Source organism: Eulemur rufifrons, chromosome 30 (genome assembly GCF_041146395.1).
Source record: "Eulemur rufifrons isolate Redbay chromosome 30, OSU_ERuf_1, whole genome shotgun sequence".
Classification (NCBI taxonomy): Eukaryota; Metazoa; Chordata; class Mammalia; order Primates; family Lemuridae; genus Eulemur; species Eulemur rufifrons.
This window is the reverse complement of record NC_091012.1, coordinates 86,336,378-86,480,556: the sequence shown is the minus strand read 5'-3', so window position 1 is coordinate 86,480,556 and position 144,179 is coordinate 86,336,378. Positions and strand designations below refer to the sequence as shown.

Below are 144,179 nucleotides of genomic sequence, written 5' to 3'. Positions count from 1 at the left end.
CAGCAAAAGATTATAAGAGTACTACAAGAATTACTACTCCCAAGATAACTATTTAATCTTCCAAACTTTCCTCTGCAGGTATACACACCTATGTTTGTCTGTGTCTGCTTTTAAAAACAAAAAAGTACTCATTTTATTATTCAATATATTATTGACTATCTTTGTATGTCAGAAAATTTAAATTTAATAGCCATATAGTATTCCATATTTGATTATATGGAGCATCATTTATTTTACCAATCCCTGTTTTATTAGTCTTTTAACTTGTATCCACTTTTTTTGCTCTTATGAATATTCTTATATCTTTTAGTATCTCTCCATTTAGTTCCTTAGGATATATTCCTGAAAGCAGTATGGCCAAGTCAGAAAGCACTTTTCTAAAATTTATTTTTTATTATAAAAGTAATACATATGCTCATAGTAATAAAAAGATACAAAGTACAAAAAGGTATATAGTACAAAGTAAAATGCTCTGACTTCCCAGCTCCCTTCTCAGGGAAACTGTAAAATATGCAGATTTAAATTCATATTATTCTGGATGAATGCCTGTAAAAAACAAATAAATAAATTCATATTAATTTCATATTTTATAGAAAGTTCATGTGTGTTGAATGATATGTTTGTCTTCCTGAAACATCCACTCCAATTACAGATTTTATTAAGGTTAATATAGAGAGGTATTAGAGAGTTTAATAATGTTGGCAATTAAATATATCAAAATCAGCTAAGTGCCAGTGGCTCATGCCTATAAGCCCAGCTACTCAGGAGGCTAAGGCAGGAGGATCACTTCAGAGGCCAGGAGTTTGAGACCAGCCTGGGCAACAAAGCAAGACCCCATCTCAAGAAAAAAATTACTTTCCTATACATTGACAATAGTCATCTAGAAAATATAATGATAAAAAATCTCAATCATATTTATATAATACCTCCACATCCCCCCTCGAGAAAAACTAAAACAATACTCAGGAATAAACTTAATAAGAAATGTGTAGGAAGATTAATATTGTAAAAGGAGGTTAACTCTATCTAAATTAGTCTATAAATGTAAGAGAACTTGATGTAGGGAGAATCTGACATAATGCTAAGGCTCATATGAAAGAATAAACATTTGAAAACACACAAGTTTTGAAAAAGAAAAGTGATAAGGGGGATGTGTCTTATGAGAAAAATGCATTAAAAAGTATGGCAATTAAAAATGCAATATTGTACATATAGTCAACAGTAATGTCAACTTAAAAATGTATTAAGAAGGTAGATCTCATGTTAAGTGTTCTTACCACAATAAGTAAAATTTTAAAAAATTTCTTCGAAACCAAACAACAATAAAAAAGTGCTGGTACAAAATAGAATAACAAATCAATGGAAGAAAACATCCAGAGACCCCAGTTTAAACAATAATTTAGTATACTGTATATCTACTCGTGGCAACCTTTCAAGTAGATGAGGAAAGAGTAGCTCACTTAACAAATGGCCTTGGGACAATCAATTAATGATTTTGAAGGAAAAAATGAAGTTAGTTTTCTATTTTATATAATTAAGCCAAAATAAATTCTAGGTGAGTTAAGGATTTAAATGTAAAGTACAAAAGGTACCAAAAGAAAGTATAAGCAAATATTAGTATAATCTTGGGGGTAGGAAAGGCCTTTAAAAGCATGATACCAAAGGTATGATACATAAAATTTAAAAGCTTCTGCATAGGGAAAAAAACCACAAACAGAAAAAAGATAAACAACAAACTGAAAAAAAGATTAGCAATATATATGACAGGCAAATGATGAATATCTTTAATATGCAAAGATCTCTTACATAACAAAAAGTGTGAACACCCAAAAGAAAAATGCATAATAGAAATAAACAGGCAATTCACAAATGAAGAAATACAAATGGTCAAAAAGTCTCACAAGTTATCAGAGATAAACAGGTGGTCATTTTTCACATAATAGATTGACAAAGCTTAAAAAGGATTTTCATAATACCTGATTAAGTGTGGGTAAATAAACATGCTCCTATACTGCTAGTGGAAGCATAAGATGGTATCTTTCTGGAGGACAATTTGGCAGCATGTATCATAAGCCTTAAAAAGTACTGACTACTTTTATATGCTGTTAGTGGGAGTATAAATTGATACAATTTTTCTGGAGGACAATTTGGTACTATTTATCAAAATTTAGGATGTATATACCCGTTGACCTAGCAATTCCACTTCCAGGGATTTTATCTAAAAGATATGGTCATAAAGATACATGTACGAGGATATTCATCCAAGAAGTGTTTTTAATAAATAGCACAGAACTAAAAACAACCTAAATGTTAATTAGAAAGGAATGAATTAGATAAAATATAGGATATCCACAGATTGGAATATCATACAACTATTTTATAAAATAGTAGATCTATGTATATTCTTTTGGGGGTAGTTCAGTTTTGTTTTCTTTTTTCCTGATTGTGGAGGTCTATATATCTTGATACAAGATGTACAAAATAAGTTAAACAGAAAATGCAAGGTGCAAAATAGTACATGTAATATGATCCCATGTGTGTAAAGAATAAAATAGGGAAAATAGGCATTGCAGAGGCTTGTAAAAACACTGGGAATAATATAAGTCTTCATTTATATCTCTAGAATATAATTCAAGAACAATTTATTTTCACTTTTTTCCCCACTTGCCTTAAAAACTGTTGATTTTGGATCTGAGAACTAACATCACATGCTAATATAATCTAAATATAAAATATCTTTATATTAGATACTTTAACAGTTATGAAAATACAAAAATAAAGTTACTATGTTCCTTTGCTTATTTATTAAGTATATTGCCCTAACAGAATTTGTCTCTGTGAAGAATGTCAATTCAGAGGCCTCAGATGGAAATGATGTGACAGGGTAGAGATCCAGGTTGTTCAGCCTTTTTTTTTTTTTTTTTTTTCTTTCTTTCTTTTTTTTTTTTTTTTTTTTTTTTTGAGACAAAGTCTCAATCTGTTGCTCGAGCTAGAGTGCTGTGGCATCAGCCTAGCTCACAGCAACCTCAAACTCCTGGGCTCAAGCAATCCTACTGCCTCAGCCTTCCGAGTAGCTGGGACTACAGGCATGCTCCACCATGCTCGGCTAATTTTTTCTATGTGTCTTTAGTTGTCCAGCTAATTTCTTTCTATTTTTAGTAGAGACGGGGTATCACTCTTGTTCAGGCTGGTCTTGAACTCCTGAGCTCAAACCATCCACCCGCCTCGGCCTCCCAGAGTGCTAGGAGTTCAGCCTTTTTAGTAGAAAGAATACTCAGAAAAGTAGTCTATGTCCATACCACCCTGAATGTGCCTGATCTCAGAAGCTAAACAGGGCCGGGCCTGGTTAGTACTTGGATGAGAGAAAGGTAATCTCTTAGTTTTACCATTCTTAGGCGGGTTGAAATGACTGTAGTAGCGCAGGGGTGGAGAACCTTTTCATGTTGGAAGGTCACATTAATTTAGCTGTAATCAAATAAGGCCACATTCCAGAAACTTCAATTAGATATACTTAAAAATATACATTATTTTGTAAAAATCTGACTACTATGTATTAATACTTAATTTCAAAAAATGAAAACTTTGTTAATTTTAAAGTTAACTAACCTTTTAATGACTTTATTGTGTCTGATTTTTGTTGGAAAGCATTTGTGTTTTTTCTTTTTTTTTGTCCCTCAACAAGACAAAGTTTAACAAAAGAAGTCTCACATTTAGGTCCAAAAAGCAGCTCTGTATCCACAAATAAACTACTACCTAAACAACAACTCATGAGAAAGACTGGGGGCAGAGGAGGAATACTTCTATTAATATTAAAATTTGTAATTAAATCATACAGACTTTTTGGCATGGTAAAATTTTAGAGACTATACCCTTAAGAATATAACCCAAAGGAAGGTAAATGAGATTTGGATAAAGATACTCTTAGTCGTGCTATTTTATAATAGTGAAATACTAGAAAGAACTGAAATTTCTCATAATAAAGAAGTGGGTAAACTCTGGTTATGAAACACTGTAATTTAATAAAAATGTCAAGCATATGGATTATGTACATAACTAAAAGTGAATCATTATTCAATCACATAACACACATTTAAGCAATATACAAGCCACCTGAGAACAACAGAATCAAAGCGTTTACAAACTTTTCTACTTAAGCGTCATTTGGGCCCAAGCGTTATCTCTAAAATGAGATTCTACCGAGGACGAGAGAAGTTAGCTAACTTACACAAATTCACAAAACCTGTAAGAGGACAGAATCAGACCCACACAGAATGGTCTGGTTTTGAGGCCCACATCTTCACTTCAAGGTTCTCAAACTAAGGCACTCCACATTGTCCTGGGATGGCATTTAATATGGACAATAATGAAACGGGTCAGGTGATGGCGTAAAAGGCAAAGTCCACACGGATCATACTAGAGGCTCCAGACTCGATTGAAATTGGGAGCCCAGGGCTCCGCCCCCAAATCATGTCTCCGCCCTCCGGGGCGCTCGGGCGGAAAAGTTTGAAGGCACTGCCGACTTTGGGGCCTTTCTACTCTCCAGTCCTGTCGCTCCACTTCCTTTGCCTCTACCTTCATCTCCGTCATCCTCTCCCAACTTCCTGGCCATCCCGTGGACCCGAGCAGAGGCAAAGCAAACGCCAGCCATTCTGACCCCAACCTTAGGCCCAGCGCTTGCCTCAAGCCCCGCTGGCCCCTTCCCCATCTCCGCCCTCAGCCTTGGCTGGAAATCATTTGAATATATGGTTGCAGCATGGAGGTCCACAGTTTCAGTTGCTCCTCTAGATGGGTATCAGTCATTTGTGACCTTAAGGGCATCTTGATTTGGGTTAGGTAAGGGAATGTAGATTCACAGCAATAAAGTGGTTGAAAAGCAAGAAAGCATTTTTTGGGCATGTTGCTAAAGACGTGGGTATTCTGCATTTTTCCATATTCAGTTGGATCTTTCTTAGCATCAAACAATGACTTTAAAATGTCATCTACTGAGGCTCAATCAATTCCATCTGTAGTTCTTAAGGTGCCTTGCTGATATCAACTAGGTGAGGTTGAAACGCTAATTTGAGTGTGATGTCGTGATTCTCAAAGTCAGTGAACCTTTCGTTGTATTCTCCAATTAATAGGTCTATAATAGCTGAACATTCTTTAAATGATTTGCATATATCATCATGCTTATCAATGATCTTTGCTAACTGGGGAAAATGTTCATCTGAAATTTCCTTTTGAAGAAGAAGTGTTTTGAAAAAAAGATAGCTTTTTTTTTGAAATGCTTGGATTTTTTTTTTTTTTGCCATATATCATATATAGACTTAGTTTTACCTTGCAAAGAAGTATTCAAGTCGTTTTGATTTGACATATCACACAGAAATGCTGCATTCCTATAGAAATCTTCTTTCAATAATTCACACCGCTGATTCTGTTCTTTATAAAATTTAACTATCTGTTCCTGAAGAGATGAAATTTTGGCTAACACCTGTTCCTGTAATAGCCACACACTTTAGAATGATATGGCAAATCCACACTGAATACTTCATCTCAATTTTAGCATGTTAGGAAACAGGATGGATGCTGTGTTGCATTTGCATGAATATATTTAACAATACTTATAACTTGTTGCCAAGTGTCACTTAGTAGCTTTAGCACAGATTTTGCTGATGCAAGATACAATGAAAAGAAATGAGAGCATCTGGATCTGTTAATACTTTTTTTTTATCTGTGCAATAAAACCTTCATGTTTTCCTGTCATGGAAGGTACACTGTACATACACTAACTAAATTTACCAAATTCAGTCCAACTTTATAACCTTTATCTTGAAAGTTGTCAAAGATATCTATTCCCTTTGCTTTGTTTGCAAGAGTGCCCAAAGTGAGTAACTTTTTGTAGCAAAGAAAATCTGTTATGACCAGAATGAAGTATAAAACCTGTGCTGGGTCAGTAGTATCAGTTGATTCATCCAAAGCCATTGAATAGTATATATTTTCCTTTTGAAGCATTATATGAATTTCTGTTAAATTGAAGGGTACTTTATATTGTCAATCAGTTATGGTTCTCTTTCAAAGAGGCAGTTGTTTGTACTTTGAAACTTTATCAGAGTCTAAGCATCCTACAACTTTGACAATACATTCTTTCACAATTTCTATGTCACTGAATGGCTTCCCTTTTTCCCAAGTATATAAGCTACTTTATAAGTTGCTTCAGTGGTATTATTTCCAGGTCTTATTGCTGCTTGAAAGAATTGTCTTTGCTTTTGCTTTTCATCTTTTAATTTCTGCAGTATAATCTTTTGCTCCTTTTCCTTTAAGTTAAAATATTTATGGTCCTTATGAGACTTATAATGCTGATGAGCATTGAATTTCTTTAATGTTGATATTGCCATGTCACAAAGCAAGCAAATCATCTTATCTTTAGTAGAAACAAGATAATATCGCAATTCCCAATGCTCATTAACAAATCTGTTTTCTTCCTTTAGCATTCTCTTGGTCTTCTTTGACATCATGGGCTGTTAAGGAGACAGAATTAAAAAATACTGTTGGCTGGGCATAGTGGCTAATGCCTGTAATCCTAGCACTCTGGGAGGCCGAGGTGGGAGTATCGCTTGAGGTCAGGAGTTCAAGACTAAAAAATACTGTCAAGCTGTGCAACTATTCACAAATTCCACTTCAAACAGAAACACAGTGCACCGTTGTCAAAAGCTGAAAACAGACTGGCGTACTCAACCCACATAAACTCTTGCCAACCAGCCTTGTGCGGTAGTGGCACCTGCCAGTCAGGAGGGGGACGTTAGAACTAAATCATAAGCGTGACAGCCATCAATTTAGCCCTTATGGTTTACTAATGTTCTAATTGTGCCAGTCAGTCTTGCAGGATTATTTTGTTGAAACTTATTTTGTATTTTATTTTATTTCATTTTATTTTTTTTGAGACAGAGTCTCACTCTGTTACACGGGCTAGAGTGAGTGCCATGGCATCAGCCTAGCTCACAGCAACCTCAGACTCCTGGGCTCAAGTGATCCTCCTGCCTCAGCCTCCCGAGTAGCTGGGACTACAGGCATGCGCCACCATGCCCGGCTAACTTTTTTTTATGTATATTTTTAGCTGTCCATATAATTTCTTTCTATTTTTTGTAGAGATGGGGTCTCGCTCTTGCTCAGGCTGGTCTTGAACTCCTGAGCTCAAACAATCCGCTCGCCTCGGCCTCCCAGAGTGCTAGGATTACAGGTGTGAGCCACCACGCCTGGCCTATTTTGTATTTTAAATATGTTCATTTTAAAAATAAAAATATAAAAGATGAACAAAATTGTATTAATAAAAATAAAAAGATTTGTTCTGTAAAATTTGGATTCAGTGCAAAGGCTGCACTTAAGGACCTACAAGGTCACGTGTAGCCTTAAGGCTGCAGGTTCCCCACTCCCGCCATAGTGTCTCAGTTATCAAGGCAGTATGACCTCTAATGTTATTTAGCCCAAGGCATATTTATTGGTACTTTTTGTTGAATTGAGTCTAAAAAAGAATACTCTTTCAACTCCAAACTCCATTATCTTCTAATGTTAAAATCTACATATTTTTTTTTTTTTTGAGACAGAGTCTCCCTCTGTTACCTGGGCTAGAGTACAGTGGCATCATCATAGCTCACTGCAACCTCAAACTCCTGGGCTCAATTGATTCTCCTGCCTCAGCCTCCCAAGTAATTGGGACTACTACAGGCGTGTGCCACCACTCCCAGCTAAGTTTTCTGTTTTTTGTATAGGTGGGTTCTCGCTGTGTTGTTGAGGCTGGTCTCAAACTCCTGGGTTCAAGTGATCTTCCTGCCTCAGCCTCCCAGAGTGCTAGGATTACAGACAGACATGAGCCACCACACCCATCCAAAATCTCCATTTAACATACAAACCTCTGTAATTGCTCATTCATAGGGTTTTAATGTAATTTATCTGTGTCTCCTCCCTAATTTGAAAGACTTTACATATTACTGGTTTTGGAGAAGAAAACTTAATTCAATTTGGTTATAGAAATGTTACACATTCCTTTGTCCCAAATCCATCCCCAAAGTCAGATTAGAATTTGCTGTATGTTTCCTTATTATCCTGAAGATTCTCAATCAATTCAGGAACTGATTTGTTCCTTTTTCTCTGAGAATATTATTTTCTGATCACAGTTGGATTTTCCTAGGCTTTTAAGACTAATTGTGGTGAGATTTGTTGTTGTTGCTACTTACTTTAAATTCTCCTTCTGTGATTGAAGAAAACTATGTTTCAGTTTTTCTTTTTACTTCGTTATAAATTTAAGATTAAAGAATTTTACAAATGTACACATTAAAGAATCACATTCTGCTCATTATTTTAGTGCCCAGCACTAAAAGAATTCCTTTTCTGGTACATTTTCTATCAGGCCTCTCTTACTCTTCTTTTCTTAACTTCTTTTATTTTCTGTAGTCTCTTCATTCTTTGTCACTCTTAAGCTTTGCGTGTTCTTGTTTTTAAACAGGAATTGCATGTGACCTGCTTCCTCTTGTGTTTCGAAAAAAGCTATCTGCAAATGTCTAAAGCTCTAGAAGAAAATAAATGCATCTGATTCAGGCAAAGAAAATATTTGACCAATTTCAGCTTTTTCTTCATTATGTTTTCTGAATAATAAAGTAATACATGCAGAAAAATAGAAATAAAGCAATACATGCTTATTTCAATGAAATTATAGTAATACAGAGGTATATGAAGTCAAAACAGAAAATCACCCCTCAAAGGGTAATCACTGTTAGTAGTTTGTATTCTTGTAGACCCTTTTCTATTCGTGGATATGCTTCCACGTCAGTATATTCACAGTTAGCTCATTGTCCTTAGCTGCTGTGTACTTACTATTCTATACTATGAATGCATCACAATTTATCTGTTTGCTTACTGATAGACATTTAGAGAGTCTCCAAGTTTTAACTATTTTAAATATGCTTTAGTTTTTTTTTTTTTTTTTTTTTAAGAGACAGGTCTCACTCTGTCACCCAGGCTGGAGTACAGTAGTGTGATCATAGCTCACTGTAGCCTCAAACTCCTGGGCTTAAGCAATCCTCCTGCCTCAGCCTCCCAAGTAGCTAGGACTACAGACCCACACCACCATGCCTGGCTAATTAAAAAAATTTTTTTTTTTTGTAGAGATCAGGTCTTGTTATGTTGCCTAGGCTAGACTCGAACTTCTGGCCTCAAGAAATCTTCCCACCTTGGCCTCCCAAAGTGCTGGGATTACAGGCATGAGCCATCATGCTTGGCCAGTTTTTGTAGGTTAGGTTCTTTTAAGTAAAGTTACTGGGTGAAATTATATACATGTCATATGTTAATAAGTATTGCAAAAATTGCCCTTCAATAAAGGCCATACTGATTTACACTTCATTAACCGTATGATAAAATATTTTTTCTCTACCCTTGACCATCCTTCATAGATAAATACATCAGTCTTTTAAGTATTTGCCAACATGGTAAGCAAAAAAAGGTCATAGTTTTAGTTTGTATTTAATTTATATTTCCAAAATTTGAATTTTTTAACTAGTTTAGTTGAACGTCTGTTCTTTCTTTAATTTTTATTTATTCATTGTATTTCAGAATATTATGGGGGTACAAACATTTTGGTTACATGAATTGCTTTTGTATAGTTTGAGTCAAAGTTATAAGTGTGTCTATCACCTATATAGTGTGCATTGTACCCGTTAGATGTGAAAACATCTTTTCATTTACAACTAAAATATATGTTAAATAAAAAGGTTTATAAATTAAAGCAAACACTATAAGCCTTCAGCAAGAAAAAAATGTATGCATTAGAAGAAAGAAATTTCAACTGGTAGCGTTTGGTGTATGTTGGGATGATAGGCCAAGTGGCTCTTTTCTAGGCCGCTTTCTCACTTGTTATCTGACTTCACAGGCTCACGTTTGCCAGTGAGAGTGACTTAGATTTGTGGACAATTATGTCATTCCTGATAGTATGCTAATTATTTTTGACTTTATAAACTTTCTTAACCTGTATTTTAGATTACTGATTTAACTCACTACTATTTAACATCAGTCTGCCAGGACAACTCTTTATTTTATGTTTATAGGCCAGAGTTAATTCTAAGCATATGTACTAATTTTTTTTTTTTAATTTTAAAGAGATTTATTCTGAGCCAAATTTGAGGACCATGACTTGGAGCCACACCCAAGAAGCTTTGAGCAAGTGGACTCCAATATGTACTAAACTGACCAGAATCACACAATAAAATTGCAGAACTAAATATTATAGTAATAGAAGTATAACTTGCCAAATTATCTTAGTAGGTCAGCACTGAAATGATAAATTGTGAGTTACTAAGATATGTTATCTTCAATGAAAACTTCAAAAAACAGGGCAGATTCTTTTCAGTGGTTTTAGTACAATTCTGCCTTCAAATAAGGGATTTTATTTGCTGAGTTTTATTAAAACCTATATTAAGATTCTGTATTGTTATATACAAGGTACAGGTATTTTCAAAAGTACAAATATAGGTTTTTTTTTCTTTTTTCTGAGACAGAATCTTGCTCTGTTACCCTGGCTCCAGTGTAGTAGTTGTCATCATAGTTCACTGCAACCTCAAACTCCTGGGCTCAAGTTATCCTCTTGCCCCAGCCTCTCAAGTAGCTGGGACTACAGGCATGTGCCATGACGCCAGGCTAATTTTTTTATTTTTAGTAGTGACAGGGTCTTGCTCTTGCTCAGGCTGGTCTCAAACTCCTGAGCTCGAGTGATCCTCCCACCTTGGCCTCCCAGAGTACTAGGATTACAGGCATGAGCCACCATGCTCAGCCACAAATATAGGTTTAATTCTGACTGTAAATACTGTCCTTCAAAACTTGTGACTTGAAATAGGTTTATAGATATGGTAAGATGGTGGAATTATAGGCTTTTGACCTCAAGATCTGTGATGAGTAGTCCCAACCCCTAAGATCATCCTGTATGTCCATATGTGGTAAAGCTTTTTTCCATTAGATTTTGTATTTCAACTATAGATATGTTTGTCAGAAAAGATGAGTTAATCAAACCTATACTTGCATGTTGTGGAAAAAAAATACTTTTGATTTATAAATCCCTTGAAGACATTGGCTGTTTCTTCCCACATCCTCTTGTTCAATATTTCTTTACAGTTAGAATTCAATAAATGCTGAGTGAATCAGCTTTATTATGAAAGCATAAATATTAGCTATTGAAAATTTTCAGCATGTGTCAGGAATTTTAAATGCTTATTTTTCAGTTAGATTATCAGCCCTCCCCACACACAGAGAAAAATGATTCAATGATTGGAGAAGGCAATTCACAATAAAACTAAGTTTGTTAAGAGTCATAAGAAAAGATTTTCAATCTCATTAATAATTTAAGAAATACATAAAGAATGAGATATTTTTACTTCCCATATTGTTAAAGATTAAAAAGAATACTTGGGTATCAGTGTCAGCAAACTAAGTTTAGTAAAAAAAAAAAAAAAAAGAATACTTGGGTATACGGGTGTCTGTGTCCCTGCTTTCAGTTCTTTTAGGTATGTACCTAGAAGTGGACTTGCTGGATCATATAGTAATTCTATGTTTGACATTACCACCAACAGTGCACAAAGCTTCCAGATTCTCTACTTCCTTGCCAACACCTGTTAATTTTTATTTAAAAAATTATATTCTCAAAGATGTCTCCTTGTGGTTTTGATTTGTATGTCCCAAATGGCTAGTTATGTTGAGCATCTTTTTATGTACTTTGCTAGCCATTTATATATCTTCTTTGGAGAAATATCTATTCAAGTCTTTTGCTTATGTTTGAATTGTTTTTTTTTTTTTTTTTTTTTTTTGCTTTTTGGTTGAGTTGTTTATATATTCTGGATATTAACCACTTATCAGATAAATGTTTTACAAGTATTTTCACCCATTTTGTGGGTTGTCTCTTTACTCTTTTGATAGTGTGCTTTGATGCACAAAAATTGTTAATTTTTATGTAGTCCAATTTATCTGTTTCTCTCTTATTACCTGTGCTTTTGGTATCATCTAAGAAATCATTGCTAAATCTAATGTTATGAAGCTTTTGCCCTATTGCTTTCTTTTAAGAGTTTTATAGTTTTTCTCTTAAATTTAGGTCTCTGATTCATTTTGAGTTAATGTTTGTATTTAGTGTAAGGTAAAGGGCCAACTTCATTCTTTTGCATGTGGGTATCCAGTTTTTCTAGCACCATACGTTGAAAAGACTGTCCTTTCCCTGTTGAGTGGTCTTGGCATCCTTGTCGAAAATAATTTGACCATATATATGAGGGTTTATTGTTGGGCTCTCTATTCTATTCTATTTAGGGTTTTGATTACTGTAGCTTTGTACTATGCTTTGAAACCAGGACGTGTGAAGCCTCTGACTTTGTTCTTTTTCAAGATTGTTTTGGCTACTTTGGGTCCCTTGATATTGGATATGAATTTTGGGATGGGTTTTCTATTTCTGCTAAAGATGCTGTTTAGGTTTTGATGAGGATTGCATTGAATCTGTAGATCACATTGAGAAATACTGACATCTAAACAATTTTAAATCTTCCAATTCATGAACATGAGATATCTTTCCACTTATTTGTGTCTTTAATTTCTTTGTAGTTTTTAGTGAGTGTACAAGTCTTTCACTTCCTTGGTTTATTCCTGAGCATTTTATTTTATTTTTTTGATGCTGTTATCAATGGAATTTTTTTTAAGAGATGGGGTCTTGCTTTATCACCCAGGCCGGAGTGCCATGGCATTATCATAGCTCACTGCAGCCTCAAACTCCTGGGCTCAAGTGATCCTCCCGCCTCAGCCTCTGGAGTCACTGGGATTACAGGCTTGAGCCACATGCATGGTGGAATTCTTTTCTTAATATACTTTCTGGATTGTTCATTGTTAATGTATAGAACTACAACACATTTTTGTGTAGATTTTGTATCCTGAAACTTTGCTGAATTCATTTATCAGTTCTAACAGTGTGTGTGTGTGTGTGTGTGTGTGCACGTGTGTGCGTGCATGCGCGTGCAATCTTTAGGGTTTTTTACATATAAGATCATGTCATCTGTGAACAGAGATAATGGTTCTTTCTTTGCAATCTGGATGCCTTTTATTTCTCTTTTTGTTGTTGTTGTTGTTTTTGCCTAATTACTCTGGCTATGACTTCCACTACCAGTACCATGTTGAATAGAAGTGGTGAGAGTGGGCATCCTTGTTTTTTTCCTGATCTTAGAGGAAAAGCTTTCAGTCTTTCCCCATTAAGTATGATATTAGTTGTGTCCTTTATCAAGTTGAAGAAGTTCTTTTCCTAGTTTTCTGCGTGTTTTTATCATGAAAGTATGTTGAACTTTTCAAATGCTTTTTCTGCATTTGTTGAGATACTCATGTGTTTATTCCTTTATTCTATTAATATGGCATTTACCTTTATTGATTTTTATATGTGGAACCAACTTTGCATTCCTATGATAAATTCTACTTGGTCGTGGTATATAATTCTTTTAATACGCTGTTGAATTCAGATTGCAAGTATTTTGTTGAGGATTTTTCTCTGTATATTCATAAGGGGTATTGGTATATAGTTTTTTTTTTTCCTTGTGGTATCATTGTCTGATTTTGGTATCAGGGTAACATTGGCTCATAGAATGAGTTAGGGAGTGTTCCTTCCTCCTCTACTTTTTGGAAAAGTATATTGAAGGATGGGTATTACTTGTTTCTTAAATGTTTTGTAGAATTTACCAGTGAAGCCATTTGGACCTGTCTTCTTTTTTTTTTTTTAATGGAATCTTACATATTATTTATTTATTTATTTCAGTAGATTTAGGGGATACAAGTGTTTTTTGTTACATAGATGAATTGTATAATGCTGAAGTCAGGGCTTTCAGTGTACCCATCAGCAGAATAGCGTACATTGTACTTCCCTCCCATCCTCCTCCCTTCTAAATTTTCAATGTCCATTATACAAGTTTATGACCATATACATCGCTTGTTTAGCTCCCACTTATGAGTGAGAACGTGGTATTTGTTTTTCCATTCTTCCCTCCCCCTTTTTTTTGAGATAGTGTCTTATTCTGTTGCCCTAGGTGGAGTGCGATGGTGGTGTTGTCGTAGCTCACTGCAGCCTCAAACTCCTGGGCTCAAGTGATCCTCATGCTTCAGCCTCCCAAGTAGCTGGGACTATAGGCGTACACTATGAGGCCTGGATAAGTTTTCTATTTTTTCAGTAGAGACAGGGTCTCACTCTTGCTTAGGCTGGTCTTAGAGTCCTGAGCCCAAGTGATGTTTTTCTATTCCTGAGATACTTCACTTAGGATAATGGCCTTCAATTCCATACAAGTTGCTGCAAAAGACATCATTTTATTCTTTTCTTTGGCTTAGTAGTACTCCATGGTATGTATGTACCACATTTTCTTTATCCACTTGTCAGTTGATGGGGACTTAAGATGATTCCATATCTTTGCAATTGTGAATTGTGCTGCAATAAACATTCAGGTGCAGGTGTCTGTTTTATAAAACAACTTCTTTTCCTTTTGGTAGATAACCAAGAAGTGGGATTGCTGGATCAAATGGTAGGTCTACTTTTAGTTCTTTGAGGAATCTCCATACTGTTTTCCATAGAGGTTGTACTAGTTTACATTCCCACTGACAGTGTATAAGCATTCAATTTTCACTGTATCCCTGCCAACATCTATTGTTTTTTGAGTTTTTAATAATGGCCATTCTGACAGAGGTAAGATGGTATCTCATTATGTTTTTAATTTGCATTTACTGATGGTTAGTGATGGTGAGCATTTTTTCATATGTTTGTTGTGGGCTTAGAGTTTTCTTTTTGGGAAATTTTTTTCCTACAATTTTAATTTCTTTAATAGATTAGGTCTTTTAGATTATCTATTTCTTTTTTTTTTTTTTTTTTTTTTTTGAGACAGAGTCTCACTCTGTTGCCCAGGCTAGAGTGAGTGCCGTGGCGTCAGCCTAGCTCACAGCAACCTCAAACTCCTGAGCTCAAGGGATCCTCCTGTCTCAGCCTCCCGAGTATCTGGGACTACAGGCATGCACCACCATGCCCGGCTAATTTTTTCTATATATATTTTTAGCTGTCCATATAATTTCTTTCTATTTTTAGTAGAGATGGGGTCTCGCTCTTGCTCAGGCTGGTCTCGAACTCCTGAGCTCAAACGATCCGCCCACCTTGGCCTCCCAGAGTGCTAGGATTACAGGCATGAGCCACCACGCCCGGCCTATCTATTTCTTCTTGAATGAGCTTGTGTCTTTCATTGAATTGGTCCATTTCATCTAAATGTTGAGTTTATTGACACATAATTGCTTACATTACTCCCTTATTATCCTTCTAATACCTGTAGAATCTGTATTGATGTCACCTCTTATTTCTCCCCCCCAGAGGACTATGCTTAATACTTATCTTATTTCTGATAATGGTAATTTTTACTCTCTCTCTTTTTTCCCTTATAGGTTTAGATAGAAGTTTATCAATTTTATAGATCTTCTCTAGCCAGCTTTTGCATCTATATATTTTCTCTCTTGTTTTTCTGCTTTAAATTATATTTTACTGACTTTTGTTTTGATCTTTATTGTTTCCTTCTGCTTGCTCGTGTTTAATTGCTCTTATTTTTTCTAGTTTTTATTTTTTTTCAGTTTTCTTATTTCAGCATATTATGGGTGTATAAATGTTTAGGTTATGTATATTGCCCTTGCCTCTCCCACTGCCCCCCCGCCCCCCCCCAGTCAGAGCTTCAACTGTGTCCATCCCCCAGACGGTGCGCATGGCACTCATTACGTGTGTATGTACCCATCCTCTCCTCCCCCCTCCCATCTGCCTGAAACCCGATGAATGTTATTACTATATGTGCACTTAAGTGTTGATCAGTTAAAACCAATTGGATGGTGAGTACATGTGGTGCTTGTTTTTCCATTCATGGGATACTTCACTTAATAGAGTGGATTCCAGCTCTATCCAGGATAATACAAGAGGTGCTAGATCACCATTGATTTTTGTGGCTGAGTAGAACTCCATGGTATACATATACCACATTTTATTAATCTACTCATGTGTTGATGGACACTTGGGTTGTTTCCACATCTTTGCAATTGTGAATGGTGCTGCTATAAACATTCGCGTGCAGACATCTTTTTTATAGAATGTCTTTTGTCCTTTTGGGTAGATGCCCTGTAATGGGATTGCTGGATCAAATGGTAGGTCTACTTGTATCTCTTTGAGGTATATCCATATTGCTTTTCACAGAGGTTGCACTTAATTTTTCTAGTTTTTAAGGGTGGAACCTGAGGTTATTGATTTGAGACCTTTCTTCTTGTCTCATATAAGCATTTAGTACTATAAATTTTCCCCTAACTACTGCTTTAGTGGCATACTAGAAATTCTGACATGTTAAGTTTTCATTTTAATTTCATTCAAAATACTTTGAAATTTCCTTTTTTATTTCCTCTTTCACCCATGGGTCATATAGAAGTGTGTAGTTTCCAAAGATTTAGATATTTTTCTAGAGATCTTTCTGGTTTTTTTTTTTAATTTTTAAAAAAAAATTAAAAAAATTTTTTAATTAAATTTAATTTAATTCCATTGTGGTCAGCGAACATACTTGGTTTGACTTGAATCCTTTTGAATTTAGTGAGATTAATTTTATGGCCCAGAATGTGATCTGTCTTGGTTAATGTTCCATCTGCATTTGAGAAGAAAGTGTATTTTGCTGTTAGGTAGAGTAGTCTGTGAAAGTCAATCAAGTGAAATTAGTTGATAGTTTTGATCAAGTCTACTATTTCCTTACTGGAGATACTACTGCTACTTGTTACATCAATTGTTGAGAGAGATATTGAAATGTCCTCCCATTCTTATTTCTCCTTGCAGTTCTTTTACATTTTGATTCATGAATTTTGAAACTCTGTTATTAGCGGCATATGCGTTTAGGTTTGTTATGTCCTTTTTATTAATTGTCCTCTTTATCATTATGAAATGCTGGTCTTTATTCCCTGTATATTCTTTGCTTTGAAATCTACTTAGGTATTAGTATAGCCTTTGAGCTTTCTTTTGAATAGGGTTAGCAGGGTATGTCAATTTGTCTCATTGATTATGATGATAATTTGTATCATTGGCTTAAAAGTTTTTTTACTACAAAGTTAATTGAGTATTTTGTATTTATTTTTTGGTAATTAGTAAGTATTTTGTGGGGTGGTCCTTTGAGATTATGTAAATATCCTCTTTCTCATCAAACTTTTTTCTACTAGTTTTAACATGGATGAACAATAATTTTCCCTCTATCAGTTATTCCTGTGATGCTTGCCAAATGGTGATTTTCCAATTTAATTATTGTTTCTTCATTCACTAATTGACATTCTTCTGTGAGGTAGAGTTTTCCTTTCTGAAGTGTTTGTAAATATGTTGAATTAAAATATGTGATAGCATTAACACAAAATGTATGAGGAGTATGATGCACAGAATAATGGCCCCCCAAAGATGTCCATGTTTTAATCTCTGGAACCTGTGAATACCTTACATAGCAAAAGAACATTGAAGATGTGATTGATTTAAGCATCTTGAGATGGAGGCATTATCCTGTATTGTTTGGGTGAGCCTAATATAATCACAAAGGACCTTATAAGTAAAAGACAGCTGCAGGAGAGTCAGGGAAGGAGATGCGAGATCAGAAGCATAGGTCAGAGTGATGTGATTGGGGGCTGGAAGCCACAATCCAAGGAATACCAGCAGCCTCTAGAAGCTGGAATAATCAAGGAGATGAATTCTTCCCTAGAGCCTCCAGAGAGTAACACAACCCTGCCAACACCTTGGTCTTTTACTTTTCCCTTGACTGCAAGATGAAATCCTTTAGTCTCTGTTATTCCCTGTAAATTGAAGGGTAGATCTAAAGGCTTGATTAAATAGAGGTTAAAGATTTTTGGTGAGAATACTTCATAGGTGATACATAGGAGGCACGTGTTGCCTTGTTGTTCCATTATTAGTGATACTAATATTGATCATTGAGTTAAGGTAGATTTTTGTCCCCTTTACCTCAGTTCATCTACTGATACCCATTTTGGACTACTAACCTCCAGAATTATAATGCATTTGTGGTAATTTGTTACAGCAGCAATACAAGGAGGTATTAAATAGAGCTAACATATTTTAAAGTTTTTACATTGTCCAGGCAGGGGTAAAAGTTCTAATTTAAGGTAAACTGTAAAAAGTCAAGGAGGCATGTTGTAATCTCTAGGGTACTAAAAGAATAAAATTTCAGAAAGTATAACTAGTAAGCTATTACGTGACTAAAATGGAATAAAGAAAAATGTTTATATTTGATTAATCCAAAAGAAGGCAAGAAAGGAGAAAAAAGGATCAAATAACCCTTGGGACACATACAAAAAAGGTAGCAAGATGATAGATATAAACCCTAATATATCTGCAGATGCATCAAATAATACAGTTCAGAGCAGAGCTTGTAAGGTTTAAAAAAACCCCAGACTGGAACCAGTGCTTTAGCTTGCAAATAGGATTCCTCAGAGAGAGACTAAACACAGGGAGAAGAGAAGACAGCCATCTGCAAGCCTAGGAGAGAGGTTCAGAAGAAACCAACCTCACTGACACCTTGATCTTGGACTTCTGGCCCCCACAATTAGGAGCAGAACAGGAAGGAAGAGGATATTGGCAGAGATCAACCGCCAAGAGGCTTGGAGTCCAGCGAGAAAGGTCGGTGCAGTGGCTTATTTCTCCCTCCCTCACATCTCTGGCAGTTAGTGGGCTCCGGAGCTGCTGGAGAGCTCTTCTACCCTCACAAACCTAAAAGCTGCTGTTGCCAGTGAACTGGGAGCTTCTTGAGGACGAAGAACCAGGCAGCTGGTACCCTTGGGGTCACTTCCTGTCATCATAGACCTGAGCCCAGATGGCAGGCACCAATGTTGCTTCTCCACCCAGCATGCACCTTTGTCCTCCCCAGGGGGGTCTCAGCCCCTCAGTTTTTGTCTTGCTCATTCCCACACAAACATTTCCCAACTTCGACCCAGACTATGAGAGCCACAGGGGATCAGTGGATCTTGGGGGATCTACGTGACTCCAGAGTCTAGACATTCTGGGTGGCTGCCTTCTGAAGAGAGGGACAGAGATGACCAGAGTGCTAGCTTTCTTCCACTCAGACTCTTTTCCTCTTCTTTCCCTGCCCCGCCTGTGGCTGCTGAGAGATGATTGAGCCATGGCTCACAGGAACTGCTTCTCCTCTCTGTTGGTGGTACATCCACCACACCAGGCCTTCCACAGAGAGTGGGGTGAAACCTTTCCAGACTCTTTTTCTCCCTTTCTCCTCCCCTAACCTGCGGGCCACTGAGAAAGAAAATAGAGCCACCAGGCCGAGGCTTCCACAGAGAATGGGACTCAGACCTTTCCTGTAGGGGTCCTGCAGGGACTGAGGTGTGCTCAGACTGTGAGCTCCCTGCCCATCAGCCCTCCCTGGTGCCGCTTGCCTGGCAACTCCATCAGTGCAGGGGAATGCCTTGAGGTGGAGGGACATCGAGCCTGCTTTTGGGCACCCTGTGGGCAACTTGGGACTGGTGCACTTCTCCCTGGCATGGTCAGGGATTGATCTTCTGGACATGGGACAGGCCCACAGGTGTCAGTAGCGTTGCTGGGGGGCAAGGAGGGGAGATTTGTGATTGGATGAGGCCACCATAGCTCCTCCCTGGTGGCTTTGCCTAGAAGCTGGGAGCAGACCTTTGACCCCTGCTGAAATAGCTACCTTGCCAGCTTTGGTGGAGTCTGAGGGCAAGTTCACCCTACCCAGCCCTACCCAGCCTCACTCCACCACCTGTCTCTGCTGTGGTGGAGAATGACTCACCTGAAAGTTCCAGGACCCCACCCACCACCTGGGGCAATTGAGTGTTTCTCTGGAGGAACTAGAGACAGTCTCAGGACCCAAAAACAACATTGCAGCTTCTTCCTTCTGGCAATTGCTACCTACTGACAGGGAGGTCAATCTGCACACCCTTTACAGTATTTACTGACTCAATCATACAGGGTATAGTTGAGCCTCACCCACAAGCACCACTCACCGTCTCTGAGATTAAACTGGGCATGCCATTATCTAGTCAAAAGAAAATAAAAAAAAATCAAACAACTAAATGCTGTTTATAAGAAACACACTTTCAATGTAAAGGTCACAGAAAGGTTGAAAGGAAAAGGATAAAAAATATGGAAATAGGCTGGGCATGGTGGCTCATGCCTGTAATCCTAGCACTCTGGGAAGCCGAGGTGAGTTCAGGAGTTCGAGACCAGCCTAAGCAAGAGTGAGACTCCGTCTCTACTAAAAAAAAAAAAAAAAAAAAAAAAATAGAAAAAATTAGCTGGGCGTGGTGGCACGTGCCTGTAGTCCCAGCTACTCGGGAGGCTGAGGCAGGAGGATTGCTTGAGCCCAGGAGTTTGAGGTTGCTGTGAGCTGGGCTGACACCATGGCACTCTAGCCTGGGCAACAGAGCAAGACTCTGTTTCAAAAAAATATATATACATATATATATAAATAAATATATTATAGAAATACTGTGCAAAAGATAACTGATGTGTCCATACTATTGTCAGACAAAGTAGACTTTAAGTCAAGAAGTATTGCTAGGGAGGAGAATAGTTCATAATGATAAAAAGGCTAATTTAACAGATGGATATAGATTATTCCTAAATTTCTGTATACCTAATTGCATAGCCTAAAAATATATGAAACAAAAATTGGCAGAACAGAAAGAAGAAATAGATCCACAATTATAGTTGCAGATTTTAATACACCTTTCTGAGTAACTCACAGAACAATCTTCCCACAAAGAAAACTGGAGGTCCAAATAGCTTCCCTGATGAATTCTTCCATTTAGTAAAGAAATAACACCAATATAACACCAAACTTTTCTAGAGAACTGAAAAATAGTGAACATTTCGTAGTTCTTTTTATGGAATCAGTGTAACCTTTATACCAAAACCTGACAAGGAAAATCTCTTTCAATAAATGATAACATCAGTGCAGTGTCCACATGGGAAAAGAAAATGAGCATTGCCTACTACCTCATACTGTCCACAAAAAGCAGTTGCAGATGGATCATAGACCTAAATTGTAAAGGGTAAAATAATAATTATTCTAGAACAGCATTCTGTATTCTATATTCAATAGAAATATAATGTGAACCACATATATAATTTAAATTTTTCTCTTAGCCACAGTAAAAAAGTAAAAAGAAATGTGAAATTTATTTTAATAATGTTTTATTTAACCCAGTGTATTAAAGTTGTCATTTTAGTATCAAATCAGTGTAAAATTATTAATGAGATAGTTTACATTCCCTTTTCCTACTAAGTCTTTGAAATCCAGTATGTGTTTTTCACTTATGGCACATCTCATTTTGAACAAGGCACATTTCAAGTGCTTAATTCCCACATGTGGCTAGTGGCTACTGTATTGGGCGGCATAGATATAGAACATTTCCATTGCAGAAAGTTCTATTGAACAGTACTGCTTTTGTCCCACCTTCTGGATTTTTCTGATTGTTTCCTTATATTGTCATTTAACTTCGTCCTTTATTCCCTGTTATTTCCTGTAAATTGAAAGTTGACTCTAAAGGCTTAATTAGATACAGGTTAAAGATTTTTGGTGAGAATACTTCATAGGTGGTACATAATGCCTTCTAAGGAAATGGACCAAATAATACAGTGGTTGTCCCACTATTAGTGCTACTAATATTGATCACTGAGTTAAGGTGGATTTTGCTCCCTTGCTTTTCATCTTGCAGTCAAGAGAAAAGTAAATAATATCAGGCAAAGATCTCAGGATGTTAGTAGTTTCCCACCATATCTGGTCTTCTAGGAAGAAATTACTTTCCGCCTTTCAGCTTTCTCATCTCACAGGAGAATTCAGAGGTTGTCTATTCATCCATTTAATTGACCATCTACCCAACAGAAAAACATTTATTGAAAAACTACTTTGGCATTTGCACATGTGTGCACGCTCTCTCTCTCTCTCTCTCTTCCCCCTTTTCCTCCCTCCCCCCTCCTTCCCTCTTCCCTCCCTCCCCCCCCATTCTCCCTCTCCCTCTCCCCCTCCATCTCTCCCTCCCTTCTCTTTGTTGTTGGCTATTAATTTACAGTACTGAAAGGACAATATTATATCTACCCCTTTAGTATATTCTTATTACTTTTAGGAGAAAAATATATATATATATATATCTCTGAATGCTAAGTTTCTAAAGAACTGGTGTAAAGGAAATTCACAATTCCTTTTTTATACCCACTCTAAAAATAAACACATCATGAGCCAAGAGTACCTACTGATGACCAGTTGTTACATCTTTTTATCCTGATCCCTTTGAACTTGTGCCGTTATTGTACTAACCTATTAAGCTAATTATTCATGAAATAGAATTCAAAACAATAGTATTTTACATTTAAAGTATATATTATAACCAGATCTTGCCAGAAAATTAGAATACAGGGGAAATTATCAAGAAAAATTATAAGAATACATTATAAATGAAATAAAATGACAAGGAAGTGACTGATAATGAAGGGTTGTATCTTTCCATTTATTTGATATTTTAGTTTTGAATCTCCAATTCTTCATTGAAATTTTGAGATGTATGTAAAAATAACCCAGTAGGATGGCTATTACTAAAAGACCCAGAAAATATCAAGTGTTGATGAGGATGTGGAGAAACTGGAACCCTTGTGCATTGCTGGTGAAATGTAAAATGGTCGAGTCATGGTGGAAAACAGTGTGGTGGTTCCTAAAAGTTCCAGCAATTCCATTTCTGGGTATATGCCCAAAAGAATTCAAAGAAGGGACTTGAACAGATGTTTGTAATATCGATGTTCATTGCAGCATTATTCACAATAGCCCAAAGGTGAAAGCAGCCCAGATATCTGTCAGCAGATGAATGGATAAACAAAATGTATATACATACAATGGAATATTATTCAGCCTTAAAAGGAATGAAATTCTGACATATGAACTACATGGATGAACCTTGAAGACATTATGCTAAATGAAATAAGCCAGCCACAAAAGGAGGAATATTTTTTTTTATTTTTATTTTTTAATATGGGAAATATTCATGATAAATTATTAAGTGAACAGTGCAAGTTAAAAACAATAGTTTCATATTTTTTTCCCCACCCCCCCTTTCCCAAGTCAGCACCTTCAAGTGTTACCACTCCCCAAACGGTGCGCAATGCACTCATTGTGTAGGCATACCCCCATCCCCTCCCCCACCCCCCACCTCAGTCTGATGTCCAATTGGTGTCGTTCCCAGATTTGTATTTAGGTGATGATCAGGGAAACCAATTTTCTGGTGAGTACATGTGATGCTTGTTTTTCCATTCTTGGGATACTTCACTTAATATAATGGGTTCCAACTCTCTCCAGGAGAACCATAGAGATGTTGTATCTTCATCATTCCTTATAGCTGAGTAATATTCCATAGTATACATATACCACAGCTTACTAATCCAATCATGTATTGATGGGCATTTGGGTTGTTTCCACATCTTTGCTATCGTGAATTGTGCTGCTATAAACATTTGGGTACATGTGCCTTTGTTACAGAATGACCTTTTTTCCTTTGGGTATATGCCCAGTAATGGGATTGCTGGGTCAAATGGCAGGTCTACTTGAATCTGTTTAAGATACCTCCATAATGCTTTCCACAGGGGTTGCACTAGTTTGCAGTCCCACCAGCAGTGTATGAGTGTTCCTGTCTCTCCACACCCACGCCAACATGTGTTGTTTTGGGTTTTTTTGATAAAGGCCATTCTCACTGGGGTTAAGTGATACCTCATTGTGGTTTTGATTTGCATTTCCCTGATGATTAGAGATGTTGAACACTTTTTCATATGTTTGTTAGCCATTTTTATATCTTCTTTTGAAAAATTTCTATTCATGTCCTTTGCCCACTTTTTGATAGGGTTGCTTGATTTTTTCTTGCTGATTTTCCTGAGTTCTAAATAGATTCTTGTTATCAGTCCTTTATCTGATGTGTAGTATGCAAAAATTTTTTCCCATTCTGTAGGTGGTCTGTTTATTCTCTGGACTGTTTCTTTGGCTGTGCAGAAGCTTTTTAATTTAATCATGTCCCATTCATTTATTTTTGTTGCTGCTGTGATTGCCTTGGGGGTCTTCTTCATAAATTCTTTGCCTAGGCCAATGTCTGTAAGAGTCTTTCCTACATTTTCTTCTAGAATTCTGATTGTATCACGCCTAAGGTTTAAGTCTGTTATCCACCGTGATTTGATTTTTGTGAGAGGTGAAAGCTGTGGGTCCTGTTTCAGTCTTCTACAAGTGGCTAACCAATTCTCCCAGCACCATTTGTTGAATAGGGATTCTTGTCCCCAGAGTATATTCTTTCCCGCTTTGTCAAAAATTAGGTGACTATATGAGGATGGTTCTATATTTGGATTTTCTGTTGTGTTCCACTGGTCTGTGTCCCTGCACTTGTGCCAATACCAGGCTGTTTTAAGAACCATGGCCTTGTAGTATAGTTTGAGGTCTGGCAAATTAATACCTCCCATTTTGTTTTTGTTGCTTAAAATTGTTTTTGCTATACGGGGTCTTCTTTGATTCCATACAAAGTGTATAATTATTTTCTCTATGTCTGTAAAGAATGATGTTGGTAATTTAATAGGGATTGCGTTGAATCTGTAGATCACTTTGGGTAGTATAGACATTTTAACAATGTTGATTCTTCCGATCCACGAGCATGGTATATTTTTCCATCTATTTGCAAGTTCTGCTATTTCTTTTCTCAGTGTTTCATAGTTTTCCTTATAGAGGTCCTTTACCTCTTTAGTTAGATATATACCTAGATATTTTATTTTCTTTGTTGCTATTTTGAAGGGTATTGAGTCTTTAATTTGGTTTTCCGATTGACTGTTATTGGCATATATAAATGCCTCTGATTTGTGTATATTAATTTTGTAGCCTGAGACTTTGCTGTATTCGTTAATCAATTCCAGGAGTCTCTTGGTTGAATCCTGGGGGTTTTCCAGATATAACATCATATCATCAGCAAAAAGTGAGAGTTTGATCTCTTCCTTCCCTATTTGGACTCCCTTGATTCTGCTCTCTTGCCTGATAGCTCTCGCAAGGACTTCCAATACTATGTTGAAAAGTAATGGAGACAATGGGCAGCCCTGTCTGGTTCCAGTTCTAAGTGGGAGTGCTTTCAGTTTTTCCCCATTCAGAATGATGTTGGCTGTGGGTTTGTCATATATGGCTTGTATCATTTTTAGGTAGGTTCCATCAATGCCTATTTTGTTAAGCGTTTTTATCATAAAAGGGTGTTGAAGTTTGTCAAATGCTTTTTCTGCATCTAATGAGAGTATCATATGGTTTTTGTTTTTTCTTCTATTATGTGGTGAATTACATTTATAGATTTACGTATGTTGAACCACCCCTGCATCTCGGGGATGAAGCCCACTTGGTCGTGGTGGATTATTTTTTTGATAAGTACTTGGATTCGATTTGCTAGTATTTTATTGAAAATTTTTGCATCTATATTCATGAGGGAAATTGGTCTGTAGTTCTCTATTTTTGTTGTGTCCTTTCCAGGTTTTGGTATTAATGTTATATTGGCTTGGTAGAACGTGTTGGGGAGAACAAGGAGGAATATTATAAGAATCTACTTATATGAGGTATCTTGAATAGTCAAAATCATAGGGATAGAAAGTAGAACAGTGGTTACCAGGAGCTGGGGGAATGGGAACTTTTTGTTTAAAATGGGTACAGAGTTTGGGATGATGAAAAAATTCTGGAGATGGGTGGTGGTGATGTTTGTACAACAATGTAAATGTACTTAATGCCACTAAACTGTATACTTAAAAATGGTTACAGTGGGCCGGGCATGGTCATTCACACCTGTAATCCTAGCACTCTGGGACCTGAGGCAGAAGGATTGCTTGAACTTAGAAGTTCGAGGCCAGCCTGAGCAAGAGCTAGACCCTGTTTTTACTAAACATAGGAAAATTAGCCAGGCGTGTTGACACGCACCTGTAGTCCCAGCTACTTGGGAGGCTGAGGCAGGAGGATCACTTGAGCCCAGGAGTTTGAGGTTGCAGTGAGTTATGATAATGCCACGGCACTCTACCAGGGGTGAAAGAGCGAGACTCTGTCTCAAAAAAAAAAAAAAAAAAGGTTAAAATGGTGCATTTTATATTATGTATATTTTACCACAACTTAAAAAAACTTTTAAAAAGTATTTGCCTGTCTTAGGAAATGATCATTTTGCTATACCCCATAAATGTTTTTAGAGAAAGAACAAATGTCATATAAAATGGTGTGTGAGGAAAATCATCTCTGACTTCCACTGAGTGTTCTGAATGGCAACAACTTAAATAGCAGCAAAACATGTTGGACATATCCATTTTAAATAGAATATTGCAGTTCATGACTTTATAGGACAAATATTGGGGGGAAATGCAGTGTTGGAGAAAAAGAACAAAATGGAAGTCAGATATTTTTCCCTCTTTGTTCTGTGGTACAGTGCAGAGTCTTCCCTCACAGCTGATGGAAATATGGTAAAAACTCTCTTAACCGTCCAGTGGTTGGCCAGTTGAAGAAGGGAGTCATAAAATTATGTATATATAGCCTAGTCATTTTGTTAAAAACCTAAAACAAATGTTCATTCTTTCTCCAATATCTGTAGGGCCAAGGCCTTTTCTCTGCCTATTGGTCTTTTGGAATTCCTCCTTTTCTTCCTTGTATTAACCATACCTATGTTGCTTCATTCCAGATTTCCGTTTTCTAGTTTGGTTTCATTAAAATAGAGAACAAACTTAAAAGAGCAGAATTCTTTTAGATTTTTATAATTACCCTCTAACCTCTTAAGGTTGCTTCATGTGCAGATATTTTAGCAGTAATTTTACTACTCACCTTTACTGAGCATTCCTAAAGCATTCACCTTTGTTTTCATAGAAAGCACAACTCTCTTTTATGCTCTTATTTCATCAGTTTACATAATATTTAATTAAATCACACGATTATGAGAAGTTCAGTGGTCATAAACAGCTTGGTAGCAAACACAGCTGAATTTCAGTATGCCAATAATTCTACTGGTGGGAAAAAGGAGTGTGCATCTAAGTACTAGGCAGAAGTAGTAAGCATTCTGTGGGCATCTGAATATTTTAGTGATAGAAAGGAGACCATCAGTTAACCCACTGGAGGTTGGTAAGAAAACTTTTTGCATAGGGAAAAATTTGCTTTTTTCTCAATGTGTCCTGAAAATTTTTATTGTCTGAAAATGGAGATCTACATCATCGTTTTTGATGACTACATGGTATTGTATTTATTATACATGTATTAGGCTGGGCTCTTGCTTGCAAACAACATAAAGCAGTTCTGACTCACTTAACCAGAAAAGGAATTTATTGGTAGCCTATTAGATCACTTGTAGAGACAACAGGAAGGATGGTCAACCAGGCTTGGAAAATGGGTAGGAACCCAATGAGGCTAAAACAGGCCAAGGTCATACCCCAGGAACAGTCTAGTGAGGACCTCTTCATGGGCATTGGCTTTCTCAGGACTTTTGCCACTGACACTATTGGCATCTTGACTGTGCTACTGCCTGTGCCATGAGTTCTCTTGATCTGTTCTTGTCTATTTGTGTCACTTTCTCATGATTCAAAATCTTGGGCAGCAGCATCTGACTAGCTCAGTCTAGAATCACTTAGTAGCATCTCAGCTTCGAGGGTACAGGGAAAGGGAATATCTATCTCCTCCCTCTTCCCCCTACAATACACAACACTTTGGCTTTAATGAGAGCCAGGGTCCTACTGCCTATTTCTAAGATGCTCACAGTGGGGACATTTCCTTAGCATGGGATACGTGTTTGGATGCTGGGTAGCCAAAAATATAACAACTATCTATTACAGTGTGGAGGCACTAGAGTTTATTTAACTAATGCCCTATTGTAGAAAATTTAAGTGGTTTCCAGTTTTGCTCTGTTTTAGGCTACACAGTGGACACATTTTACCAATCTAGTGAGGGGGAAATAATGTATCTTAGTTGTTTTAATTTACATTTTCAACATTATTAGTGAAGTTGAATAAATTTTCATGTGTCTATTGGCATTTTGGATTTCTTATTTTGTCCATTGTCTGACATAGTTTTGGGGTATAATTTACATACCATAAAATTCACCCTTTTAAAGTATCAAACTCAGTAATTTTTAGCATATTTACAGACTTGTGCAACCATCACCACTATATAATTCCAGAACATTTTTTTTTTTTGAGACAGAGTCTCACTCTGTTGCCCAGGCTAGAGTGCCATGGCGTCAGCCCAGCTCACAGCAACCTCAAACTCCTGGGCTCAAGCAATCCTTCTGCCTCAGCCTCCCAAGTCGCTGGGACTACAGGCATGTGCTACCATGCCCAGCTAATTTTTTCTGTATATTTTTATCTGTCCAGATAATTTCTTTCTATTTTTTAGTAGAGACGGGGTCTCGCTCTTGCTCAGGCTGGTCTTGAACTCCTGACCTCAAGTGATCCTCCCACCTCGGCCTCCCAGAGTGCTAGGATTAGAGGCGTAAGCCACCGCACCCAGCCCCAAAACATTTTTATTACTACAAAAAGGAGACCCGTGCATTAATATATGTTTTTGTAGTTTATTTACATGGTGTTTTTTACTACATAAACCTTTTTAATTTCATATATTTAAATTTTAAGATCTTTTCCTTTATGGTTTCTGCTTTTGGCTTATGCTTAGAAAGGCCTCTCCCACCAAGTTTTGTTGTCATTAATTAATATTCACGTTTATATATTTCCAGCATTTTCTGTTTTTTATTTTACATTTTGGTCTTTAACTCAGTTGGAATCAATTTTGGTATAAGATATAAGATGGGGTCTAAAAATGTTCACCTTAAATGGTTAGCACATTATCCTAACACCACTTACTGATTTCCCCGGTGATTTGAAATGTTGCCCTTATTATATACTAAATTCTTGTATATACATATATGTCTATTGCTGGAACTTTCTTTCCTTTTTTTCTTTTTTCTTTTTTTTTTTTTTTTTTTTTTGAGACAGGGTCCCACCCCGTCACCCTGGGTAGAGTGCGACGGTGTCATCATAGCTCACTGCAACCTCAAACTCCTGGGCTCAAGGGTTCCTGCTGCCTCAGCCTCCCAAGTAGCTGGGACTACAGGCGTGTGCCACGATGCCTGGCTAATGTTTCTATTTTCTTTTTTTTTTTTAGTAGAGATGGGGTCTTGAACTCCTGAGCTCAAGCAATCCTCCTGCCTTGGCCTCCCAGAGTGCTAGAATTACAGGCTTGAGCCACCATGCCTGGGCTGGAACTTTTCTGTTGCAAGGATCTTTCTGTTTATTCTGACATCAGCACAAGACTTTTTAAAAAATAGACTTTATTTTTTAGAGCAATTTTAGGTTACTGCAAAATTGAACAGAAGGTATGAAAATTTCTCATATACTCCCTATCCCCCTGCCAACATACATAGCCTCCCTCATTATCAGCATCCCTCACCAGGGTGGTACATTTGTACCAGTTGATGAACCTACACTGACACATCATTATTACGCAAAGTTCATAGTTTACATTAAGGCTTGCTCTTGGTGTTGTACATTCTATGGGTTTGGACAAGTTTACAATAACATGTATCTACCACTGTAGATAGTATCATAGCAGAGTATTTTCACTGCCTTAAAAATCCTCTGTGCTCTGTCTCTTCATCCTCCCTGCCAACCCCTGGCAACTACTAATTTTTTTACTATCTCTATAGTTTTGCCTTTTCTAAAATGTTGTATAGATGGAATTATACAGTATGTAGCCTCTTCAGATTGGCTTCTGTCACTTAGTAATATGCATTAAGTTCCCTCCATGTCTTTTCATGGCTTGATAGCTCATTTTTTTTTGTGCTGGATAATATATTCCATTTCTTGCTGTACCACAGTTTATTTATCTATTCACCTACTGAAGGCCATCTTGGTTGCTTCCAAGTTTTAGCAATTATGAATGAAGCTATTATAAACATCTGTGTGCAGCTTTCCATGTAGAAATAAGTTTTCTAGTGCTTTGAGTAAATACCAAGGAGTACAATTGCTGGATGATACAGTAAAAGTTTATTTAGTTATGCCAGAAACGGCACAACTGTCTTCCAAAGTGGCTGTACCATTTTGCATCCCTACCAGCAAGAAATGAGAGTTTCTATTGCTCTACATACTCTCCAGCATTTGGTATTGTCAGTGGTCTGGATTGTGGTGATTCAAGGTTATTAAGTATGAAATGTCTGATTTCCTTAAGTATTAAGTTTGACAGTTGATATCTCTGACATTTCACTTTGACAGTTCTTATTTTATTTTTATTGTGAAGATACATCCTCAGTCTTTCAAATGCACATTGGGGCTTGTGATTATCTTTCAAAATTTTTATAGAGCATTTTTTGTGAAAACATAGATAAGTCAAAAATTTGTGTTATTTCCAAATATGAGTTCTGTCTTAGAACCAGTGTAGCACAGACAGCTCGAAATATCAATGAAGTGTTTGGGAAGGATGTGGCTAATGAATGTACAGTAAGTCGATGGTTTGAGAAGTTCCATTCTGGTGATTTTAATCTTGAAAATGAGCCACATGAGCGACCTGAGACCAAGATGGATAATGATGAGCTGAAAGCTGTAGTGGAAGCGAATCCATCTCAACCTATGTGTGAATTAGAAGCAAGGTTTGATGTTATTATTCCAACAATATTGGGCCATTTGAAACAAATTGGCAAGGTAAAGAAGCTGGATAGATGGGTTCCACATGAATTAAACGAGCGTCAGAAGAGAAGTCGTCTCAAAGCTTGCCTTTCTTTGCTGTCACAACATAACGGTGAACCATTTCTATACTGTATTGTTATGTGTGATGAAAAATTGATTCTTTTTGACATTTACAAGCATTTGGCACAATGGTTGGATAAAGATGAAGTGCCAAAACACAGTCCAAAACCGAATATTCATCAAAAAAAACTAATGGTGTCTGTTTGGTGGTCCAGCATTGGTATTATCCACCACAGCTTCATGAAACCTGGTCAGTCGATTATAGCAGATGTGTACTGAAACTAATTAGATGAAAATATGAGGATGCTTGTGATTAAGCAGCTGAGATTGGGCAATAGAGACAGGCCAGCACTCTTGCAAGACAACACTTGACTACTTGTGGCACAAACAGCACTGCTCAAACTACAGAAGCTAGACTTGGAAACTCCCTGTTATCCACCATATTCTGTAGACCTTCCACCAACTGATTACCACTTCTTCCAGGCTTTAGACCACTTCTTGCTAGGAAAAATATTCAATACTCAACAAGCTGTGGAAAATGCTTTTTGTGATTTCATCGCCACTTCTTTGCTGCTGGCATAAACAAGCTACTGTTAAGATGGCAAAACTGTGTCCATAGTTTAGGTGCACACTTTGCTTAATCATACTGCTTCTTGTTTAAGATATAATAAACTACACTTTGACTTGAAATTGGACATTTCATATTTAATGACTTAATAAATATGTAGTGGTATCTCATCATTGTTTTAATTTGCATTTCCCTGATGACATATGATGTTGGGCATCTTTTCATGTTCTTATTTTCATGTATCTTCTTTGGTGAGGTGTCTGTTAAGGTCGTTGGCCCATTTTTAAATCAGGTTGTTTGTTTTCTTAGTATAAGACTTTTTAATAATTAAAACCTTTAAAGACATCTTAACGTCTGGTAGGGTAATTAGCATCATTATCCTTTTAGCAATGGCTTTTATAAAATTAATGACAGACTTCAAATGTTTGGTCAAACTAAGTTGTCATTTCCAGCCTCACCAAACTTTTATCATTTTTTGTAGTGTACTTATTCTTAACAAGTTATGGCAAATATAAAATAAATGTTTTTTCAGCTTATTCTATATAGATGGTTAAATACTGACAGTTATTTTTTGTTTTCATAGGCATTTAATGTTTTATGCATTAGTGGTTTTCAGCACTATTTTGTCTTTTTTTTTTTTTTTTTTTTTTTTTTGAGACAGAGTCTTACTCTGTTGCCCGGGCTAGAGTGCTGTGGTGTCAGCCTAGCTCACAGCAACCTCAAACTCCTGGGCTCAAGCAATCCTACTGCCTCAGCCTCCCGAGTAGCTGGGACTACAGGCATGTGCCACCATGCCTGGCTAATTTTTTCTATATATATTTTTAGTTTTCTGGTTAATTTCTTTCTATTTTCAGTAGAGACGGAGTCTCACTCTTGCTCAGGCTGGGCTCGAACTCCTGAGCTCAAACGATCCACCCGCCTCCGCCTCCCAGAGTGCTAGGATTACAGGCCTGAGCCACCGCGCCTGGCCTATTTTGTCTTAAAACTAAAATTGTAGAATGGATTTTTTCCCTATGAATAAAGCCATAATGTTACAGGCAGTCCTTGATTTACCTACAGATTATATCTGACAAGGTTGAATCATGTGATTGTTTTGATGGGGGGGAAAAAGGTATTCCAACCTACAAATAGTCTTCTTAGATTCTAAGATAGACTACTGGCCCGGCGCGGTGGCTCACGCCTGTAATCCTAGCACTCTGGGAGGCCGAGGCGGGTGGATTGCTCAAGGTCAGGAGTTCGAGAACAGCCTGAGCAAGAGTGAGACCCCGTCTCTACTAAAAATAGAAAGAAATTATATGGACAACTAAAACTATATATAGAAAAATTAGCCGGGCATAGTGGCGCATGCCTGTAGTCCCAGCTACTCAGGAGGCTGAAGCAGGAGGATCGCTTAAGCCCAGGAGTTTGAGGTTGCTGTGAGCTAGGCTGACGCCACGGCACTCACTCTAGCCTGGGCAACAAAGTGAGACTCTGTCTCAAAAAAAAAAAAAAAATAAGATAGACTACTGCACCAAGACCCCATATTTAACCCATAACATGGTTGAAAAGTAGCTGACTTATTTGTAATGTCAAATAGTTGAATTCTACTTCCTTTTATCTTCCTGGGATAATGATAGCTGCCTGTCTGAGGCAAGAAAAATTTCATATACATTAAAAACATGTTTTTTTCCTTTAGTCTACTATTGACATGGCAGTCGTTCCTCAGCCCCTGGTGGAAAGGCATATGTTTATATAATAGATACTTGGGGAATATTTTTCACTTTCTGGAAACCTGTCCCCACCTGTGTTCTTTACAAGGTATCAGTATTTTTCAAGCATTCTCTCCACACCACCCCCATCTTTGGCTGGTTTTACTTCATGTCTTTTGCAGATATTGTCCTATTAGGTTAATCCTTTTGAGGCTATTGTTAGCTATGGACTCCAGCCTGAATTGGCTGTATGAGTGTGAGTGAGTCTGAGCCTTAGCTTCCTTAATTTTTAGAGGCAGCTACCACCCTATTTATCTAGCAGGATTATTGTGAGATTCATGTATATGAAAGTTTTTTCAACTATTCAGTGCCATCAGAATCTGAAGCACCTATATTGTTGTCATAGGACAACTTATTTCTAGAGATGCTGTGACTTGCTCAGGATTCACCAAAATGGCCAGTAAAACACAATGCCTTGTTAAAATTTGAATGTTCTGTTCTCTTTTGACCTTACTGATACTTAAGTATTGCCATCTAATATTTTAGGAATGATCAAATGAAAAGAATTATTACTTTTCATTACTTTTGTTTTTTTTTTTTTGAGCTGTGACTCCAGACAGGATCCAAAGAGGAGTTTTAAAAATCTCTTCTCTGGGTTTTATGGAGAGTTACTTTACCCTTCTGTGTTAGCCTCTTAAAGCACTGCGTCAACTTTAAAAGGGCACAGGAAAGGGCGCTACTCCAGCTGTTTCATCTGGAATCTTAGTCCTCTGTTTATATAATGGCAGTTGTCTGATGAAAGAAATTAGTATTTTGAAAGCAGGTTAAGTAGTAAGATTAATTTTCATTTTAAAGGCTTATGCAATTTAAAATAAAGAGATGTATTATATAAAATAATAGAGAAGCTAATGCTTTCCCCTTTTGTTTTCATCTTAGAGGTGGTAGTGATTTTAAATAAAAGCAAATGGATAAGAAAAAATTAAATTGATCTAGAAATATTATATAGATACTCTGAAGGCAACTAGCTCAATGTTGTTGGCACAGCTAGATCATCAATATATTTAATAAAACAGACATTTTTATAGCCCTGGTATAATAGAAATGGGTGATTTGGGCTGTTTATATGTTTGAGTTTATCATTGGTCTCACTTATTGAACTATTCAATTTCAGTAACTTTTCTCTTAATTTTTCCATACTTTCTATATTTTTTCTTCCTAATTTCCCCTTAAAATGAGCTGGCTTTTAAAAGAATCATTATAGTGAAGTTATTTAGACAAAAAGTATAGGGAACCTTATAACATACCTTGTATGTACTATCCAGCCTAAGAAGTTAAACATTACATATATAGTTACAATTACCCTTTGTGCTCCTCTCTAATCGCACCCATTTCTCCCCCCTCAAACTCCTGAATTTGGAGTTTACCATTACTGTGCTCGTATTTATATTTTGACTAACACAGCTACATATGTGTACATGCAAAAACAATATATGACATTGTTTTTTGCTTTTAAACTTTTGTATCCTTTTTTGAGGTTTGAATCTCTGTTGTTTTATTTATCTACAATAAGAACTAGGAACAGTTACTTAACATCTCTCAGTCATGAGATTCTCAATTTACTGGGTTGTTGTAAGGATTTATTAATTCAAAAATATTTATTAAGAATCTCGGCCGGGCGCGGTGGCTCACGCCTGTAATCCTAGCACTCTGGGAGGCCGAGGTGGGCGGATCGTTTGAGCTCAGAGTTCGAGACCAGCCTGAGCAAGAGCGAGACCCCATCTCTACTAAAAATAGAAAGAAATGATATGGACAGCTAAAAATATGTATAAAAAAAAATTAGCCGGGCATGGTGGTGCATGCCTGTAGTCCCAGCTACTCGGGAGGCTGAGACAGGAGGATCGCTTGAGCTCAGGAGTTTGAGGTTGCTGTGAGCTAGGCTGATGCCACGGCACTCACTCTAGCCTGGGCAACAGAGTGAGACGCTGTCTCAAAAAAAAAAAAAAAAAGAATCTTATATACCTAGGATAGTTCTAGTTAATGAACTACAAAAACAAATAAATGTATCCCTTAGTGAGCTTATAGTCTAGTGCATCAGGACAGATAAATGTAAAATCTACACACTAAGTTGTAATAGCAACTATGATACACACACAGGGTTCAGTAGATACATAAAAGAGGATTGAATACTTTTAAATGGCTTTATGGAAAAGACATATCTTCTACCAGACAGTGATTAAAAAGGCTGCAAGAATTTAACCTGCTGCATTATAACTTTACTTATAAATGGCATTTAGTGTTATTACTGTACAATTTCACTTCAAAGTTTGGTAAAATGATGAAGTTGGCATCATGTCCAGAATTGTAATATCAGGAGTCAGGCTAGAGCATGGGATTTGGTAGAATATGGAGCAAAGAGAACTTGATGCCAAGATTTATGTAAAGACTGTCCCAGAAGAAAGAGGACTATAGAAGCTTGTGTCATATTGCAGAGCAAAAGTAGTGGGTAATAAGGACCAAAGTCAAGCAATGGCAACTAAGAACAAAGAACAAATTTCAGAGTATGGAATGCTTTCCCCCACCACCCCGCAACATACACACCTGGAAATGTTATTGAGTGGAAATGTCAGGTTTTAGTCTAAAATGTGGGTTCTTGACATGCTTATGGCTGAAGAATGACCAGACGCACCAAAGTAAGGCAAGCACAAAAATGAGGTTTATTGAGGAGAGAAAGATAGGATTATAGCACAAGAGCAAGATAGAGGTTTACAGAGCATGATACATACGCTACAGATGACGACTGGACCCATTGTCACAGCAAGGGAAGAGCAAAAGGAAGGGTGCAAAAGGTGTATCCTTTTTTTAAAAAAAAATATATCAGCATTTTATTTTTTTATCCACGATCATTGTTTTATTTTATTTTGTATATCTTTAAAATGTATATGGATGGTATCGAACTCTATCACTTTGCAGTTTGCTTTTTTTCTTAGAACATTGCTTTTAATATTTTTTATGCTGATACTTGCAGCTCTAGTTCATTCATTTAAAAAATTTTATTGACACATTGTAATTGTACACATTTATGGGGTACAATTTGATGTTTCAGTACATACATATGTTGTATAATGATCAAATCAGGGTATTTAGCATATCCATCACCTCATACATTTATCATTTCTTTGTGATGAGAACATTCAAAAACCTTTCTTCTAGTTATTTTCTTTTTACGAGACAGAGTCTCACCCTGTCTCCCAGGCTGGAGTGCAGTGGAGTGATCATAGCTCACTGCAGCATCAGATTCCTGGGCTCAGGTGATCCTTCCATCTCGGCCTACTGAGTAGCTGGGACTACAGGCATGTGCCACCACTCCCACCTAATCTTCTAGCTATTTTGTAATATACAATACTTTACTGTTAACAAAACACCAGAATTTATTTCTCCTATCCAATTATCACTTTATACCTCATTCACCAACCTCTTTTCATCCTCTCTTCCCCCATCCTTTTCCCAGTCTCTGGTAACTACTGTCCTACTCTCTGCTTCTATGATATCAACTTTTTTTTTTAGATTTCATGTATGACTGAGATCATGCAGTATTTGTTTTTCTGTGTCTAGCTTATTTCACTTAACATCTTCTAGGTCCATCCTTGTTGTCACAAATGACAAGATTTCACTCTTTTATGGCTGAATAGTATTCCATTGTGTGTGTGTGTGTGTGTGTGTGTGTATCGTATTTTCTTTTTCTTTTTATTTCATCTTATTATTATGGGGGATACAGAATTGCAGGTTACATACATTGCCCATATACCGCCTTTCCCCCCAAGTCAAAGCTCCAGGCGTGTCCGTTCCCCAGACAGTGCGCGTTGCACCCATCATGTCATATTTTCTTTATTCATTCATCTGTTGTTGGATTCTTGAGTTGACTCCATATCGCAGCTATTGTAAATAGTGCTGCAATAAACATGGGAGTGCAGATTATCTCTTCAACATACCAATTTCATTTCCTTTGGCTATATACCCAGTAGTGAGATTTCTGGATCATATAGTAGTTCTATTTTTAGTTTTTTGAGAAATCTCTATACTGTTTTTCATAGTGGCTGTACTAATTTACAATTCCACCAACAGCGTATAATTGTTCCCTATTCTTTACATCCTTGCCAACACTTGTTTTCTTTTGTCTTTTTGGTAATAGCCATTCTAACTGGAATGAGGTGGTATCTCATTGTGATTTTGATTTGTATTTCTCTGGTAATTAGTGATGTTGAGTATTTTTTCATGTTGGCCATTTGTATGTCTTCTTTCGAGAAATGTCTATTAAGGTCTTTTGCCTATTTAAAAATCTGGTTGTTTGTGTTTTGTTATTATTGAGTTGTTTAAGTTCTTTATATATTCTGGACATTAACCCCTTGTCAGATGTATAGTTTGAAAATATTTTCTCCCATTCTGTATGTTGTCTCTCCACTTTGTTAATTGTTTCCTTTTCTGTGCAAAAGGTTTTCAGTTTGATGTAATCCCATTTGTCTTGTCTGTGCTTTATAGGACTTAAAAAAAAAAAATCTTTGCCCAGCCCAATGTCATAAAGTATTTACCCTATGTTTTCTTCTAGTAGTTTGATAGTTTTGAGTTTTATATTTAATGCATTTTGAGTTGATTTTTGTATATCAAAATACAAAAATTGTGAGAGGTAGGGGTCTAGTTTCATTCTTCTGCATGTGGCTATCCAATTTTCCTCGCACTATTTGTTAAAGAGACTGTCTTTTTCCCAGTGTGTGCTTTTGCTACCTTTGTTGAAAATCAGTTAGCATAGGTACATGAATTTATTCTGTTCTATTGCTCTATGTGCCTGTTTTTATGCCAGTACCATAAGGTTTTGGCTACTATAGCCTGGTAGTATATTTTGAAATCAGAGAGTGTGATGCTTCCAGCTTTGTTCTTTTTGCTTAGGATTACCCTGGCTATTTGGAATCTTTGTGGTTTGATATGAATTTTAGGATCGTTCTCTCTCTTTCTGTGAAGATTGTCATTGGTATTTTGATAGGGATTGCATTGAATCTGTAGATTGCTTTGGGTAGTATGGACATTATAACAATGTTAATTCTTCTTATCCATGAGCATGGGATGTCTTTCCATTGGTTTGTATCCTCTTCAGTTTCTTTCATGAGTGTTTTGTAGTTTTCATTGTGGAGGTATTTCACCTCTTTAGTTAAATTTATTCCTAAGTATTTTATTTCATTTTTTGTAGCTATTGTAAATGGGATTAGTTTTTTGATTTCTTTTTCAGCTAGTTCATTATTGGTATATAGAAAAACTACTACTGATTTTTGCATGTTGATTTTGTATCCTGTGATTTTACTGAATTCGTTTATTAGTTCTAATGTTTTTGTGCACATATAGTAGTAACATTCATCAGGTGTTGGGCAGGTGGGGACCGGGGAGGAAGGGATGGGTATATTCACCTGTGGTGCTCCCCGTCTGGGGAGTGGACATGCTTGAAGCTCTGACTCGGGTGGGGCAAAGGTAATATATGTAACCTAAACATTTGTACCCCTGTAAGATGCCGAAATAAAAAATAAAAAGAATCAGGTCATCTGCAAACAGGGGCAATTTGACTTCCTTCTGAAACTTTTTTTCTCAACTGTGTTTATGGGTTTCATCCATGTTGCTATTTGTTTCAGGGTTTTTCAACCTCAGTGTTATTGACATTTGGGGCTGCATAATTCTTTGTTGTAAGGGGCTTTCTTGTCCATTATAGGATGTTTAGCAGTGTCCTTGACCTCTACCCACTAGATGCCAGTAGCAGTCCCTCAGCCTTGCCTGAGTTGTGACAACCAAAAATGTCTCCAGACATTGGGAAATGTCTCATTGGTGGTGAAATCACTCCTTCTCCCTTTGATAACCATTATTCCAGTTCGTTCATGTTAACTTCTGTATCATACTTCACTATAAATACACCACAACCTATTTTTTCTTTTTTTTTTTTTTTTTTTGTTGATGGACGTCTAGATTATTTCCAAAGTTTTAACTACTAGGAACACTGTTGCAATGAGTATTTTTATTCATGTTTGCACATGTGTGACTCTGTCTAGGGTAATATGCTTAGGAGTGAAAATGTTGAGTTTTAGTATGTGTATATCTTCAACTATACACAAGCAATTTCCATAATTTTTATAGTAATTTACACTCTAACCACCTGAACAAGAGAGATCCTGTTGTTCCACATTCTTACCAACACTTGGTGGTATCAGATTTTGAAATTTTTATCTAACCTGATGGGGGTAAATGATATTCATTGTGGTTTTAATTTGTATTTCCTTGATTACCACAAGGACAAAAAATTATCCAGATAGACTTGTATCCAAAAAAAGAATTGACTCATACTGTATGATAGTTTATTAAGGATACAGAAATGTTTCCCAAATTATAAGTATTATTTTAGGTTAATTTTAAAATGATGTTTGACGTTCTGTGAGCACCATTAAGAAGTGGTTTCAAGCAATCAGACTTCCTTCGTGCCATGTTTTGTACTCAACTTCTGTAGTTTCTGTTTCCAAACCAGAGATGATGATCTAGTTATAATACTGTTCTTCCTCTTAGAAAATGATATCACTGATGATGATTACCATCTGTGTTTAGGGAGTGGCTTGAAAAACTTTAATAACTAGAAGTTATTTCCCTCAGTGTTGTTGGATGCTCTTGTTCTCAGAGTCACTCATTACTAAGAGCTGGATGCCAGATCTGTCTCTTTGATATTGTGATTTCCCAGAAGCCTACATTTTTTCCCATACCATATTAAGTTGTTTATACTTTTACTCTGTTTTCTGAGTCATTTTGCTAAATGCAATAGGAGGTTACAAAAGATATTCCTTGTTTTATGCCTATCTTTAAGACATTTAAAATTAAAAAAGATGGACATAACATATAACAAAATCAATTAGAGTTGTGTATATATGTAATAGAGAAGTAAGAGTGAGATGGAATTCCTCTGAGGTTTGTGTGTAAAGTCCAATTTAAGTAGAATTTAAAAAAACCAATAGAGGTGAATTATGAAAGCAGAAATATATATATATATATATATATATATATGTATATATATTCAGAGTTGGTTTGACATGCTTAAATTAAAATGTAGTGAGAAAATTGGCTGTATTAATAATGTATTAATAATTTTTGTTTGTGCTCACACATTCTGGCCTCTCCAATATGTACTTCCTGGGTGAATTATCTAGTGCTTCTCTGCTTAACTGGTCTCTCTCAGTTCCTCAGGAAGCCTGAGAGATACTCTAGTACTTTGGTCTGGGGCATACCCCATAATAAAACTGTATTTAAGTCTTATATTCCTAACTAACCAGGTAAATTAGCCTTCATCTGCTGAATATATTTCATTCCAAAAGTTTGTTACCAGTTCTACTTGTTGAACTTGACGTTTTCCCATTTTCCCATAAATCAGTTTAGTTAGTTTTGGTAATGTTCCTAGATCAGCCCTCAAAAGCCCCATTTGACTCATAAGATTTGGGAGCTATATAGCACTAAGTCTGAGTGCTGTGTCCTGGAGGCAGACAGCTATGTGCTATAAGAGGAATAAGGAAGAATTTCCTTTTTTCTTAAAGTACAGGACCATCCTTAGGCAAAATTTTGATAGGATCCATTTGTTTTAGATATTCTTCTACTTCCATTTTTATATCCTTGTACTGCTTCCCACTGACCCTCTCCCAAGGCCCTAATGCCTTCATGTTTGCCTTAAGTACCCCATCTTGCACTCTCTACCTGGGCCCATCCTGTTCCCTTCATCCCAAGTGTCCTTTGCTCCCAATTACCTGCCTTTCAAGTCCTATCTGGGCTTTTGTTCTCTAGTAGTAACTGACTTTATGTAGGTATTAGGAGGTGTAATCCCAACTATCAGCTCTCTACTTATGAAACAATAGTTTGTATTTTAAAAAGAACATACAATGGATGTCAAGACAACTGACCTGGATTCTTTAAAAAGTCACTTCATGGAGGAAAAGATATTTGGAGGGGGCTGTTCTAGATTAAATGAAACAAAAGAGACATTACTAGCCAAATGCAATCTGTGAACCTTGTCTGGATCCTGAATTGGGAAAAATAAAAGCTATAAAGATTGTTCTTGAGACCTTTGGGAAAATTTAAATAGAGAACAGATATTATATGCACAATCATTGGTTTTCTTAGCTGTGATAATGATATTGTAGTTATGTATGAGTTCTTATTCTTTGGAAATTCATGCTGAAGTATTATGATTTGTAAAAGTTATATTCACATGGTTTAAGAAAATTAGAAAAAATACAGCAAAATGTTAACAATTGAGTTAATGGGAATATACAGATGTTCATTGTACTATTTCAGCTTTTATATATGGCTGATATGAGTCAATTTCAAATCAAGTCAAATTATAAATTATCATTGTTCCAGAATTAGTGCTATTTGAATATTAAGACCAAGAGAGGTGGAGCTAGGGATGAATTTTTCTTTTAGCTTTTCTAAGATTTTTACATTTTAAAAATGAATAGCAATAACAAAAGAAAAAGTAGATAAATTGGACTTCTTCAGAATTAAAACTTTTTTACATCAATGGACACTATCAAGAGAGTGGAAAGATAACCAACTGAATAGGAGAAAATATTTGGAAATCATATGTCTGATAAGGGATTAATATCCAGATATATAACGAGCTCCTGCAATTCAACAACAAAATGATCCTATTAAAAAATGAATAAAGTACTTGAATAGACATTTCTTCAAAGATACAAAAATAGCCAATAAGCACATGAAAAGATGCTTGACATCACTAGTAATCAGGGAAATGTCAATCAAAGCTGTAATGAGATACCACTTCATACTCACTGGGATGGCTGGAATAAAAAAATCAGATAATACCAAGTATTGGTGAGGAGGTAGAGAAATTGGAACCCTAATACACTGCTGGTAGGGATGTAAAAATGGTACAGCTGCTTTGGAAAACAGTCTGGCAGTTCCTCAATCAATTAAACATAGAGTTTTTATACAACCCAGCAAGTCAACTCTTAGATATTACCCAAGACAGAAGTCCCCAACCTTTTTGGCACCAGGGACTGGTTTCATGGAGGTAATTTTTCCATGGACCAGGGAGGGGGGATGGTTTCGGGATGATTCAAGTGCATTACATTTATTGTGTAGTCAAACCTCTTTGCTAATGATAATCTGTATTTGCAGCTGCTCCCCAGTGCTAGCATCACTGCCTCAGCCCTACCTCAGATCATTAGGCATTAGATTCTTGTGAGGAACATGCAACCTAGATCCCTTGCATGCTCAGTTTACAATAGGGTTCGTGCTTCTCTGAGAATCTAATGCCGTTGCTGATCTGACAGGAGGCAGAGCTTATGTGGTAATGCCAGCGATGGGGAAGGGCTGTAAATACAGCTGAAGTTTCGCTCACTGGCCCGCCACTCACCTCCTGCTGTGTGGCCTAGTTCCTAACAGGCCATGGACGAGTACCGGTCCACAGCCCAGGGGTTGGGGACTGCAGACCTAAGAGAAATGAAAACACAAAAATTTGTACATTAATATTTATAGCAGCATTATTCATAATAGTCAAAATGTTGAAACAGCCCAAACGTTCTTCAGCTGACAAATGGGTAAGCAAAATATGGTATATCCATAAGATGGCATATTATTCAATCATAAAAAGGAATGATGTACTGATATGTGCTATAACATGGAAGAACATTGAAAACATACTACATGAAAGAAGCAAATCACAAAAGAACACATATTACGTGATTCCATTCAAGAAGTGTCCAGAAAAAGAAAATCTATATAGACAGGTAGTAGATTAGTGGTTGCCTAGGACTGAAGGTGGTGGGCTAAGGAGGTGGTGAGTGATAGCTAAAGTATTTGTTTTTTGAGGGTGATGAAAATGTTCTAAAATAGACTGTGGTGATGGTTGCACAAGTCTGAAAATACACTAACACTATTGAATTCTATACTTTAAATGTGTGAATTATAAGGTATGTGAACTATATCTCAATAATGCTGTTTAACAAACGGTGCTGGGAGAACTGGACATACACACATAAAAGACTGTACATTGAATCCTTGCCATATACCATATGTAACAATTAAAATGGATTTAAAACCTAAATATAAGAGCCAAAACTATAAAAACTATTAGAAGAAAACATAAATCTTCTTAACCTTGGGTATGACAATGGTTTTTTAGATATGACACCAAAAACACAAGCAACAGAAGAAAAAAATAGATAAGTTGGATTTATAAAAATTAAAAGCTTTTGTGATTCAGCAGAGGCCATTAAGAAAGTGAAAAGAATGAAATGCTGATACATTCTACACATCGATATACCTTGAAAATATTATGCTAAGTGAAAGAATTCATACACAAAAAGCCGCTTATTGAATGAATCCATTTATGTAAAATGACCAGTACAGGCAAATCCATAGAGGTAGGAAGTGTTTACTAGGGGCTGTGAGTGGAGAGGAATAGAGAGTGATTGATAATGGGTATAGGGTTTCTTTTTGAAATAACGAAAATATTCTGCAACTACATACTCATTATGGTTGGACATCCTTGTGGATGTACTAAAAACCTACGAACTGTATACCTTATAGCATGTGAATTATATCTCAATTTTATAAAAGAATATATATGTCTTAGATCAAGCTGCTCTAACATAATACTATAGACTAGGTGGTCCAGTTGTTCAAAGCGTCACAGAAACGCATTGGAGAAGTTATTAATAGAAGAGTCTGTTAATCATCTTGCTTTGTTAGTAGCAGAGGGCATGGTTCAGCAGCATTTTCTGTTAAAGGTTTCTCTGACCTTAGCAAAACTAAAGTGATACAGTAATCATTTTTATACCATTTGGAGTAAAAGGTACAAAAGGTTATATACTGAAAATTCTTTTTCTCACCCTTATCTCCTAACCCTCATTTCCCCTCACCAGAGGAAACCACTGTTTCCGTAGGATATGTTAGGTTGATCTGTATGAAATTACCACTGTATGTCTATTTTTACATGACTCAATGGTGATTTCATGTGGTTCAACCTAATATCAGTGAAAAAACAGAGTCCCGCCTTCATGGAATTTTCATTCTAGTGGGAAGTGCATTAGTTAATTATTGCAGTATAACAAATCACCCCAAAATTTAGTGGCTTAAAGCAATAAACATTTATTATCTCACAGTTTCTGTGGGTCAGGTATTTCAGAGTGGCTTAGCTGGGTTTTTCTGGCTCAAGTTCTCTCATGAAGTTGTACTCAATATGTTGGCTTGGGCTACAGTCATTTAAAGGCTTAACTTGGGTCTGAAGGAGCAGTTTACAAGACTGTTCACTCACCTGGCTATTGGTAAGAGGCCTCCATTTCTTGCCACATGAACCTCTCCATAAGGATGGCCTCATATATGGCAGGTGGCATTCCCCCGATTAGGTGATTCAGGAGAGGACTAAGAGGAAGTCACAACACCTTTTTTTTCCTCTTGCAATACCTTTTATGACTTAGTCTTGGAAATCACACCTTGTCACTTCTACCATAGTCTATTTGGTGTTTTTATATTGTTGTTGTTGTTGGGTTTTTTTGTTGTTTTTTTTTTTTTTTTTTTTTTTTTTTTTTTTGAGACAGAGTCTTATTCTGTTGCCCAGGTGAGTGCCATGGCATCAGCCTAGCTCACAGCAACCTCAAACTCTTGGGCTCAAGAGATCCTTCTGCCTCGGCCTCCTGGGTAGCTGGGACTACGATGCCAAGCTAATTTTTCTGTTTTTAGTAGAGATAGGGTCTCGCTCTTGCTCAGGCTGGTCTCGAACTCCTGACCTCAAGCAATCCTCCTGCCTCGGCCTCCCAGACTGCTAGGATTACAGGCATGAGCCACTACGCCCAGCCACCATAGTCTATTTGTTAGAAGCAAGTGATGACATTCAGGCCACACTCAAGGGGAAAGGAGTTAAATTCTGCCTCTTAAAGGCAGGAGTAACAAAGAATTTGGTTTTTTTGTTTTTTTTTTTTTTTTGATACAGAGTCTCACTCTGTTGCCCAGGCTAGAGTGAGTGCTGTGGCGTCAGCCTAGCTCACAGCAACCTCAAACTCCTGAGCTCAAGCGATCCTCCTGTCTCAGCCTCCCGAGTAGCTGGGACTACAGGCATGCGCCACCATGCCCGGCTAATTTTTTCTATATATATTTTTAGCTGTCCATATAATTTCTTTCTATTTTTAGTAGAGATGGGGTCTCACTCTTGCTCAGGCTGGTCTCGAACTCCTGACCTTGAGCGATCCACCCGCCTCGGCCTCCCAGAGTGCTAGGATTACAGGCGTGAGCCACCGCGCCCGGCCAACAAAGAATTTGTGACCGTATTTTACAATTACCACAGTAAAACAAACAATAAGCAATAAAAGAATAAATAAGCAAATTATGGAGTATGTTAGAAAGTGCTAAGTTCTATGAAGAAAATTAAAAATAAAGCAAAGGTAAGGGGAATCAGAGTATGTGTGTCTACGTGGAAGGGATGCAGGTTGCAATTTTAAATAGGGTGGTTAACACAGTCCTCATTAAGAAGGTTAGATTTGAGCAAAGACTTGAAGGAGGCAAGGAAGTTAGCCTAGCAGATATCTGGAGGAAGAAAGTCCCAAACCAAGGAAATAGCTAAAGCCAAGGCCCTGAGGTAGGAGTCATCCTAGCAAGAAGAACAGCCAGGATGCCAGTACACTTAGCATAGAGAGGGGGGTTGGTGAGTGGTAAAAGGGGAGGTCAGAGAGGTAAACTTGGGGGTTAGGGCTGGAGGACATTGTTGGCTGTTGTAAGGATTTTTGGTATTCTCGCTTAGTTCTTAATTATATCTACTTCCAAATATTCAATGAAATTGTGTGTGAGAGAATGTTTAGTATCAGGAATGTATTTTATGAAGGCTAGTTGCTTTTATTATCCAAGTATTGCAAATTTTTGTTTTTAGTTAGCATAGTTATAGAAACAACTTTCCTTTACCTCATCAAAGGTGACAAAAACTTTTTCTGAGGCAAGTAGAAAAGAATACTGATCATGTTTTATTACTAGCACATTTTTAATTGGAGAGGTGGGAGAAAAGTCAAGGAAAGATTATTTCCATAGATGAAATTAAATGAGTTTATTGTTTCTACAGGAATGTAAAGAAGAAATCAAAATGGACCCAAGTATGGGTGTGAATTCTATTACCATCTCTGTTGAGGGTATGACTTGCAATTCCTGTGTTTGGACCATTGAGCAGCAAATTGGAAAAGTGAATGGTGTACATCACATTAAAGTAAGTTACTTTTTTGGAAATTGAGCTCAAATGCCATTGACTAGAATTCTGCTAGGAAATTATTTCACAACTGAGATAGAAGCAAACACGTTAACACATCTGGCAATAAAGACTATCATACTTCTAACCCTGAAGCTTGATAAGTTTTCTTTGACCCATTAATTCCTCTTTTTAAAAAAAGAAAATATGTATGTATATTTCAATTTAAAAAATCTGAATATGGAACCTTGAAATTATTGTGGTGTATTTATAGATTTATGGTTTATAAGTATATAAATATTGATATTTATATACTTTCACTTTTTATTACTCTGAATCTGATACTTAAATATATGTTCTCAGAGAATGGGTTAGTGGGTTTTCTTTCTCTTTTATAGCATGACAATTATTTTGCAATTAAAAATTGAAGTGAAAATATCTAGGAAATTACTGGCATACCTTGTTTGGTATGCTCAATGAAGACATTATTGTGAGCATCAACAACATTCTAAATATACTATGGTTGAAGATGCAATTCAGTTTATAAAAAAGCCTTCTGAAGACTGCATGAGGTGCCTGTAGTTATCTTAAGATTTTCATGTGTACTGGCAGGGCTTAGAAACTGATGGCCTGCCTGTAGGCCAAATCCAGCTTTGCCACCTGCTTTCATATGGCCTGTAAGCTAAGAATGGTTTTTATATTTTTACATGGTTGAAAAAATCAAAGAAGAATAATATTTAGGAACACGTGAAAATCATGAAATTCAAATTTCTGTGTCTATAAGTAAAGTTTTATTAGAACACGGCCACATTTATTCACTTATATATTGTTTATGGCTGCTTTTTCACTACAACAATAGAGTTGAATAGTTGTGACAGAGCCCAAATGTGTTGCCCTTGTTGCTTCACACTGCTCCTTGCCACACTACAAAGCACAGTGATACTGTTATAACTTGACAGTGCCTTGAATGCCACTTGTATTGCTATACCATAGCATTTCATTTATTTTCTGTTACCAGCACATGCACATCATGTCAAAAAAAAAAAAAGAAACAAAAGAGAAAAATGGACTTTGGGTGTAGTACTTTTAAGGCACAGTGGCGTTTAGATTATTTTGTTATTGAATTAGATGTCAAGCATTGTTTATTATATAATGACATGAGCAGTACAGAAGAATACCCTATATGTCAACATTACCAGACTAAGTATTCATCACAGTCTTCCCAGCACTAAGAAAAGCACCAGTCAGAAAAATTTGAAAATTTAAAATAAAGTATCTCATCACAGCAGAATTTCTTCACAAAAATAAAAAATGAAAATGATGCTACAACTAAAGTAAGTTTCGCAACTTTTCCTGTCAGGCCTGTTCCTTATCTGCAAAATTGATAGTTGCAGTGTTGGTAGTTCTACATCTTTCACAGAAATATTGTAATGTAATACTCACTATCAAGTTTTTAACACATACCTCAACATACCATGTAAGTAACTATTATTGTAAAACTTGAGCTTCTTCCCAGGCTTCTCCAAGTAATTCATATGGCAACATCTCTTCTTTATTTATTCACACTTGATTTTTGTTATAGCATCTTAACATATCTCCTGCTATAATTCTGTCAGAATCTTAGTGAAAAAGTGATTTATCTCCATATTCCAATTTTTATACAATGAAAATTAATTATTAATATGATTATAATAAATAAGTAAGAAAAGCTAAACAGCTCGGTGGCACCTCCTAAACACCAGAACCCAAAGTACCAAAGTCAACACAAAACTACTCAAAAGGGAACATAATGATACCATCCTCTCGTGTATCCTGTAAAAATAAATTTTAATGTTCCTTTGTGCTCATTTTTAGACATAGGCATAGTATGTTAAAGCTGCAAGGGGTCTTAGGTATGACTTAGAGAATCTAATCCCCTCATTTTATAGAGCAGGAGACTGAAGCCCAGATAACGAAGTGACTTGTGTTTGGTACACAGCTACCTAGTATCAAAGCAAAACTAGAACTGAAGTTCTGTGATTTCTGGGCCAGTGTGTTTTCTGGTCATATAGTATCTGTGGATGCATTTTAATTTGCATATGGTTCTCAAACCTGTCATCTCCAATTTGTTCTCATATCACTTCTAAAAAAAGCAACCTGCTATTTCATCATAAAGGTGCCTCCTACCAGCAAATTGCCACTTTAGCTTTGTATCATTGGTCTCTATAAATTCTCCCTGGAATACTTCTAGTATTTTTAGTATAAGAAACCTTGAATTATGTTTTGTTTGTCATTACCTTTTTAATATTTTTATTTACATGTTTATAAAAATGTCTTTGATTTAAAGGCTTTGCGGTCAGAAAGTATGTTTTGTTCTATTTTTTTAAATTAATAATAATTTGCACTGTATACTTGATGAGGTGTTTTTGTATATGTGGTTTGTTTTTGTTTTTGTTTTTTTGAGACAGAGTCTTGCTTTGTTGCCCCGGATACAGTACAGTGGTATCATCATAGGTCACTACAACCTCAAACTCCTAGGCTCAAGTGATGCTCCTGCCTCAGCCTCCCAGTAGTTGGGACTACAGGCACAAGCCACCATGCCTGGCTCATTTTTCTATTTTTAGTAGAGATGAGGTCTAGCTCTTGCTCAGGCTGGTCTCGAACTCCTGAACTCAAGCAGTCCTCCTGCCTTGGCCTCCCAGAGTGCTAGGATCACAGGCATAATCCAGGTTTCTCAATGTCAGCACTATTGACATTTTGAGCCGGCTAATCCTTTGTTGTGGTGGGTCATCCTGTGCTTTGTATGATGTTTAGCATCATCTCCAACCTCTATCCACTAGATGCCGGTAGCACCTCTCCCCAGTTGTGACAACCAAAAATATCTCTAGACATATCTAGATGTCCCTTGGTGCAAAATTGCCCCCAGTTGAGAATTACTGCTATAGTCCCTTCTGAGAGAACTTACTATATGCCCTTTGGCTGTTCAGTTAATATTTGATGATGGTGAATTGTTTTATTGAACAGGCTCGTGTGTCCCTGTTTCTTTTTCTTTCTTTCTTTCTTTTTTAATCTCCTAAATGTTTGCCAGGACCTTTTTTCTTCATATTAGCTTCTTATGGTTCTTTTTTGCTGGTGACGGGTATAGTGAGCAGTGGTTCTTAAACCACAGCATGAGAATCAACTGAAGGACTTGTTAAAACACAGATTGTTGGGCTCCTCCCCTATAGTTTCAGATTCATTATGTCTGAAAAGGGCCGATGACTTTGCATTTCTAACAAGTACCCAGTTGATTCTAATGGTGCTGGTTCTGGGGCTATAGTTTGAGAATTGTTGTATTGCATGGCATTTACTTACACTAAAATTTAGCATAATTTATCTGAAATTTGAATTTAACTGAATGTCCTGTACTCTTACTTGCTAAATCTGGTAACCCTATTTTAAAGTCATCCTCCCACCCCACACACTTTTAGCCCCTCATAACCACTAATTGGTTTTCTGTCTCTAGAAGTTGTACCTTTTTTAAACTGTAACATAAATGGAATCATGCAGTATATAGCCTTTTGAGTCTAGCTTCCTTCACTTACCTTAACGCACTTGAGATGCAGCCACGTTGTTGCGGATATCACTAGTTCTTTTGTATTGCTGAGGAATATTCTATTGCGTGGATGTACTACAGATTTTTTAACCTTTCACTCATTTTTTTTTATTTCAACTTATTATGGGGGTACAAAAGTTCAGGTTATATATATTGCCCATGCCTCCCCATCCCCCCGAATCTGAGCTTCAAGCGTGTCCATTCCCCAGATAGTGCACATTGCACTCATCACGTAGGTATGCACCCATCCCCTCCCCCCAACCTCACCTCTGTCCGATACAGAGCTCGGGGAGTTCAAGATGCTTCCCGCTAATGTCTCCTCTCCACAGAGCCCCACGTTTCCCGTGGTGATTTTGCACCGACTTCAGGCAGATCCCTGTCTGAGTGGGTGTGGAGGCCAGTGGGGAAGCAAGACGTTCTCCTGTGGGACTGATCCCACCTCACTCGCTGGTGAGGCGGTTGCATCCGTCCCATGCTCTACTCTCTATTGATTGTCTCTAACTCTCCAGATGTTCGAGATCTTATCTCCCATGCACCTTTTCTTTTTCCTGCTTTTTGTGTCCCCCGCTGATTCTCCATCGAGTCGCAATGCTGTTCTTGCGGGGGAGCGATCCACTCACGTGTAGCAGACCGAGATGTACACCTCCCTCTCTGGAAGCAGGAATCCAGGAGGTTACATCCACTCTACCATCTTTTTCTCTTGATACATTTCTTTAATTCAAGAGTCCTATGAAGTGTGGTGCTAATATGCAGGCAATTCTTTTTCAAATCTGAAACTGTAGGTGAGAATTTTATGTCTGTGTTTCATATTCATCTTGGCCAGAGAGGACAAAGTAAGCTTTGGATCCATTTTATTGTTTGGGGGAAAAGCAGTGTTTCTCATTTGTTGACTATATACTCTGGTTATCTAAGACTATGTTGATAGCTGTGGCTAGAAAAGCTTTATTTACATAGTGTAAGATTGCTTCTCTTAAGTTTTCTATCCTGTAGGCATCCATGTGAATACTTAGGTATGAATTTTCCATTTTCACTTCCTCCAAAAGTAGGGTTTTCTTTTGTATTTACCATCTATCTTGGCATAACTCCAGTCTTAGAGGCTTCTGCACTGCTTCTTTCCTACCACGTCCCCCAACAGGGGTACTTTGCCTTTAATTTGCTCTGGGGAGAGAGCCATGTTGGCAAAGCTGAGAGATGACAAGTAGTTATTTTATTTATTTACTACACTGCAGGTTTTCTCAAATGAGTTTATCTTCAACATACTCAAATTTATAAAAAACATATGGTAATTTTTTCACTAATCATAAGTGCAAAAGTTAGAAGCATATTTTGCAATTTCTTGATTAGGAAACAGAATAGCAAAACTAGCTCTGCAACCTTCGGTCTTAAAGCTTTAAAAATGAGTTGTTTAATTTCAGTGAGTGATAAATATGACACTTGCACTTGATTTATCCTCAAATGAAACTAATTAAACCTCCTCCACTTGATCTAAGGTGGGGCTGGTGCTGAAGGCCAGAATAGAAGCTGAATCTTACTAGTTATATAGTAGTGTCTGTGCTAATTGCAATAGTGCTGTTTTAACCATCTGGAGACTAGTTCACATAATTTTTTGTCAAATGACTTAGGTACTTACTGTCCACTGACTACTAATGTATTTTCCAAAACCCTCAACTCTCTGTCTAGCAAACTATTGTAGGTGAATATTTGTTTCTGCCAACATATCCACATATAACTATAGGACTAGATTCTGATTTGATATTTGCAACTACATTCCTACTTCCCCAAACAGCCTATTTTCACCCACTCATATATAAGACTGCTATTTCTACTTCATCTTCCCAGAATTCACCACTGCTTAATAAGGTTTGTTTAGGGTCAGACAAATGCAATTGAATTTTGATTACATTGTAAATGAAGAATAGCAGCAATATAATGGGAAAGCACTTTGTGTTATCAACAGTGATTTATATGAATGCCAGTGACAGATACTCAAGGCTATACTTTCCAGGGCAGATTCATAATTTGATTGCTAAAAATAAAAGAAAACACACTTTTCCTGTCGTTTCCAGCTCTGCTTCTCCTCTTTCAATCAAAAGCCCTTATGATATAGGATATATTAGTGAACTTTCTTCTTTTTTCTTTCCTTTAAAAAATATTTTACTAAGTGTTAACTCTTCTAGGCCCAGAGATAGATTTCCTGTGAAGTTAATGAAGCTTAAGCTTCAGAGCCACTCATTTGCATTAACCTCCTTTTAAGACTCTGGAAGAAGTCTTAGCAATGTGTTTACATGGTCATGTGTTTTTGTGCAATTTGCAAAAGTAAAATATTTTAACCACAATCCTTTAAGACCACTGTCCATTTCCACTTTGACTCCCCTTCTGTTAGACCTCCTTCTTTGTGTTGGGTGGTATTTAAGTGGTTGTGAACATTTTGGGGATCTTACTAAAAGTTGAGTTGGAGGTATGTTTATTTTGGAATTGGTAGACTATCTGGCTATGTGTGGTTCTTAGTCACGTCTGTGTATAGAGGAGTTTTTGCTAGGAATTCTGGTATAAGATTGGCTTCCAATAATATCCCTACCACCAGTGGTGTCAACTCAGTGTCATGACATGAAGGTATAGAGCCCAGTTTAAAACTGGTAAATGTGTGTTATCATTCAAAGAGTATGTGAGATTATTCACCGTACATGTAAGCTTGAAATACCCTGAAATCTTACAGTTTATATATGAAAGAAACTCTGTAGTTTTCCCAAATTTGACAATAGTTCTAAAAATTTACCAATGTCCAGCTGTGATGTTGAAAGGAAATTTTCTAAATTATCATTAATAAAAATTTTTTTTTATATATATATTTTTTTTTTGAGACAGAGTGTCACTTTGTTGCCCTGGCTAGAGTGAGTGCCGTGGCATCAGCCTAGCTCACAGCAACCTCAAACTCCTAGGCTTAAGCGATCCTACTGCCTCAGCCTCCCGAGTAGCTGGGACTACAGGCATGCGCCACCATGCCCGGCTAATTTTTTCTATATATATTTTAGTTGTCCATATAATGTCTTTCTATTTTTAGTAGAGACGGGGTCTCACTCTTGCTCAGGCTGGTCTCGAACTCCTGACCTTGAGCGATCCACCCGCCTCGGCCTCCCAGAGTGCTAGGATTACAGGTGTGAGCCACCGCGCCCGGCCAAAAATTTTAATTTAGAGGAAAGACTGAATTATTTTTCTTTTCTTTCTATAGAAATGATTTTATAAAGTCATTGTCAAATGAAGCACCCAATCAAAGAATATACAGCCAATAACATAGGAAAAGAAAGTATTAGAGAGGTGTATCAGACATTATTAATAAAAATATCATTGGTATTAGTGGTATTTGTTAGCTTAAAAATTTATAATTTGTGATTTTGTTATCCATTCAGAATATTTTTTGTACAGAATTTTGTTATGTATAGTTTTATATTTTTCTTAAAGCAGATCCCTCAAATTATTTAAGTTTCAGAGGCCATAAAATGTAGATTTGCCTCTTTCTAGGCACCATATAGAAAAAGGTCCTTGTCCAAACATAATTTATAGTCAGAATGTAGCTCAACATGATAATAATACATAAATATTGATCACTCTTATTTGAGACAGAATCTCACTGTGTTGCCCTGGCTAGAGTGCAGTGGTGTCATTATAGCTCATTGACACCTCAAACTCCTGGGCTGAAGTGATCCTCCTGCCTCAGCCTTCTAAGTAGCTGAGACTATAAGTACATGCCACCTGACTAATTTTTGTATTTTTTGTAGAGACAGGCTCTTGCTATGTTGCCCAGGCTGGCCTCAAACTCCTGGGCTCAAGTGATCCTCCAGCCTTGGCCTCCCAAAGTGCTAGGATTACAGAAATGAGCCATTGCACCTAGCTGTTGATCACTTTTTAAAGAATGGTAAGGTTTAAAATTTCTGGATCAAGAGGCTGGCTCCTAGGTCCTTGAGGGAGATATTCTTGGATTGTAAAACAAGATGGTTTTAAGAAACTGGGGATTTACTCCAGTTATTATTATTATCCATTTATAATCCCCATTAGAAGTGTTCAAGAGTTCCCATTTCTTGATATGATTATCAATATAGCATGAGATTGATCTTTTTAATTTTTGCCAATTTTATATGTGTAAAATGCTATCTCATTTGAGTATCACTGATCAACAATAAATTTAATTATGTTTTCAAAAAATAAATAAATAAAATTTCTGGATCATAATTCCTGAGATTATAATTAAGACTAATGTGCAGTTATTTTAGAAACCAGATTTTGGGAGAAGAGTATTTCAACTAAATCAAAGTAGTGTTTGGAATGAAGTAATATAATTGTGATATTAAATTGAGTGAAGTTGCTTTACTGAAAAATGCAACAGTGGAGGCTGGGCGAGGTGGCTCACACCTGTAATCCTAGCACTCTGGGAAGCTGAGGCTTGAGTATCGTTAGAGGTCAGGAGTTCGAGACCAGCCTGAACAAAAGTGAGACCCCGTCTCTACTGAAAATAGAAAAAAATAGCCAGGTGTGGTGATGCGGGCCTGTAGTCCCAGCTACTCAGGAGGCTGAGGCAGGAGGATCGCTTGAGCCCAGGAGTTTGAGGTTACTGTGAGCTAGGCGGATGCCATGGCACTCTAGCGAGACCCTGTCTCAAAAAAAAAGGGGGGGGGGTGAGGTCTATTTCCCCACTTAAAAAAAAAAAAAGAAAAAGTACAACAGTGGAACAGATTAGAACTTTAATTAACAGAATTCGAGGAGAGTAAATAGTCAAGGAGTCTCTAATTTTGGAATAAATAGAAGGAATATAATTATTTCCCTTTGCAGCTTTAGCATTTAAATACATTTTGGGAATTGTGTCTTACATTGTATAGTAAATGAGTGTAATATTCTTATTTTTCCTGCCAATGTTAAGATTGTAGACTTTAAAAGGATTAACCTGAAGTTTAATCTAATAACCCAGGGGTCTGTTCAAAGGAAAAATAAAATGAGATGATGTTAAGGTCTTTCTCCAGGATTGTTTGGCCTTGTGGAAAGTAAAAATGTAAAAACAAATTTAGTTAGATATAAGTACTGAATGACTCCAAAGGTTAATGCCTTATTAACAAATTACGTTGTCCCTGAAACTTAGAATGCTAACTTTTTGAGTGTTTTTCCCTTTTACTCAGATAAAGGCTGCGGTCTGTTATGTTTATATAGACTATCCTTTTAAAAATGACCACCTAGCTGGGCATGGTGGCTCATACCTGTAATCCCAGTACTTTGTGTGGCTGAGGTAGGAGGATTGCTTGAGGCCAGGAGTTCGAGACCAGCCTGGACAATGTAGCAAGACCTTGTCTCTGAAAGAAAAATAAAAAAAATTAGCTGGACATGGTGGCTTGTGGCTATAGTCTTAACTACTTGGGAGTCTGAACTGGAAGGATCACTTGAGCCCAGGAGTTCGAGGCTACTGTAACTATGATCATGACACTACACTCCAGCCTGGGTAACAGAGTGAGACCTTGTCTCTTAAAAAAAACACAAATGACCACCTAGTTGCTAGCAGTTACTAAATTCCTCCTGTGGATCAATAAATACATTCCTTACTCTCCTTAAAGTTAACTAGGTTTTTTTATTATTATTGAAAAAGTAACACATGTACAGAATAAAATTCCTCTCCCAAAGGAAACCAATTATCCTATGTATATGTATCCTTCCAGAATGACTATGAATAAAACTATTTACGTGTACATGTGTATCTACTTGATGCGTGTATCCCCTTTTGCATCTTGCTTTTTTCACTTAGCAAATTTATCGTAGATGTTGTTCCATATCAGTATATAAGAGACCTATCTAATATTTTCATTTCTATTTGGGACTTTTTTTGAGTTTCCTGACTTTTGCTATGGCAAATAACAGTGCATTGAACATTTTGTTTTTCAAACTGATGCTCTCTCAACAACACTGTATTAGAGTAATATATGCATTTTGATTATTAGAAATTAGTAGGTAATAATCATCCATCCATGAAGATGCAGAATCAGCTATTCAAAGAGGCTTAGGTTTCTGATTTAGTTGAACTCTATTCCAAGGATCAAAGAAAGATCAAATCCAAGATGCAAATTTAGCAGTAGAGTAATGGTGTGAAGAGTGACTTTCACTACTTCCTTTGTATACTTTTGTATTTAAATTTTTATAATGAATAATCATGCATTTGTTGTATAATTTTTGAAACAAAATGAAAATATATTGGAAATTTCTGACAAAGCACTCAGTTTATGGATAGTTCAGTTCATGAAAAACAATGCTACAGCTTAACAAAAACTAATAAAATCTCTGTACCATTTTCACCTTAAAATATTTAATGTTTGAATTTTTAGATTGATTTGCGACTATTATCTTAGTTTCTAAGAATTGTCTTTTTCTAGTTTATAAACTGATTTAATAGTTTTGAGTGGCAATGTTTATTTAGGTTGGTCAATAGGATTAATGTTAATAGAGCTTGATGGTTTCCTTTTATGATATTTTAATTTTTAGTATCCTAAACTGAAGCATCAAAGTAGTGTTACTCTATTAATATACACACATTTTTTCAACAAACAATAATTGAATTTTTATTGAGACTATATGTATTATAAATGGGGCTCCTATTATAAATAGTTTTTGGTTGATTCAAAACATGAGTGGTGGATCAAATATATTAGAAATTCAGGATTATTGATGAATTATTTCACTTTTCTGACTTCAGTCTCCACATGTGTAAAATGATAGAATCCTTTCAAGCTCTGAAAAATCTCTACCTTTATGTTGAGTTGTTATATGAAAATGTAAGAAAGTGAGCTTTTTTAAAAATTTTTAATTCTGTAGCCATTATATACAAGAGACTTGAGAAAGTGAGCTTTAAACCATCTGAAGCTCTCACACTGACTGAACAGCATGCTAACCTGAATTTATTGTGATGACATATAAATTGATGCCTGAGTGATAAAAAAAAATTTCAGTGTGCTAAAACTTTAGCCAAGGAACTTTCCCCATAGTGACTGTTAAAAATGGGGAAATATTAAAATGTCTTGATTGTCAATTCTGCTGAAAACCCAAAGAAATATGTTTTTATTTTATTTTTTTAATTACAAAAGAAAATGTTTATTATAAATGAAAAAAGAAATCACAAAATATTATAAAATCTATCAGATGCCATGAACGTCACAAAATTCAAAATTCTGAAAGTAAATTAATACAGTCATGCATCACTTAATGACAGGGCTATGTTTTGAGAAATGCATCATTAGGCAATTTCATCATTGCATGAACATCATAGCATGTACTTACACAAACCTAGGGTATAGCTGACTACACACCTAGGCTGTATGGTATAGCCTATTGCTCCTCGGCTAGAAACCTGGATATCATGTTACTGCACTGAATACTGTAGGTAATTGCAATGCAATGGTACATATTTGTGTATCTAAACATATCTAAACACAGAAAAGGTACAGTAAAAATACAGTATTACAATCTTATGGGACCATTGTCGTATATGTGGTCTGTCGTTGACAAAACATTGTCATGTGGTGCATGACTATATTTTTATTAATGAACTGCTCTTAAGATGCTTTTTCTTCCTGCACTTTGGGCTATTTTGCCTCTAACTGCCCCTCCATATGACAATGGTTTTGTATTATAGAAATATGTTTTTAAATCATTTTAAATTTAAATGAGCATGGGAGAAAATGTGAGTATGGAGAAAACAAATAATATAATTAAAATTTGGTTTAAACACTAAAAATATTTTATGCTTTTCGGGTGTTTTTACTTATAAGCTACACATTGCTCAAATCACAGGCACAGAATTTTAGTTTTTCCAGGAAATTGGAGCTCATCTAGCCTAATCATTTATAGATGGAAAGAGTGTGGACTTTGGAGTTACATACACTTGCATTTGAAACCTAGCTCTTTCATTTTCTTGCTGGGTTTCTTGGGCAATTTATTCCATTTCCTAACCTTTATATGGGAAACTGGATTACCTTTGTCTTAGTCTGTTCAGGCTGCTATAACAAAATACCATAAACTGGGTGGCATATAAACAACAGAAACTTATTTTTCCAGTTCTAGAGGCTGGGAAGTCCAAAATCAAGGTACAGGCAAATTTGGTGTCTGCTGAAGGTTGACTTCCTGGTTCATAGATGGCACCTTCTGGTTCATAGGTGGTACCTTCTCATTGTATCCTCACATAGTAGAACAGGCAAGGCAGCTCTCTGTGGCCTTTTATTTTTATTTATTTATTTACTCTTTTTTTTTTTAAGAGGCAGGATTTCACTCTGTGGGCCAGGCTGGAGTACAGTGGCCTGATCATAGCTCATTGTAACCTGGAACTCCTGGGCTCAACTGATCCTTCCACCACCTCAGCCTTCTGAGTAGCTGGGACTTACAGGCATGTTCCACCACTGTCTGGCTAATTTTTAAAAATTTTTTGTAGAGATGAGGGCTTGCTATGTTGCCCGGGCTAGTCTCGAACTCCTGGCCTCAAGGGATCCTCCCACCTCGACCTCCCTAAATGCTGGTATTAAAGGCATGAACCACCACACCTCATCTGGGCCCTCTTTTATAAGGGCACTAATCCCAGTCTTTAGGGCTCTACCCTCATTACCTAATCACCTCCCAAAAGCCCTACCTCCCACAGGCCCTACCTCCTGTCTCATCTTGGGGGTTAGGATTTCAACATATGAATTTTGTTGGGACATATTCAGACTGTAGCACCTTTCATTATCAAATAAGAAAGAATACAAAAGAGAAAAAATGTACTAGTGACAGCCCAAGAAGTGATAGTAACAAAGATTTTAGCTTTCATAGAAAGAGCCAAAAAGATTATTTTGTTTAGGCTCTGAGGAAACTGAAGCCCTTGGAAGTAGGGTGATTTGTCCAAGGTCCTAGCTTTGATATTACCTGAGAGTATATACAAGATGCAGCCTTTGTATGTGTATGCAAATTATACAGAAATCATATCCAGATCAAGTATACTGTGCCTGAATTTCATTTTTGACATTTAAGAGACGCAGAACACAATAAACATTAAAATAATGGATCTTTATAATTCCTGTGACAGTACCCTCACTATTAATGCAATTGAGGCCACAGAGTACATTTGGTTTATTTTCCTTTTCTTCTCTCCCACCACTGCCTTCATCTAAATGCAGTGAACAGTCCTCCACCTTGAGTCTTCTCTAGGAGCTATATTAATAGTTTGTAGGCTATTATGTTTATTTTCAGAGGAACTATTTATATAATGGAAAAATAGTTCCTCTGAAAATAAAAATAACAGCATTAATTCCTAATAAAAGATTCTGAGAAAAAAAATAAGCTGTTGAAACTTGGTAACGATGTGGGTAATGAGGGGGAGGTTACTTTGGGAGTAGGAACATGTAAAAGAAGAGCAGTACAGACTTAGAATCAGACTGCCATATTTCCCTGGCAGGGGAGATACCATGATCATGCAGGTGGTTTTCCCAGGGCGAGGCTTATCCATTGCACTCTGGATTTGCTGACCCCTCGATTTCCCCAAATGTGGGAAACTTGACTGCATAATTTGTGGTAGTGGGGGACTGTGTTCATGCTTTCCCCTAAAAAAAAAAATCAGACTGCCACCAGCAATTTCCAGCTTTATGCAGTCGTGCCTGGTTTTGCTCACCATTGTATCCCCAGCAGCTAGCACAGTGCCAGGCACTCAGTAAATATTTGTTGAATAAATAAATGACATCTTGGCTTCCTGTCCAAAGATCTAATACCCAGGATTACATTGTGATAATTACTGTGTGAATTTCCTCTTAAAGAAAAAAAGATCCTGTTTAATTTTGAGGTCCTTTGAGACCTTAGGTTTGAAAAATCTCTTTGATATCTAACATTTAGAGGAAAAGTTGAGTGCTGTACCCCCAAGGAGGAACATTTTTCTTTGTACTGAGTGTGGTTGGTCAACTTTAAAACTCACAAATAGAATTTACTAAATAAGGAAGTGTTTTCCTGTCTACAGCATGCAAATTGCATAGGGTAATATGACTTCTTTTTTGTATAGTATTTTATACATAGTTTCCTTATATTTTTCATAAATAAAAGATAGGCTAAAGCAGTAGAAAGTATAGCAAACCATTCAGTGACAAAGTAGTTTTTGCTTTTAACAACAGAACAATTTCTCACTAGGCATGATGGTAAATTGACATTTGTTATTTGAGGAAAAATATTTCAAAATTAGGTCTTGTTTAAGCAATACCAGATAAAATATATTTAAACCCAAAGGGAAAAGGATCCTTTCAAGTTGGTACTTTATCAGAAAAAGTACAATAGTACCTAGAGCAGTACTGTCCAAGAACATTCTGTGATGGTAGAAGTTTTATCTACCCTGTCTGGTATGGCAGCCATTAGCCACATTGGTCACTGAACACTTGAAATGTGGCTAGTGTAGCTGAGGAACTGAATTTTTTTTTTGAGACAGAGTCTTGCTTTGTTGCCCCAGGTAGAGTGCAGTGGCATCATCATAGGTCACTGCAACCTCAAACTACTGGACTCAAGCAATCCTCCCACCTCAGCCTCCCGAGTAGCTGGGACTACATCTGTGTGCCACCATGCTTGGCTAGTTTTTAAAAATTTTTTGTAGAGATGAGGGTCTCACTATTTTGCTTAGGCTGATCTTGAACTCTTGGCCTCAGGTGATCCTCCCACCTTGGCCCACCAAAGTGCTAGGATTACAGATGTGAGCCACTGCGTCCAGCCAGGAACTGAATTTTTAACCTAATATTAATATATTTTTGTTTTGAAAAATTATCATCTAGTAAAATTTACTTCTTTTGGTGTACGGTCCTATGAAGAAATTCTTTTAGTTTTATGAATGTTAATGCATGTATAGATTCACTTAACTACCACCTCAACCAGTACATAGCACAGTCCTGTTGCACCCCAAAACTCTCTCATGCTATGCTGTCTCCCGCCTCTAGCTCCTAGAAACCACTGTTTTGTTCTCCATCTTCCCCTTTAGTTTGGATGTTTAAATTACTTAAAGTCATTTTTTAAATCAGAAAATTATGAGCCTCGGGTGGGGGGCGGCGGTGAGATTAAAGTTTAAAAGATCTCTTTAAAAACAAAAAGACACAAAAGCCTTCATTTGATAGTGGCTACAGTTATATGACATCTTTTTCAAAAGTTTATGTCTCAACTATATGTGGTTTGGCTAGTCCGTGATTTATTCTTGGAAAATGTTAAATAGTGTAATCCAATATCAAATATAAATTATTTTCCTAATTCTTTTGTTTTGGATCATTATAGTAGTGATCTCTTTCATCACTAAGAACAAGCTAACCAACTAGAATTATCAGAGTCTTAGAAACTTTCTATGTCATGGACAAATTTCAAATTTTCCCCAAATACATAGTCATCAATTATCAAGCTAAAGGAAGAGTTAAAATTGGAAGTTCATTAAAATAGGTGAAAGATTTAACTATATAACTATTGTAGACAATTGAAAGTGAGATTTTCTACTCTGAATTACTTTTAAATATATTTTTGAGTTTTTGTTTTATGGAACAAAACTTTTTACTAGGAATTAATAATTATAATAATATCCATATTTTAAACTGCCTTTTGAATATTGATATCCTACTGGCATCTCAAAACCAACAGTTCCAGAACTAAATTCTTCATCTCTCCTTTCCCTCCACTCTACCCTCTTAAATTCCTCCTGTTTTCCTCCTCTCTTTCTGATATCAGTTAACGGCATCATCATCTAGCCACTGGTCCAAGCCAGAAACTTTTAAGTTTTCCTAGTCAGCTCCCTTACCCTTTATATCTCATTAGTAGGCCCTGCCCTCCTAAATGTACCTTGGAACTGCCCCTTTTCTCTTTACACCCAGTGTTCATGCCTTAATTCAGACGCTCTGTTGCATCACTGTTGGAATTGCAATAGCCTCCTAGCTGATTTCTCTTCCTCCTGTATCATTATACCCCACCTTAATATCATCTTCCACACTGCCTCTAAAATGTTTCTTCTCTAAAATGAAAATATGGTCATGTCATTTCTCTGCTTAACTTTTCCATGACTCCTCATTACCTATAGGATATATTACAAACCATGATTGGTATATAAGACCTCACAATAAAGCAGTTGCCTAATTCTCCAGCCTCTCATCTTTCCCTACTTTTGTGTTTTCATTTGTCTGAAATTCCCTGCCTCATATATCCTGGAAGATTCCTGTTTGTCCTTTAATGCTCAGTTGTTATCTCCCCTGAGAAGCCTTTTTTGACCCATATTCCCAGGGATGAATGAGTATCCCTTTTTTGTATTCTCTGTCCTAATAGTGCTTCCTGTGACTGTGACATGTTTAGCTTTATATTCTGAGAATCCCAGTTGCTGACACACATAATAAGTGCTCAATAAATATCAGTTGTTCAGTTACTTTTACATAACTCATTGCAGTTACAATTGACTTTCCTATTTATTTACTCATATGATCCTTATAATAGCCCTGAGACATAATAGGGCATATTTTCTCATTTTTCAGATGCTAGAACTAATGAGTGTGGTTGACTACTAAGTGGAGAATTGACACTGGAACTCAGATCTTCTGACTCCCAACCCAGTATTTGTATGGATGTGTCTGTCTGTCTTCATTATTAATCTTTGTAAGATGTTAGCCAAATAAGTGTAGTCATGACAGTAAATTATATGCAGTAACTGAGCTTTAACAGTGTAGTCATTGTTCTATAATCTAATCAGGCAAAAACAACAAAGATGTTCTTATTTTGAACAAGATTAATACTATGCCCTAGTGACTTAGGGGGATATAGGAGTATATGCTACAAAATTCTGTGAATACTGCCTTCAGTCAAAAATTGGTATGTTTATATCTTTTCTTGCCAACAAAGTTACCTTAATTGAAAATCTTTTTAATTTTTGTTTATTTATTTATTAGAACACACTTAGGATAGACATCTGTTTTTTAATTGATATGTAATAGTTGTACATATTTTAGGGAATTGAACATTTTTAAGATTAAACTTCGTATTACCTTTTTATTTTTTTGTAGTTGATCTTGTTTCCTGTATAACTTTTTGAATTGGTAGAGTATGAAGTGTTAGAGTAATTTGTGAAGGGAGGTGGTAGGAAAGAGTAGTTTGTATTTTGTTGTGAAATTCTAGGGTGTGTTTGTCCATGCACACATTTCAAATGCCTGATCAGTACCACAGTCATGTACGCCTACCTATAACTTTATCATTCTTATAGGTACACAAGACGTTTTATGTTTCTTTCCAATGAAAATAGTAAAGATGAAAACTACTAGGGAAACTTCATTAGGTTGAGTTATGTGTTTCATTCTTCTTCTTCTTTTTTTTTTTTTTTTTTTTTTTTTTTTTTTTTTTTTGAGATAGAGTCTCACTCTGTTGCCCGGGCTAGAGTGCCTTGGCGTCAGCCTAGCTCACAGCAACCTCAAACTCCTGGGCTCAAGCGATCCTACTGCCTCAGCCTCCTGAGTAGCTGGGACTACAGACATGTGCCACGATGCCCGGCTAATTTTTTATATATATATTTTTAGTTGGCCAGATAATTTCTTTCTATTTTTAGTAGAGAGAGGGTCTCGCTCTTGCTCAGGCTGGTCTCAAACTCCTGAGCTCAAACGATCCGCCTGCCTCGGCCTCCCAAGTGCTAGGGTTACAGGCGTGAGCCGCTGTGCCCGGCCTTCCTTTTTCTTGAATGTGGTGCAATGATTAATATTTTTTAAGTCCTGTATCATAATTTAATTAAATTGATTTCTGAAATTTCTTTCCAAAAGGTTTCACTGGAAGAAAAAAATGCAACTATTATTTATGACCCTAAACTACAGACCCCAAAGACCCTACAGGAAGCTATCGATGACATGGGCTTTGATGCTATTCTCCATAATCCTAACCCTCTCCCTGTTTTAACTGACACCGTGTTTCTGACTCTTACTGCTTCACTGGCTCCACCGTGGGACTATATCCAAAGCACATTGCTCAAGACCAAGGGCGTGACAGATATTAAAATTTCCCCTCAGCAAAGAACTGCAGTGGTGACAATAATCCCTTCTATAGTGAATGCCAATCAGATAATAGAGCTAGTTCCAGATCTCAGTTTAGATATTGGAACACTGGAGAAAAAGTCAGGAAATTGCGAAGATCATAGTATGGCTCAAGCAGGTGAAGTCATGCTGAAGATGAAAGTGGAAGGGATGACCTGCCATTCGTGTACTAGCACCATTGAAGGAAAAATTGGGAAACTTCAAGGTGTTCAGCGAATTAAAGGTAATATATCTGGTATTGTTTGATTATTTTGTAAGGCTTAGTTTTCTGTTTTGATCTTTAACTTTTGACTTTCTTCTTAAGCATGGGTTTTGAATCCATGGGACTAGAGTGCTTATTGCTTCATTGACGTTTGAGGTACAGATAGTCCCAGGATTAATGTCAGTAAAGTTAATGATTATAATTAAAGGTTAATTGAAGTTTAGCAGAAAAGGCAGCTGGGGTGACGATTCATGGAGTTCAGGGTTCTTAATACAACATGCCTGGGGCACTCTTTACTTCTAATATATTTCTACTAAGGCATGCTGAAACTTGGAGGCCATAGATAGCTACAATAGTCATATCTTTTACTTGTTTCCAGTCTATGTCAATAATATTTTCTGAAAAGAAAATTATCTTAAGAAAAGATGATGACAAGAGTGAGAAAAAAACGATTATTTGTGGTTATTGATTCAGATGTTTTTTGAAGTGGCCCAGGAATAACTGTATTAAATAATTGTTTCTTTTTATTAACTAGTCTCCCTGGACAACCAAGAAGCTACTATTGTTTATCAACCTCATCTCATTACAGTAGAGGAAATAAAAAAACAGATTGAAGCTGTGGGCTTTCCAGCATTCATCAAAAAACAGCCCAAGTGCCTCAAATTGGGAGCTATTGATGTGGAGCGTCTAAAGAACACAACAGTCAAATCCTCAGAAGGATCACAGCAAAGGAGTCTATCATATAGCAATGATTCAACAGCCACTTTCATCATAGATGGCATGCATTGTAAATCATGTGTGTCAAATATTGAAAGTGCTTTATCTACACTCCAATATGTAAGCAGCATAGTAGTTTCTTTAGAGAATAGGTCTGCCATTGTAAAGTACAATGCAAGCTCAGTCACTCCAGAAGCCTTGAGAAAAGCAATAGAGGCTGTATCACCAGGGCAATATAGAGTTAGCATTGCAAGTGAAGTTAAGAGTATCTTGAACTCTCCCTCTAGCTCATGCCTTCAAAAGATTCCTTTGGACATAGTTAGCCAGCCTCTGACACAAGAAACTGTGATAAACATTGATGGCATGACTTGTAGTTCTTGTGTGCAGTCTATTGAGGGTGTCATATCAAAAAAGGCAGGTGTAAAATCCATACGAGTCTCCCTTGCAAATAGCAGTGGAACTGTTGAGTATGATCCTCTACTAACCTCTCCAGAAACCTTGAGAGAAGCAATAGAAGACATGGGATTTAATTCTACCTTGTCAGGTAATTGTAATTTTTTCTTGATTCCACTAATATTCTTCTATTTACATTTTGCTATTTCTTTTGGCTTTTATCAATGAGAAATGCTTCATAGGCACTACCATTTCACTTCTTGCAAATAAGTCCTACAGAGGTAGTCAATGATGTACACAAAGATGCATAAGGCTCTTTGTATAATTATTTATAATATTTAAAACCTAGAAACAATAAATAACTCATGCTATAAGCATATGATGAAATGCTATGTAACCATAAAAATTATGGTATTAAAGATGTCAGGAAAAATGTATGAGATATTTTGTTAAACAAAAACCAAACCAAGCTGAAAAATTATACATACTGTGATCAAAATGCTATAAACAAATGTATATGAATTTATACCATGTATACATTATTTATATATATAAGTGAATAAGATTCCTAGTAGGACATGAATCAAGATTTTAATAATGATTATCTTTGGATGGTAGGTTAGTGATTTTTATTTCCATTGTGCTTTCCTGTGTATTATAAGTTTTTTTTACAACAAAGATGTATATATGTATGTGTTTATATATTTATATAATGGGAGAAGTAAATGCTGTTTTAAACAGAAAAGAGGCTGGGCGTGGTGGCTTATGCCTGTAATCCTAGCACTTTGGGAGGCTGAGGCGGGAGGATTGCTTGAGGCCAGGAGTTCGAGACCAGCCTGGGCAATAGCGAGACCCCATCTCTACCAACAAAGAAAAGAAAAGAGATAGAAATAAAAATAAGATTTTAACTGGGGTTCTATATTTAAGCATTCAAATTAAACTGACTCCAGAGCTATCCCAAAGTCTTCATATTTCCTGACAGCTTTTAACTTTGAACTAAACCCAAAAATGTATATCCAATGGAATTTACCTATGTGAACTTGTTGTTTTGAACCAGAATTGAACCTGGCCTTGAATTAAACTGAAAAATGCCCTAATGAAATTTCTTGCTTTAAATAACAATTGAAAAGTTATACAACTAATTTCCAATGTCATTAATCTTTGCTATTCAGATTAGAATGAAGGATATCAAATAGTAATATTTCCTTTTTAAGCTCACTAAAACTGAATCAAAAATTTTAGTAAATACATGCCCAAATTATTATGGTAGATAAGTGTTAAAGAGAGAGGACCCAGAGACGTACCAAGCATTCTTAATTTTCATATTGATGACAAATGGCAGAGATTATAGAATTTTCACTTTTTAAAATTGACATGTAGTTTACATACCATAAAATTTGCCCTTTTAAAGTGTACAATCCAGTGGTTATTAGTATATTCACAGATTTTTGCCACCATCACCACTATATAATTTTAGAACATTTTCATCACCCCCAGAAGAAACCTCATACCTATTAGCAGTCACTGCCCATTTCTCCTTCCCCTCCCCCAGCTCCTGGTAATCTTTGTTCTATTTTCTATCTTTATGAATTTGGCTATTCTGGATACCTCATATAAGTGGAATCATATAATATTTGTCCTTTTGTGTCTAGATTCTTTTATTTAGTATAATGTTTTCAAGGTTCATCCATGTTGTAGTATGTATCAGAACTTCATCCCTTTTTAATACTGAATAATATTCCCTTAAATGGATATACTCCATTTTTGTTTCTTCATTCATTATTTGATAGAAATTTGGGTTGTCTCTACTCTTTGGCTATTATGAAAAATGATGCTATGAACGTTTGTGTTCAAGTTTTTACATGATCATATGTTTTTATTTCTTCTGGGTATAAACCTAGGAATGGAATTTCTGGATCATGTGGTAACTCTGTGTTTACCTTTCTGAGGAATAGCCACACTGTTTTCCAAAGTAGCTGCACCATTTTATATTCCCACCTCGATTTCTCATTTTAATATAGAAAATCTCAAAAGAGATTATGTGCCCTAAAAAAAGAAATACATTGCTCTCTATTAAAAATTCATACAGAATACCAACATGTTAGAGTCTCCAGTACCAAAATTCTTAAATTATAGGAAAATCCATAACTGCAAAAGGAAATAATTTAAAGAAAATTTAAATAGGAAACATTAGAAGTGTAACTATATCAGGTAGCCATAAAAAATGACTAAAGGCCGGGTGCGGTGGCTCACGCCTGTAATCCTAGCACTCTGGGAGGCCGAGGTGGGCGGATCGTTTGAGCTCAGGAGTTCGAGACCAGCCTGAGCAAGAGCGAGACCCCATCTCTACTAAAAATAGAAAGAAATTATATGGACAACTAAAAAAATATATATAGAAAAAAGTTAGCCGGGCATGGTGGCGCATGCCTGTAGTCCCAGCTACTCGGGAGGCTGAGACAGGAGGATCCTTTGAGCTCAGGAGTTTGAGGTTGCTGTGAGCTAGGCTGACGCCACGGCACTCACTCTAGCCTGGGCAACAGAGTGAGACTCTGTCTCAAAAAAAAAAAAAAAATGACTAAAATTAGTTTCAGCAAAACTTATTAATAGTTTTATCTATCACCACTTATAGTTTTTAAAAATCTTCAAAATTGATGGTGTTTGAAATTATATTGATTCTACATTTCACTACTTCATAATGTTGGATTATCCTTCAGAGTTTCTGTTAAGTTAAAATACTTTGGCATACATAATACATTATGTTGTCGATGATGGACACCACATAAATAAGTTTAGTTTACATAAATATCACTAAAGCAAGTTATATTATAATATTCCTATGCCTCTTACATATAGGAACTCAAATATCAATTTATATCACATATGATAGAAAACAAATATTTTTCATGTTCAGATCTGGTACTTGTCATTATACTAAGCAAGGGCCTCATAAATTTTCAGATTGGACTAAAAAATGGAATTTTTTCTATTCATTTAGGTCTGTAGTTTTGCATCTTTTTTTTTTTTTTTTTTTTTTGAGACAGAGTCTCGCTTTGTTGCCCGGGCTAGAGTGAGTGCCGTGGCGTCAGTGTAGCTCACAGCAACCTCAAACTCCTGGGCTTAAGCAATCCTACTGCCTCAGCCTCCCGAGTAGCTGGGACTACAGGCATGCGCCACCATGCCTAGCTAATTTTTTGTATATATATATTTTAGTTGTCCATATAATTTCTTTCTATTTTTAGTAGAGACGGGGTCTCGCTCAGGCTGGTCTCGAACTCCTGACCTCGAGCGATCCACCCGCCTCGGCCTCCCAGAGTGCTAGGATTACAGGCGTGAGCCACCGCGCCTGGCCTGTAGTTTTGCATCTTAAAGTATGGTTCTCAGACCAGCAGCACCCAGGAGCTTGTTAGAAATACAGATTATCTGGCCCACTACAGACCCATTAAATCAAAATCTGCATTTTAATTTTAATGAATTCTCCAGGTAATTCATATGCCCATTGAAGTTTTAGAACACTATTCTACATAATTTTCTGCATTGACTTCTATGGATAAAATCTATGAATTAAATCTATGTTAAATTTGTTTACACAAATAAGTCCAGAAGCTTGATTTAATGTGATGATAATACCAGTCATGTGCCACATAGTGATGTTTTGGTCAATGATGGGCCACATATACAATGATGGTGATCCCATAAGATTATAATGGAGCATATATATATATATATATATATATATGCCTGATATATGGCACTTATTATTGGCAATGCAGACCAAGAAGGGGAAATGATTGATATTCAGGGCTCGGTGCAGTGGCTCATGTCTATAATCCTAGCACTCTGAGAGGCCAAGGTGGGAGAATTGTTTCAGCTCAGGAGTTTGAGACCAGCTTGAGCAAGAGCGAGACCCCATATCTAGTAAAAAATAGAAAAAAAATTAGCTGGGCAACTAAAAATAGAAAAAATTAGCCGGGCCTGCGCCTGGTGGTGCGTGCCTGTAGTCCCAGCTACTCGGGAGGCTGAGACAGGAGGATCACTTGAGCCCTGGAGTTTGAGGTTGCTGTGAGCTAGGCTGACGCCACGGCACTCACTCTAGCCTGGGCAACAGAGCAAGACTCTGTCTCCAAAAAGAAAAAAAAAGATTGATATTCAATAATCATGCTGGGACATTTGGTTTTCCATATAAAAAAATTCATACAAAATACATGTACCATCTAGGTTTGTATGAGTACAATTTATGATGTTCACACTGAAATTGCCTAACAATGCATTTCTCAGAACGTGTTCCCATTGTTTATGTGTCACATGACTGTATCATATTAAATAATATAATTTAAAATAACTAGTATTTTATGAGGTTTTATATAACAAATGTGAGCAGAACAAAAGCAACTTTCAAATTATCTTAAGTGGCTTCAAAGATTGACTTGAACAATAGGAGAAATTTTGATCAGACTAGTAAGTGGAATTTAAGAGTACCTAATCTATCACTGGCACTGATTAGATAGCATCTACCTAGTCCTCAGGTACCATGAATGCAGCATTTTCAGTAACTTAACAGTGTCTTTTACTGCAACCTACTATTGTTAAGGACCCTGGGAATCAATTATTCAGCAAATTACCAGGAGCCTGTTATGTCCCCTGTGTCTATTATGGCTCATAACAAACACATTAATGGCCATGATGGATAGGTAAAAAACCTTGGCACAATGAATGTCACCATAAAAGAACTGATGGAGCTGTGACTAGTGACCCATATTATTGGGATAAAAGCTTGGTATCAAATGACTGACTGCATTCTGTGATTCTGCAAGAGTTTAAGATGCCACCAGAATTGTGACTACCCATTTTGTGAGTGTCAGTGCTGATCCAGGCCTCACCATTTACCACTGTGACCCATTGTTAGACATAGGGATTGGCACATTTTGCCTTTATGTCATAATAGTCCTGGGTGGGCCAGGTAATGAGGAAAATGGGACATACCTTTTATTATGAGCATCAATGTCATCATTCTCTAAAGTTAAAATACATATATGAAGTTAAATAATTACTAACCAATTAAAGCAAACAAAGTACTTGATTAAATTCCTTCCCTTTTTCATAACATTTTATTTTTAACTAATTTCAAACTTACAAAACTGTAAAAATAGTACAAAGAATTCCTGTTTATCAATTTCATGCAGATTCCCCAATTGTTAATATTCTACCACATCTATTTTATCATTCTAGATAGATGGATAGACATACATTTATATATACACACACAGATATATGTAATTTTTTCTGAACTATTTGAGAGTTAGTTGCAGACATGATGTTTATAATTGTTTTTAAGCCAGTTTAGGATTATGTATTTGTTCTTCACATTACACCAGACACAGAACCTCCTACCAGTTTTGAATATCAGATTGGAAATCCTTCCTTGAAATTTTTGGAATCATTTCTAATTGTTGCCTCAAGTACAGGAAAGTCAACTTTCCTTTGGATTCATTTAAGCATAAGTACTGTTGTTATAGACTATAGACAAACTAATTAAAAGAAACCAGCCATTTTATTCATTGTGACTTTTTAACACCTTCACTGCCTCTGTGGAAGATGGAAGCCTTTGCTGTTTTGCTTGCCACACTCACAGGGTAAAGGTCAGAATTTTACGGGTCTTTGTTTAGTGATCATGCTAAGGTAGCTAAAAGGGACTACCTCTATGATTTATTTTAGAGTGTGAAAATTATAGATGGTATTCCAGGTTACCTCTGGTACCTGAAATAACTAAATTACTCTGGAGCAAAATGTAAAGCAGTTGGAAGTACAAAGTGTTTTTTCCTTGTCCAAGTTCATAAATATGTTTCAACAGTAATTATGAGAGAATAAAACAAGCTTCTATCTAGATTAAAATAATGGTTTTTATTCAAAGCCTAAGCTATTTCCTTTTGGCAAATGAACCTCTTTTTTAAGTTCTTTAACATAACAGTGGTACTATTTTGTAAATTTCAACATCTGTGTTCCAAATAATGCTCTCACTATCTGAATGAATAGCTTTGTAAAATGGTTCACTTAAGATTAGAGACTAATTTAGGAACACTTTACTATTCAAAGCGTCCTTTGCTATACCCAGAGTGGCTGCACTGCCATCACCTGGGAACTTGGTGGAAATGCAGAATCTCAGGCCCCACCCTAGATGTACTGAATCAGAATCTGCATTTTAACAGGGTCCCCCTGGTGATCGTATGTGCATTAAAATTTAAGAGGCATTATTATACCAATTTGAGAAGTGTACATCATTATTCTTTAGGGAAATGGTCAGGCTTTTGTTAAAGTTTCTTCTAAAGATGCTCTTTAACATCCTGAAAACCAACTGCCATGCAGGGGTTTGTGTGCTAGCCAAATAGACCTGTACTGATGTTTTGTCCCAGGGGAGAAAGAATAAGTTACATAGATTAGTGGAAATTTATCCATCTCTTTTCCTCCTTATCTCTGCAGGAGAGGAGAAAATCTTTGGCTTTTTTGCAGGTCCAGGGATGTGTTAGAAACAATAATTTCTCCCATCTTGGGAGGTGATTAATACTGCAATGGATAAACTAAAACAGAATAGCAGATTTTTTGAAACTGCAAGGGAGCTTCTGAATTGATGTGAGCTTCCACAGTCCATAGACATTCTACGTAAAGATTCTCTGAATACTCCTTTGCACAAAATGAAGATTACTGCTGACTTACTCCTTGCCTCTTCCACTGTCCACAAAGACATTTAAAATTTTAAAAATACTATATATTTGTGTTAAAAATTCAAACAATACATAAGCTTAGATGGAGAAATCTATTCATCTGTCTGTCATTCTATTCCTGCTTTAACCCCATTCCCGAGAAGTAGCCACTATTAGTAGTTTGATATGTAGCCTCCCAGGCTTTCTTATGCATGTTCTCATATATGCATATACTCAAAAAATTTAAATAACATCATATTGCAATGCTGTTTTACAAATTGCTTTTTGTTTCACTTAATATACTGTGAATTGCATTAATGCCAGTGGGCAAGTCATCAACATGATAATAAACATTCATTATAACAATAAGAATTATCCATTAACAAACTACTTTCTACCTGGGGTTGAGGGTGGATATAATGGCCGGAAGAACTAAAATTTTATTTATTCAGTTAGCTCAGATTCTCCTGGGAACTGAGATGAGCAGGATTGAAATTGGAAGTTACTGCCTGAAAAAGCATAGATAACTTATAGCTGAGGGCTAGAGTAGAACCCTGCTGGTTTTAAAGGAATGGATTAGCAGTACCTAGAGGTAAGGATTACATTGCCTGACGAGATTGTGGCTGGAGAATGATCAATACCACAAATGAAAAGAATCTTTCCCTTTCTACCAGACACATCTCCAAATGAGCCATTGGTGGTAATAGCTCAGCCCTCATCGGAAATGCCACTTTTGACTTCAATTAATGAATGGTATCCTAAAATGATGGCACCAGTTCATGATCATCAGGAGACAAAGACTTCATCTAAGTGTTACATACAGGTCACTGGCATGACTTGTGCTTCCTGTGTAGCAAACATTGAACGGAATTTAAGACGAGAAGAAGGTGAGATGCTCTTAAAGATTGTTGCTTGTTATTTGATGTGCTAGTTTGGGAATTTTTGTCCTTTTGGTTCCTTTGTATGTTTTGTAACCATGTTTATGATTCTTGCCAAGGCCTCATAAAGACTATCAGTGATGTGTGGGACAACCCTGATTTCCTGACATGCAGTTTTTGTTAGTGTTTTGTTCCCTTAAGTAAAATTTTTTCTTGTGGCATTTACCTCGTGACCGCATTTTTTTTTTTTTTTGCTGGTTTACAAAGATTTATTGGAATATACAAAGGGTGTTCCCTAATGATACATGTCTTTCACATTCATGTCTGATGCAGTTGTATTCCAGTTTTTTTTATTCTTATTTCAGCATATTGTGGGGGTACAAAAGCCTAGGTTATGTATACTGCCCTTGACCTCCACCCTGAGTCAGAGCCTCAAATGCGTCCATCCCCCAGACAGTGCGCATCGCACTCATTATGTATGTATACACCCATCCCCTCCCCCACCCATATCTGTCCGACACCTGCATTTTTATGTCCATGAAATTAGTAGAAAAATAGCAGAAGGAAATATACAAAATTACTATTCTTTATGGACCTTGGCTACTTTGGACTTTAAGAAACATAAAATTTCTTTTAAAACTGTGCTTAAAACTGACAACTAGAATCCATAAGAGTTCCAGTATTACCATATCCAGACCAAAAACAAGTTTGTTCAGAATTATATTATTCTCTTTGCTTGTAGTGAAAATGTTCAAAAGTTACTTAATATTTTGTACAAGTTTAAATTTTAGGTTACAAAGTCTTAGAAAATCTACAACAAAATATTTTTATTCAGTCACACTCAGATATTTTAGTTTATAGGGTGGGTGTAGTGGCTCACACCTGTAATCTCAGCACTTTGGGAGGTGGGAGCAGGAGGATTGCTTGAGGCCAGGAGTTTGATACCAGCCTGGGCAACATAGCGAGACCCCATCTCTAAAAAAAAAAAAAGTTTTTTTTTTTTTTTTTTTTTTTTTTTTTTTTTTTGAGACAGAGTCTCACTCTGTTGCCCGGGCTAGAGTGAGCGCCGTGGCGTCAGTCTAGCTCACAGCAACCTCAAACTCCTGGGCTTAAGCGATCCTACTGCCTCAGCCTCCCGAGTAGCTGGGACTACAGGCATGCGCCACCATGCCCGGCTAATTTTTTTGTATATATATATATTTTAGTTGTCCATATAATTTCTTTCTAATTTTAGTAGAGACGGGGTCTCACTCTTGCTCAGGCTGGTCTCGAACTCCTGACCTCGAGCGATCCACCCACCTCGGCCTCCCAGAGTGCTAGGATTACAGGCGTGAGCCACCGCGCCCGGCCTAAAAAAAAAAAAGTTTTATCTTATAAATTTGCACTCTTATTTATAGACTTGCCAGTATAGCATAGATTTGTTAACCATACAGATACGTGCTTATGTTTAATGACACCAAAGTCATAGGTTTGGTACTTAGTCTGCCCTAGCCCTACGTGTCTTAATGATACATGGTGTTAGCTGTAAACTTATTCCCACTATTGAGGCAATAACTCAAAGTGTGTGTAGTAATCATATCACCTTATATATTAAGGGAAGCCCATTATTATAACAAAATGTATGGCACATTGAGCCATCTTCAGTTTAATATTATCTGCATTCTGTCATTTTTGCATCCTTCATTTCAGCTTCCATTATTTCTAAATGGAATATAGTCAAGGATAAAGCTTATATTACCCTTTGTTTGATTAATTAAAAAAGAAAAGGTAAGCGGTTTCTAAGCAAATGAAAGCAAAAAGAAGCTTGCAAGGTCTGGTTAATTTAAGAACCGACTATTTTGGGGCAATTAAGAAATAGCCTTTTTCATGAGACAAGCAGTACGTATGCCAATTATAAATCTTTCTTTTATTCCATTAAACTGATTCTTCAGTTACTCGATACTGTCCCCTTTAGCACATCCCCTTTATGCTTTAACCCAATTAGGAATATTGTTAGCCTAGCTGGAGTCTTCACATTCACTTTTCTTTATTACAACTAAGTAGCACTGGTCTTCCCTCAATTTAGTCTGCATTATATTTTTAAAAATGAATCTCAAAAGAGTTCTAATTATAATTTGAAGAATTGAAAAATTATCTATAATTTGAATAGTATTAAACTTGTATTTTTGAAATTTGAAAAATCAGATTTTCTCTTCTATTTTTGTTTGGCTATAGATTATAGTCAACTGAAGCAAAGATTTCTCCTACTTTCTCTATACTATACCTTTCTCTTATTACTGATACCTTCCCATGAACTGATCATCTGGATTGTTTGATATCCACAAAGCCCAAAATGTAAGCACATTATGTAGAAAATTAGAGTATATTAGGTATTTTTTCTTATTAAAAACTATTGTTAAATTAATATTTGGTCTTTTTTTCTTTTTTATCAAACCTCAGAGTTGACCTATGGACTGTTGATTCCCATTCCCTGTCAGGTAACCACCTGATGCCACAGATTCCTAGAAAAGGCTGCTATTTCTGCTATGTAGAACTAATTTTCGTCCTGGCAATGACAGCAATAGCTGGCTTAGAGAAGTGAATGGTTGTTAACAAAAGGTTTGCACCAGTGAATAGTGTGCCTGCCATAAAATGAACTCCTTTGTTAAGAAGTCTCATGGCACTTTTTTTTTTTTCCCCAGGAGCTTTTAGATTAGTGAGTGCCAGACAGTAAAACTTGAGAATTTTTAGGAATGACTATTATTTGATAATATCATAATGTGTATGTTGGTACATTCTCAGATTCTTTGCTAAAACCGTGATGATTTTCTATGGGCATGAGTTCCTTTTGCTAGAACTCTATGTTATTAGCTTCTAAAAATGTGTTATATTTATAAGATACATACTCAACCAATTGCAATTCAGGAACCCAATTCAAACACAAACCTGTTAAACTAATAAACAGTTATAAGACAGTTGTAGAAATGTGAATACTGGATATTTGATGATATAGTGAAAAATTATTTTAGGTATTAAAATGATATGGTTATTTTTGGAGTCTTTTTCTTTTAGAGATACATATTTAAATCCATTTTTTAGAGACAGGGTCTCTGTCACCCAGGCTGGAGTGCAGTAGCATGATCACAGCTTACTACAACCTTGAACTCCTGGGCTCAGGGGATCCTCCTGCCTCAGCCTTCCAAGTAGCTAGGACTACAGGCCCACAGCACCAGGCCTGGCTAATTTAAAAAAAAAAAATTTTGTAGAGATCGGGTCTTGCTATGTTGCCTAGGCTAGTCTCGAACTTCTGGCCTCAAGAAATCTTCCCACCTTGGCTTCCCAAAGTGCTGGGATTACAAGTGTGAGCCACCTCGCCTGGCCTCATATTTAAATATGCACATGTGAAAGGATATGATATCTGAGACTTGCTTCAACATAATCTGTGTAGAAAGCAGTGAGTGGAGTGTATAGGAATATAGATGAAATAAGATTAGCCAAGTATTATTGAAGCTGGATGATAGGTACATCAAGTTTATTATGCTGTTTATATATATATATATGTGTGTGTGTGTGTGTGTGTGTGTGCGCGCGTGTGTGTGTGTGTGTGTGTTTGAAAATTTCCATAATAAAAAGTTTAACAAAATAAGGCTACCTTTTGAAATACTTTTATTTGGCTTATGTTCAAGACTTGTATAAAAGCTAAGTAATAAATTTCTCCAGATTCACTTTAATCCTTTGACAGTTAAATGAAAAATACTCACTCTGGGAGGCCGAAGCAGGAGGATCGCTCGAGCTCAGGAGTTTGAGACCAGCCTGAGCAAGAGCGAGACCCTCTCTCTACTAAAAATAGAAAGAAATTAGCTGGACAACTAAAAATATATATAGAAAAAATTAGCTGGGCATGGTGGCGCATGCCTGTAGTCCCAGCTACTCGGGAGGCTGAGGCAGAAGGATTGCTTGAGCCTGGGAGTTTGAGGTTGCTGTGAGCTAGGCTGATGCCACGGCACTCTAGCCCAGGCAACAAAGTGAGACTCTTGTCTCAAAAAAAAAAAAAAAAAAAGAAAAATACTAAAAAGTAATTATAATATTATTCTTTTTTATAAGAAATGTTATCTGTATTGTTTTTCTTATCAATGTTCTTAGGAATACATTCCGTACTTGTGGCACTGATGGCTGGCAAGGCAGAAGTAAGGTATAATCCTACTGTTTTACAACCCCCAATAATAGCGGAGTTCATCCGAGAGCTTGGATTTGGAGCCTCTGTGATAGAAAATGCTGATGAAGGGGATGGTGTGTTGGAACTTGTTGTAAGTAAGAATTTTTATGTGATTAATAAAGTTTTCAGGACAAAAGTGGTGAAGGTTCAGAGAAAAGTTCTAAAGGTAATTAAAGGTTGGAAAAATGAGACATATAATGAAAATTATGGAAACTGGAAAATGGAAGGATAAGATACAATTTAATGCTGGTCTTCTGGCATGGAACATAAAAGATAATTGTCATATCTTTATTAAGAATCAAAAAAGAACTAGTTTTGAATTATTAAATGAAAATCAACTTTTAAAATATAGTTTGATTCCTATCTAGCAGCATGTAAAAGAATAAATTCTAGATGTATTAAAGACTTAAATTTTATAAATGAAGTCATAAAACCAGGTGTAAGTCATATTGGTTTAAAATAGTCATTTTTTCCAATCCAGCAAATCAACTGCTTTTCCTTTCCTATGGAAATGTGAGCATACATAAGGTTACATTTATTATAATTTTTTGTGGGGAGAGGAGGAGGGGGCTATTATAAAATTTTAAGAGCAAAAATTTAGAACCAGCCCAGGCGCGGTGGCTCATGCCTGTAATCCCAGCACTTTGGGAGGCCGAGGCAGGAGGATCTCTTAAGGCCAGGAGTTCCAGACCAGCCCGGACAACATAGTGAGACCACATGTACTCACCATCAAACTGGTACTAACTGATCAAAACTAAGTTGTTCACATGGTAGTAATACTCATTGGGTGCCAGTTGGGAATGAGTGGGTGTAGGGGGGTAACTGACAACTAATGGAAGCAGAACACACTGTATGGGGGAGGGACACACTTGTAGCCCTGGCTTGGGCAGTGCAAAGGTATTACATGTGACCAAAATGTTTGTATCCCCATAATATCCTGAACAAATAAAAAGAGAGAGAGAAAGAGAGAGAGAGAAAAGGAGAGAGAGAGGGAAGGAAGGGAAGGAGGGAGGAAAGGAAAAAGCTACCCAGGAGTGGTGACTCATGCCTGTAATCCTAGCACTCTTGGAGCCTGAGGGGGAGGATTGCTTGAGGGCAGGAGTTCAAGACCAGCCTGAACAAAAGTGAGACCCCCATCTCTATAAAAAATAGAAAAATGAGCCAGGTATGGCAGTGTGCTCCTGTAGTCCCAGCTACTCAGGAGGCTGAGGCAGGAGGATTGCTTGAGCCCAGGAGTTTGAGGTTGCAGTGAGCTGTGATGATGCTACTGCACTCTAGTTGGGGTGATAGAGCAAGACTCTATCCCAAAATAATTTAGAACCAACCTATGTTAAATGTCCTTTAAAAAATAAATAAATAAATAAAATAAAATAAAATAAAATAAAATAAAAAAATGTCTTTTAATAGGAAAAGCTACTCGGGAGGCTGAGGCAGGAGGATCACTTGAGCCCAGGAGTTTGAGGTTGCAGTGAGCTATGATGATGCCACTGTACTCTCACTTGGGCAACAGAGTGAGACCCTGTCTCAAAAAAAAAAAAAAAAAAAAAAAAGATGCAAGTTTCCCTTTGCTCTTATCCCTCAATCCCACCGTCTTCCTAAGATAAACACTGTTAATCATGTATAAACCAGTCCTTTCTCTGTGTTTACATACATCTATATATGGTCCTTTAGAGCAGTAAAGTTTGTAATTTTGATGATGTCCAATTTGCCTATTTTTTCATTTTTTCTTTTTTGGCTTGTGCTTTTATTGTCACACCTAAGAAATTATTACCTAAACCAATGTTTTCTTCTAAGAGTTTTTATAATTTTAGTCCTTACATTTTGATTTTGGATCCATTTCAAATTAATTGTTATATGAGCTTTAAAGTATTGGTTCAACTTCATTCTTTGGCACATGGCTATTCAGTTATCCCAACACCCTTTGTTGAAAAGACTGTTCTTTCCCCTGTTGAAGTGTTTTGGCACCCTTGTCAAAACTCAATTGGCTGAAAACGTAAGGATTTATTTCCAGACTCTCAATTCTGTTCCATTGATCTGTTTGTCCTTTTTTTTTTTTTAATAGCGCCTACTTTTATGAATAAAAACCAAACCCAGCCTGTGCCTGAACTTAGCTTAATGACACATTGCACCCATGCTTGCTGCTGGCAAAGACACAGATCCTTCTCTGAAATCTAAACCGTGCTTGTATCAGTGGTACACATCCATCACAACACTGGCACTGCACCAACCCGTCCACCTTGGGAAGGGAGGGGAGGGAAGTACGTGGCTCCTCAGCTCCATCTGTGCCACTTGGAGCCGCACTCTGCTTTATTTGGGTTGGCAGTGTAAGCACCAACATTGGGGTGACACTGTGGCTGAGATGCTGAACTAGGGCAGCCTCAGCCTGCCTCTGGGAGCTCCCGGTGCACTCTGGGCCTGGGCTCCCTGTCTCCCCCACCTCAGTTCAGGTGGAACTGGGGATTGGGTAGGGGCAGCCCTAGAAGGTAGAGGCCCCAGGCAGTCAGCATCCCTTTTCTGGCCTCGAAGAGCTTCTCTGCATCTTTTTCTTTAATATACAAGAAATATAGTCGGGCACGGTGGCTCACGCCTGTAATCCTAGCACTCTGGGAGGCTGAGGCAGGTGGATCACTCGAGGTCAGGAGTTCGAGACCAGCCTGAGCAAGAGCGAGACCCCGTCTCTACTAAAAATAGAAAGAAATTATCTGGCCAACTAAGAATATATATAGAAAAAATTAGCCGGGCATGGTGGCGCATGCCTGTAGTCCCAGCTACTCGGGAGGCTGAGGCAGTAGGATTGCTTAAGCCCAGGAGTTTGAGGTTGCAGTGAGCTAGGCTGACGCCACGGCACTCACTCTAGCCCGGGCAACAGAGCAAGACTCTGTCTCAAAAAAAAAAAAAAATATAAAGTCCTCTGGGCTTTCAACAGACTCCTCTTATTTAAGAATTAAAAAGATACTAAGTTACAGGGTAAGATGAGGGTATCCTACACCAGGAGCCCTGCTCAGTTGGCCACAGACAGAGAGAGGCAAGCACCCAGGCATATGGGGCCAAGGCCTGGAGCCCAGAGTGGAGGGCCCAGGATCAGAAGTCAGGAGCTGGAGTTGGGGTGTAGAGACCAGGGTTCAGGGGCCCAGGGCTCAAGGCCCAGGTTTAGGGGCTAAGGTTTGGAATTTAGGGGTAGGAGTTTGGGAGTGGGGTGCTGGGGGAGTTAGGGGATAGGGTAGAGGTTCAGGGGCCCAGGACAGTGGTTCAGGGCTAGGAGTTGGGGTTAGAGTTGAGATTCAGGGTTTAGGGTCAGGCTAGATTGGGTTTGGGAGGCAAGGGACCAAGTTTGAAGGCTGGGATTCTGGAGTTAGAATTCAGGGTTTACGGACCAGGGACAGGAGTTTGGGGGCCAGGGTTCAGAGTCAGTTCTGGGGTTAGGATCTGTGGTTATGTTCCAGGGTTCAGGAACTCAAGACAGAGGTTTGAGGCCAAGGTTCCAGGACAAGGGTTCCAGGGTTCAGGGCCAGGGTTGAAGACAGGGCCAGAGCCAGGAGTCTGGGGATCAGGGTTCAGGAATCAGAGGTAGGGCTGGGTTTGGGGTCTGATGCCCACAGACTGTGTTTCTGGGGTCTGGGTTCCAGGGACCATGAACAGGGGTCAGAACTGGGATTCAAGGACTGGAGTTTTCCTGTTGGGATTTGAAGACGGGGTTCAGAGGCAAGGTTCTGGGGTTAGGGTTCAGCAGCCTGGAGGCTGGGGTTCAGGGATTCAGAGTCCCAGTCTTCAGGTTCCAGGCTTGAGATCAGGGCAGGGGACTGGGGTCTGTGGCTTGGGGGTCAGGGCAGGGGTCTGGGGTTCCAGGTTCAGGGGTCGGGGTCTGGGGATTTAGGGCCTCAGGGTCCATGGTCTAGGATCCAGGGCTCAGAGTTTGGGGTTTCAGGCTCAGGGGTAAGGATCAGGGTCTCGGGGTCCAGGGCCCAGGGGTTCAAGGCCCAGGCTCAGACAGAGTTCAGGGCTTGGGTCCACGGGTTGGGGGTCTGAGGTTTGCGGGTCTGGGATGCCGGGCAGGGTCAGGGTTGAGGTGGGGGTCTGGGTCCCGGTCGCAGTTGGGGCCAGGTGAGGGCCCAGCCTGCCGGCGGCAGCACTTAGCTTGTCAAAGAGCGAAGAGTGAGCCAACGTTGGCCGTGACCAGCAGGACCACAGTGCCCGGGCGGCCGCCTTCCCTGGCATCTTGCCGGGCAGCGCGGCGCTCCCTCAGTGGCCAGCGGGGTCTCGCGGGGCCGCGGCATCAGCTGCGCTGTTTGTCTGTCCTTATGCCAGTACCACACAGTCTTGATCACAGTATCAGGTAGAGGAAGTTTCCTTCTATTCCTAATCAGTTGGGTGTTTTATGATAAAAATTAATATTTTGTCAAATGCTTTTTGTGTATTGATTGAGATATTCATGTGGTTTTTGTCCTTTATTAAATATGGTATATTACATGATTGAATTTTATATGCTGAATGAACCTTGCGTTCCTGTCATAAGTCTCATGTGGTCATGGTTATGCTGCTGGATTAGGATTTTTTAATTATTTTGTTGAAGACTTTATATCTGTAGTCATAAGAGGTATCGCTCTGTAGGGTTTTTTTTTTCTTTTTTTCTTTTTTTTTGAGACAGAGTCTCACTCTGTTGCTCATGCCAGAGTGCCATGGCGTCAGCCTAGCTCACAGCAACCTCAAACGCCTGGGCTCAAGCAATCCTCCTGCCTCAGCCTCCCGGGTAGCTGGGACTACAGGCATGCACCACCATGCCCGGCTAATTTTTTCTATTTTTAGCAGAGAAGGGTCTGGCCCTTGCTTAGGCTGGTCTTGAACTCCTGACCTCAAGTGATCCTCTTGCCTTGGCCTCCCAGAGTGTAGGATTACAAGCATGAGCCACTATGCCCAGCCTGTAGTTTTCTTTTCTTGTGATGTCTTTGTCTGGTTTTGGTATCAGGGTAATAACCTCATAGAAAGAGTTAAAAAGTGTTCCCTCCTCTTCTGTTTTTTTGGACAAGTTTGTGAAGGATTGATGCAAATTCTTCTTAAGAATTCTTCTTTAAAATTTACCAGGAAAGCCATCTGGTTCTGGGCTTTTGTTTGTGGAAAGTTTTTTGATTACTAATTAATTCAATCTCTTTACTTGGTATAGGTCTTTTCAGATATTCTATTTCTTCTTGAGTTAGTTTCAGTAGTTTGTGTCTTTTTAAGAGTTTGTCCATTTCATCTTGATTATCTAGTTTGTTGTCACACAATTGTTCGTGATATGGTCACTTTATAATCCTTCTTTCCTTCTGAAAGTCAGTGGTAATGTCTGCTCTTTCATTCCTGATATTAATAATTTGATTTTTTCTTTCTTTTTTTATCAGTCAGTCTAGCCAAAAGTTTGTCAATTTTATTGACCTTTTCAAAGAAGCAAGCTTTGTTTCCATTGATTTTTCTTTATTTTTTTCTATTCTTTGTTAATGTTCATTCACTCTGATCTTTATGTTTCCTTTCTTCTGCTTGCTTTATGCTTAGTTTGCTCCTCTTTTTCTAGTGTCTCAAGGTGGAAGGTTAGGCTATTTATTTGAGATTGTTTTTATTTTTTAATATTAGAATTTATAGGTATGAATTTCCCTCTAGACACTGCTTTCATTTCAGTTACTGTACTTTTCAACTCCAGACATTCCATTTGGATCTTTTTAATAATCTATATCTCTTTTATTGATATTCTCTATTTAGTGAGACATCCTTCTCATACTTTCCTTTAATTCTTTAGACATGGTTTCCTTTAGTTCACTGAATATATTTGAAATAGGTGATTTAAAGTCTTTGGTAAGTCCAATGTCAGGGACAGTTTCTATTATTTGCTTTTTTCCTATGTGTGGACCATACTTTCTAGTTTCATTGTATGTGTCACAATTTTTTGTTGCAAATATAATGTGACAACTCTGGAAGTCAGATTGTTCCCTCTACTCAGGGTGGTGGTGTTGTTGCTGTTTTTCATTGTTGTTTCTTTAGTGACTTTTCTGAACTAACTCTGTAAAGTCTGTATTCTTTGTCATGTGTGGCCACTGAAGTCTTGGTTGGCTCAATGGTTAGCTAATGATGGATATGGATTTCCTTAAATGCCCAGAACAAATAAGTCTTCTAGTCTTTGCCAAGGGACTCAGTACATGTTAGAGCATGCCTTCGACATTCAGCCGTTCAGTTGCCAATTCTGCCTTAGCCTTTCCTTCCTGCATGCACAGAGCCTAAAGGCCAGCAAGAGGTGAGAAGTTAGGGCCTTTTCAGGTCTTTGCTGAGCACGTGCACAGCCCCAGACAGGTGCACAGCCCTATGCATGTGCATGGCTTTCTAGATTCCTAGGAATATATTACAGCTCTTATGGACATCTTGCTTCCAGAGTTTTCCTTTTATGCTTTGGCTAGTCTATTTGTTTACCTCAGCTGTTGTTATCCATCATCTCAGGCAGTAACAACGTTAAATAATTGCCTCTAATTGTTTTTGATGAATCTCCTGAGGAAAAGGCTTTTCCCACTCAATTGAGCTGCAGTCAGGCATTTATGCAAGTGGGAGATTTCAGGGAACTATCAAGTCAAATAATAATAGTTCTCTGGGAATGAGGCTTTAAAGGATTTCCAACCCTTTTCTGCCCTCTTTAGTGGCTGCCCTATTGCTGCTTTGCACTGTGATTGTGGGCTATTAGTTTTCATGGCTACCACAGAACTGTAGGGGAGGGGGTGGGAATAGGGCAAATTATAATGCCACATAGCTTGCTGTTTTTATTGGGATTCATGTGATTTTCTTGAATAAATGCTTCCTAGATTGCTGCAAGCTTTTATTTGATTTCCAGATTTCTGACAAAATGGATCCTACAATTTTTGCCAGTTTTCTCATTGCTTTTATGGAGGAGAGAATTTTCAGAGGTCCTTACTGTACCATTTTCACTAATATCCCTTTAGCAGATATCCTTAAATAAATCTTTCTTAAATTGTTGTATGCCCTTTGGTCAATTTCAAAAGTATTTTATTGGTTGCTTTTTGATACTTTTGTCAGTTTTATCATTGGGTTTCGTTTGTTTGTTTGAGACAGGATCTCGCTCTGTTGCTGGGGCTACAGTGCAGTGGCATCATCATAGCTCATTGCAACCTCAAACTCCTGGGTTTAAGCAGTCCTCCTGCCTCAGCTTCCCACATAACTAGGACTAGAGGTGTGCATCACCAAGCTCAGCTAGTTTTTTAATTTTTTTGTAGACATGAGATCTTACTACCTTGCTCAGGCTGGTCTTGAACTCCTGGCCTCTTAAGTGATCCTCCCACCTCAGCCCCCTAAAGTGCTGGGATTACAAGTGTGAGCCACCGCACCCAGCCATATTGTTTTTTGAGGAAAGGATTTGGCCAAGCCCCTCACACAATCATTCCAGAAGTCCTGCCCATCAATTTTAGAATTTAACACCCAACTAACTATAACCCCACTCAAGATAAAGGGAAAAATGCATTTTTGGAAGAAGTTGGAACACTTTTGTCATCTATTAACCTTCACTAGAAATAATAACAAAGGCTATATACTTCAGCAGGATGAAAAAATGTGGAGGGAAGCAAGGCATTAAATACAAGAGACAATGATAGATGTTAAATCCTCTATCACTGAGTAATAGTGACAGGAAGAGGGAGACTTAATGAGATCCTCTTACATCTAACCCAGTTGCAGCTGGCACCATATCTCTGTTCAATGTGTTATAAAAGTGGGATTTTAATGATTATATCTAAAGCATGTTAATAATGCAAATAAGATCTTGCATGGCAATCCCACATTAAAAGAGTTCTTTTAGTTATGAGTAATAACTCATGTTTAATGGAAGAAAAAGTATATTTCTGAATAACAAAGGTTTTGTCTTTAACAGGTGAGAGGAATGACGTGTGCCTCTTGTGTACATAAAATAGAATCTACCCTCACAAAACTCAGAGGCATCTCCTATTGCTCTGTGGCCCTGGCAACCAACAAAGCACATATTAAATATGATCCAGAAATTATTGGTCCCAGAGATATTATCCATACAATTGAAGTAAGTGCCAAGAATTTGCAGTTGTATTTTCTTACCTATTCAATCAGCACTCCCTTGAATCACTCTAGTTTGCATCAGATAAAGACAATGAAAAAAAGCTGACCCCTTTGAATACTCCAGGCAAGATCTATCTCAAAATTTAATGTAAATGTGTCTGCCTTTTTTTTCTTGGTCTTTGTTAGGAGAAGTTAGGCAAAGGTACATTTGCAGAGGCAGACTTAAGTTAGAACCAAAAATCACTTGAAAATATTTAGAAAATGGAAATAAAGTATAATTTTTTATGACTAAGATTTGTGTTAATCACTAAGAAAGTGAAACATCCTGCTAGATGCCTTATCATTTCTTAGGTCAAAGCAAAAGATCTATTTTTAAGTTAAAGTAAGAAACTTAAAAGACCATACCCTTTCTTTGTGACAGATTCATCCTTTGTTCTTCACTAAATCTTAAGTGTTAACACATGAATGTGCTTTAAAAGTTTCAATGTGCTATAAAATTGGTGTTCTAATTATCTAAAAGGTATTAATAGTTCAGATAAGATCCTATTAGTATAGAGGACAATACCATTAACATTTTTGTGAAACTAGCATTATTGAGTGCCTATGACATGCCAGTTACCAAGATTGCAAAGTTTCAACCCTTAATTTCTATAGCAGTGTCATCATCTCTTCATTTTGGAGGTGAAGAAACTCAGGTTAAGAGAAGTTACGTTACTTTTCCATAGTCACATAGCTAGTAACTTTTTTGTAACTGGGATTTGAGCCTAATCACTCTGACTCCAAAGCTCATGCTTGCTGTTTTTACTGTGCTACACTGCCAACAAATGTAAGATGGCAGCATTTTCCCTAGCAGTTGAAAATGTAAAAAATGTTACTGTCTATGCTCAGATGAGTCTTAACTAGGTGTAGTTTCCTTTTTATACTTTGTTTTATTGGGGGAAATGATTTTTGTTGATGTTCATTTTCTGATAGAAGAGTAAAGACTGCATAAGCAAGGTCTTGAATAATATATTTAGTATGGTGTTAGTTTTTGTGGCCTATTAATGAGAACCTCTACTGAGGATAATTGCACCTTAGTTAACTGTTAGATTGAGAATAATAGGATAGACATTAAGTAGAATGAAGTAAATATTGATTTCTTTGATGAAAGATTAGAAACAAAGGTAATCAAGAACAGGAAGCATGTCTTCATCTTTGCATTCTCCAGAGTGACTTGCACTTACTTAATAATTGAACTGAGTTGTTCTTAATGACAATACCATGGCCTAGGATATCTCTACATAATATTTATACACTCAGTAAAATAATTTTTTCTCATGAATTTCCTTAGAGCCTAGGTTTTGAAGCTTCTTTGGTCAAGAAGGATCGATCAGCAAGTCACCTAGACCATAAACGAGAAATAATTCAGTAAGTACTTTTGGAGTGTCAGTAAAAAAAAGATTCTGACTCCTCATAACAGATTTAACATCCTTTTAGCCTGTTAGTTTTTACAATATTGTCCTTATACTGGATGGAGTGGTCACAACTTGTATTTCTCTATAGTACATGGAATCTTTAGCCATTAGCTACTTACGAAAATGATTTTTCTTTTCTTATTTTTTCTATATAAGATGGAGACGGTCCTTTCTTGTAAGCCTGTTTTTCTGTATTCCTGTAATGGGGCTGATGATATATATGATGATTATGGACCACCACCTTGCAACTTTTCACCATAATCGGACCATGAGTGAAGAAGAAATGATCAACATTCATTCTTCTATGTTTCTGGAGCGGCAGATCTTGCCAGGATTGTCCATTATGAATTTTCTGTCCTTTTTATTGTGTGTACCTGTACAGGCAAGTGCAATGTTAGCAAGTGTATTTTTTAATAATGCAAAACAACCAAAATGTGGCAGGCAAGGTTATTTTCAATTGCAAAACAGAAATTAACCAGAAGTCCACTCATTTTATGGGGCATGCTTTATAAAAATAATCTTAAACTGAGTAAAGTAGATAATAGATTTCATTTAACCCCTAAGAATATTATTTAATGACAAAGAGAATCAATTCAAGTTTTTTGCATTTGGTATTCATATCTGCTACCGTATATGACTTTATATTTGTTTTTTCTTCCTGGCACTTTAGTTCATCACTTTCTGTATGTTATCAACTCTTCTTTTGAGATAAACTTTTACTGTGGAATTAAACACTTCCATCAAATAGATCTATTCCTTCATCTGATCCTTATAAAAGGAAACAGTGATTTAAAAACATCTTAGTCTATTTCTGTATACTAATAAAATAAGCTTTCCTGTTATATTTACCAACAAAAATAGCAAACAGATCTGATAGTTGTGATATACAAGTTAGGTTGAGTTTTGGAAAGGGGAATGAGTTTTATATAGAAAATTCTTGACAAAACAATGTAATTATTTTCCTAGTTCTTGTTTTTGCTAGCCTGAAAAAGAAAAATCCAAGAACTGTCTGACTTTCTTTATATTATGGAATATCCCCCAAGAACTTGCACAGCAATTTGAATCATTTCCTCTGCACACACATCTGCTAAAATACAAACACTATTGTTTCAGCTTAAAATCTCCCCTTAGTGTTTGTGGATTAGCTAAAAGCCAAACGAAGTGAATGTTGATACTTTAAGTTATTGAGATATATATGTGAATGTCAGCATTTTAAAAAGTTTAGTGATTATTGTTCCTATGTTGCAGTTTTTTGGAGGCTGGTACTTCTACATTCAGGCTTACAAAGCACTGAAGCATAAAACAGCGAATATGGATGTACTGATTGTGCTGGCAACCACCATTGCATTTGCCTACTCCTTGGTTATTCTTCTGGTTGCAATGTATGAGAGAGCCAAAGTGAACCCTATTACTTTCTTTGATACACCTCCTATGCTGTTTGTATTTATTGCACTAGGACGATGGCTGGAACATATAGCAAAGGTAAAGTAAGAAAGGGTGACATTTGTTAAAATGTTGGGTAGATAAATGACCATAATATTTTTTAGAGCAATTTTTGGAAATATATGTTGATTTATGTAGTTAACCACTTACTCAAAGAAGTATATTTGTCTTAGCAATATTTTAAGTTAAAAAAAATATTTTAAGTTAAATATCCATTTAGAAGATTTACCAAATTTATGGAATTAATACTGTAGGTAGTACAGTATATCCCTGTTTATTTTAAGAGAGACATTTGAGGAGTATTTAATACTTATCATTTATTTATTTATTTATATCACATTATTAATTGAAAAGTTGATGTGACCACACAGTTTAAAATAATGATGGAAAAAAATTAACCCATAAGTCATGCCATGCTATAATGTAAATCACTTTCTAATCCTGTTCCATATGCCTTTATATTTATATTTAACAGAGTTTCAAACATACTATACATACTACTTTGTACCCCTAAAACTATAAAGTTTTTTTCCTTGTTTTTGCAGTCTAAATAATTACTTGATATTTATGAATAATAATAGTCAAATCAATGTGCTCAAATTTACTAAACCATAATGGTTTTCTTCTCAATTGGATTGTTTGCAATTTTTTATTTTAGATAATCCTGCATTGAACATGTTTATGTCTAATAGTCAATTCCATTGAACTAGTATCTTAGAAGACATTACAAAGGATGTAATCACTGGGTTAAAGAGCATAAATTTTTCCATGGCTCATGCTACAAGTTGTAACAGTTTTTGCCAGCAAGGTTATGTCAGTGAAGTAGTTTTACTTTAACTTCATCCTCATTGAATCTTATCTAAATTCTTGATAAGTTAATAGGCACTAAGTAGTGTTACAGGGTTGCTTTAGTTTGCATTTCTCCCATTAATGGCAAGGATAAACATTTTTCCATGTATCAGGTTTTTATATTTACTCTTAAATGATTTGCCTGTTCATGTCCTTCGCCTGTGTATCTGTTGGGTTCCGGATGTTTTTCTTAATTAATTTACATTATTTCTTCACAAATTATACCTAATACTTTTTTATATTTTATGTACTTCATATTTTTGAAGTGAAAAATTTTCTATTTTGAATAAATTAATATTCCTAAAGCTGTCTTTTGGATAAATGTTAAAGATTATATCTTTATTTTAGTTAAGACCTGAATGTTTTTATTCTTAGCATTGTCAATTTGTTTGTTTTAATTTATAGGGCAAAACATCAGAGGCTCTTGCAAAGCTAATTTCACTACAAGCTACAGAAGCAACTATTGTAAATCTTGACTCTGATAATATCCTCCTGAGGTATGTGTCTTCATTCTTCCCCCTTCTCTTTTTTTTAACTTCTTATGAAAAATTTCAAATATACACAGAAATAAAAGAATATCATGAACCCGCATAATCTATCTCTCAGACGTAATAATTATATACATTTTGCCACACTTTACTTCACCTATCCATTTCTCTTTATTTCTGTTCAGTAGTATTTTAAAGCAAATATCAATCATATCATTTTACTACTAAATATTTCTGTAGTATCTCTTAAAAATGACATATTCTTATATAACTATAATACCATATTGTTCCTAAAAATTTAACAATAATTCCTTAATGTCACCTAATACTCACCCAATCCATTTTTCACATTTCTTTTTTTTTCTTTTTTTTTTTTTTTGAGACAGTCTCACTCTGTTGCCCAGTCTAGAGTGCCATGGTGTCAGCCTAGCTCACAGCAACCTCAAACTCCTAGGCTCAAGCAATCCTCTTGCCTTAGCCTCCCGAGTTGCTGGAACTCCAGGCATGTGCCACCATGCCCGGCTAATTTTTTCTGTATATGTTTTTAGTTGCCCCGCTAATTTCTTTCTATTTTTAGTAGAGACGGGGTCTCACTCTTGCCCAGGCTGGTCTCGAACTCCTAAGCTCAAACAATCCACCCACCTCGGCCTCCCAGAGTGCTAGGATTACAGGCGTGAGCCACCGCGCCCGGCCCATTTTTCACATTTCTCCTGTTTTTTTCCAAAATATTTTTAAGTCTCTTTGTTTGAAATAGAATTCAAACAAGGTCCATGCATCACTGCATTTGACTATTATGTGTCTTAACATTTCTTCTAATCTAAAACAGCTCCTCCCTTCCTTCTCTTTTTCCCATCTTCACTCCTCCCCCCTCCAATACAATTGACTTGTTGAAGAAACATCCTCCTCCCCTGCAATACAGTTGACTTATTGAAGAAACATTCATCAGTTGTTTTGTAGAATATCCCACAATTTGAATTTGTCTCTTTGCTTCCTTATGACGTCATTTAACTTGTTCTATAACTTCTGTGTTACTTGTAAATTGGAAGTTAGAGCTAAAGATATGACTAGTTTCATTCTTTTGTATTTGTCATTTTTATACTCATAAAAATGTTTAGGCAAATTTACACAATAAATAAATTGTTTAGCTAAATGAAATTCATTACATTATTTTTTAGAGCATTCAATTCTAATATTTAGAGTGCCTACTTGGTGCCAGGTACTGTGCTGTTCACCAACAGTGAGCAAGAACAGCATAGTAGTTCCTATCTTAAATGTTGGTTCTAACTTCCACTGGTAGTAATTATGGAGCCACAAGCTTGACATGAACTAAAAATCTTGCACAGGGAGGTCAGGGTAAGAAGCATATTATCATGATGCTTTTTATGTTAATTCATATCCAGTGAAGAACAAGTGGATGTGGAACTTGTACAACGTGGAGACATCATTAAGGTCGTTCCAGGAGGCAAATTTCCAGTGGATGGTCGTGTTATTGAAGGACATTCTATGGTAGATGAGTCCCTCATCACAGGTATATTCTTTCAGAGGATAGTGACATGAAAGGGAAGTGAATCCAAAGTGTTAATGAAAAATAGGCATGAAAGGTGCAGATCTTTTTGTAGAAACTATGAGAAACTAATTAGAAATTATGAGCAAAGAATATGGGTTCTTTTTAAGATTGTATTAAATCAATTTCCTCAGATTTATTTTGTGGTTTTAGTTATGCTATCAAAAGCTCTTTTCACTGAAGATTGTTAATTACCAGAATGCATAACCAAAGGAAATTGTCTCCGTTTCCTGTACAGCCTGATAGACTTTGGCAAATTTTCCTGAGCAAATACCTATTCTATCTTCTTGCCCTAAAGACTGGTCTAGTCTGAGCTAGGATAGGACTCCAGATTTTCCACATCAGGGTCTGCTCTAAGAGAGTAGGCCTGGAGTAGTTTTAGAGATCTCAGGTAGCTAAGGTCAATCTGGAGCAGAACCCAAAATAACACCTTTCCTACCTCAACTCTCCAGATTGTCCCAGGAGAAGCTCAGCTTATGGACCATATGGAAATATTTTATGACTCTGTTTCTCAGTAGGGGTGCCATTGCCACTTTGGATGGGACAATTCTTAGTTCTGGGAACTGTCTTACACACTGTAGTACAATTTAGTGTCCCTGACCCTGGTCCACTAAATTGTAGTGGCAGCACCTCATGCACCCCGCCCCCAGTCATTAATACAAAAACTTCCTCCCACATTTCTAAATGCTCCTTGAGAACAGGTTGAGAACCAGTGATCTAGGTCTAGGGTGAAGCTCCAAAAGTATCTGCTAACAAGAGCTAACCTAATAGGTTTTTCCAGTTTAAGGTGTGTATCCCTAGGTTTGGCCTAGAACTGACATAAGGAAAAAGGGAGGGCAGATTTCACCTAGGCATTTGTCCAGATTCTATTTTATGAAGTAAAAACCTCCTTTCTAGATGATTTTTGACAGTTAAGAAATAACATATTTCAAGATAGTGATCTTTTATGGTCCCTAAATCTGTTTTTACTCTTCATACAGGGGAGGCAATGCCTGTAGCTAAGAAACCTGGTAGCACAGTGATTGCTGGTTCCATTAACCAGAATGGATCATTACTTATCCGTGCAACCCATGTTGGAGCAGACACAACCCTTTCTCAAATTGTCAAACTTGTGGAGGAGGCACAAACATCAAAGGTGACTTAACTCCCTAGGAGAAACAGAAAGTTTTTTCTTAAAAGCCTTCTCAGTATAAATCTTGATCTTGTTTTTACATATTCCATTGATAAATTTTAGTTGCATTGATATAGAATTTATTAAAATATTCCTGTTTGTGTTAACTACCAAATATACTCTATATTCAATATTAGAAAAGGAGACTCCGATCTACTTATTGTTGTTATTTTTAATTCTAGGCGCCTATCCAACAGTTTGCAGACAAACTTAGTGGCTACTTTGTTCCTTTTATCGTTTTTGTTTCCATCGCTACCCTCTTGGTATGGATTATAATTGGATTTTTGAATTTTGAGATTGTGGAAACCTACTTTCCTGTAAGTGACTTGTAACAACACTTTACTACATGCAAAACAGTTTGTGAATCTTTTACTTAAATAATTAAGTGGAAATAACCTAACCTGTATCTTTAAGGGGCTAGAGTGGGAGGATGATAAGAATAACATTCACATTACTATAAATATAAAAGATTTCCTTTTGGAAAAATTTTTTTGTTATGACTTGTGATTTTCCAAAAGCAAGTACTAAACTTTTACATTTTATATTTAGTCTCATTTCCAGCATGATTTTGCTTTTACGAAGGACTATAGATGTATTGAGGAAAACCTCAGGATCTCAGCTCTACCATTTACCATCAGTGTGATCTTAGACCACTTAATTGCTCTCTGAGCTTCAGTTTCCTTACCTATAAAGTGAGGTTTTAATAATACCCATTCTGCATAACTTGCGGTTGTTGTGAAGGTTAAATAATATGTTAGAAATACTTTGTAATTTGTTAAATGCTTTTCAAATATAAGATAATATTAGTGCCTACTTATCTAGTTCTCTGATGGTCTCTATGGTGTCAGAAAGTGGCAGAGTAGGCCTGGATTGTGCCTGAAATTAGTTGTATAACTTTTAAGTCACTTAAATTCTCTTACCTTCAGCTTTCTCATCTGTAAAATAGGGATAATAATACCACGTTACAGGACTGGATTTAGTGTAGGTAAAATCATACAGCAAACATGAAAATATACATAAATGCTATATATGAAAGCATAAACCTAGATATCATTAAGCCGAGATATCTATGAGAGTCCCTTCCAACTCTGTTTCTATATAGATCTACAGCTTCTAGATGAACATTTAAGTATTTCAAAACTTAGTAAGAACCTAGCATTGTAAAACCATTACTACTAAGAAAGTCTTACTTTGTTGTGTTTCTTTATTTTTAAATAAATGCAATGCTGTACACTGTTTCATGCTGGTTTTTTCTTTCAGTTAAAGAACAAAGCAGAATCATAATAAGTATATATCTACTCAGGTTATGGTCATTAATATAATATAAAAAAGTTTCTTTAAACAATTCATGTCTGCTAAGTACACATTGAAGAAGAGGATTGTTGGGAAGTATTTTGGAATATGTATTCTTATGGAATTTTTCCCATGAATTCAAGCAGCTTTAGGAGATTTCTCCTAAAGCTACCAATCATATTTTCCCACATGAGCAAACACTGAGTGTCACTAAGAGCTTAACTAGCAGATATACTTGTTTCACATTGTTATGTCTGAAAGGATTTTGTTGAAATATGATTAAGTTCCCTTTGCATGCCAGGTGATTTTTTTCATTGCCTTTAAAGAATAGTGTGAAAAGTAGATTTGTGGTCCTAGTATACAGAGATTCAGAATTCTATTTTTTCAGGATCAAATTTGTTGAAAATTATGTTCCATATTTGCAGCTATTCCTGAGAGTCCCTAATAAAAACATTTATTCTCAATATGGAGGAAAAAAAGAGAAAAAGTAAAATTTTATGTTTCTTTTTTTTAATTTTTTTAAAATTTCAGCTTATTATGGGGGTACAAATGTTTAGGTTACGTATATTGCCCATGCCCCACCCAAGTCAGAACTTCAAGCGTGTCCATCCCCTAGACGGTGTGCGCCGCACCTGTTAATAGTGTATATACCCATCCCCTCCTCCCCACTTTATGTTTCTTATATTCACTTCATAGTCGGTAACTCTGGAATCATCAAAAATGAAATCTTGATTTTAGGACTATCACTTGTTTACCAGTTATGTCACAATTTTTTATATTCATAAAAGAATAAAAGTGTTTCCTTGTAACTAAGAAAAGTATGTTGGTAGCTAGATAGGATATGTGACTTTAAAATTGTGGTTTTATTTAAATAGATTTAAGCTTTGTTCCTTTTGTTTTGTACAGCTCTAAATTGATAATCACAATTTATGCCTTTCTTCTAAAGGGCTACACTAGAAGTATCTCCCGAACAGAAACGATAATACGCTTTGCTTTCCAAGCTTCTATCACAGTTCTGTGTATTGCATGTCCATGTTCACTGGGCCTGGCCACTCCAACTGCTGTGATGGTGGGTACAGGAGTAGGTGCTCAAAATGGCATACTAATCAAAGGTGGAGAGCCATTGGAGATGGCTCATAAGGTAAGGCAATCCCCAGAGCTAAGAATTGTCCCGTCCAAACTGGCAATAGCACCCCTATTGAGAAACACATAGTTCTAATTATTTCCACATGGTCCATAAGCTGAGCTGCTTCTGGAACTATCTGGAGAGTTAAGGTAGGAAAGGTGTTATTTTGGTTCTGCTCCAGATTGGTCTTAGTTACCTAAGATCTTCAAAATTGCTCCAGGCCTGCTCTCCTGGAGTCCTATCCTAGCTCAGACTAGACCAGTCTTTAGGCAGGAAGATAGAATAGGTATTTGGCCAGGAAAATTTGCCAATCAAGCAGACTTCTAACTTATTTGTGTTCTTCAGTGGGAGCTAGCGCCTGCAGTTACAGTGCAGTTTCTTTGCCTTTGCTGCCACCAGTTGACAGTTTGTAGCTATGACTTCAGAAATATAATCCTATCTCTGATTTCTCTCATATTAGGATTTCCATAATAATCTCAATTAAGACTACTTACCCTTGACTAAAACCATATACCTACTAGTATGTTCTTATTATGAGGCTATAAACTATATACAGATGCATGCAATAAATGGAACATAGCTTAGAACAAATCTGGAACCTCATTTAGCCAGTGCATACAGGCTAGTTATAGAAATTTTTAATTTTGATGCAATTTCAAGCTTAAAGAAAAGTTGTAGGACTAGTAGAAAGAACTCTTATGTACCCTTTACTGGACGTGGTGAGCTCCTTTCCTAAGAATAAGGACATTTTCTTGTGTAACCATAGTACAATTATCAGAACCAAGAAATTAATATTGATATAATACTGTTATAATATCTACAGTCCATGTTCCAGTTTCCTCAGTTGTCTCAATAATGTCCTTTATAGCTAGTTTTCTCTTGTTCAGAATCATACTTTGTATTTAGTTGTCATTTCTCTTTCATCTTGGTTCCTTGGGCTATTGATTTTCAAGGTTCTTATTTCAAGTTTACTATGAGGTGACTGTGTTCTCTAATTCCAGGCTCTTCTTTTTTTTCTATCTGGGCTGAGTTTCCCACATTGGTTCCCTGAGCTGTCTCTTCTCAGTCCAAGCTTCTAACCTAGACCCAATAAAGTCAAAGCAACTCAGCAGGTCTTATCTGATGCTCATTTCAATTTACTCACTTACCTTTTCTCTTATAATCATCTACCTACTGCCCAGATTTCCCTAGTGGATCTATAATTCATTGAAAGCCTTTTTGTTTTCCCTGGAGGCACTAGAGGTAGCTCTTAATTATCCATTAACAGTCAACCCTTAACGATTAGCTTTAGTTGTTTAACATATATTCACAGTAATTTCCCATGATTAAACAGTTGAACATTTGCAGGGAATGGCTATTAGGTATAACTAAGAGTATTTATTTCTTCTCTTATCCTCCCTTCCTTTTGTTTTCTCAAAGACTGTCAGTTTGTAAAGTCAAATTAAGTCAAAGTTCAATTTCTTAAGAAACAAAATAGTAATCTGTCAAAGTAAACCTTTTTCTCATTTCTGGAAAGGTGATGTTAAAGATTATCAAGTCATATAGGTGTATTGTATTTTCATTTTCTTATAGGTAAATGTAGTGGTATTTGATAAGACTGGAACCATTACTCATGGAACCCCAGTGGTGAATCAAGTAAAGATTCTAGTGGAAAGTAACAGAATATCACGCAATAAGATCCTGGCCATTGTGGGAACTGCTGAAAGTAACAGTGAACACCCTTTAGGAGCAGCTGTAACCAAATACTGCAAACAGGTACAAGTTTTTCCCATATTTATTAATTACTGTAGTCATCTCCTGTAGGAATTACCCAAGTCAAAACCAGACTGGCGTTTGTGATTTACGTGTATAGTTGATATGAGGTGAAAGAGACTTGTATTTTCTCATTTAATTTTATGTTTTAGTTTCTTTGTATAGACAAGTAAAAAGATGAAAACAGAATTTAAATATAATCCTGCCATGCAGATAACTCCTTTTGACATAAAAAATTAAAATAAAAGTAATACATATTTATGGTAGGAAATTTCAGATAGTTTAGAGAATTACATAATGAAAATTGAAAACCTCATTCCTTGCCTAATTCCATAATTCCTCTCTCCAAAGTTTAACAACTGTTCACCTGTTAGCGGTCTTTTTTAATGACTTTTATTGAGATATAATTCATATACTATAAAGTTCACCCTTTTAAAGTATACAATTTAATTTTTAGTATGTCCACAAAGGCGTGCATCTGTTAACCATTTTAATACATACACCAACATATATGTTTTTATCATTTTTAAAACTTTACGTAGAAAGGTCATACAGTGATCAATCTTTGTTACCTTGCATTTTTATTTTGTTAAACGAATTTTCCATAGTAGGAAATACAGATTGGCCTCACTGTTTTTAATGGCTATATTGTATTCTGCAGTGTGATTTGGTTTTTGGCCCTTACAATGTACACTGAAAAAAGACAGCTTTTGCAAGTCTATCTCTACATTAAGTACCTATTAATCAATTGCTAGAATCAAAGGATGCATGCAGTTAAATTTTGATGAATATTACCAATACCCATATGAGAGTTTATAACAGTTTATACCTGCACCAAAAGTTATAAGTGCCCATTTCCCCACATTGTTACCAACACTTTATTTTTTTCCAATTTAATAAGTGAAAAATATTTGCTTACTGATGGTTTGCTTTGCATTTCCTTAATTATAAATAAGGTTGAACATCTTTTTTGGTATATTTATTGGCCATTTTAATTTCTTTTTCTCTAACTTGTCTACTTGTATCCATTGCCTATTTTTCCATAAGGTTGTTTGTCTTTTCTCATTGATTGTATAAGTTCTTTATGAATTATCTCACAGGAATTTTATACGTAAAAGGTGGCAGTGTCTACCATTGATGTTGCCATTTCTTTATTTGCTCTTTCCCTTTTACCTATTAACTATTACTGACCTGATTTCTTTACACCCAAACCAAACAACAGAGGATGAAGTTATAAAGAGCCAAGAAACAATGATGGCCCCCAGAATTCTTTGGCTTACTAAGGACACAGAATCAGGCTAGAGAGTACTCTGGTAACTAAAGGCCCTATTCTTTGTACCCTTTGCTCTGTACTGAATAGAAAACCTGACTTGACTATAGAATTAAAAATTTAATTTGTAATTCTCTACTGGAAAGGGCAGAGAATATTGATAAGCCTTCCATGTTTTCTGTAAATTCTGGAGAACAGGATTAAAACAAAAAATTCTGAGGCTCTCCTGTAACTTTGAATTTTATGCTCAATGCTCTGTTCCTTTGTCTTTATCAAAATCCACTGTCAGGTAGGCAACGATAAGTGACAGTTTTATTCTAAACATTTAGAATTAAGGCATGTAGCATGTGTCTAAACATTTAGAATTAACCAGGAGTAATCTTTGATCTTGCTAATGGATGACCTTGGATTATCAGAACAGCAGAGGAAATCCTTCTGTTTATATTTGTTAGGAGCTGGACACTGAAACCTTGGGTACCTGCCTAGATTTCCAGGTCGTGCCAGGCTGTGGTATTAGCTGTAAAGTCACGAATATTGAAGGCTTGCTACATAAGAATAACTGGAAGATAGAGGAAAATAATATTAAAAATGCATCCCTGCTTCAAATAGATGCAAGTAATGAACAGTCATCAACTTTGTCCTCAATGAATATTGATGCCCACCTCTCAAGTAAGCTAATTTTCTTTGTAGTACCAATTATGGGAAAGTTATGAACAGATGACTGACTTTATAACCCGGAACTGTTATATAAGAAACAAAAATTGACATGATTTCATTGCCTCAAATCAATCTTACCATATGCCTTCTGATCACTTCACTCAAGTTACTCTAGAACATTTCCCAGCTGTGCTCATTGACACCACCTTAGGGTGAGGAGGGCTAGCCTTAGCTGACCTTCCATGATCCTTCTTTTATTTTTCACTATAACTACTCCAAACCTTTCATAAGATCCTGTGACCCTCCCCCTTGTCCCCTCTGCAAAGTACCTTGCTTATTTTTCATATAGAAAATTATGTTTCTCGGGCATGTGTTCTTTCAGTTGTTTGCCCACAAATATTCCTTTTTCAGAAGAGGCACCCCTCATCTTGCCTAATGAATCCCTTCATCTTTGTTCTAGATCCCACCTTCTCTTGATTCCTCAGGGACCTCTCTCTCTCTTTCTCTGTTAGGTCCCCTTGCTGCTTTATTTTTCCATCTCTCTGTAGTAGCTTCTCCTAAATATATAAACATTTCTTCCATCAAAATCATTATATTTACATCTAGGTTTTGTCCTTTCCCATCTATATTTTCATCTAGATTTTGTCTTTTCCTATTGAAAATCTTTCTTTTCCTTTATATCCAAGCTTCTAGAAAGGATATTCTAGGCTTGCTGAATTCACTTACTTACTGCACTACCATGCCTCAGTTCATTGCAGTCTGGCTTCTGCCCCATGCATACTGCAGAAACTATTCTTTCTAGGTCCACTGATGACTGTGGACCTCAGTGCCCTCTACCATGGTCACTTTTCAGTCCTCATCCTGCATGACCTCACTAAGGCATTTGACAATGTTGACCATTTCTTCCTTCCTAAAACTCTTGCCTTCCTTGATTCCATGACCCTGCTTTCTCTTGATTCTTCACTCACCTCCCTGGCTGTTCCTTCTAATTCTCCTTTGATCCTCTTTTCTCCTGCTCTCAAATGTTGGATGTCCTCAGGGTTTTGTTCTTTGTCTTTTTCTCATTTTATATACTCTGTCTGTAAAATCTCATTCATGCTCATCACTTATTCTACCACCTGTAGGCTTCCACTGCCACGCTAAAATCTATCTCTCTAGCCAAGGCCTGTTTTCTGGGCTTCGTGTTGATCTATCCATCTGCCCTCAAAAACCTACCAAAGTGTTTCAGCACCTCCCCACCCATTTGTGCCTGAGTGGATTTTGCTAACATGCAAATCTGATCATATCACTTTCTGACCAATACCTTTTATTACAGTGGTTTACAACCTATTTGTGAATCGCAGACCTTTGGAGGAATATGATGAGAGCTATGGACCCACCCCTCAGAAAATTTTTGTGTCAAGAGGTTCACATATATCCTGATACCCATTCATGGATCTCTGCTAAGGATTCTGGCTTTAATGGTTCTCTTTCTCCTGTGGCACAAAGTCTAGTCTCTCTGGACTTTGTTCAAGATCTGTTCCCTATAATATGTTTCCTGCTTCTCTGTGTCACCCATCTTGTCTTTTTCCACTGCCCCACGTGTGCTGCATGTTCCACCATATCTAAGTACTTACAGTTCCCCCTTGCAGTGTGTCATTTCCTGCTTATTAGATCATTTCATTTACTATTTTTTCTATGTAATGTCCTTGTCCACAAATGGCATCTACCTCCTGAACTTATGCTTATCTTATGAGACCCAGCTCACATCTCTCTTCAGTGACGCCTTCACTGACTGACATACATTGGCAGAGATATTTGCTCTTCTTGAATCATAACTATACTTAGTCTCTGTTACTGTACTAGGTACAATGCATGATAATTATTTATTTACCTGCCTGTTTCTACTAGTGTGTGGCTTCTTTATTATTTGTCTATGAACTTCTAGTATCAAGCACACTGACACATAGGAATTCTGTAGACAGCTTTTATTGAGCACCTTCTGTGTGTCATGCACTGTTCAAGGCACTAAACAATCAGCAGTGAACAGGATAAACAAAGTTCCTGTATCATGGAGCTTACATTCTTGGTGGGCGAACATAAGACAGTGAGCAAACAAATAAGAAAATATAGTATGTCCAATGGAGATAGTGCTATGGAGGAAAATGAAGTGGGGTCAGGGGTATAGGGAGTGCTGGGAATAGTGAGTCCTATTTCATATAGGGTGATCAGGGTAGGCTTCACTGAGAAGGTGGTGTTTGAGCAAAGAGCTGAGGGGATGAGAGAAAGCTATGTGAATATCCATGACAAGAACATTCCAGGCAGGAGTAGTAGCAAGTGCAAAAGTCTTGAGTCAGGCCGGGCGCGGTGGCTCACGCCTGTAATCCTAGCACTCTGGGAGGCCGAGGTGGGCGGATCGTTTGAGCTCAGGAGTTCGAGACCAGCCTGAGCAAGAGCGAGACCCCATCTCTACTAAAAATAGAAAGAAATTATATGGATAGCTAAAAATATATATAGAAAAAATTAGCCGGGCATGGTGGTGCATGCCTGTAGTCCCAGCTACTCGGGAGGCTGAGACAGGAGGATCCCTTGAGCTCAGGAGTTTGAGGTTGCTGTGAGCTAGGCTGACACCACGGCACTCACTCTAGCCTGGGCAACAGAGCGAGACTCTGTCTCAAAAAAAAAAAAAAAAAAAAAAAAAAAGTCTTGAGTCAGGTGTGTGTTTGACTTCTTTGAGGAACAGCAAGGAGAACAGTGTGGCAAGAACAGAGTAAATGAGTAGGCCAGGGGTGAAAGACAAGGTAGAGAGGTAGTGCAGGACTATATGATGTAAGGACACTGAAAGAACATTGGTTTTTACCTTGAGATGGGGAGCTATTTGAGGGTTTTGAGTACAGGAGGGACAAAATTTGACTTGACATTTTAAAAGTATTACTCTGGCTGCTTTGGTAAAAGTATACTGTCAGGGTAGGAGTGGGGCAAGGGCAGAAGCAAGGAGATGAGTTGATGGGCTGTTGCCATAATCCAGGTGAAAGATAATGGTAGCTTGGACCAGTGTAGTAGAGGTAGTAAGAAGTGGTCAAATTCTGGATGTGTCTAGAAGGGAGAGCTAATACATTTTCTCACAAATTGAATATAGGGGTATGAGAGAAACAGGAGTCAATAATCATGCCAAGGTTTGTGGCCTAAGCAGTTAGAAGGATGGAGTTACCATTTGGATAAGATTAGAAAGAACACATGAGGGACAGTATTGGGAAAAAGATCAGGAGTTCAGTTTTATACATATTGAGTACTCATTAGATATTCAAGTGGAGATATCGTATAAATGGAAATATCAAGTAAGCAGTTGGCTGCATGAGTCTGGAGTTTCAGGAAACAGACTGGATCAGAGATACAAATTTGGTAATCATCTGCTTAGAGATCTGTGGTGTCCAGTACAGTAGCCACTAGTTACATGTAACTATGCAAATAGAAAATAATTGATTAAATTAAATTTAAGATCCAGCTCTTCAATCATACTAGCCCCATTTCAGTGCTTAATAGTCACATGTGTGTTACAGTGGCTATTGTATTATATGGAGCAGATATAGAACATTTCTATTATCACAGAAAGTTCTGTTGGACAGTGGTGATATAGATGGTATTTAAAGCCATGAAACTGGCTAAGATCACTAAGGTGTGAGAGTAAATAAAGAGAAAGAAAGGGTTAAGGACTGAACCCTGTAGCACTACAAATTAAGAGGTCAGGGAGATGAAGAGGGATCAGCAAAGAAGGCACAGAAGTCAGGAGCCAGGAGGTAGCTCATGTAACTCATACAGATGAGGTGTCCTGGAAGCCAAGTAAAGAAAGTATTTCTAGAAGGAGGAAGTGAACAACTGTGTTAAATGCTGCTAATAGTGCAAGTAAGATGAGGACTGAGAACTGTTAGGTTTATTAAAGTAAAAGTCATTGGTGTACTGTATGAATAATTCATTGGAGTAGTAGAGACAAAAGCTTTATTGGAGTGTGTTCATAAGAGAATGGGAAGATTTGAATTGGAGACAGCCAATAGAGACAACACTTTTGAGAAGTCTTGCTATGTACAGAAGCAGAGAAATGTGGTAGCTAGAGAATTATGTGAGATCAAGAGAGTTTTTTTAAGATAGGACAATTTACAGCAGAGATAGAAAAGTTGATTATATAGGTGAGAGAGGGGATAATTGCTGGAGACATGTTCTGGAATTAGGCAAAGGAGGAGGGTCTAGTGCACAAGTGGAGAGGTTGGCCTTAAATAGGAGCAGGGTCAATTTATGATAACAGAAGGAAATATAGATACTTAGACACAAGGGGCTCAGGTAGTTGGGTAGATGTGACAATGAGAGCTTGTGGAAGTTCTCTTCTGATTGCTTCTATTTCCTTTCTGAAGTAGGAAGCAGAATCATCATGTAGTATGGGAATGGGGAAGGAGAAGTTGGAGATTTGAAGGGAGAAGAGAAGGTATGAAATAGCCATCTAGAAGAATTGGAGAATGAATGGACTAGGGAAATATAGTTAAATCGACAGACAGCACTAAGGGCCCACTTAAGTTAATGGTCACAAGTTTAAAATGAGACATCAGCATGGTTATACATTTTTGTTTAACACATTCAACTATAATAAATACTTGAATTTAATTGAATTGCAGTGAAAGGTCAAAGGGAAACCTTCACTGAGAAACTAACATTTGAATTGGCTCTTGAGGAATATGTTGGAGTTTGCTATTTGGAGAGTCGAGAAAGGACATTTCAGGTGAAGGCAGCAGTGTTTGCAAAGGCCCAGAGGCATGGAAGAGCTGAATACGTTCTTAAAAAATTTGAAAATACTGTTGTAGGCTGTGTTCTACCAAAAATACAATGTAGTGCCTGTGCAGAGTTTTACAGGAAGAACTTGAATCATGGGGTTGTTATAAAGATTAAATGAGCTCACTAAATGTTATTTATGAACTTACTTTCAGATGTTCCTAATGCTCAGCAGTACAAAGTCCTCATTGGTAACCGGGAGTGGATGATTAGAAATGGTCTCGCCATTAATAATGATGTAGATGATTCCATGATTGAACATGAGAGAAAAGGTCGGACTGCTGTATTGGTGGCAGTTGATGGTAAGGTTTTCCCTAAGTATGCTATGACTTAATATTGTGATCTCGGTTATTGTTTTATGTGTATTTTTGAAAGACTTCTGAACTATGAGGGTTATTCAAAAGCCGCTTGAATGAAAAGTGAAAATATTAGCAACACATGATTGTTACTGATTAGTTTAACATTGTTTTGCATTTGCCTGCCTTTGTTATTTTCTTCCCCTAGCCAATGTTTTAAATAAAAGCTAATCAAGGATTTTTTTAAAACCAAAAAAAAAGCAGTTGTAAAATAACAGCAAAGTAAAGTAATATTCATAATCCCATCATCTCTAACACAATGTCAGTTTTACTTTCATATATTCCATTCCTAGTTTTGTTGAAATATATATGTGTGTATTTACAGAATTACGGTATTAGTACATACAATATTTTTAGTGAGTGTATTTTATTGTATGTAAGTTTTACCTCAATAAAAATTTGAAGTCTCTTGTATACATACTATTTATTATGCTTTATTTTAGTTAATAATAAATATTTTCAATGTCACTGTATAATTTTCTTTTAATACTGAATAATTTATCAGATTTACACACTATAATTAATCATTCCTTTGTTGGAAATTTAGGCTATTCCTAATATTTCACTATTGTAAGTAACACTACAATAAACATCTTTGAGATTTTAGGTGCTTTCTTTTGTTAAATTATTTCTTAGGGCTGGGTGCGGGCTTACACCTGTAATCCTAACACTCTGGGCAGCCAGGGCGAGAGGATTGCTTAACAACCTGAGCAAGAGTGAGAACCTGTCTTTACTAAAAATAGAAAAAATCAGCTGGGTGTGGTAGCATGTACCTATAGTCCCAGCTACTTGGGAGGCTGAGGCAGGAGGATCACTTGAGCCCAGGAGTTGGAGGTTACAATGAGCTATGATGGCACCACTGCATTCTATCTGGGGTGAGAGAGTGAGACACTATCTCAAAAAAAAAAATTTCTTAGGGTATATTTCTAGTTGTGATTAATTACTCAACATTTATAATCTTTGCTAAATATGAAGGCAGTATCTTACTGTGGCCTTCTTAAGTCTGGGAAGAAGCAGAGAATACCATTTTACTTTTTTTAAAAAAATGGAATAAAATAATAAAATTTGCAGTAATATTTTTACCAATGTAAATTGCCAGTTTTTTCTCCACTCACCCCCCTTCACCTTAAAAAGAAAAAAAAAATGTATTAGTTTTCAGTTTCATTTGCCTTTAAATTAGCTAAAGTGTTTGGGGCTATTGGCAACTAACCCGTCTATGGAAGGAAAAAGGGCTTTTTATTATCCAGTAAGGTCTCTCTTTTTATTAGCTTATTACTACTATATTAGTAACCCCTGCCTCACTCTGAAATTTTCATAACCAAATATACAGAGTTTGTGTTGTAAAGTCTGCATGAGCTCAGAGATATTTTGAGTTAAACCAAGCCCTGAACAAGTTTACTTAAGAAAATTCATTTCTTTCTGAAATTTAAAGTGAAAATATTATTCTGCTTTCTCCATATTTCAAACTCTTGTTTTCTGCTTCTATATCAGATGAGTTGTGTGGCTTGATAGCCATTGCTGACACAGTGAAGCCTGAAGCAGAATTGGCCGTCCATATTCTGAAATCTATGGGCTTAGAAGTAGTTCTGATGACTGGAGACAACAGTAAAACAGCTAGGTCTATTGCTTCTCAGGTAACTGGTTTCCTTAGTTGTTGGAGTGGGGGTATGTGGTAACTTCTAATTCTTTATGTACATTTTATCTCTTGCCTTCAGATGCTAAGAAATTTATTTTCTTATCATTTTCATTATCACTGAGTAGCTATATTTGGTTCTTTAAAGAAGAATTAGTATGCTATGCTGGAAGAACTGTGGACTTTGTGTGTTACTGTTATAAGTAAAAAGGTATTTGCTTAGCTCATGTGATGCTTGAGTGACACCGTATACCAGTTTCTGTTGATGCTTCCTTTGAAATGTTGCTTATGTTCTTTACCAACATTGCCAACCTAAGCCAGGCTCTCCTCATGCCTGAAATAGGACAGTAGCTCCATGCAGGTCCCTCTCTAGTCTATCCTAAATGCCGCCGATGGAACCATTTTGATAATGCACCACTTTGACATACCATTTTTCTGCTCCTGACCTCCACATTTGCCTTACCTCCAAAATTTTTCAATCTCTTCTACTTTGGAATGCCTTCTCCCTTTTCTTGTAAATAATACAAGTAATATATGAATACATTCTTGTATAAAAAATATAGAAGGATATAAGGTAAAAAGTTTAAGTGACCCTTTACCCATGTTCCCTGTCCAGTCCTACCCACCCCCCACCGTCACTCTTTCATATGCATATATGTTAATATACAAATGTATAATTCTGGTATTTTCAACATCAGATCATTTTATATAGATTGTTCAGTAGTTTGCTTTTTTTTTTTTACAAACAATATGCCTCAGAGCTTTGTCCATTTCTCAACATATAAAGTTATTTCATTCTTTCTGCACTGCTGCATGAAATTCCATGGTATAGATGTATCATAATTTATTTAACCATTCCCCTAATGATGAACATGCAGGTGGTTTTGAAAATTTTGTTGTTGAAAACAGGGTGATAACGAACATCCTTGGACATGTATCTTTTTGTACATATACAAGTCTGTCCAAAATATAGGTAGAAGTGGAATTGCTAGACCAAATGATGTTCACACTTTGACAGATACTGCCAAATGCCCTCCAAAAAGACAGTACCAATTTACACACTAACCAACAGGGTATAGGAGAATTCATTTCTCCACATCCTTACTATCACTGGATATTATCAGTCTTTTAAAATGTGGACATCTGGTGGGTGAAAAATGACTCATTATTATTGCTCAGTTAAATCTCAGGTACTCAGTATTATTTCTTGAAATGATTTCAGTTTATTTTCCTCACATAGGTTGGCATTACTAAAGTATTTGCTGAAGTTCTACCCTCTCATAAGGTTGCCAAGGTGAAGCAACTTCAAGAGGAGGGGAAACGGGTAGCAATGGTGGGGGATGGAATCAATGACTCCCCAGCTCTGGCAATGGCTAATGTTGGGATTGCCATTGGCACAGGCACAGATGTAGCCATTGAAGCAGCTGATGTGGTTTTGATAAGGGTAAGTCCTGTCGCCAGACCTTTGAGGAGTGTGAGACTGCCCTACATAGTCAATGACAGTGTCTTAAAGTATATGAAGCACAATGATTCTGCCCTCACTCCCATGCTCCCAGCCATTAAGACTGTGAAAATTTGGGGTGGAAGTATGGGAAGTCTTACTAATTAGCTCCTGACTTTCTCAATCCAGCTAAGCAAGTGAGAATTACAAGCTTCTAAAATGAAGAATTAGATTTAGGAATGGTATTATGAATAAAATTATCTTTAACCAATATTTGCTCAGGTTATATTAATGAGATTTGATCCCTGTACCAGCATATGCCCCTATAAGTGTATTCAGAACGCTGAGAAAAATTTCTGAAAAACATCTTCCAAGCCCGACTCAAAGTTTTAACAATATCTAAGATTTGTAGTTAATTCACATATTCCCCAAAGATACACATAATCTTCAGTATATACAGAATCAAATGCAAAAGTTACTAGTTAAATTAGAGTCTCTCACAAATATTTCTGTTCTCAGAATGATCTTCTGGATGTAGTGGCAAGTATTGACTTATCAAGGAAGACAGTCAAGAGGATTCGGTTAAATTTTGTCTTTGCTCTAATTTATAATCTGGTTGGAATTCCCATAGCTGCTGGTATGTGACTCTTAACTAGTATTGCTTTTTCCACTGAAGTCATTAGAGACCTATCATAGTGGGAGTATGTCTTCTTATTAGTTTTGAGCTTAGTTTTTGTTTGTAGCCTGCTGGTGTACTAAGAGCTAATGTTAAAATCAATTATTTTAATTTTCAGCAGTGTTCATTACAACCTAAGAATGTATAAGCATTCTGCTAGGTTTCTTTTCTGTTTCTTTCCAACTTTATATTTTGAAAAATTTCAATCCTACATAAATGTTGAAAAAAAAATGGTACAGCGAAAATATGTATGCTTTTCACCCAAACTCACCAGCTGATAATATTTTGCTATACTGCATCATCTCTTTCTCTGTATATTCTCAAAGACATATATATTTATTTCCTTATTCGTGTATTTTTTTTTTTTTGCTGAAGAGAACAGATTTACCTTTAGTCTCACTACCCAAACACAACCACTGTTAGAATTTAGTATATTTCCTTCCAGTCTTTTTTTACTCTGCATCAGTTTTTGTCTTGTTACATAGTTGTGATTTTAGCATATAGAAAATTTTCAGCTCTTCACTTAATATTCTATTATAGTCAACAGGTATTTTTTTAGGTTGAGAGACCAGATGACAGAGAGAATGAATGAAGTAATGTGACCAAGAAAAAACAATTTAGAATTGTTTAATAAGCATCTGAGAATCTCCTAAAGTTAGGGACTTGGTAGGAGTTAGTAATGACATAAGAGAAATAGTTATCACTTTCCCCTTATTCTCTCTGGTTTTAGAGACAAAAAAAAAGACGTGAAATGACAGAATAGTCACAAAGTTGTTTATCAACATGGAAACACAAAAGAGGACAAAGAGCAAAAGAACTATCTAAGTTCAGTAAGCTTAATTCATGGAGCAAGTGATTTTTAAAGAATTATGCATGATCATTGTAGAAAAAGTAGAAAAGTACAGATAAACACATAAAAAATTAAAAGTACAGTAAGTCTATTTCATCATATCATACAAGTGAATATTAAAATGTCTGTCAAAACCGAGCGTGGATGAGTTTGTAGAACAAGAACTCCCATACAATATTGGTGGGATCGTGAACTGGTACAGCCACTTTGGAGAACAACTGAGGAATATCTACCTAAAGTTGAAGATGTGCCCATGTTATGACCCAGCAGTTTCACCCCTAAATATATACCCTAGAGAAATTGTCAAACACAGGCATAGGAAGACATGTACAAGAATGTTCACAGCAACACTCTATTAATGAAAAATTGGCAACAACATAAATCTGTACCACCAAGAGGATAAATGCTAAAGAAATATCAAAGAAATATAGTGTGTGTGTATGAAATACATTGGTAATCTGTTTGGTACCGTCTACTCTAACTAATCCAGACTTGTTTCCTAGGAGTTTTTATGCCCATCGGTTTGGTTTTGCAGCCCTGGATGGGATCTGCAGCAATGGCTGCTTCGTCTGTTTCTGTAGTACTTTCTTCTCTCTTTCTTAAACTGTAAGTATGATGGCTTGCTTATATTTTTATTTTATATTCCTTTTATCATCCATAATCTTTGTAGATTTTAGTCTTGTATTGGTCAATGGTAAGCCCAAACCATTCTTAATAATAAGAATTATTATTACCTAATAATAATAATTAGCTATATAATTGTCACTTCATGGAGTTTATGCATAGCCAACTGCAAGCACCGAATGGGGTACAATCTAGTATGCTGGCTCTGAAAACTAGGATTTCTGATCATGTGACTCCACACAATTCATTTTGAGCTACTTTTCTAGCAGTGACCACCTTTGTACATTTCATGCTGGGTAAATCTTTCATTTGTGCATGTAACAAGCATCTAGTTCACACTTGGTTATTTCAAACTAGTGTACTTTTGCATGTGTTTAGTTATAGGAAACCAACTTATGAGAATTATGAGCTGCATACCTGGAACCAGATAGGACAGAAGACTCCTTCTGAAATCAGCATTCATGTTGGAATAGATGACACTTCAAGAAATTCTCCTAAACTGGGTGTGCTGGACCGGATTGTTAATTACAGCAGAGCCTCCATAAACTCACTACTGTCTGATAAACGTTCCCTGAACAGCATTGTTACCAGTGAACCTGACAAGCACTCACTCCTGGTGGGAGAGTTCAGGGAAGATGATGACACCGCCTTGTAAAAGGCCACAAAGAATGCTACTAGTTTAATTTGTCATGCACTGACACAGCATTCATGATGCCACATTTGCTTTGCAAAATACTGTGGAAGGATTTTATGTTGATCTCATGCTCTTATATTAGGGATTCTATTTGAGTTAGTTACATTTGTCTAATGGCAAAAATATCTTTTTCAGGTCATCAGCTCTAAACCTAGCTCTATATAAACTGAATTTCCAGTATTTTTTGTTTTCACTAGCAACAGATAAGGTAGAGCAGTGAGTTTTACAACAAGCCCTACAATCAGAGATTGCTGAATTGCTGCTAAAGTAATAGATTTTTTTATTTGACCAAAAAAAGAAAAAAAGCCCAAGAAGAAGATAATTTAAAATTTGAAGATTTGAGAGCATGACCTTGAAGATATGTTTGAACCTGCATCGCTGCCCCACTGGGGAGCAATGACTTTCAAAGCACTGTGTATAAAGCATCTAGTTTTAGAAGGTAAACAGTTGAAACTGTTTAAAAATAGATGTGCCTTATTTATTGCAGGCTTCCCCCCCCCATTCTCCTGTATCCTTGTCCTTAAAGTTGTTTTCTTAGATGCTCCAATGTCTTCTTTTGTTATTTTCTTTTGAGTGAGCCAAGTTTAGGTGGTTTTTCGTTGATAGAAATAACTGACAACTTTTCAATATCTTGCTCCTTTTTAAATTTTGTAGCTCAAAAGACCTTAAAGGTTTGTAGGGTGCCCTGCCTCCCCTTTCCATTAAAAATGTATCAAATTCTTACTTCAACCCCCCTAACGCTGAGCTAGCTGTCAGTTCACTCCTGCTGAGTTCAACTTTTAAGTTGATAGTGTAGTCTGTTGGTCTCAGTCCAGAAACTTAACATTTTGAGCCTCTTCTGCTCAAAAGATTTTCAGAGATTAACACTATTATCTTTAACATATATGGGTCATATAGAATTACCTGGATTCAGTAAATTTGTATTTTTTGGATTGAATACAACTACTTTGCTAGTATATATAATTTAATAGATTTTAATTATCTTTTAGTGCTTCAGATAACCTCTCAAAATGACTTTAAAATAATGCTATTACACAAAGCTGCTTTTACCAAAAAATATAGTAAATTATAATACCTGAATTAGAATTTCCCTAGGTTATGATGCTGCTTTTTAGCCAAACATATACTTTTCTCTAGCTTAATACATTTGTACTTGCCTAGTTAGTGTGGTTGGCAAATTCAGGAGCTTGTTCCCATTGCCATATGGATTTAGAAATTCCCTTGTGAGTGCCTGGGAGCTAATACACTGGTCAGAGATCTGATACTTTTATGACCATTTAAATTTCCTTGTTAATTGTAAGATGGATTTCATATGCAGAATATATGAATGAAGAGAACTCATAAGTAAATTCCTAACATTTTGTTCTCACTGCCAAAAGCAAAGCTGCTAGCATGATGCCTGGCACACAGGATTTATACCCAGCAAATGTTCTTTTCTCCACTTGAAGTCAGTAATAAATATAAAAAATCATTTTCATAAAGCAGAGTCTAAAATCAGGTGGGCTGAGGGATGGGGTTCTTCCTCTCCTACCCCCTTTCTCTTTTATCCTTTCATGCACACACACACACACACACACACACACACACAAAGTTTACAACATTATTCTATGCTGTCTTTTCAGATTTGGAAAAGATCTAATTTATGTCTCAGCTATCTTAAAGAGAGAACTGAATCTTTTGATGAAGGTGCAATTAATCTAGACAGGCAAACCCATTTTAATGAAATGTGAATGAGTTCGTATATCTAGGCTCTTTTTTTAGATCAATGCCTATGCCATCTTCCTTGCTTCCAGTTTGAGTTTTAATACTTAATTCTTATTTTAATTCTAGTAGCCCATTGTAACACTGTTTATTTCTTCTGACACAGATGATATGACTATATAATAGATTTTTCTTACTCTAGAGCCCAATTGAATTAAAGAAACACTCTTTCCCTCCTTCTCCCTCCCTCTTCCCTCCACCTCTTTCTCTCTCAAGCAGTGGAACATAGTCAGTTACTACTTTTATTATTATATATGTGTTTGAGTAATGCTCTTGGCCCCACATGTGTGTTGTAGGACAGTAGTGGTAGCAGCTTATAGTCTGGGAATAATCAAGGACATAATATCAGCTCTTACAAGAACAGAAAACATGCCATTTAGAAAGTGTCCTGCTTTAAGTAACTATAGCCACATTTGAATTCTCTACACAAGTCTCTTGCAATCTTGAACTTCCATTAGCTTCAGAGGGAGAAAGAGGTGATTTATGGAGGGGATCACAAATTTGCTGTCATTTAGTAACTAACTTTAAGTCACAGTTACTAGTGAGAACAAATTTTATAAATGTATGTGTATGTGTTTATTCACATGTATACATATACACACGTATGTATACATGCATTTACACATATTACCATAGAGAAAGAAAATGGATTTATATTTGAATTTGATATTTGAATATTCAGAGTTCTTTATTTGTATTTCCTTTATCACTCTTCTGTATTCACTCAGCAACCATGCCCTTTCTGAAGATAACAAGGACACTTGATACCCAGTGCTGGTTCAGACTCACCTATGGGGCACCTTTAACTTAAATATCCAAAGATGCCTTTTGAATTTCAAGGATTAAAACACAATTAGAGTGTTTAATGTTGTAGGCTAAACCAGTATAGTTGTTATTTGTGGAAATAGAAATGTTATTTTTTTCCTAGTTTAGTATCAACATTTTAGAATGTTAAATTTGATCCCGTGTAAACAAATAATTTTATACTGTGCTTTAATTTTTTAAAAAATCATTCATTCAGATGTACAGAATGCTTAAAATAGCACTGTAGACAAGATGTTTCCAAAACTGTAAGTGTGCAGCTTAAAATCAAAAATGTATGTTAGAGACTTTTTTCCATTACTTGTGCATCTTGCTTTAAAATGATTTTTCTTAATATTTATTTTACTCTATTTTGTTATTTTCTTTGGGTGAGGCATCTGGTTACTGGTTATTTTAAAAAGAATAAAGTCATTCCTGGAATCACTCCCTTTGGGTTTTTTGCTTATTTGTTTTATCTTTTCTATATTTTAAAGTATTATTTTACCAAATATAAAATATAGAGAGTCATGCCAAATTATTACTTATTTTTACATGAACTTTCTGCAGTCCCTCAATCTGGTATAAGTAACCAGATAGAGCAAAAAGCATGAATTCTTGTTCCTCAATTAAAAGAGCTTCTTTAATGGCATTGATAATAAATGACTTTTGTAGCCAAAACCAGGCGTCTCCACCTTATGTTTTTAAAGAAATGTTAAACATTGTTTGGTACCCAAAACAGCAGTGGACGATGTTGTGCAATATTCATTTACTGTAGTCAAGATACTCAGTAGTTTGTTTTTCCATAGGCATGTAATTGATCATATTTCTGCTGAGGATGTGCCTTCAACTTTATAATTATAGTGTCATAAAAAATTTTTGTCAGTGTCTCTTTTGTTAAGTCATTCAATCCCCTCTACCAGCAATTTCAAACTACCTTTGTTGTATTTTTAGTTTTTTCACCTGTTAATCTATGATGAGGCAGGATTGGAGGCAGTGCCACACATTTGGTAAGGGTGGGAAGGAAGAAATCTATTTTCCTTCAGACTCCACTCCACCTGCCATATCATTTAGTGAGGATGAGAAACAAAGAAAGGAACATAATTGTCCTCCTTTCCTGTGTAATCTCTAATTCTCGACAGAGTGGCTTCCTCAAATAAGCTAAACAGAAAAAAGTTTTTCTTGCCTTTGGGGAGCCCTATATTGTATGTTTGAAGATCTCACCCAAGATACATTCTCATATTAAACACTCCTTTTTCACGCTTGAATGTGCTGACTTGGGGGGATGGGGGTGGGGAGAGGGGATGAGGTATAACTACGTGACGAGTGCAATGCGTGCTGTCTGGGGAATGGACACGCTTGAAGCTCTGACTCAGGGGGATGGGGGGGCATGGGCAATATATATAACCTGAACTTTTGTACCCCCATAATAAGCTGAAATAAAAAAAAATAAACACTCCTTTTGATTTAAGGAAAGAGTTTAAAACTTATTTGTGAGGAAAAACTAATTTCCATTCCCCCCCCCCAATCCTTGGGATTACTTAGGGTGATGAGATAGGATTGGAAATGGGAACATAAGAGTAAAATCCCAGAGGCATCCACTCAGCTGGTCAGCTTCCTTTTTCTATTCGTGTTTACCTTAAAGAAGGATGTGCAGTGATAGCTATATCCCAGGTGAGGTTTCAGAACCTTCCAGATCAACGAAACAAAACAAAAACCTTCCTGTTGTGGTAGGCTTGCTAGGTTAAGTCATCAAAGGCCCTGCTAGAATTCAAATAGAAATGAGAGAAATAGAGCTGCCTCTTTCACAAATTTGACTAGGACTAGCCAGCCCTACTTGTTTAACAGCTTCATCTTCATAGGTGTGGCCACTAGTTGTAGAAATGAAGTGTGAGATGAAAGACAAGGCTCTTGAGGACAAGGTTTAAGTGAAGTTGCTAGTACGAAGAGAGTCTCATGCAGTTTAAGAAATTTGAAAACTTCCATATAGTCAGCCCTGTCTCTGGAAAAGTTTGAAATAGGCTCAGTAGTCTTTGGCATACTATACCTTTTTCCCTCATGTGACCCCAAGCTTCTCATTGTCAGCACCCTCTCTGCCCCCCAAGGCCTGTCTGTAAACTGAGGTGCTGCCATTACTTCAAAATTAATTGCTTCACCTCATCCAATCTGAACTCCAATTTCTCTTTAAAAACATTTTAATTGACACATTATAACTGCACTTCTTTATGGGATACAATTTGATGTTTTGATACACGTATACAATGCATAATGATCAAATCAGGGTAGTTAGCATATCCATCACCTCATGCATTTATCATTTCTTTGTGGTGAGAACATTCAAAAACCTCTCTTCTAGCTATTTTGTAATAAACAATACCTTACTGTTAATCATAGTCACCATACTGTGCAGTAGAACGCCAGAACTTATTCCTCCTATCTAATTGAACCTTGTACCTGTTGACCAACCTTTCCCCATCATCCCCTCTCCCCTCCACTCCTCAGCTTCTGGTAATGACTGTTCTACTCTCTGCTTCTATAAGATCAACCTTTTTTTAGATTCCAAACACGAGTGAGATCATGTGGTATTTGTCTTTCTGTGTTTGGTTTATTTCACTTAACATAATGTCCTCCGGGTTCATCCATTTTGTCTGAGGATATCATTCTTTTTTATGGCTGAAGAGTATTCCATCATGTAGGTATATCACATTTTCTTTCTCCATTCATCCGTTGTTGGACATTTAGGTTGATTCCAAGTCTTGGCTGTTGTGAATAGTGCTACCATAAACATAGGAGTGCAGACATCTCTTTGATGTACTTTTTTTTTTTTTTTTTGAGACAGAGTCTTGCTTTGTTGCCTGGACTAGAGTGCCGTGGCGTCAAGCTCACAGCAACCTCAAACTCCTGGGCTTAAGCAATCTTTCTGCCTCAGCCTCCCAAGTAGCTGGGACTACAGGCATGCACCACCATGCCCGGCTAATTTTTTTTCTCTATATATAATTTTAGCTGTCCAGATCATTTCTTTCTATTTTTTAGTAGAGACAGGGTCTCGCTCTTGCTCAGGCTGGTCTCGAACTCCTGACCTTGAGTGATCCTCCTGCCTCGGCCTCCCAGTGTGCTAGGATTACAGGCGTGAGCTACCGTGCCCGGCCATCTTTGATGTACTGATTTTGTTTCCTTTGGATATATACCCAATAGTGGGATTGCTGGATCATATGGTAGTTCTATTTTTATTTTTTTAAGGAACCTCCATACTGTTTTTCATAATGGCTGTAATTATTTATTTATTTATTTTGTTGGTAATAATTTATATTCCCACCAACAGCCTGTAAGGGCTCCCCATTTGCTCCACATTCTTGCCAACACTTGTTTTCTTGATAGTAGCCATTATAAATTAATAGAATGAAGAGACAACCTACAGAATGGAAGAAAATATTTGCAAACTACACATCTGACAAGAGGTTAATATCCATAATGTATAAGGAAATTAACAGCAAAAAAAAAACCCTATTAAAAAATGGGCAAGCTGAAGGAAAAAAAAAGAAAAAAAAATGGGCAAAAGACCTTAATAGACATTTCTCAAAAAAAGACATGCAAGTGGCCAACAGGTGTATGAAAAAAATGCACATCACTAATCATCCGAGAAATGCAAATCAAAACCACAGATACCACCTCACTTTAGTTAGAATGGCTACTATCAAAACTCCAATTTCTTCATTGCAGTTATTATCACTGAGTATAGGAGAAAAACTGAAATTAACCCATCCTAAAGGGCCAATGACCCTTAGATCTTGCCAGAGGTATTTGAAATAATTTGAAAAGAGTGCTTTTCAATTCAAATGACTTTATAACTTTTGAAATGAAAAACATCAGGCTATGTGGAAGAGGTATTTTGGGGCAAGTAGACCCCAGGATCAGCACTCCTAAGCCGTTCGTGCTTTTTGCAGCTTTTTACCTTCCACTTTGGCATCCTTGATTTCTTTAAAACTACCACATCCCTGTAGTGATGGAAAACACTAATTTGGAGCCACCAGACCTATTTGCAAGTATCAGCCCTGCCACTTACCAGCTGGGCGACTGACTATATTAGTTTCTTATGCTGCTGTAACAAAGTACAACAAACTTAGTGTATTAAAACAAACTTATAGTTCTGGAGGTCAGAAGTCTGAAATGGGTCTCGGACTAAAATTAGTGTATCAGCAGGGCTACCTTCCTTCTACAAGCTCTAGGGGACAATCTAGTTCCTTGACTTTTTCAGCTTCTAGAGGCTGCCTACATTCCTTGGCTCATATCCCTGTGAACTAAAAATAAAATCCTAAGCCCTCTGCTAATTAAATGGACCCATCTTGGCCAAGGGGATCCAAGAAACACCTTAAAACTGAGTTCCCAGCCACAACAGAATGGGAGAGAGAAAACACGATTACATGTGTATGATTTTCCTTCATAAATATTCATGACTCCTCCCATAGCTTTTGAATATGTATATTTGACTGCCCCACTCTGTATAAAATCCTGTTCTCTTTTGTTTTTTCTTTTTTTTTTGTTGAGACAGAGTCTCACTTTGTTGCCCAGGCTAGAGTGAGTGCCGTGGTGTCAGCTTAGCTCACAGCAACCTCAGACTCCTCGGCTTAAGCGATCCTACTGCCTCAGCCTCCCGAGTAGCTGGGACTACAGGCATGCGCCACCATGCCCGGCTCATTTTTTTTCTATATAGATTTTTAGTTGTCCATATAATGTCTTTCTATTTTTACTAGAGACGGGGTCTCGCTCAGGCTGGTCTCGAACTCCTGACCTTGAGCGATCCACCCGCCTCGGCCTCCCAGAGTGCTAGGATTACAGGCGTGAGCCACCGCGCCCGGCCTCTTTTGTTTTTTCTTTGAAACATGTGTGTCTGGCTTCTGGCTGGGGCTCAGCTTCTAACCTGAAATGGCCACCCAACAGATTGCTACGCTTTATGAGAAATAAAGCTCTCCTTTTTCCAAAGTATAAACCTCATTATTTTTTTTTTAGTTAATATCCCCTTCTTTGCCTCACTGCAACCTGTTGTTTCCATTGCCACATTTTCTACTATAACTTCTGACATTCCTGCCTCCCTTTTATAATGACTTGTGTGATTACATTGGGTCTGCTCAGATAATCCATTTCAAGATCTTTAACATAATCACATCTGTAAAGTCCTCTTTGCCAAGTAAGGTAACATACTCATGGGTTCTAGGGTTTAGGACATAGGCATCTTTAGGGAGCCATTATTCTGTCTACCACAGTGACCATGGACAAGTTACTTAACCTGGCCAAAGCTCAGTTTCTTCAGTGTAAAATGAGGATAATGATACCTACCTTGCAGAATTGTGAGACATAACAATAATGAAGGTGATGTTTCCAAAACACAAAAAACACAGTGGTAAGTGGTTGCTGTTGTTATTTCCTTGGCTTGAGCATAGGGATAGAAAGACAAACAAGGCCCAGCGTGGGGGCTTACACCCGTAATCCTAGCACTTTGGGAGGCCAAGGCAGGAGGATCACTTGAGGTAAGGAGTTTGAGGTTGCTGTGAGCTATGATGACGCCACTGCACTCTAGCCTGGGCAACAGAGCAAGTTAAAAAAAAAAAATACAAACTAGCCACAGCCACTTGACTGGGGCCTTTAAGAATTATGCTAAATCGATTCTGCCTGTGCTCTATCACTAGCACAACAAAGCCTGGATGACAGCAGACATGTTTACAACATGGTTTACTGATGATTGATTGGGACAAAGTCTTGCTCTGTTGCCCAGGCTGGAGTGCAGTGGCATGATCATAGCTCACTGTAACCTCAAACTCCTGGGCCCAAGCGATCCTCCTGCCTCCCAAAGTGCTAGGATTACAGCCATGAGCCACCATGTTTGGCCAATTTACTGAATATTTTAAGCCTACTATGGAGACCTACTGCCCAGAGAAAAAGATTTCTTTCAAAATATTACTGCTTATTGACAATGCACCTGGTCATCCAAGAGCTCTGATGGAGATGTACAAGGACATTAATATTGTCTTCATGCCTGCTAACACAGCATCCATTCTGCGGCCCATGGATCAAGGAGTAATCTTGACTTTCAAGTCTTATTATTTAAGAAATACAGTTTGTGGCCGGGCGCGGTGGCTCACGCCTGTAATCCTAGCACTCTGGGAGGCCGAGGCAGGTGGATCGCTCGAGGTCAGGAGTTCAAGACCAGCCTGAGCAAGAGTGAGACTCCGTCTCTACTAAAAATAGAAAGAAATTATATGGACAACTAAAATATATATATACAAAAAAAAATTAGCCGGGCATGGTGGCGCATGCCTGTAGTCCCAGCTACTCGGGAGGCTGAGGCAGTAGGATTGCTTAAGCCCAGGAGTTTGAGGTTGCTGTGAGCTAGGCTGACGCCACGGCACTCACTCTAGCCTGGGCAACAGAGTGAGACTCTGTCTCAAAAAAAAAAAAAAAAAGAAATACAGTTTGTATGGCTATAGCTGCCATAGATAGTGATTCCTCAGATGGATCTGGTCAAAGTACATTGAAAACCTTCTGGAAATGATTCACCATTCTAGGTGCCATTAAGAACATTTGTGATTTATGGGAGAAGGTCAAAATAGCAACATTAACAGGATCTTGGAAGAAGTTGATTCCAGCCCTCATGGATGACTTTGAGGGGTTCAAGACTTCAGTGGAGGGAATTAATTGCAGATGTGGTGGAAATAGAAAAAGAACTAAAATTAGAAGTGGAGCCAGAAGATGTGACTGAATTGATGCAATTTCATGATAAAACTTGAACAGATGAGGAGTTGCTTCTTATGGATGAGCAAAGAAAGTGGTTTTTTTTTTTTTTTTTTTTGGAGATGGAATCTATTCCTGGTGAAGATGCTGTGAAAATTGTTGAAATGACAACAAAGGATTTAGAATCTAACATAAACTTAGTTGATAAAGCAGCAGCAGGATTTGAGAGAAGTTTGGCCAAGGGGGACCCAGAAATACTTTAAGACTGAGTTCCCAGCCATGAAGGGAGGTCAGACATGCCTCGTTATACCTCTTCCCTTTTTGAGTTTAGATACTATTGGCCAGCATTAATGTTAAAACAGAGACCATAAGACTGCCAAAACAGGCTCTTTATGGCAATAAGATACTAAATTATTAACAGGACCTAAAGCCATGCAAGGCAAAGGTTAAATCATGACTGCAGACCATCAATTTGTTTAACAGAATACTTCAAGTCAGTATATTGTGGCTTGCTCTATGATTAACAGACTTCCTTATCTCAAAACATTGCATTTTACTGATTTCAAATCTTTAGACAAAGCTTTATTTCTTTAACCAGTTACAAATCAAAGAATCTTTGAACTCACCTATAACCTGTAAGCCTTCCACTTCGAGATGTCCCGCCTTTTCAGGCCAAACAAATGTATTGATTCTATGTATTGATTTATTAATTTACCTGCAATTCCTGTCTCCCTAAAATATATAAACCAAACTCTAACCCCACTGCCTCAGGACCACATACTCAAGGCTTTTTGGGTATGACTCCCTGAGCCACTGGTCACTCATATTTGGCTCAGAATAAACCTCTTTAAATCATATACTAAGAAAAAAAAAGAAGCTACCTTCCTTTGGCCAGTGTAAGACCCATATGCCAGCCAACCAGAGACTGCTCTCCAACATTAGAAATGTACTTTTTTTTTTACCTCACTGGTTCTAGAAAATAGCCAGGGAACTGGTAGCTGAACTGAGCAAAAGAATTTTTACAAAACAGCAATCCATGATTAATCTGATCCATGGATATGACAGAATAATGAAATATGTGTTAGCTAAATGGCAGAACTCTGAAGTCTTCTGGGTTCTTAAATATGATTTGATTGTCAACTTGGGTGGTTTAGTTGAGATCATGAAAAATAGCAGAAGAGGTTTCTGTTGTTATTCCAATGGTTGTCATAACTGACATAGATAAGATTAAAACTACTTTTATTTTCCTCCACCCCTTTTATGTACCTCTAACTTTGTTAAGTAGAGTCTGAGCTCTGAAACAACAGAGAATAAGTTTTCCCACATGCCAGCCCATTTGAAAATGACTTTTTATGTCCACCCCACTGCGTAGGTCTCTTTTACAGGTGGAGTATGTCCTATTCTCCCAAGTGTTTATCATGTGATGTGATTGCCATACCTTCTAACATTCTGCCTGGTTTCCTGTAAAGCCCATTTTGTTAAAGTCCATCTTAATATGTGGCCCTCAAAACTATTACAGGCTTACCAATGTCAAGCAGAATGGACCCATTTGCAATAGCTTTTGAGGGCAACTTTGTCACCGTTTGGTTCATGTTGAGTTTTCAATCAACTGAAACCCCTAAGTATTCTTCACGTTGGTTGCTGTTAAGCCAGTTTTCCCCAATAGTATACTTTTAGAATTGATCTCTTGAAACTAAACACACTGTTCATACTTTTATTATAGCACTTACCAAATTTTTATTATCTGTTACCTATAGAATGTAGAGACTAAGTTCTATTAATCTCTAGCATGACTAGCACAAATAAAGTTTGTGGAATGAGAAAGTTCAGACTTTTAAATGTGTCTGGATTAAATTCCATAATTTTAGTCTGTCCAAATATTTTTGAATCTTGATTTTGTCACTTAATGTATTTATAATGCTTTCCAGCTTTATGTCATCAGCAAATTTGATAAGCAAGCTTTAAGAGTCCTCAAACTCACTGATAAAAATATTGATTTAGGGAGGAACTGAGGATGATGATTTGTAGCAAGCCCCTGGAGACCTCTTCCACACTGCTACATTAACAGATACCTTAACAAGCTGTTCATGCACCTAACTCCACTGTTGTATACCCCACATCTCTCTCTTGGGCACAAGACCTTATCAGATGCCTTATTGAGATCAAGATTCTCTCCAGGTATATTAGTTTTTCTATGGCAGGTGAAAGAAATCACCATAAATTTCCCACTTTAAAACAACACAAATTTATTATCTCACAGTTCTATAGGTCAGAAGTCCAACACAGGTCTCACCAGGCTAAACTCCAGGTGTCAGCGGGGCTGCATGTTTTTTTGGAAGCACTAGGAGAGAATCCATTTCCTTGCTTGTTTGGGTTATCAGCAGAATGCAGTTCCTTGCAGATGTAGGACTGAGGTCTCCATTTTCGTGCTGTGTTTCAGCTGACAGCTGTCACCCGATTCTAGAGGTCAGTTGCATTCAATCATTGATTCATGCCAGCTGTGTTCATTGGCTCATGGCCTCCTTTCTCCAGCTTCAAAGGAAGCAATGGTAGGTTAAGTTCCACTCATACTTCAGATCTCTCCTGCTTATTCTGTAGCATCTCTCTGACGTTAGTCAGGAAAAGTTTTCTGCTTCTAAGGCACTTACTAGCACCATGAATTTATTCCATAAATAACCTAAATAATGAGCTACAGTGTGTCTTTGACCTTGCTTTTCTTGATACTCAGTTGGGAGAACTGAGCACAAATGGTTTCTGGAAAGAAATACATAAAGAAGCCATCTCTGAGTGGCAAAGAGGGGGAGGATGTCTTGCTGGTAGGCTTCTAAAGACCTTTTTATGAAGGAAAGTCTGACAGAGAATAGTACTCTCAGAAAGATCAATGAAAAGACTGTTTTAGAAGTGGTGCCAATTAGTGTGACTTTTTAACTTTTAAAAAAATTTTGTGGTTTTCTAAATTGCCTCAACCAAAATAACTTTTTTTTTTAAAGGCATAGGCCTCAGAGCATATCTGGAGTAGTTCAGAGGAGTGGGCAGTGCCCTGGGCAAGAGAGACACAGGATCTGAAGGAGGAGAAGACACTAGCCCAACAGGCCAGCAGAAAGTACACTGGATCAAGAGAAGCCACATGGGAACCTGGGTGAACAGGGCATATCATGACAGCTCTGCTCCTTATTGGGTAGGTGACCTTGAGCTGCTTATTTAATCATTTTCTAAGTCAGTTTCCTCACCTAAAAACTGAGACGGTAATATATATACCACATAGAGTTGTTTGTTACCTGAGTAAATACACATCAAACACATATTAAAATGCCTGACACATGATAAATGTGCTATAATTTTTGCTATTAGCTATTACTATTATTAGAAAATAAGAGAGGGTACATAGTATGAGTGAGAGTATTGAAAAAGCTAAAAATAAAAGTAAAAAGAACATCTCCCACCCTGAAAGAGGGCATTGCCACAAACCTCATGTATCCTAGGAGGGGATGTCTCCTCACTCACAAACAAAAAACCTAGTCTGGGGCAGCCCACCCCCTGCCCACTGCGAAATTATTACAGAATATATGATTCTGTGTTTTTTAATCTCTTTTCCTGAACTATGCCTTTACTAAAACCTTGTGGTTCCAGGGCTTAAAAGTGAGAAGCACTGGACTATATCAAAGGAAGGTGCCTCTCCAAGTTTCTGGAATGTGACACACCTAGCAGAAGGGAATCTTGGCCCCTGATATTCTAGAGATACGTGAAGGAGAGAATACTAAGGTTAAACTACCAAGAACTAGCTAGAAATTTTTCAGTTCTGCCAAAGGCTGGCCCTATAAATGGTTTTTTTTTTTTTTTTTTTTTTGGTGTTTCTTTTTCCCACCCTCTAGTAGGTGCCTCAAGTCAGTTCTTTTTATTATTGTTTCAGAGTATTACAGGGGTACAAATGCTTTGGTTACATAAATTGCCTTTGCACTGCCCAAGTCAGAGCTACAAGCATGCCCATCCCCCAGACAGAGCACACTGCATCTGTTAGGTGTGAATTTACCCATTCAAATCAGTTCTTGATAGCATGGTGGCTTCAGGATTCACTCTCCTCAAAAGCTTCTCTTGGCTATCATTTTAGGGGAAAAAACAAATTCTGTACCCTAAACCAAAGTAAATGCAGGGCAACATGGAAAATCCCTTCAAATAGGCAGCCAAGTTTGTAGAATGAAAGGGTCAGAGGAGGCCGGGCGTGGTGGCTCACGCCTGTAATCCTAGCACTCTGGGAGGCCGAGGTGGGAGGATTGCTCGAGGTCAGGAGTTTGAGACCAGCCTGAGCAAGAGCGAGACCCCCGTCTCTACTAAAAAATAGAAAGAAACTAAAAATATATAGAAAAAATTAGCCAGGCATGGTGGCACATGCCTGTAGTCCCAGCTACTTGGGAGGCTGAGCCAGAAGGATTGCTTGAGCCCAGGAGTTTGAGGTTGCTGTGAGCTAGGCTGACGCCATGGCACTCTGGCATGAGCAACAGAGTGAGACTCTGTCTAAAAAAAAAAAAAAAAAAAAAAAGAAAGAGTCAGAGGGAGAAGGAAGTAGGGTCAGACAGCGTAGCCTGGTCACAAGGTTTGAACAGAGCTGGGACCTAGATGTAGAGGAAGCAAACTGGTTTTGGGAAGCAACAAAAGGGACGGCAGTCCTCTTTCTACCCCTCCACATGTGCAATTCTAGACACACTGGGTGGAACTGTTTCCAACACAGGGGTTGAACCAGTTGAGCAGCCCCAAGATCTCCCAGGGAACAAGAAATCTGAAGGAATTTGTGATGGGCAGAAGGTGAAATCTCATTAGAAACCTGTTTGCTTCTGCAACTCACACCAAGTAGGATTTTGGCACTTCTGAAGAATCTCCCCCTGCACCTGCAAAAAAAAAACATCAAAGTCTGAAGTGGAAGAAAATGCTTTTTGCTTTTGGTCACATGTTCTAAGAGCTGAGAGCAATCATCTTGAGGTTTTGAAGATTCCCAAGAGAGGTCTTTATTTTAGAGAAAATCTGACTACAGAAGGAGAAGTAACAGGAACATGTACCAAGAGCTTCTCACAGGTATGTGGTTTTCCTTTTTATAAAGACAAGGTCTCGCTCTGTCTCCCAAGCTGGAGTGCAGTGGCATGATCATTGATCACTGTAACCTCAAACTCCTGGGCTCAGGCAATCCTCCTGCCTCAGCTTTTCCAGTAGTTGGGACTCCAAGCATGTACCACCATACCTGGCTAATTTTTTAAATTTATTTTATATTTTGTAGAGATGATGTCTCACTGTGTTGCGCAGGCTGGTCTTGAACTCCTGGCCTTAAGTGATCCTCCCACTTTGGCCTCCCAAAGTGTCGGGATTATAGGTGTGAGCCACCATGCCCAGCTCATTTTCCTTGACTCTTGATTGCATCCCAGCAATATACAGGGAATTAGGGAAAGAAGTCATTGGTTTTCCAGAATGGTACCAAGAAATAGATAGCATTGCTAGAGATTGGGGGATCAAGAAAATAATTTTTCTCTTAGATGTAACTGTGGGGAGGGAGCTCTGCAGCCAGCCAGGGTACTGGAGCAGGTTCCAGGAATTGAAAGAAGAGATGTGTGGCAGCGGGCAGATGAGACATAGTCTTTATTGTCGGGGTGATGCAGCATGCAGTGAGAATATGGCAAGTGCTTCTGTATGGCTCAGAACAATAGTGGCGACATGCCAAGCAAAAGTGTGATCACATGGGTTCACATAGGAGATAACACCTTGGTTACATAAGTATGTTGACTCATGCTCCCACCATTCCCCCAAGGCTGGCTTGCTGGAGGGCCTAGCCAGAAAAAACACTCTGGCAGTCATTTTAGTTTGGCCTAAGAAACCTACTGCCTATACAAATGAATTTTCCCTTACAGTAACTCACTTCAGAAATTCTACCATAGACACTGGCATTACATGGAGGTAGACTAGTATTGATTTTCATATTATACAACAAGCCCCTGCTCCCTGCTGCTTACACCTTTTCACTCATACCCAATGACTTAAGCAGCTCTTAAAAGTTTGGGATCCCCATGTATACATCCTAAGATAGGTGCTGCTGTAACTACAGTGTAGAATCTGCTGTGCAAATTATTACTGTGCTTTAAAATGTACCTCCATGCTCAGTCTAATAAACTCTCTAAGATAACATATGAAAATTTTGAGTTATTTTCAGTTTCAACACTGCAGTGGTTTTTGATTAGGTTCACCATACCTCAGATATGCCAGGAGCAAGCAGTTAGATGTGCCAGGAGCAAGCTTTCAAGTGAGACTCTTAGAGTGCTTTTTCACAGATGGCGTAAGGCATTATGTGAAAGAGTGTCACACTCCTCATGAATGTGAGTCATGAGTTCAGTATGAGTCATGAAGTCCTGTTTTTTAAAAACCCTCACCAGGCCTTCCTTCCACAGTTCCTTAGTCTCTGCCCTTTTATACAAGTTCAGGAATGCCTTTGAAGGATACTGGTAAAGGTGACAGGGTCGTCAGCCTTGGAAAAGTGACTCAGAAGTTTTCCTGAGGTAGGATGACCCTTGTGAATGTGACAAGGTTACGCTTCTGTTCTCAGAGTTAAGCTTATCTCCTACTGGAAAATTATTTGATTTGGCTGGTTGGGGATCTGTGCACTCTGTATTAGGTAGGCCCCAGTGGAACAGTGAGGTCAAAGACCTCACTGCTGGGCCAGCCCTGCCCCTCGGAGGCCTGAGGTTGTGAAGGTTCCAGTGTTCAGGAGAAAATTTACATTACCAAGCAGGTGGCTTAAGGTGTGTATGTGTGTGTGTGAGTGTGTGACCTTCTGCCTAAGCCGTGGTGAACTTGAGAGGGTTGTGAGCTGATTGCTTTCTGTAGTGCTTCCTGGGGTATAGTTCGTGCTAGTTCTGACCTCTTCAGCCGTGATTTGGTGCAGGGGCAAGCTAAGAAAGAGGCCGTGGGAATTGTTAGAAATCAAGGCCGAACACAGATAGGTTATGCCAGTTGTTTACAGAGTGTGGTCCCTGGAACCAGTAGCATCAACATCACCTGAGAACTTGACGGAAATTCAAATTCCCCTCTCCAGACCAAGTGAATCTAAAACTCCTTTTAGAATTACTGGGTGGGGCTCTGCAACTCCTGATTTAACAAGCTTTCCAGGTGTTTCTGATTCATGCTATTGTTTGAGAACTGCTGGGTTCTCAACCCTGGCTGCACACCTGAGGCTTAAAGCACAGATTCTGGGATAGGGTGCAGGAGTCCTACATGATTTTGCTGCTCAGGCAGGATTGAGAACCACAAGTATATTCTCTCCTTAAAGGCAGGTCACTTGGGACTATGCTGGGTTTTTGTCATGGGCCTTCCATCCCCTTGTTGGGATTATAGGTTGGAATTTTAGGATTACATGGAGTTTCCTGGCTCAGGGCCTGTCTCTGTGATGGAATCAAGGCCTAGCTAGAGAGTGATGCCTGTGCTTCTTGGTAGAGAAGCTAGAGTCTGTCTGACTATTAGTCCCCTCTTTGTCCTCCCTTAAAGGTCTAGAAGAAGCAGTTGGCCTCTCTTTCACAGAGGCCTGGAATAAGAGCCTCTGCAGAAACAATGAATGGGGGATGGTGGTTACCAAAATACAGCCCCTGAACCTGCTGTATTCCAAACTAGGCATCTCTAGTCCTTTTAATTCTTTCATCATCTCCCAATTATTCCCAACTGCATTAGACACAGCCTATGACTTTGGGCTAGGCACTTCTTTTGCTTTCATTTCTCCATTTTAGAAGTGAGACTAATGCCTATCATCACCCCAAGTGTTAAGGGGACAGGGAGGGATGAGGAAGGACCAATGAGGAGAGACTACCAACATTTGCCAATGTATAAGATACACAAGGCAATGAAACCATCTCCATTACATAGTGAATTTTGTGTGTGTATGGAAGGCAATCTTCTCAACTCTTTATCATGCTTGTTTTGAATGTGATTTAAAAGTGGTTTTCAGGGGTAAAAATTATTTCATTCAGGTAAATATTGAATTCTGCAGTGGCAGCAAGATAACATGAACTTCTGTTTGCAGTCAAGCCAATCCATTATTTTACATGTTCTTCTTTTGGTTTCCTGTCATAAGGTATGTTATAGACATGGAGTAATGTCCACACACATTTGAGGGAATGCATATTGAACACAGGTAAATATAGTAATGTTAATTGCAGGACAATGTACTATACATTTTGCTTACATCACCATATTTAATCCTTATAATAACCTTGTGAGATTCTTATTGCCTTTTACAGATAAGACTGAGCTTATGTGATCTGACTTCCCCAAGGAAATACAATGTCAGGCAGAACCAGGATTTGAACTTAGCTATGCCCGATTTGAAGGAGCTTTTGTTCTTTTACAATCACCAGACTTGCTGTCATTTCTCTGACCCTCACAGTAGTGCTGTCAGTTATGAAGCCAGCCAGGCTGAAGTGAACTCTTATTGATGAGGATCATAACAACTATGCAGTAGGTACAATTATTATCTTCATTTTACAGATAAAGAAACTCAGGCTCTGAGATGTGAAATATTTGTCCAAGGCCAAAAGTCAATAAGTGGCAGAGTCAGGAGATAAACCTTGGTGGTCTGGCTCCAGATCTTATACTCAGCCACTATATTGTGCTGCCTCTTGAGACTGCAAACATAATTCTAAAACCATACACTCAGAGTTGGAAAGGCCATTAGTGGACTTTTAGTCCAACCTTCCAACCAATACAGGAATTCCCTCTATGCTTGCCCTTTCCCTGCTCGAACATTTTCTGTGTCAGGAACTTGGTATCTCAAAGGCAGATCATTCTGATTTGGACAATCTCTGATTGTTAAGAAATTTATCTTTAAAGTGAGCTGGGGAAGAAAATCTACTCAGCTCATATTTGCTGAACTGGTATTACGTTCACCCACTCTATTTGATATATACAAAGATAAGGAAGATATGGTCCCTGTCCCTTACAGACTCTAAAGAAAGAGTCTGCATACAATGGCTACTATACATGGTAGAATGTGGTACATGCTATGATGTAAATACAGTAATGTATCGCTTACCCACAGAGATACATTTTGAGAAATGCATCATCACAGTGATTTCGTGTAAATATAATAAAGTGTACTCACACAAACCTAGATGGTGTAACCTACTACACACCTAGGCTATATGGTATAGCCTGTTGCTCCTAGGCTACAAACCTGTACAGCATGTTACTGTACTGAATACTGTAGATGACTGTAACCCAATGGTAAGTATTTATGTATCTAAAAATATCTAAACATAGAAAAAGTACAGTAAAAATATGATCTACAAGATTAAAAATGATACACCTGAGTAGTACACTTACCATAAATGGAGCTTACTGGACTGGAAGTTACTTTGGGTGAGTCAGTGAGTGAGTGGTGAGTGAATGTGAAGGCCTAGGACGTTACACTACTGTAGACTTTAAAAACACTGTACACTTAGGCTACACTACATTTATAAAAGATATAAATTATATTAAAAATTTGTAAAAAAAACATTTTTCTTTCTTCAATAATAAATTAACCTTAGCTTACTGTAACTTTTTTACTTTATAAACTTCTATTTTTTTTAACTTTTTTATAATAATACTTGGCCTAAAATACATTGTACAGCTGTACAAATATATTTTTTATTTATATCCTTATTCTATAACTTTTTTCTATTTTTAATTTTTTTTACTTTTTAAACTTTTTATTAAAAATTAAAACACAAACACATACATTAGCCTTGGCCTCCACAAGATCAGGATCACTCTCTTCTACCTCCACATCTTGTCCCACTGGAAGGTCTTCACGAACACTGGAAGGTCTTCACGAACAGTAACATTCATAGAGCTGTCATCTCCTATGATAACAATACCTTCTTCTGGAATACCTACTGAAAGACCTGATGTTTTACAGTTAACTTTTCTTTATAAGTAGAAGGAGTACACTCTAAAATAATGATAAAAAGTATAGTACAGTAAGTACATAAACCACTAACATAGTCGTTTATTATCATTATAAAATATTATGTACTGTACATAAATGTATGTACTATACTTTGATATGACTGGCAGTGCAGTAGGTTTGTTTACACCAGCATCACCACAAACACACAAATAATGCATTGCACCACGACATTACAACAGCTATGATATCACTAGGTGATAGAAATTTTTCAGGTCCATTATTATCTTATGGGACCACTGTCATATATGCGGTCCATCATTGATCAAAATGTCGTTATGTGGTGCATGACTGTACAAAGATGAGCTGTAGGAGTACAGAAGAAAGTGAAACTAATTCCAACGCAGGGAGCTTAGGGAAGGCACCATAAAGGCGGTAACAACTCAGTTTTATCTTGAAGCTTGAGTAAGATTTCAACAAATGCAGCTGAGGCAGAAGGGCAGGAAAGAAACATCAAATAAGCACAGAAGGGCCTTCTTCCTTATGGCTGCCCTTCAGCTAGTTGAAGACAGCCAGCATGATGCTTTCAGTCTACCCTCCTCTTGTTCCCTCAGCTGTTTTGCTTTGTGTATAGCGTTTAAAAGCATGGGTCTGTGTTTGGATCCCAGCTTTGCTACTCATTACCAGGGCTAATTAGATTTTACAAATGTGTTGGCATACAAATATATTAATACTATATATTAAAACATTCCCTTCAACCTAAATGTTCATTTTTTTCTTCTGCTCTTAAAGTGAAATAAAACATTTCATGGGCCCCTAAAAGTATGGTGGGCCCTAGGCACTGTACCTACTGCGCCTAATGGATAAGGCATTCCTGTTCATTACTTTTATGACCTTGGGCTATGTACTTAAACTCTCAGAGACCCAGATTCCTCATTCATAAAATGGAAATAATGATATAACACCTATATCATAGGGTTGTAATAAGGATTAAGTGAGATCTTGCATGATGAACATCAGTGCACAATAAATGGCACTACAACCTCTGTGAAAAGCAATATGGAGATACCTTAAATAGATACAAGTAGACCTACCATTTGATCCAGCAATCCCATTATTGGGCATCTACCCAAAAGAACAAAAGACATTCTATAAAAAAGACATCTGCACTCGAATGTTTATAGCAGCACAATTCACAATTGCAAAGATGTGGAAACAACCCAAGTGCCCATCAATACATGAGTGGAGTAATAAAATGTGGTATATGTATACCATGGAGTACTACTCAGCTATAAAAAATAATGGTGATATAGCACCTCTTGTATTTTCCTGGATAGAGCTAGAACCCATTCTACTAAGTGAAGTATCCCAAGAATGGAAAAATAAGCACCACATGTACTCACCATCAGATTGGTTTCATTGATCATCACGGAAGAGCACATTTAGGAATAACATTAATCGGGTGTCGGGCAGATGTGGGGGGGGAGGGGATGGGTGTATACATACCTAATGAGTGCGATGCGCACCGTCTAGGGGATGGACATGCTTGAAGCTCTGATTTGGGGAGGGGGGCAAGGGCACTATACATAATCTAAACTTTTGTACCCCCATAATATGCTGAAATAAAAAAAAAAAAAAGAAAAAAAAGAAATGGCACTAACAAATATTAGCTGTACATATCTAGGGCACCATATAATTTTTCATCCAAACCAGAATACTTTTGAGAATGAAAGGGGGTAATTATTGGATGAAATGACAGAGCATTAAGCATAAATAGGGATACAATGGTCATTCTCTATTTATGACTTCCTTTCCAGAACCTTCCCCCGGCTAGTCACCTTTCTTTAGATACCCATTCTGCATTTTGGCAAGCTCTCAACTGAGATTATTTAATTTAAAATTTGGTGAACAGAAAATATGGTGAAAAGAAAAATTCTAGGTATAATCTGACCATGGGAACAATATTTCATTAGTGTAATCCAACATGGTTGGTCCACTAAACAAAAATCTTTAGTTTTTTATAATTTCTCAAAGATTACCATCAGTAATTTTTTTTCAAAATTATATCTATAAAGTCTTAATATCTTAAAATGTTATTGATATGGGCTTGAAGACTTCAACTCCTATAATATTTTGTTTGTTTATATATTAGAGCACTGACTTTCATGTAGCATAACTTACTTGTGTATGTGAATCCATCTCTCTGTAAATTATTGCTTAAGGGCAGAGACCACACCATATATACCTTGCTGAGGTGAGCATCACCTAACACAGCAGTGAAACAAAGTAGATGCTCAACAAATGCATATGGAATGAATTAACGAAAGAATGCATGAATTTAAAACAGCTGTATATTCTCTTACCAGTACCTCAATTATTGTGGCATTCAGCTCCCTCTTAGCCATATTTTTTCCATCCTCTCCAACTTGAAAACACTGGTGATTGTTGTGGTCATTGCTTTAATCTGGAAGCTATAAATAAAATATAGCTGAGTAGTCTGGATTTCTCTGTGTTATTTCTCAGCCTTATATCCAGAAGGACCAGATGTTACAGCCTTCTGCAGCTCAATTAATGCCTGTTATTTTTGGTGCTCCCTTTCACCCTCAAAAGTGTCTTGATTTGGTTGATAAATTATGCATGGTCATCCTCCTTATGTCATATTTCTTCTTTTCGTTTAGAACATAACCTAAGAAGTCCTTCCTGTTGTCCCCAGTATATCTTATGAGCCTTCATTGCATTAATGACACTATTTTTATAGGCATGGATAATTTTTACATTTATCCTAGGTAATGTGTACTATAGTTTCTCTCCACTCTAGAAAAGCCAAATAAAAGATAATAAGTTTAAACTGCAGAAAGTAAAGGCTGGAAGATCAGGACAGGGAGGAACCATTAAACAATTCCATAAACCACCAAGAGCATTGTGGATTCTCTTCCCTGGAGATCTTGACAAGTAGACTCAGCATTCTTCTGTCTTGTATTAGGCATAGGCCTGCTTCAAGATTTTGATGACCTTTGAAAGTCCCTCCCAGGTCTGGGCTTTATGTTAGCTATAAAGGTCAGTGGGTTATATCTAGGGCTAGGATCAGCAGATGATCCCAGGATGGATTAAACCATAGGGCAAGAAAATCGTGATCTCTGGCAGTAAGAGAGAAAATGAGTGGCAGTCTAGGCACCTCTTAGTGGAATTTCAGGGTCATCTTTCTCAAGCTGGGTTTTCCAACCTCCTTCATAGAAGTCAAGGGCAGTGGTAGCCTACCTATGTACTCTTCTGCCTGATTCCCACTTCCACTTCTTACTTTTCCACCTAAAAGCAGCTGGCCTAGCTTCTGAGATGGGAAAGAATGGCGTGCCCAATGCTCCATCTGTTCTGAAAGCTCTAGCGTGATTGAGAACTAAGTAAACCACAGTTTTCTGGACAAGCCTCTTGCGCAAATATGTTTTTTAAGGTCAAACCCTTCTGGTTTTGGTGAGTTATAGTTCCCCTCCTCTTTCCCTCCCAAACCCTCCCTCACTTTCAACCCCACCCAGCACCACTTCCTGTTTCACAAGTAAAACTATGGCTCAGTGGCTTTCAGTTGACCTCTTGGGTTTTGCTGAAATGGCCCAGGAATTTGGACATGGTTGTAGCCCCCAGCAGGGTCAAGGATCTCTGCAGCACCCTCAGCAATACAGAATAGTTTTTCCCTTGCCACTCTACTTGGCTCCATGGCCCCTTAGTTCAGTTCTGCTTTCCTCTAGGAGCACAGGGAACACCAGCTGTTAGGTAACATGCCAGGAGGCTGTGGGCTGACTGGGAGCTTGTTGGCTCAGTGCTCAGCAACAAGCTTTTGGCCTGAGTAACTCTGTCGATGATCAAGCCATCAATTGAATTCCAGGTTACAGATGAGAAAGCTGAGGATGAGACAAGTATATAACTTGAGCACATCTGGTAAGTGACAGAGCTGGAATTTAAAGCCAAGCTTTGCTGACTTCAAAACAGCCTTACTTCAGGTTAGGTCAGCTCAAGAACTTCTCACCCATTCTCCTTACTTTCTAGGAAAGGGATGGGTTGAAAAGATCAGGTGCTCCCCCTGAGATTTTTAGATGTGTTTTAGAAAATACAAAGGCTCCAAGTTTCTTAGGGTCCAGGCAATGTGCAATTAATCAGCAATCCCTCCTGCTGAGAGATGCAATGAGAAACAACTTGCATTAGGTCTACGCAAACTGTTAAAAGTTAGGTCCCCTTGTGGTCCTGTCTTAGCAAAGAGTTGAAACACAAATTCATCTTCGAAAGCCTTTTCTTAAAGATAACCTTTTCTGTAGATTTTCCTAAAGGGGCACTATAGGGGTTTACACAGCATATCAAACAGTATAAAGCTTGAGCAAATTCCTCTTCTCTTTATCCATCCCCTTAAACTCTCCACAGACACAGTTCAAATCTCTGTCTCTTCCCACCCTCCATTCTCACGCCCTTTCTTTCTCACTCTATACTGCTCACGCCACTTCTTCCTTCTCAACACACCTAAAAACCTGGGATTTTTGCCTTTAGGCTTCTGGGACCTATGTAACTGCCTGGGATGTCTAATCTGGTCTCTTACTCTGGCTGTTTTTCTCCTTCAGGGAGAACTCACTTCCTGACTTTTGGTGACTAATCGTCTCCTTCTTGTCACACCTGTATGACCTAGAAATGATCATTAGGTTACACAGATCCTGAAAAACTGGCAATATTATCAATGAACATAATGTTTTGATCATTTCAGAACAAACTTAAAACACTTAGGCTTGTCTTTCATGGTCTTCTTGTATTTGGAATGTTAAAAAAGCCTCCATTCCTCCTTAATGAGAATTGACATTTATTGAGCATCTACAACATGCCAAACCCTGTGCTAAGCAATTTCACCAATGTTATCTCATTTAATACTTAAAAATACCTTGTGAGGCGTGGATAATTAACTCTCATTTTATAAATTTCCCAAAGTAAAGTTCTGAGGGGTTAAGTGACTAGTGCAATGTCACACAAAGCAAGAACTCAAATCTGATTATGAAGCCCATATTTTTTCCACTATGTCCTCTCTATAGGTGAAGTGAGGCACAAACAATAATGATAACAGTTATTTTCTGCCTCAAAAATATCTGAGGATGCTTCCTAATTATAGTTTTTGTAATTATTAAACATATTATTTTGCCAGTTAAAAACACAATTTAATGGTAGCTAAGTCTTGTGTTCTGTGTCAGACATAAAGTAGAAAAGTAGCAATAGTTTTTATTATAAATGTTTGACTATGGCCGGGCGCGGTGGCTCACGCCTGTAATCCCAGCACTCTGGGAGGCCAAGGCGGGTGGATTGCTCGAGGTCAGGAGTTCGAGACCAGCCTGAGCAAGAGTGAGACCCCGTCTCTACTAAAAAAAATAGAAAGAAATTATATGGCCAACTAAAAATCTATATAGTAAAAATTAGCTGGGCATAGTGGCACATGCCTGTAGTTCCAGCTACTCGGGAGGCTGAGGCAGTAGGCTCGCTTAAGCCCAGGAGTTTGAGGTTGCTGTGAGCTGGGCTGACACCACAGCACTCACTCTAGCCCAGGCAACAAAGCGAGACTCTGTCTCAAAAAGAAAAAAAATGTTTGACTAATCCACAAATATACTGTCCTTTTAATACAAAAAAAAAAAGCTGAAGCATTCTATTTTGGAAGAAGTTTTCTAAATCTTTTGGCCAACGTTGATTTGATGAGAATATAATTAGATCAGTATTAAGTATGTGAAGTCATGCAGCGATGATATTGCTAAGGGAGAATTATCCCTTTGTTTCCTTTTACTGTTTGTATCCTTGAATCCCTGTATCAAAACCTGTTTGTGGGATAGCCATTCATCTAGAAAAATAACATCATTTCTAGTGGGATTTCATTGCCCTTTCTACCTGATGTATTAATAGGACTAGAACTTATATGGTAACCTAGTGGAAGGTGAAACCAATTTGAGATTAGGACACTTGTGTTCTTCTCACGGATTTTCTTTCAACAAGTCACTTCACCTCTTTAAACATATTTTTTAAGGGTTTATACTTCGAGTCGTGGTAGAGATGGGCTAGTCTTTCATACAAATAGTTTGACAAGTGAATTCAGTGCATGTGAAATACTTTCATATCACTTGTCTTTCTAAATCTAAAAAGCAAAGTTGAAAAGTGAATTAGCATTCATACTGAGAAATAAAAACATATACTCCCATAAAAATTTGTATGAAAATGCTCATAACAAGTTTATTCATAATAGCTCAAAGGTAGAAACAACCCAGATGTCTACTAACTCTTGAATGGATAAACCAATTGTGGTACATCCATATCATAGACTACTACTAAGAAATAAAAAGGAATGCACTATTGATATACACAACAACCTGGATGAATTTTGGGAGAAGTATGCTGTGTGGAAAAAGCTAATGCCAGAAGGTCACATACTATATAATCCCATCTATATAACATTCTTGAAGTGACAAAGGTATAGAGAAGGAGAGGTGGGGAACAGATGAGTGGTTATTTGTGGTGATGTAACTGTTATGTATCTTGACTGTGGTGGTGGATATATAAACATACATAGGTGACAAAATTTCATAGAGCAAAATTCACTCACACACAGACATATGCATGAGTACAAGTAAAACTAGGGAAATCTGATCAAGATTAGTGGATTATATCTATGTCAATATCGTTATTATGATATTGTGCTATAATTTTGCAAGATGTTATCATTGGGGGAACCAGGCAGAGTGTACAAGGCATCTATCTCTCTGTATTATTTCCTACAACTGCATGTGAATCTACAATTATCTCAAAATAAAATGCTTAATTTAAAAAGACTAAATTAGGTTTTTTTTTTTTTTTTTTTTTGGTCCACCAATTAAAATTTCCTAACCTGAAGTGAAATGTTGAGGCTTAGGAGAAAGAAATTACAAAGGATTCTGGGTGCTAATCTTCTGGCTACTAATTTTAGGCCCAGTCTTGTCTGTGCAAGTGCAGCAGCAAATGCTTTGAAAAGCCTTGGTTGAGCAGTTTTCTGAATGGCTCCCTTTATCTCGGCAGTTTCCACAGTGGGCATACCATGGGGAGCCTTGCAAGTGAGTGCAATGTCTCTCGGTGGGCTTGGCTCCAGTGAGGAGAGAGCCCCAGCTTCTGCCTTTCCTGTGTGGGTATCCTGGTGGGGAGGGGAAAGGAGTGGCCTGGCTGTCAAGGGGCCAATTCCTAGCAAAGGACATACAAATATCAGACTCAGGAGTGTATACTGGATAGAAGAGGTAATCAGGAATGGAATCTGGTAGCTAAGGAAGAAAGCACCCAACTTTCTGTTTTCTCTTTTAATAAGCTAGCTTATATGCTCTATATTTGCTGATAATTTTTTCTCTTTTCTTCTCACATATTTTGTTCCTTAAATGACTTAATGGGGGAGGCCAAACTCCAGGTATTTTGAGAAGTGGAGCTTTAGAATTTCTATAGTAGATTTGTGCTAGATTGTATCCACACATTTTATTTTTATGGAGAGGAGGACTGAGAGATTGGGATGAGAGGGAGACTTACTGTGTATCATTTTGTGCTGTTTGAATTTTTATACATCTGCCTGTATCACCTATTGGAGAAAAATTAAAACAAATTGTTAAAATCATTTTTTCAATAAAAAAATTTGCCATCCAAGCTGTCCATGGCATATAATATTTTGGGGGAAGATGTTCTAGGTTTAAGTCATGTAGACCAAACCTCATTTTATTATAAAAACAGTTTTAGAAATAACTTTTAGTTTTTAAACTAAAAGCCTGGTGCCCAGTTTTTTATTAAAATGACCACAAATACCATATTTAATCAAATTCTAAATGCTACGTGTATAGACTTATAAATATGGTAAAAAAATGCATCCTAAATTTTTGAAGCTAGTTCTATTTAAAAATATTCTAATGGTATGTAAGACAAATGTATACTAGCATGACTTGATTTTTGGTTCAGAAAATATGGTCACTGTAGGTAAATTTTTTCTAAAGTGCATGTAAATTAATTAGATAGAGCAACACAGTAATGGTATCATAAAATTGTATTAAATAGGATACAGACTACTACTCTGCTACAGAAAGATTTTATTTCTTCACGATCCTTGCCTTATTTTTAATGTCATAACTGGAAGTGGTTGGCTCTCTGCCCTGTCCCAGCCCTTTTAAAGTCTCCATGCCTCACACTATGGTAGTGGGCCTATAAAAATCAAGCTGCAAAAAGCAATGCTGTTTGGGCCTTTGCACAGATTCCTCCCTATTTATTCTTTTGACTATCTGCTCTCTACTCTCATCTCCTTGGCATGCTGAAGCCAGTTCCACACCTGCTTTTATTTTTTTTTTGAGACAGAGTCTCACTCTGTTGCCCAGGCTAGAGTGAGTGCCGTGGCGTCAGCCTAGCTCACAGCAACCTCAAACTCCTGAGCTCAAGCGATCCTCCTGCCTCAGCCTCCCGAGTAGCTGGGACTACAGGCATGCACCACCATGCCCGGCTAATTTTTTCTATATGTATTTTTAGCTGTCCATATAATTCTTTCTATTTTTAGTAGAGATGGGGTCTCGCTCTTGCTCAGGCTGGTCTCGAACTCCTGAGCTCAAACGATCCGCCCACCTCGGCCTCCCAGAGAGCTAGGATTACAGGCGTGAGCCACCGCGCCCGGCCTCACACCTGCTTTTAAAAGTCCTTCATTTTGATTACCTCTAAGAACTTTTTTTCCTTCTCTGGCTTCCAGGTCTCAGCTTCCTGCTTTGGTGTTGACTCTGAATTCTCCTTTGATTGCAGAATCACCAGAAGCTTCAGGTAAAAGAAACCTCTTTTTCCAGCCCTCCCCCTGTGGAACCTTTACCAACAAGGCTTCCCCCTTTCTGTCCCTTGTCAGGGCAGGAAATTTGTATGTTTGGATGACTTTGGATGTTTACATTTAGGACCACTTGATGGCTGTTTTCCTTCATGTAAAATTTCCTGTAGCAATCAGGGAAAGATTTTAGGAGTCATATTGGTGTCCCTTGTCAACTATAGGGAGCAGAGAACACATTAATCTGGCAGTGCCATCTTGTCCCATCCAGTTTCCCCCAGCCATCTCACACTTATGCAAGACATATTTCCTTCTACTATAGTACTTCTTTCTTTTCCATTTTTCTTCCTCTTTCACTTCTTTCCCCTTCTCCTTTTTCTTATATTTACTTTTTTTGTTTTTTATTTTTTTGAGACAGAGTCTCACTCTGTTGCTCAGGCTAGAGTGCTGTGGTGTCAGCCTAGCTCACAGCAACCTCAAACTCCTGGGCTCAAGAGATCCTCCTGCCTCAGCCTCCCGGGTAGCTAGGACTCCAGGCATGCGCCACCGTGCCCAGCTAATTTTTTCTATATACATTTTTAGTTGTCCATATAATTTCTTTCTATTTTTTCAGTAGAGATGGGGTCTCGCTTTTGCTCAGGCTGGTCTCGAACTCCTGAGCTCAAATGATCCACCCACCTCAGCCTCCCAGAGTGCTAGGATTACAGTCGTGAGCCACCGCGCCCAGCCTCCTTTTTCTTATATTTACTTTTACAATGGATCTCTCCTCTTTTGATCCCTTCCCTTCTTGTTGTACAAGGTCAGAATACCTTAAAATACTGGCCACCTAGCATTGAATCAGCCTGCTCATCTCGAAGTCATAGTACCAATGGGCTGCCTTAAAATTGAAATTGAAACTATCATTATGTATTGCTTTTTTGATTTTATCTGTCATGGACATGAATATAAAGTGTGAGTATAAACTTATGACACCACTTTTTATGAAATATTCTAGAATTCATAAAACCAAATAAGCATTCTTCAAAACAATCATTGAGATGGATTAAGGCAAATATCTCTATAATATAATCATTGCTCCAAATGTTTTGGAGGCTCCTCTTTTGGAATTGAGAGGTAACAGAGTATAGTTGAAAGAGCATCATGGGTTAGAAAGGAGAATTTTTTTAAAAAAGAAAGAGCACGAGATTCTCAGTGGATACAGACCTTGCCTTGAATTGCTGATCTGCCACAGATTAGCTGTGCAATATTTGCACAAGTCCCACTCTGTGAGCTTCTAATTCCTCATATATAAAATGGGGTTAAGGCTATTCACATTGCTGAAGTTTTTAGTGAGTCAATAAGCTATTATAATACCCATGAAAGTGCATGACACGCAGTAAGTGCTTGACATTTTCATGGTTCTGTACTTACAGCCAGTTTATAATTTGTGCAAAAAATTAACCTCTTAACTTTATTATTTCTGTATATGCTTTCTTGGTTGATGGCTCTATCTCCCCATCCCTCTTTTCTGTTCTGGTCAAACTCAATAATACCCCTCTTTAAAAAATTAGGAGTAGAAGGGAATTTTCCTGCCTGATATATTTCAAAACCTATAGCAAAGAACATAATTAATGGAAAACCTATAGATGTCATCCTATTAACAAAAAGACATCCTCTATCACCACTATGATTTAATGTAGTATTGGGAGGTTGTGGCCAATATTATAAGACCAATATAAAAGAAAGGCATAGGAAATGTAGGAATTTGAAAAAGAAAGATAACTTTCATTACTTGCAGACAATATAATCATTAACAGATAAAACCTAATAGAATAAACAGTCACATTCTAAAAACTAATAAGAGAGTTCAGGAGTAACAGAGGTGGTACCAACTGCTGTGGCCACTGGGTTTCAGCCTCTTCCCAGCAGCAGCTCTGAGAAGTGCAGTGGAATTCAACCAGATCCAACCCAGTTAGTTACTCCCTGCCCAGAGCTGTAACTCCTAGGCACCATGGTAACTTTATCTGAAGAAGTTTTGCTGATTGTAAAGAAGGTACATCAAAAGAAGCACAATGGAGCTCCATACCTCATGGCAGAAAGAATTGCTTGGGCACCTGAAGGCAAAGATAGATTTATAATCAGCCATATGTATGCAGATATTAAATGCTAGAAAATCAGTCCCAAAGGAAAGCTGAAATTCAACTTCACTTGGGTGTGCATACAGGAGACACAACTAACTTCCATTTTTCTAATCAAATCACAGCAGTGAAAGAGGGAGATGCAGTAAAGGACCTTCTTCAGCAGCATCTGCCCAAACTGAAGAGGAGAGCAAATAAAGAACTGAAAGAGAAAAACAGAATGCTGTAAGAAGATCCTATTTTGTTTCAGCTTTACAAAGACATTGTTGTTAGTCAAGTGATCAGTGCTGAGGTATTCTGGGCCAATCGTTTAAATGTGGATGCAACAGATAATTCTTCCACACTCAATCATAAGCAGTATGTTGGCATTTCTGCAGCATTTCTTGCTGATGTACAGCCCCAAATCAATGTTTGTAATGGTCTGAGATATAATTTAACCTTTGATATCATTGAGTCCATATTTAGGACCTCTCCAGCAATAAAAATGAAATATGCAGAAATGTTCCCCACAACATGATAGAGAAGGAATTCTGGGCATGTTTTTTGCCAGTCCCATTAATTGACAGAGACCAGCTGAATACAGAGTCAAAGGGTGTCTTTGCAGAATGTGCCAAAATAGATGAAAAACGGTTAAACCAATGGATTCATTAGGAGTGAAAAACCTAATACTACTAGATTTGACAGCTTTGGAAGACAAACCATTAGATGAGGACTATGGCCTTTCCTCTATGCCATCTACTTCCGATTCTAAATCAACAAAGGAGAATGGTAATGCTACCATCACAGTGCCATCATGGTCTGGCAGCAGGACTTAGGAAACAAGAAGCACAAAATGAACAATATGGTGAACCCAAGAGCATGGATGGAAATTCCGGATTTCCAGATGCAGACTGCTTTTAGCCAGAAGTCAAAGGGCAAAGTTTCAAGAGTCCATTGCATATGAAGACTTGGGAAAAAATAATTCTGTAAAAAGATTGCATTAAACCTTAAAAAGTCAGATAGGTATTACCATGGTCCAACTCCAATCCAGTCACTAGGTATGTAACAAGTAAGGATATTGTTAATTCTTTTCAAAGTATTAGACAAGAAATGGAAGCTTATATACCCACATTAACTCAGGTTCTTTCAAGTGGCGCTATCAGTAGTACAATCACAGAGCTGTCACCTGGAGGAGCACTTATGCAGAAAGGAGCACAGCAAGCCATAAGCCAGACAGGGCCAAATGATAGTCAGTCTGAATTGAAACCCTTGTATATAGCTGTTGGAGAACTTCTACAGCATTTCTGGTCCTGCTTTCCTGTTAATACACCATTCCTAGGAGAAAAGGTAGTGAAAGTGAAAGTAATTTGGAATGATTCCAAGTTACAAAGCTCTGTTCATTCCATGAAAAAATTCAGAGACAGTATTTAAGCACAAATTTGGTAAGACACATAGAAGGGATGCTCCAGACAGCCTATAAGCTCCACATGTGATAGTCATGGTGCCTGATGAAAAAAAAATGTGAGGTGACCATGGTGCTCACAGGTTTTGTAAGATTAAGAGAACTATGACCTGCAGTGCCTCTGGAATCCTAGCCTGACAGACAAGCAGATGACCACACCAAAGTAGTAGGAAACATTTGCACCACGCCGACTCCCAAAGCTGATGCTATTGTACTTGTACATTGGAAACTGAAAGGAAGGAAGGGACTATGATTCAACAAATGCTGGGAGATAAATTAAGGCAGAACCAAAATGAGCTAAGTTGCAAATATATATATATGTGTGTGTGTATTATGCATCCACATATATATACACACACGTGTGTGTGTAGAGGTACATATATATATGCATATATATTTAAAAAGACTATTTACTGTAGTTACTCAGGAACTGCTCTTGATTCACATTAAGCTGTTTTCAGAAATTTAAAAAAAAAAAACACTTTTTTAAAGGGTACATTGATAAAATCTGAGAGTTTTTTTTTCTGTGTAATTTTTTCCCCAAAGTTTATGGCACAATGTAGACCTTAACTATATCTCTTCCATCCTTTGTCCGCCACTTGTATCCTCAAGTTTTACTGAATTCTAGTTGTACCTTAAATCAGCAAGGTAAACAAAGTACTTTAAAATAAAGCAGAAGGAAACTGTTGCTCAACTATTAGTAGGAAACTGTTGTCATCAAAAGGCATCATTGGCACTGTGTTTCCTATGGAAATAAGAAACAGCAAACTGAATGTTTGTGGTTTGGAGAGTCCCTAAATGATAAAGAGGGAACATATATGCAGAAAGTTGTCTGGTGTTTTTTATGCAGAATTTTGTCAGAAGACAATGGCACTGCATGTTTTTCTTTGAGTGCAAATGTACATTGCTAAGATTTTTTTAAAGATGGTGTGTGCTTTGAAAAGAGGAAATTCCATTTTTAAGAGTTTAAAAACCTTATGAGTGAGAAATGTAAGAAATTTTATATATTTTTACTTCTCTAGAAGAAATAAAAGATATTTTTCTCTTGTCTCCTTATCGCTAGTGTTTGACTCTTACTGTCCTTGGAAAATCAATAATCATTGCAGGCTAATAACCAGAATCTACAAAGAACTCAAGCAAAGCAGCAAGAAAAAAACCAAACAAAAAACCCCATTAAAAAGTGGGCAAAAGACATGAACAGAAGCTTTTCAAAACAATAGAGACAAATGGCCAATAAACATATGAAAAAATGCTCAACGTCACTAATCATCAGGGAAATGCAAATTAAAACCACAATGAGATATCACCTTACCCCTGTTAGAATGGCTTATATTAAAAAGTCCAAAAACAACAGATGCAGGTGTGGGGAGAAAGGAATGCTTATACACTGTTGGTGGGACTGCAAATTAGTACAACCTCTATGGAAAACAGTATGGAGATTCCTCAAAGAACTATAAGTAGACCTACCATTCAATCCAGCAGTCTCACTTCTGGGTATCTATCCAAAGGAAAGGAAATCTTTCTATAAAAAAAGATAGCTGCACTTGAATATTTATTGCAGCACAATTCACAGTTGCAAAGATGTGGAATCAACTCAAGTGCCCATCCATTCATGAGTGGATTAATAAAATGTGGTATATGTATGCCATGGAGTACTACTCAGCCATAAAAAGGATGAATTAATACCTTTTGCAACAATTTGGATGGAACTGGAGACCATTCTCCTAAGTGAAGTATCTCAAGAATGGAAAAACAAACTCCACATGTACTCATTATTAAATTGGAACTAACTGATGAGCACACATGTACACAGAGGGAAGTAAAACTCAGTGGAAATCAAAAGGGGGGAGGGGGAGGAGGGAAGGGGCACAAACCTACCTAATGGGTACAATGAACATTACCTGGGTGATGGGCTCACCTATAGCCATGACTCAAGCATTACAAAAGTTATCCATGTAACCAAAAACATTTATACCCCCTTAACATTTTGAAGTAAAAAAATATGAAGAAGGATGTGAAAAGAAATAATCATTGCATAGTGATTGAAAAGCCTAAACGCAAAAAAAAAAAAAAAAAAAAAAAAAAAGGTCCTTGTTTCTGGAATCTGTGCCATATTTTGTTCCTAATAGGATCAACTTACTATTTATCTAAGACTTTAGATTTCTTGTATTTAAAACTACATAAAAAAAGTAAAAAGTTTTTATACGTACTCTTTTAACTGTAAAAAAGAAAAGAGTTCAGAAAGCTTGCTACTTTTATGATCAACAACGATTAAAAAATTCTAGGCTGGGCGCAGTGGCTCATGCCTGTAATCCTAGCACTCTGGGAGGCCGAGGCGGGAGGATTGCTTGAGGTCAGGAGTTCGAGACCAGCCTGAGCAAGAGCGAGACCCCATCTCTACTAAAAATAGAAAGAAATTATCTAGACAGCTAAAAAAAGAAAATGTGTGTATGTGTGTGTGTGTGTATATATATATATATATATATATATATATATATATAAATTAGGCAGGCATGGTGGTGCATGCCTGTAGCCCCAGCCACTTGGGGGGCTGAGGCAGAAGGATTGCTTGAGCCCAGGAGTTTGAGGTTGCTGTGAGCTAGGCTGATGCCACGGCACTCTAGCCTGGGCAACAGAGTGAGACTCTTTCTCAAAAAAAAAAAAAAAATTCTGAGACCTTTACCATACCAAACTGTAAAATAAAATAGGAAATAAAATATCCCTCAGAAAAACAACAAAATCTAAAAGGTTCCAGGAAACAACCTAACACAGAAAGCATAGCATATTACAGAGCATATTTTAATACTCTTTGAAAATATAAAGGAGGTTTTGACTAAATGAAGATATACCATGTCCATATTTGGGGTGATTTAATGTGGTAAATGAACTAATATACTCCCCCCCTTTTTTTTTTTTGAGGCGGAGTCCTGCGCTGTCACCCTGGATAGAGTGCCGTGGCATCAGCCCAGCTCACAGAAACCTCAAACTCATGGGCTCAAGCAATCCTCCTGCCTCAGCCTCCTGAGTAGCTGGGACTACAGGCATGCGCCACCATGCCCGGCTAATTTTTTTTGTGTATATTTTTAGTTGTACAGCTAATTTCTTTCTATTTTTTTTAGTAGAGACGGGTTCTCGCTCTTGCTCAGGCTGGTCTTGAACTCCTGAGCTCAAACGATCCGCCCACCTTGGCCTCCCAAGTGCTAGGATTACAGGCGCGAGCCACCATGCCCGGCCTGGATTTCTTAATTCTCTTCAATTAAATCAGGTATGCAATTGCCTTCTCTGCCTCCATGTGCTGACAGTGTTGGTTGTAGGCGAAAAAAAGAGTAGTGTTTGCTGATACACATAATGCTTTGGAAATGGATTTGTTTTGGAAGTTAACTTTGGGCAAAGCAATCTATCTATCTATCTATCTATCTATCATCTA

General features: G+C 37.3%; 1 protein-coding gene, 2 non-coding genes and 1 pseudogene across 4 annotated transcripts; 3 read left to right on the top strand and 1 right to left on the bottom strand.

Annotated features, from left to right (window-relative positions):
• Positions 1–33,645: 33,645 nt before the first annotated feature.
• Positions 33,646–33,768, bottom strand: LOC138379352 (small nucleolar RNA SNORA26). The gene has a single exon (XR_011232118.1). It is a non-coding gene; the product is annotated as a small nucleolar RNA SNORA26 (small nucleolar RNA).
• Positions 33,769–46,199: 12,431 nt separating this feature from the next.
• Positions 46,200–109,215, top strand: ATP7A (ATPase copper transporting alpha). 2 transcript variants are annotated; one of them, XM_069463108.1, is made up of 22 exons: positions 46,200–46,319; positions 63,660–64,149; positions 64,664–65,389; positions 72,608–72,820; positions 76,934–77,097; positions 84,901–85,062; positions 86,389–86,465; positions 86,669–86,894; positions 87,761–87,994; positions 89,210–89,301; positions 90,693–90,820; positions 91,837–91,991; positions 92,210–92,344; positions 94,267–94,461; positions 96,019–96,201; positions 97,921–98,137; positions 103,078–103,224; positions 104,770–104,912; positions 106,152–106,355; positions 106,872–106,989; positions 108,382–108,484; positions 108,881–109,215. In XM_069463108.1, exons 1-22 carry the CDS (start codon positions 46,200–46,202, stop codon positions 109,155–109,157), a joined length of 4,509 nt encoding a protein of 1,502 aa, XP_069319209.1. In that variant the 3' UTR covers positions 109,158–109,215. The 2 variants fall into 2 exon arrangements, with proteins under 2 accessions (XP_069319209.1, XP_069319210.1); XM_069463109.1 differs by lacking the exon at positions 87,761–87,994.
• LOC138379171 (U1 spliceosomal RNA) lies at positions 59,306–59,468 on the top strand. The gene has a single exon (XR_011231977.1). It is a non-coding gene; the product is annotated as a U1 spliceosomal RNA (small nuclear RNA).
• Positions 109,216–139,184: 29,969 nt separating the features above from the next.
• LOC138378954 (general transcription factor IIH subunit 1 pseudogene) lies at positions 139,185–140,783 on the top strand (annotated as a pseudogene).
• Positions 140,784–144,179: the final 3,396 nt, after the last annotated feature.

Excerpts from the sequence above, each read along its gene's own strand:
- ATP7A (XM_069463108.1), top strand. The coding sequence starts at position 46,200 with ATGGACCCAAGTATGGGTGTGAATTCTATTACCATCTCTGTTGAGGGT. Across the intron at positions 98,138-103,077 it reads TATTGATGCCCACCTCTCAA|ATGTTCCTAATGCTCAGCAG; the intron begins GTAAGCTAATTT and ends ACTTACTTTCAG. Across the intron at positions 104,913-106,151 it reads CTAGGTCTATTGCTTCTCAG|GTTGGCATTACTAAAGTATT; the intron begins GTAACTGGTTTC and ends TTCCTCACATAG.